The sequence below is a fragment of the Ornithorhynchus anatinus genome, chromosome 9 (genome assembly GCF_004115215.2).
Source record: "Ornithorhynchus anatinus isolate Pmale09 chromosome 9, mOrnAna1.pri.v4, whole genome shotgun sequence".
NCBI classification, from domain to species: Eukaryota; Metazoa; Chordata; class Mammalia; order Monotremata; family Ornithorhynchidae; genus Ornithorhynchus; species Ornithorhynchus anatinus.
The window spans coordinates 23,446,160-23,587,614 of record NC_041736.1 but is presented as its reverse complement, the minus strand read 5'-3'; the positions used below and the strand labels follow the sequence as shown (position 1 = coordinate 23,587,614).

The window sequence follows — 141,455 nt, the reverse complement described above, 5'->3', positions numbered from 1 at the left end:
CCCCCGGAGAGCCCCGGGGAATTCGGAAAGAGGAGGCGACGACCTCCAGAGCTGAAGCGGGACTGCCGACTGCTCCTCAGTCACCCCGGATCCCGGGAACCCCCAGGCTCTACGGCTCCGCACCGTCCGTCCCCGGCCCGGGGGGAAAGGAGGGTGGGGGCCGACAGCCGAGGGCACGAGACTCCGGACAGAGCCGGCGTCGGGAGGACCGTCACCACAGATCCTGCCGTGGCTCCACTCCAGGACCAGAGGCAGTGGTTATGGGGGCCACGGTCCCGTAGGGGGTGGCTAGCAGCAGTGGCTAGCAGGGCCACAGACCCAGGGCATCCTCTGGTGGCCTGCTTTTTCTCAGTTCATTTGCTAATTCTTCTTCCTATCTTCCATCGTTAAGGGAGGGAGTACCACAGCCTTCACGGTTTCTGGGGTCTCTGCTCTTCTCACTGTACCCTGGCTCCCGTGGGGACCCCCTTCATTCTCTCTTGTTCCAGTTACCACCTCTAGGAAGTGGAATTCTCAGTCCTACCACTCCTGACCTCTCATCTCCCCTGTAAGGTCATTTCCTTCCGTTTTTCCGCCCACTGACTTCCCAGCGTCTAAAACCGAACGTGGAAATGAACGGAATCTTCCTCCACCCCCAGAGCGGGAATGCTCTGCTGAGAAGGGAAGACGGGAGAGGCACCGGGGAAACGCAGTGCAGGTGTGACCTGTGAGCAGAGTGAAAAAAGGGTTGGCTGAAAGTCAGGGCCCTCGATTCTTAGCCCGTCTCCTCCACTTGCCCGACGCTTGACGTCAGGCAACTCCCTGAACTTTTCTGGGCCTCGGTCTCTCTATCTGTAAAACGGGGATCGGTCCCAGGGCGAGAAAACAAGGCCGTGGCCTCGGCTCTTCTCCCCCGGGGCCTCCTGGGCCGAGCCACAGGCCCTACGAGAATCCTAAAGCAGTGGTCAGCCGCAAAACCGCCTCCATTTCACGGCACCGCCGTTCCTCTCCGGTTCCCAAACGCCACCTTGGTGACGGGCTCTCTCCCCCGCTGACCGCCTCCCCCGCCGGACTCGTGCTCCTGCCTCCAGTCTCTCCCCTCTTCATCCATCCTGCCCCTTTCCCCTCTTCGGACGCTCCCGGTGACCCTCCAGGCCTCCGGGGACAAAACCGCTCCGTCTCAGTTTCCTTCCGCTCAAGAAAATAGTGGAGGAGCTTTCGGGGGTCGGCAGGGACAGTGGTCTGATAGAGGCTCCTCAGTCCAAGCCAAGCCAAGTAGGGCGGTCAAATCAAGTGGGACAGACGCCCGTGCTGCACGGATCACGTGGCCTGGCGCCAACAAGTCACGAGCGCCGCGGGGCGGAGGTCTATCGGAAGCCACCCGAACCAAAGTGCGTTTCTTCGGGCGTGACCTCCGACCGGAGATTTCCTCCAGGATCTGTGTTCCCTTGTGGACCCTCGAATTTGGGTGGCAGGAACCGAGCGAGGTTAGAACCTGCACCTTTAAAAGAAAGTACGGGGCACGAATAAAGCGTCCGATGTCACGCCTGTGCCGACCGGCTAAAGTAAAATTGCGACGGAGGGCGGGGCCGTTGCCCGAGGAGCCTTAGAATTGGTTGGGAAACGGCTGGACTCCTCAGCTTCGCACTGGCGCTGGGGTCCTCGGCCCTCCTCCGCCTCGCACTCGAGTGTGTAGATTTAACTCTATTGCTCTCTTCCTTGCCCCCCTCTGTCTCCCGCACTAGATGGTAATCCCTAGTGCTTGGAAAGAAGGCTTGGCACAGAGCTGGCGCTCATCTGATACGACTGATTGATTGATGGGATCGATTGACGGATCGACCCCCGCCTAAGCCCTCCCCGAAGTGAGGCGGGTGGCTTCTCCCCAGAATTTGCCGTAACCTTCCCAAGTGACCGCTCCCTAATGTCAGCTCAGGACCCGTGACACCAGCAGCCCAGGCCGGAGCAGGGAGGCGGTCTCCAGGAACAAGCTTGGCGTCAGCAAGAAGTCGGGGTCTGCGTGAGCCCCGAAACGAGCCCCCGTCCTTGCGGGGCGGAATTGCAGGACCCCGGGTTTGCCGCACTATAGCTATGACCGAACAGGTCACCCACGGGTCGAGGGGCGGGGAAGGAGGGGCTGGAAAGGGCTCTGGAGGGAGAGTCCCACAGGGAAGGCTTGGAAGCTGTGATCCACGGTCTTTGATTTCCCCCGTTGGATCCCCCGAGGTGACCGTCAAGCCCAGAACACGTTTCTTGGAGTAGCAGGACCCGGGCGCCACCCCCGGCGTCCGGATGCAGCGGGCCGCTTGTCGTCTACGAAGCCCCTGAGAATCACGTGGCATCTAGCAGAGGCCCAAGTGACAGGGGGATTTTCTCCCTTTTCGGGAAACAAATGGGAGCCAGTCAGACTACAAAGGCAAATAAGCAGTGGGATACGGTAGCCCTTCCGGACAAGCAAGGGAACCGAAAGAGAAGGTTTAGACGAGAGGAGTGAATGGCTACGATCACTCTCCTATCTCGTGGCAAAGCACGGTGCTAGGCCCCGAGAAATGTGAGAAGGGATTCAACCGAAATGAGCCCCGTGCACCTCGAATTCGGTGGCGGGAGCCGCGCGAAGGAGAGGCTGGGCCTCTAAAATAAAAACCTGGGCCTAAGCTGTCCGTTTTCACACCCACGCCACGAACCGAAGACTGGACCGGCCAAAGTAAAACCGCATCGGACGGCAGCAGTAGGGAGCGTAGTTCTCTTATCCCCACTTTACAAATGGAGTAACCCGATGACCGGAGAGGGGAAGTGACCCACCCGGGTCACGCGGAAAACTGGGACCGGAACCCCCGAACCCCAGCCTCGGCCTATTTCCACTAGTCGGACCCGCCTGACGAATTCGGGTCGGGCAAGGGAACCGAAAGAGAAGGCTTAGAGGTGCGGAGTGAATGGCTACGATTATTTTCATATCACATGGCAAAGCACGGTGGTAGGCCCCGAGAAATGTGAGAAGCGATTCAACCGAAATGAGCCCCGTGCACCTCGAATTCGGTGGCGGGAGGCACACGAAGGAGAGGCTGAGCCTTTAAAATAAAAACCTGGGCCTAAGCTGTCCGATTTCACACCCACGCCACGAGCCGAAAACTGGACCGGACAAAATAAAACCGCATCGGACGGCAGCAGTAGGGAGCGTAGTTCTCTTATCCCCACTTTACATATGGAGTATCCCGATGACCGGAGTGGGGAAGTGACCCACCAAGGTCACACAGAAAACAGGGACCGGAACCCCCGAACCCCAGCCTCAGGCTATATCCACTAGTCGGACCCGCCTGACGAATTCGGGTCGGGCAAGGGAACCGAATGAGAAGGTTTAAGACGAGAGGAGTGAATGGCTACGATCACTCTCCTATCTCGTGGCAAAGCACGGTGCTAGGCACCGAGAAATGTGAGAAGGGATTCAACCGAAATGAGCCCCGTGCACCTTAAATTGGGTGGCGGGAGCCACGCGAAGGAGAGGTTGAGCCTTAAAATAAAAACCTGGGCCTAAGCTGTCCGTTTTCACACCCACGCCACGAGCCGAAAACTGGACCGGCCAAATTAAAACCGCATCGGACGGCAGCAGTAGGGAGCGTAGTTCTCTTATCCCCACTTTACAAATGGAGTAACCCGATGATCGGAGAGAGGAAGTGACCCACCCAGGTCACGCGGAAAACTGGGACCGGAACCCCCGAACCCCAGCCTCGGCCTATTTCCACTAGTCGGACCCCCCTGATGAATTCGGGTCGGGCAAGGGAACCGAATGAGAAGGTTTAGACGAGAGGAGTGAATGGCTACGATCACTCTCCTATCTCGTGGCAAAGCACGGTGCTAGGCACCGAGAAATGTGAGAAGGGATTCAACCGAAATGAGCCCCGTGCACCTCGAATTCGGTGGCGGGAGGCACACGAAGGAGAGGCTGAGCCTTTAAAATAAAAACCTGGGCCTAAGCTGTCTGTTTTCACACCCGCGCCACAAGCCGAAAACTGGACCGGCCAAAGTAAAACCGCATCGGACGGCAGCAGGAGGGAGCGTAGTTCTCTTATCCCCACTTTACAAATGGAGTAACCCGATGACCGGAGTGGGGAAGTGACCCACCCAGGTCACGCGGAAAACTGGGACCGGAACCCCCGAACCCCAGCCTCGGCCTATTTCCACTAGTCGGACCCGCCTGACGAATTCGGGTCGGGCAAGGGAACCGAATGAGAAGGTTTAAGACGAGAGGAGTGAATGGCTACGATCACTCTCCTATCTCGTGGCAAAGCACGGTGCTAGGCACCGAGAAATGTGAGAAGCGATTCAACCGAAATGAGCCCCGTGCACCTTAAATTGGGTGGCGGGAGCCACGCGAAGGAGAGGCTGAGCCTTTAAAATAAAAACCTGGGCCTAAACTGTCCGTTTTCACACCCACGCCACGAGCCGAAAACTGGACCGGCCAAAGTAAAACCGCATCGGACGGCAGCAGTAGGGAGCGTAGTTCTCTTATCCCCACTTTACAAATGGAGTAACCGATGACGACCGGAGTGGGGAAGTGACCCACCAAGGTCACGCGGAAAACTGGGACCGGAACCACGGAGCCCCAGCCTCAGGCCATTTCCCCTAGCCGGACCCGCCTGACGAATTCAGGTCGAACGAGTCCGCCGCGCTCTCCGGCCGCTCGGGGCCCGGGGCCGGTCGGTCACGGCGGGTCGACGCGACAGATCAGGAAACCCCAAGGTTTCCAGCATCCCCAGAGGGTACGGAAGCGCCGGGCTCTGCTCCCCAGACAGAAGCCTCAGGGAAATTCCACTCGGGGACACCGGTGGGAAGAGCCGAACGACATGAGGACGAGCTGCAGACCGACGAGGCAATCGTCCGATCGAGTCTGACCGTGCACCCCAAGCCCAAGCCCAGCTTAGATTCACCAGTGCGGGAATGGATGCTGAAAACCCATCAGGCTTTCAGCTGGGCCCCGGGAAGCTTGGGCACGTGGGAATCCGAATGGGCACTTCTGACAAATACGCAGGGGAAACCAGGGCGATTTTGCAAGAAGAGATCTCAATCGCACGGGTTCAATCGATCGAACGATCGGCGGCGTTTATTGAGCGCTTACTGCGTGCAGAGCGCTGTACTGAGCGCTTGGGAGAGTGCAATTATAATAATAATAATAATGGTACTTGCTAAGCTCTTACTGTGTGGAAAGCACCATTCTAATCTCGGGTAGTTACAAGTTAATCAGGTTGGAAACGGTCCCTGCTCCACATGGGGTTCAAAGCCTAAAGAGAAGGGAGAACGGGTATTCGATCCCCATTTTACAGATGAGGAAACTGAGACGCAGAGACTTGGCTTTGCTGAGGTCCCACATCAGGCAAAAGGCAGAGCCAGGATTAGAACCCAGGTCCCGTGACTGGCAAACCCGGGTTCTTTCCTCCAGGCCACACCACTTCTCTGTTTCGTGTTTGGAATAAACGGAGTGGCTAGCCGGGCTTCCACCCCCGGCCCTCCCCCATGTGCTTGACCTCACTCAGTGATGAACGAGATTTTGGTTTTTATTAGCCGTTGGCTCCGTGTCAAGGCTCTGGACTGAGTTGGGACAGATGCAAGAAAAGCATCACCAGCTCCAGTCCTAACGGCGTCCCCAGTGGGAGGGAGGCTGGGAGGAACAGGTACCTTAGCCCCATTTGACAGGCGAGGAAACTGAGGCGGGGGAGGTCAAGCAACTGACCCGAGATCGCCCGCCAGTCCAACGGCAGAGCTGGGACTCGAACCTGGGGCTCTTGGCCTCCGGTCCCAGCCTCTCACCCCTGGGCCGCACCGCCTCCCTTGTTTCTGTTGAAAGGGACCCGTCGCTTTTCTGCACACGACGTCGGAATTCAATTGCCCGTAGATATTCAAGCTGGGCTTGAAGCGGACTGACGGGTCCGAATGGGTGAGACGAGGACCAGAGGAGGGAAGAGGATGACAATAATTATGGTACTTGTTAAGCGCTTACTATGTGCCAGGCACTGTTCTGTGCATTGGGGTAGATACGAGTTTATCGGGTTGGACCCAATCCCTGTCGCACATTAGACTCACACTCCTAACCCCCATTTTTCACAGATGAGGTAACTGAGGCCCAGAAAAATGAAGTGGCTTGCCCAAGGTCACAGGGCAGACCGCTTGGCAGAGCAGGGATTAGAGCCCAGGTGAACTTCTGAAGAAAGGAGAAACTGTCACGCGCCCACATGAGGAATGCAAACGTCCAGAGAACCCTTTTCCCCCGGACCTCCCTCTCTCTTACAGGACCTTTCAATTTCAGGTTTCCGCTTGTCCAAGCTCTGCAATGTCTTTGGTGCTTCTCATTACCAGCTAAGCTTTGCAGACGGTAAAATCATTCGGTTCGAGACAAATCTCGAGAACCGTTAGTCGGTTATTGTCTGCAGCCTCTGAACGGGTGTCCTGTCTATCGATCTTAAACGACACTAAGGTAGTACATATATTAGCAGATCTGTGATCCGATTTCTACCGCAAGCCAGTTCTCACGGCCGGGAGAGCAGCAGATGAGGAAAATCGTGTTTTCCAAAACTCTATTCTTTACTGAATCCCGAGAGCAAACGCATGAGCATGAAGAGCTGGTGCTTAGCGGTTAATCAGTGCCCCATCCTATTTTATCTAAGATGGAAGTCAGGATTATTCGACGGTGCGGGAACACAATTCAGAAAACCAGGATCATTTTTCTGCCCGGATGTTCTTTCGATGTTTCTGGGGGCATCATAACCCGGCTCAATAGCCACGCGCGAAAGGGGAGTCAAGGGAGCTGGGGGGAAAAGGATGGAAAAGCAAGTGTCCGGATGGGTCCCGGGCACTCGGTCAACCGTTTCCCACTGACCCCTCGCGGGCGGCGGTGACCGTCGCCCGGAGGGAAAAGAGCTCGTTCACTGCCCCGGGCGCGAGGTGTCGGAATATCTTCCGTTCTCAGGGACGGGACCGGGGATTTGGAAAGCTTCGTTCCTGGCTATTTCTGGTTTAATCTCTGCTTTCCCTGCCGTTCAGAAACAGGGAGCGATGTGTCTTCCGCCCCAGCCCGGGGCTTGCAGAGGACCAGAGGATAACGATGATAATGATTATGGCGTTTGGTAAGCGCTTACTAGGTGCCAACTGCCGTTCTAAGCCCTGGGGTGATCAGGTCGGAGACAGGATATGTTTCTGCCTCCCTCGCTCTTTCGACGCGTTGGACGCGAGTCGCAAAGACGGGCTAGGTCGGGGTGGGGCTTGGCTCAGTGGTCGTCACGGCCAACTAAGGGTTCGGGGCCGATAAGCGTGGGGTGAGGGCCCGGGCAGCCCAAGGCCAAAGCCACCCGAGAGCCGACCGTCTCTCCACTGGCGAGGTCGGTGGGGCTCTGGGGGGAGAACGTCCGTTGGAATTCTAGGCGGGGCGGGGCCTCGACGGCAGTTGGAAATGACCGTTGGAAGGTTCGTGGCTGAGCGCCGGCAGTTGGGGTTACTCTTAGAGAGACGACGGTTGGCCCCGGCCGCTCGGTGGAATCCGGAAGAGGGGTGGGGAGGAGTCTGAGAAGGGAGCCGGACAGAGAGGTGCAGCAGCCCTCTGTCTGGTTCTCCGGTGGACTGTCCTTTGACAGCCGATCTACATCCCGAGCGAGAGGATCGGCGCGACCGAGTGGAAAGCACAGGGCCGGACGCCCGGAGACCCGGGGCCCGATCCCGACTCTGCCGCTTGCCCGCTGAGAGACTTCGGTCGAGTCGCTTACTTTCCGTAGGCTTAGGTTTCCTCACACGGGAGCGGCTTGGCTTAGTGGAAAGAGCACGGGTTTGGGAGTCGCAGGTCGTGGGTTCGAATCCCAGCTCCGCCACGTCTCAGCTGCGTGACTTCGGGCGAGTCGCTTGACTTCTCGGGGCCTCGGTCACCTCATCCGTAAAATGAGGATGAACACTGTGAGCCCCAGGTGGGACAACCTGAATCCCTTGTATCTACCCCAGCGCTTCGAACAGCGCTTGGCACGTAGTAGGCGCTTAACAAATACCATCATCATCATCATCATCAACATCGGTGAAATGGGGATTCGATACTCAGATCGAGCCCGCGATAGGACAGGGACGGGGGCTGATCTGATCGCTCCTGCCACTGCCCCCAGGGTTAGCACAGAGTTTACCCCAAAGTTAGCGTTTAACAAATGACCCAGCGATGTCGTCATTGCTCTCGCTGGCCGGTGAGGCTCCGGGACTCGATGGCTTTTTGTTGTCCGTGATTTAAACCGTCAGCGCCCAAACCCCACCGACGCAGCTCATCCCGCTGACTTCCGCCGTTTGGTCTCTCCGGAGTCCGGTCGGGAAAGCGAAGGGGCTGGAGGCTCGGGTGGGGCCCGGGTGACCAGGAGAAATGTTTCGGGCTCAGAACCGCCGGGGTGGAATCGGACCGGCCACGGGCGCGCTTCTTGGGTCTCGGATTGTTGAGCTGTCCATTAGGGGGTCCCCGGCAGGGACCTCGCTGTGTATCTCGGGTCTCTAAAGGCGTCCCGTCAATCGGGGGCTCCCCGTTTCCCAGCCCGCCTGGCGTTCCAAGAGGCTGTGCATTCTGGGCTGGCCCTCGTCTTCCTCGTACTGCATCTTCCTCCCGTCAAGCACGGTGTCCTACTCTGGGAACTGTTCCAAGCCTTGTTTCCCCCCCCCCGTCCCCAGAGCCCTCTGAGCGAGGTGCCAGGGATGGAAGTGGAACTCCTCCCCCTTGACCCCGAGGGACTGCCCGGTGAGGCGGGCTGGGACGGAGTCTCCCGAATCCCCGGGTGGAGGTTGATGAGAACCCCTTGGCTCAATTGTGAGAGATCCAGATTGCTGATGCGGGAAGGGCGGGGGACGGGGAGAGGGGAAAGTGCCCTCCCACCCCCGAAGTTTTTCCCACCGGCATCTTGAGAAGCAGTGTGGCTTAGTGGATAGAGCACGGGCCTAGCAGTCAGAAGGACCTGGGTTCTAGTCCCGTCTTGGCGCCATGTCTGCTATGAGACCGTGGGCAAAATCACTTCCCTTCTCCGGGCCTCGGGTACCTCATCTGTCAAATGGGGATCGAGAGCATGAGCCCCATGTGGGACAGGGACTGTGTCCAACCTGGTTGACTTGCCTCTACCCCAAGGCTTACAACAGAGCTTGGCACATAGTAAGTGCTTAACCAAGTACCTTAATAATAATAATAATGGCTATTATTATTATTATTATTATCATCCAGATCTAGTTCAAAGCTTTCTTTCTCCTTTTACTCTTCTGGACTAGGAGGTCACCTCCAGATCCGAGCCGGGGATTGGGCATTCCCACTTCCCCAGGATTGGACATTCCCACGTCCCCTAAGCCTTGGGCATCCACATCAGGCCGACCCGGGGATCCATCACGGATCTCCCCCGCCGGGTCGGGCACAGAGCGGGGAGGGGCGAGCCCCGGCCGGCCGGTTTTAAGGTCTAGGTTTCACGTGTCTCTGGCAACCGAAATGGTCCGGCCCCCTCTTTTCCAGCTCTGGCCTATCTGGTGCCGCCCCTGAGAAGCTTGGATTTTTGGTTTCACTGTTCTCTGTTTAGTTTCCTGGTTTTGTTTCTGCTTTTCCCCTGGTTTTTCACCAGAAAGTAGAAAAAAAAAAATCTCTGGATCCTCTCTAAGTCACTCAGCCAAGGCTCACGGACTGGGTGAAAGCCCAGAGGTGTCTGCGGCTGGCGAGACCCCCCGAGGGATCCGGTTCTCTGCCTACTCGGGCCGCCCGCCTGCCCTCCCTGCCAACTGAGAGCCTCTTGCTGTTGACCGGGTGCCCGAGGAGACCGGGCCAGAGCGTGTGGCCGGCTAGCTCGGCATAGTCCACCACCAATCCCGCCTACACCCGCCGACCGACGTCTGGCTGACGGGAGAAGAGGCCCTCTGCAGTCTTCTCCTCCCGACTTTAACTCAAGCCCGAGGAATCTCAGCCCGCCCTTCCCCGACCGTGGACCTCTGGGGAATTCCCCGAATTGAACTCTTGAGCTCCTCGACGAAGCGGTGTCGTACAACTGTGCGGGGCCGGGTTCGGGGCCCAGGGGTGCTTTACGCCCCAGACTGGGCTACCAGGACGGGCCAGACTGCACCCACCCTCCAGGCCGGCCTTCCCCGTGCGCAACCGTCCCAGGTCCAAGGACGTTGGAAACGCTCGCCCTCGGCCAAATAAGCTGGGAAGGTCACCCCCTGGCCAACCACCGCCCCTCTCCCGGCTACCGGGAGATCTGGGGGATTATTCGTCCGATCCTGCGACCGCCACATCCGGCAGCCGGCCGGGAAAAGAAGTCAGTCGTCTCACTCCCGCCGACCGGATGGCCGCGAGGCCCCTCTGAGGTCACGGGTAGACAGCGGACGTCCCAGGCCCCCTTATCTGGGGACAGAAGATCTACATGTACATACATATGTGCATTTATTCCGAGAACTGAGTGTGTGCGTGTGGTCTCTGGAGGTGCAGCGGGCCACGGGCTCATTGGCAAATCACCACCCGCGGGAGCTCCGGTTCTGCTTCGGTCCGGGCGGGCCTCCCCCAGCCCGGAGAGCCCGGACCTCTGGACCGTCGGGGAGAAATTCCCCCCACTGCAACGGGCCAGTCACCCTGGTAGAAGACTCTTGGCCACGGGCCCCATCCCGTGCCATCCCCGTTTCCCCACTTCCTAATGTTCACCAGAAGCCCTGTCAGCCCCTCTGCTAATAATAATAATCGCGGTATTTATTAAGTGCTTACTATGTGCCAGCCACCGGACTAAACGCTGGGATGGACAGAAGCAGATTGGGTTGGACACAGTCCCTGTCCCAACATGGAGCTCACAGTCCTAATCCCCATTTTACAGATGAGCGAACCGAGGCCCAGAGAAGCGACAGGACTCACCCAAGGTCACACAGCGAGCGAATGGGTATTACCGTCGTACTGGACTCTCCCAGGTCCTTAGGACAGTGCTCTGCACACAGTACGGGCTCAATAAATAGGATCGAATGAATGAATGAAGGATCCGAGCCGGGTTTAGAACCCGGGTCCTTCCAACTCCCGGGCCCGGGCTCCAGCCGCTAGGCCACGCTGCTTCTCGGAGAGCAGTCGAGCGAAAGGCCGGATCCGGCCCCGCCTCGGGACCAGCCTTCCCGGGGGTTCTCTGAGGATGGAGACGAGTCGTCAGCGGGCCCTGGGCACCGGGCCCGAGGTCGATCCTCGTGCCCTCCCTGATCACCCCCTGATGGTTCCCTCGGCAGCTCTCGATGTCTGCCCCGTCTCGGGGTTCGGTATCCAATCGGGCTGCCCGGGGGTGGGTGGAATGGGGGGATGGGGGGTCGGCGTCCTCCGCCCCGTGCCGCCTGGCATTCAGCATCCCCGTGGTCTGGTTCCACCCGTCGCTTCAGACAAATGGAGCTCTCGAGGGTGCGCCGGGGGGGCGGAGATCTGCTGCGGTGTCCCCTTTATCGCATCCCCCTTCCTAACTTCAGCGCCGAGGGTGGACGTGGCCCTGGCCGAAGGCCGCCTCTGCCGCGGTTAGCCACCGCCTCCCCGCTGCCCCTCCGGTCCGGGGTCCGAGCCCTTGGCCATCAGTGACCAGAATCCTAAGCCTCCTGTCCCACCGGGACTCCCGCGCTGGGCATCTCGACACGGTTCGGATCAGCTGGAAGGAGGCGTTCTCCGATTCTTTGCCGAGGGCAGCTCGATCCTGGTCACCTGTGATTTTTATCACCGATTTCCCTTGAGCATGGAGGTCGGGGGCGGGCCTCTGGCGGCCCGATCGGTCCAGCCATCCGAGGCGGCGGCCATCAATCTCCCGGGGCTCCAAAAGTCAACAGTGACTAGCGAGAGGCTTGGGCCCTCCTCCCAGTCTTTCTCTTTATCCCCGACCTGTGCCGACTTCGGCCTCCACGGGGAGGTGGTCGGTGACCGGAGGGGCGGGGATCTCCCTGGAAGAATGCCCACCGGTGGCCCACCGCTCTGCCCTGAGAAGGGTCGATTCTTCCCCGACGCCCACGTCCCGTGGGGCCGTTTCTATGCCCTTTTGGACCGGGACGCTCCCGGGGTCAGCCCGGTACTCAGTCTCCGGTGTCCGGGGCGGCTCTCGGAAGGGACCTGCCGCTGCTCCCCCGCCCTCACCCTGAGATCTCTAACTGAAGTGCCAGCTGGCAATCCCTGGCAGGGCATTCCTCAGTCCCGGGCTCAGCAGCTCGATGGATCTAGTCTGTTTACGGTGGAAACTCTTCCCGTCTCCAGGGGCCGTTTCCCTGGTCGCAGGCCCCGGGGACGCCCCTCCCCGCTCGGCCTTCCGAAGTGCTTCTCCTTGATCACAGGTCCCTCCGCCTCAGCCGGCGGATAGAGCTTCGCCTCGGTGCCGGGGAGGGCCGAGCGGGCGCGATAACGGGGGCTCGGGGTGACGGAGATGTCCGGGTGACGGGATTATGGATTGCTACGGCGATTTCCCCACGGCGGGGGCAGACGGCGGCCAGCCCGGCCGCCGGCCGGATCCCTGTCGGTAGCCGAGGGAAGGGCGGTGGCCGTGGGAAGCGGCGCGGGCCTCTTCCTGCCTTTGGTCGGGGGTCTCGCTCGGGGAAGGGGGGCAGGAGACAATGCTGAATAAGCAGGGGAAAACCTGGGTCTGGGGTCCGTCCACGCCCTGCCTCTGGGCCTTGGAGAGGAGCCTCGATGGGAATTACAGTGGAGGTCAGCTCCACTGCTGGAGGGGCAGGGGATGAAAGGAGCAGAGCCCTAGAGTTGGGGGGCGGGGGTCCCGGGATCGGAGGCGACCGGGAGGAGCGATCCGTGACCCTGTCTCGGCCCGGGGGGGGGTCGTCACCGCCTCGTTCCGAATACCCGGGGATCCTCCGAAGCCGCGGGGCCCGGGGGGGGGGGGGGGGGGGAGACTGTCGGGAAGGTCCGGGCCACTGGTCCCCAGGAATGGGCTACTGGCCTCCTTGCGGAGGGCAGACATCTGCGACCCACGGGGCCATGTCTGACCCTTGGGCCCCACGTCTGGTGTTCTGAGGGAACTCCCTTTCTGCCCCCTCGCCCTCCTCTGGGCAACGCTGCGTCCTTCTCCTCATCGACGACTGCATCCTCGCCTTGGACCCGATGGTCCGGACTCCGGGAGGGCCTGTCCCTCTCGGGATCTTACGGACCACGGGTAGACTTAGGCCGGCCTCCCCGATCCCGTTCGATTCACTCAGGCCCTGAGACTGGAAGGGCCGAGGATATCCAGAAGCGGCGTGCTGAGAAGCAGCGTGGCTCAGTGGAAAGGGCAAGGGGTTGGGAGTCAGAGGTCATGGGTTCTAACCCCGGCTCCTCCGCTTGTCAGCTGTGTGACCTTGGGCAAGTCGTTTCACTTCCCTGTGCCTCAGTTACCCCATCTGTAAAATGAGGTTGAGGATAGTGAGCCCCACCCACGCGGGACAACCCGATTACCCGGTATCTACCCCGGAGCTTAGAACGGTGCCTGGCACATAGTAACCGCTTAACAAATACCGACATTATTGTCAGTGGATAGAGCCCGGGCCTGGGAGTCGGAAAGATGTGGGATCTGATTCCGGCTCCCCACCGTGTCTGCTGGATGACCCCGGGCAAGTCACTTCACTTCTCTGGACCTCATCCGTCAAATGGCGATTCAGAGCGTGAGGCCGAGGTGGGAAAGGGATCCCGTCCGGCCCGACTAACTCGGATCTACCCCGGTGCTTAGAACGGTGCTGCTCGGCACAGTGTCAGCACTCAAGGGGCACCGTAACGATTATTGTATCTGGGACCGCAACGAGGTGTGGCATTCTCATCCCTTCTTGGGCACGACTGCCAGCTCTCGGCACCAGGGTGATCTCTCTGAGGCTTCTGTGCCCGATGCCCCCCGGGTGTGGTTCACCTGCAGCCCCCTCGCCCTCCCCAGAGTTAGACTCTTGGCCCTCTGTTCTACTTCACCGGCTCAGGCCTCGGTTTCCCGAGACAAGGAAGGTCAGCCTTTCCACCTTGAAGGTGGCGACGTGCTAATTAATGCCCTCCTGCGCTAAGACTAAGACTCGCTCCTGCAAGGACTGAGTTTGCATAGTCTGAAGGCTCCTGTCCCGGTTCGGACGGTTCGGGCGGGCCTATGTGGGTGGGGAAATTCCCCTGCGGTCGTGAGCCGGTGGATCCGCCGGAAGGCTCTCCGCCTTTGGCCCCGCCGCGCGTCCTCCCCGCTTCCTCACTTCCCACTCTTCGCCAGAAGCCCCATCAGGCCTTCGGCTGTCCGGCGAACCTCGGAGAGAGGTGGAGCGGAAGGCCGGATCCGGCCCCGCTTCGGGGTCAGGCCCCTGAGGGGTTCTCTGAGGAGAGTGGGGAGTCCTCTAGACCGTCAGCTCGTTTGGGGCAGGGAACGTGTCTGTTTATTGTTATACCGTACTCTCCCAAGCGCTCAGCACGGTGCTCTGCACAGGGTAAGCGCCCAATAAGTACGATAAACTGAATGGTGGTTTCCCCAGGACCTCTCGCTCTGCGCCCCGGTTCCGGGTCCCGTTCTCCTCGTAGGCTGGCGTCGCCGCCCGTCACCGGGGCGGGGGCTGGCCGCCTCTGCCTTTCCAAGGATCTAATCGAGAGTACACATTGAGCTCTCACCGAGCACTGCACTAAGCGCTTGGTAGAGTACAGCGGGTAGCGGAGTGGACTAGTGGATGAAGCACGGTCCTGGGAGCCGAGTTCTAATCCCGGCCCCCGCCACTTGTCTGCCAGGTGACCCCGAGCGAGTCACTTCACTTCTCTGCGCCGCAGTTTTCTCAACCGCAAAATGGGGTTTCGGTACTCGTTCTCCTCCCTGTTTGACCGTGAGCGCCGTGTGGGGCAAGAACTACATCTCATCCGGCCCGATTAACCCGCGTCTACCCCGGTGCTCAGAACAGCGCTCGACCCGTAATAAGCGCTTGACGAATACCATGAAAAAATAGAGGCCTCAGACCCAATCTCAGCCCTCCAGGAGCTTACGGTCTAACGGTGGGGACAGACGGTAAAATATATTACGGGTAGGGGAAGCAAGAGATTAGAAGGACGTGTACAAACCGCTGTAGCGAGGGGGCAAGGAACACCCCAAGTACCTGAGTGCTTAGGGGGTTCGGAATCAAACGCACAGGGGACTCGATAGGGAGGGAAAACAGCGATGACAGAGAAGGCTTCCTTCCCGGATGAGATGTAAGTTTACAGGGCTGCGAAGACGGGAAGGGCGACGTTCCGTCCGACGTGATGGGGAGTGGGTACCGGGCAGGAGGGAGGGTGAGAGGACGAGGCAGAAGCCAGAGAGAAGAGAGCGAGGCGCCACGACTACGTCGGCAATAGAGAGTGAAATGTGCGGGCCGAGGTGTGGTGGGAGAGGAGCGGGTTTAGGTAGAAGGGACAGAAGTGATGGAGCGCCTTAAAGCCGTGAGGGTGAGGGATTTCCGCTAGATGACGAGATGGACGGGCAACCACCGGAGGTTCCTGACCAGAATGACGTTTCAGAGAAAAATCATAGGGGCGGCGGAGACGGGAGCTGCCCTGAATGGGGAGAGGAATTTCTGAGTTTCGTGGAGACCGCGTCTGTCCTTCCTGCAGACTGGTGGCGCACGGCACGGCGGGCCCGGGCTGCCGGCTGCCGGGAGGGGACGCGGGGAGAGGCGATGATGTCGGATGGGATGCTGCTGGAAGAGGAGGTTCTCCGAGTTCCTAGGAAACAGCACGGCTTCTCTCGCTGGGCCGGGGGCGGATGGCTAAGAGCGGACCGGGGTCGCTTCTCTCCTCCTTGCCTGAGCGAGTTCTGAACCCGAGCGGTCCGAGCGGTCCTTGGGAGGGACAACCTGCCCGGGCCTCAGGACGTGACCTCCCAGGTGTGTTCTCTGGGAGTCCAGCCCCAAACGAAGCCTCCCAGATTCCTCGAGGGTGGAGAGGAGGCCCGCTGTCCCTGAGGAAATCCCCCCAAATCCCGCACACGCGGTCAAATGCCGGGGGGCACCGAGGCCCCCTCTTTGCATTTAAGGACCGAAGGCCTTCCTCCCTCCGTGTCCCGCCCTGACCATCCCGTCTCCTCGGCCGCAAGGGAAGGGGCGGCCCGGGAGCCGCTCTCCCTCCAGGGATGGGGCCGGGGGCCGGGGGCCGGGGTCGGATCGCCCCGGGGAGGGCGGTCGGGTGGCCTGAGGCGACCGTCCCCCCCCAACATTGGACGGTCGTGGTCCCCGACACGCCGCCCTGTGCTCCTCGGGGATGTACCTTGGGAACCAAAGAAACAGGCTGCGGGGGGAAGAGGAGGGGAAAGGGCAGCTGGGGCTTCGGGAAGGACCTGGCCAGACGGGCACCATGACTTCAGAAAGGACTGGGCCGAATGACCCGGCAGCGAGCGCCAGTGCATTCGTATTAATGTCTGTCTGCCCCTCTACGCTGGGAGCTCATTGACGTGCGGGAAACGTGTCTGCTGATCCCGCCGGCTTGTCCTCTCCCGAGTGCTTAGAACGGTGCTCTGCACGGAGCACTCAGTGAATGCCGTCGACTGACTGATTACGCACACCTCCGTAATTCGTTTATATTAATGTCTGTCTCCCTCCTAGACTGTGAGCTCTCTATGGGCAGGGAATGTGCCCGCTAATCCTGTTGGATTTTACTCCCCCAAGAGCTTAGCACAGTGCTCTGCATGTAGCAAGCGCTCAATAAATACCACTGATGGATTACGTACACATCCGTAATTTATTACATTAATGCCCGTCCCCCTCTCTAGACTGGGAGACCATTAAGGGCAGGGAACGTGCCTGCAGATCTTGTGTACTGTCCTCTCCCGACCGCTCAGAACAGTGCTCCGCACGTAATAAGCGCTCGGTCGATACCATCGATCGGTTGACTGATTGACTGCCCGACCGGAGTCTGAGATGAGGCCGTGGACACCTCTGCAGGAGTCACGTTAGGGTTAAGGGGGACCACTAAGTCTGGAGGCTGCTGTTTCACCACACGGGGAAACAGGGTGATCTGATGATGTCACACAGCACGCCCCGCGACGTCGCGATGCCGAGTCCTGCGGCGGGGGCGGGCGGGGTACGTCCCAAGGCGGGTTGGGGGTGGAGGGGTGAGACCGTTCCTTCCAACTCCCGCCTTGGGGGTATAGGAGCAGCTGAAGCAGCTCTTTCTTGTTCCTCGGAAGGGGAGCTGAGACCGGAAGCCTAAGCATAACTGTGGCGCTTCTCCCTCCCTCTGCCTCAGGACGTCGTGCGTGTGATCTAGTGGACACATCGTGGAGTCACTGAGACCTGGGTTCCGGTCCCGGTTCCGCCACTTGTCTGCCGGGCGACCTCGGGCTAGTCATTTCACTTCTCCGAGCCTCAGTTACCTCATCTGGGAAATGGGAGGGGAGACCGTGAACCCCCTGTGGGACAGGGACTGCGTCCAACCGATTTGCTCGTACCTCCCTCGGCTCTCCCCTCTCAGGATGGTGCCTGGAAAGTTTCCAGCACTCTACCGGTCTCGGCCATGAGAGGGACGAGTCAAGCAGAGGCCTCCCCATTCCATTCCTAGCTTGGGCAGCGGCTAGCGAGCGGCAGACCATCTGCCACAAGTCAAAACTCACCCGAGCAGGGCGGCAGCGGCCCGGGAGAGAGTCGAGGGCGGAGGCGCGAGTTTACTGCGCGGAAGAAGGCAGGGTAAACCACTTCTGGATTTTTACCAGGAAAACTCTACGGATCCACTACCAGAACGACCGCAGATAGAAAGCGGGGCGTTCTGGAAGAGATAGGTCCACGGACCACTCGGCATAAAATAAGACCCCAGTGCTCAGTACAGTGTACAGAGCAGTACAGAGTAAGTGCTTAAAAATACCACAGTTATTGTTATTACTGAGTGAGAGGGAGGGAGGGAGGTGGAACTGGGAGACGTGGAGAGAGGGTAGGAATCGAGCATTTCCCTTCCCATTCTTCGGAACCTTCGATCTACACCCAAACCGCTCAATAAAATCCACTTTTTCACAGCGATTTTGAGTGTCCAGATGGTTCTCCGGGTCCGAAATCTTCACTGCCGATGGCCCAGATCAATCAGTGGTATTCGTTGGGCGATTACAGTGTGCAGAGGACTGTACTAAGCACTTACCCTGTACTGAGATCCAGCAAGGACTCCAGAGTTTGGGGCTGATTGCCAAACAAATGGTAGGTCTGTTAAGGTGTGGACTGCGGTCGGATAGTACTTGGACAATCCCGAGTGTTTCTGTGGGCAGGGAATGTGTCTGCCTACTGTTCAGTAAGCGCTCAACAGATAGGACTGAATGAAATCAGTGCCTAACCCTGCACTGTGGGGAGGATAGAGGAAGAGAGCGTTAGAGAAGCAGTGTGGTCTGGTGGATGGAAGGATCTGGGTTCTGATCCCAGCTCTGCCGCCGTCTGCGGCGTGACCGCGGGCAAGCCACTTCTCCGTTACCTCATCTGCAAAATGCGGATTAAATCTGTGAGTCCCGTGTGGTAACTTTATTACCTTTTATCTAGCCCCAGCGTTTTATACTGGCGCCACAGGAAGCGCTCAACAAATGCCGTTAAAAGAAAATAAACCCAGGTGTCCTATTCATCATCTAGACCAAAACACTGATTCTTCATAACGTTGGGGATAAAGTTCGGGATGAACCGTGGGCACGGTGGAGTTTCTCAGCCACTTGGCCGCTGAGTGAACTTGGGAAAGTCACTTCAATCGTCTGGGCCTCAGTTATTAAAATGGGGATGGAGACTGGGAGCCTCATGGGGAACAGGGGCTGTGCCCAACCCGATTTGGCTGTATCCACCCCAGCGCTTAGTACGGTGCCCGGCACGTAGTAAACGCTTCACAGAAGCCATTATTATTATTAGGAGGTGTATGTTTACATGTGGCGAAACCAGAAAAGGTTTGCGTGAGCTCTGGACTCAATCTTTCAGTGCGCCCCGTGAGCTTTCAACAGATGGAAGGCAGCAAAGGATAAGAAGAACGAGTCGATGGGAACGGCAGCTCAACCATTCCGTCCATTCTGCTTCTCTTTCCGCCAATCGATGTTTCGCTGACGTGGGTCTGGGCTGAGACCATCTGCTTGATTTTAGCGTCTGCCTCTCTCACCAGATTATGGGCTCCTTCAGGGGAAGGGATCATCATGCTCACGTTACTGTACTCTCCCGAACGCTCGACTGCCCAGAGCTGGCGCTGACAAATCTAGCGATTTGCCCGCGGTGTGGCTCCGGGCAAGTCATTTCGCTTCTCTGGGCCTCCTCCGTAAAATGGGGATTGATCAATCAACCAATCGATGGGGGCGTAGAGATACTTTTAAAGGACTTTGTGGAGATGGCTGCAGTCGTGAGATTGCTACAGAATAATAAAACCTCAGCCAAACGTGAACGGAATCAACTCACCAGGCCTGCAGTCTATGAAGTGACGGTGGAGGGTCGCTGACGGGCTCTTAAGAGCTGTTTCAAGAGGGTTTTCCCTCCGCAAATGAATTATAAAACCCCGATCGGTAGAAAGGAAGAAATCGTCCTCAACTTATATTACCGTTTAAAGTTTCCACGGATCTGTTTGTATCGACATGAATTTATCAGAGTAGGCAAAGTGCTGCATACTTCAGGATCGTTTTTTATAGTATTTGTGAAGTGTCTATTTGTGAAGCGTTTTTGTGGTTCTTGCGAAGTGTGTGTTAAACCACTCTTCTGAGTGTTGGGGGGTAGATATAAGTCAATTAGGTTGGACACGGTCCCCGTCCTACCTAGAGTTTACAGTCTAAATGAGAGGGAGAACTGAGGCACATTGAAGTTAACTGACCTGCCCAAAGTCTCACAGCAAGCATTTGGCAGAGTTGGGATTAGAACCCAAGTCCTCTGATTCACAATATGGTCTTTCCACTAGGTCTGCTTCTCCATTATTATGTGACTTTTTGTGTTAGCTATTCCTTGCTGTTTGAAAAGTGGGAGGCATAAGCCAAGTTTTAGAAGGCTTTTTCCCCCCTGAAAAAAACCCGTCCCCCGAAAGATACTTTTTGAATCTCGTGTTCAAGCATCTGAATCGGTCCTCGATGGGAAATTGGAAAAAACAAGCAGGGGAGGATTTCTGCCATAGGTCTTCCTCCTCCAAGTCATTATCCAGGTTACTAATCTTGAGGGTCGGGATTAAGCACAAACCCCCCCGAGTGGCTTTTTCTATTTTTCAAGTTTGAATTTTAAAAACAAAGTTGTTAAAGGACGGTTTCGACGGGACTGTCAACTAAGTTTTAAAAAAGACCGACCGCTCCTTTAAACAAGGGATCACTTCATCAACTGGACCATTTCCCTTTCCTGTCCTCTGACTTGGCAGATAATGGGAAAGAAAAAAAAAAGCTCATCTTTCTCTTCTGTCTGCTATTGGAAATAAATGTGAACTTCTTTTTTTCCTTCATATATAAGGAAATATAATAAAGGCTAGGGGAAAAATGTGGATTTTAAATAGATTTCTGGACCAAAACCTATCGTCACCACGGGCCTCTTTGTTGCTTAATGAGGGCTTTCCCCCCTGTAAAATAGGTGTGATTTCTGTATTTTTAGCCTCAATCGAATCCACTGAGCGCTTACTGTATGCAGAGCACTGTACTAAGCGTCTGGGAGAGTGCAACAATAAACACATTCCCTGCCCACAGTGAGCTTACAGTCTAGAGGGAGAGACAGATGTGAATATAAATATAACCCAAGTGAACTCAAATTTCTCTCGGAAATAACAAGCTAAATGTGCCTGGTGAGGCTCCTTCGCGAACGGATCCTACGCTTACACGTAGGTTTCCACCAACTTTGCCACCCACGGAAAACTGTGGCAAAGTTGCGGTTCGAGTCGGATCAACGGTAGGATTTGGGGGCAGGGTTGGGCTAGTGAGGTTTGGCAGGCTGGAAGCCCCTTGTGCGACAGGGATTATGTCCAAACTGAACGGTGAACGGTCAGAACGGCGTTTGACACATACTAAGTGTTTAATATTACAAAAGACAAAAACTAGAAAAAAAAAGATGTGGAATCCCCACTTTACAGTTGAGGAAACAGAGGCACAGAGAAGTGAAGTGACTCGCTCAAGGTCACCCAGCAAGCAGCTGGCAGAACCGGGATTAGAACCCAGGTCCTCTGACCCCCCCCCCCCCAGGCCGGGGCTCTTTCCATTAGGCCACGCTGCTTCGTAATCGTCAGACTGTGAGCCCGCTGTTGGGGAGGGATTGTTGTTGCTGTTTTGAATTGTTGTTGCTGTTGCTGAATTGTACTTTCCAAGCTCTCAGTACAGTGCTCTGCACACAGTAAGCGCTCAATAAATGCGATTGAATGAAGCAAAGGTGCCCCTCTGAGACGTCCAGCTTGGAGTGGGTTGTTACTGTTCTTGTCCATTTGGATTTTGCACTGGACTCTAAACCGTAAACTCACCGTGGGCAGGGAATGTGTTTATCGTGATACTGTACTCTCCCAAGCGCACACCGTAAGGGCTCAATAAATACCACTCATTCCCAACTTCTGACCCAAGATCTTCTGAAAGAATAATAATAATAATGTTGGTATTAAGCGCTTACTATGTGCCGAGCACTGTTCTAAGCGCTGGGATGGATAACGAGGTAATTAGGCTGTCCCACATGAGGCTCACGGTCTTAATCCCCATTTTACAGATCGAGATGTGAAGTGATTTGCCCACAGGACCCTGTGAGTGTCGGTAGAATGAAGGTAGAATGTTGGATTGTACCTTCCCAAGTGTTTCAGAACAGTGCTCTGCACACAGTAAGCGCTCAATATCTACCGACTGATGGAGAATTTAGGGACAGACAGACCGGGTCCAGCATGCCCGAGAGTGGCAAATGGAAACCCAAGCCTTCAGGAGCTAGTAAAGGCAGTCCTTCTTAATACTTAAAAATTTACCAATACGCTCATTTCTCTTCAGGGTAAGTCACTGCCTTGCAAGTCAACCAGGGCTTCGGCTTCTTTGGGAAAGAGCAAGGGCTTGAAACGGCCCCAGCGCTTAGAATAGTGCCTGGCACAGAGTAAACGCTTCACCAATACCATAATTATTCATTATTATTATTATTACGCTGATTGAACAATAAATTGGACGTGTTCCCTGTCCCACAGGGCCAGACAATATGACTGCATAAATCAATGAATAAAAACTGTAGACCGTAAGCTCTCTGTGGGCAGGGGTTGTCTCTACCCACTCTGTTGTATCGCGCTCTCCCGTGTGCTTAGTACAGTGCTCTGCACGCAGTAGGCGCTCAGCACCCCTGGTTGATTCACCGATTGATAAAACAACATTTAATAAGCAACGTACCTCACCCAGGCGATCCGAATAAGCACTCTATTCCTCCCCAACCGCTCCAGCGAAACGAGAAGTCGACGACACGGGGGAGAACGTGTTAACACACAAGGTAATAAATGGCCTCAGCCTCCATTTTATTGTAGGGCAGGAAGAGAAGAACTGGCTTTGCCAGGCGGCAGGATAACCACGGTAAACTAACTCAACTCGGAAAGAGAACTGGAATAGGATGCCATTCTACTGTCTTATGGCGTCGCCTGTGAGCCGTAGCGAGTCCGCGGGCACATCTCTCCCAGAACGCCCCACCTCCATCTGCGATGGTTCTGGCAGTGGATCCATAGACTTATCTTGGTAAAAAATACAGAAGTGGTTTACCGCTGCCTTCTTTCGCACAGTAAACTTGAGAGTCCGCCCTCGACTCTCTCCCGTGCCTCCGCTGCCCAGCGCGGGTGAGTTTTGACTCGTAGCAGATGGCCTTCCACTCACTAGCCCCTGGCCGAGCTAGAAATGGAATGGGTGGCCCTCTGCTAGACCCTCCCTCCCGCAGCCGAGACCGGTAGAGTCCTGGAAACTCTCCAGGTGTCGTCCTGAGAGGGACCATTCTGTTGTGCTCCCTCCCTAATATTTCTTTTAATGATATTTGTTAAGTGTTTACTATATGCCAGGCACTGTTCTAAGTGCTAGACTGTAAGCTCCTTGCGGGCAGGAAACAGGAAGACTAACTCCGTTGTATTATACGCAGCCCTCCCCGCCCCCGTGCCCTCCCTCCTCAAATCCGACAATTATTCTCCTTCCCTTCAAAGCCTTCTTCCGGGAGGTCTTCCCAGACTAAGCCCCTCCCAAGCGCTTAATACAGTGCTCTGTACACAGTAAGTGCTCAATAAATACGACTGAATGAACGAATGAATCTTCCCGGCTTCGGGGACCCAGATTAAAGGGATCAGAACGGTGCTCCTCACAGAGGAAGCGCTCAATAAACAGCACTGACGGATGGACCGATCCCACGAACCGTCCTCTCGTCTTCTCGGGTCGCCCCGGCCTATTGGCCGTCCTCGGCCCGTTGGTATCCGCGCAGCTGGTCCATGAAGCCCGAGTTCGGACAGGCCGCCGGCCTGGCGCTCTTCACCTCCGCCAAGGCCCTCGTCAGAGTCAGCCCCTCGCTCTTCATCAAGAACCCGACGACCACGGCCGCGGCCCTGGAGACGCCGGCGTTGCAGTGCACGAGGACCACCCCGCCCTGTGAGGAGAAAAAGGAAGCCGGCGCGTGACCTTCTCGTTTCGGGAAGCCGATCCGACCCGACGCACCGAGGGCAGGCGCTCTGAACCCTCTGCTCGCATCCGTACGACCCCCTGAGAAACGATACAGTGGGATGAGTCGAGAAGCGGAAGCAGCGTCAGGCCTGGGAGGAGCCTGGTTCTGATCCCGGCTCTGCCGCATGTCTGCTGGGTGACCCCGGGCAAGTCACTTCCCTTCTCTGGGCCCTGGTTCCCTCATCTTTCTACCGCCCACCCCGCACGCTCCGCTCCTCCGCCGCCCACCTCCTCACCGCCCCCCGTTGTCCCCTGGGCCACGTCTTCCCGCGGTCCCGGAAGGCCCTCCCTCCTCACCTCCGCCAAACTGATTCTCTTCCCCTCTTCAAAAGCCTACTTAGAGCTCACCTCCTCCAAGAGGCCTTCCCACACTGAGCTCCCCCCTTTTTCCCTCTGCTCCCCCTCTACCCCCCTCCCTTCACCTCTCCTCAGCTAAGCCCTCTTTTCCCCCCTTTCCCTCTGCTCCTCCCCGTCTCCCGTCCCACCCCCTCAGCACTGTACTCGTCCGCTCAACTGTACATATCTTCATCGCCCTAATCATCTTGTTAATGAGACGTACATCGCCTTGATTCTATTTATTTGCTATTGTTTTAATGAGATGTTCATCCCCCGATTCTATTTATTGCTATTGTTCTTGTCTGTCCGTTCCCCCGATTAGACTGTGAGCCCGTCCGAGGGCAGGGACTGTCTCTATCTGTTACCGATTTGAACATTCCAAGCGCTTAGTACAGTGCTCTGCACATAGTAAGCGCTCAATAAATACTACCGAATGAATGAACGAATCTCTAAAATGGGGGCAGCCACACCTGCTTCCTTCTCCCCTCCCACATTTCGCCCAGCTACGGTGAGAGCAGACGAGAAGACAGATGAGAAAGCATTTTGGAAACTAAAAAGTGTTATTTAAATATCTATATTTATAATGCCTACTCTACTTAATATTTACCAATAGCCCTGACTTTTTTCATTAAATGGTACTTGTTGAGCGCTTACTAGGAGCCAGGAACCGTATTAAGTGCTAGCAGAGACAAGCTAATCGGGTGGGACGCAGTCCCTGTCCCACATGGGGCTCCCAGTCCAAATCCCCGTTTTATAAATGGAACAACTGAGGCCCAGAGAAGTGAAGTGACTTGCCCAAGGTCACCCAGCTGACTGTTTTCCAACCTCTGGGTATTCATATTCTAACTGGTAAATTTTAAGTGGTGTTAATATCGGCGCAAGTTACTAGCTTTCCATAAAGACCAAGCAGCACACAGCACTGCATACAGTAAGCGCTCCATAAATACGACTGAATGAACGACCAAGAGACGGGGAATGATTTTAATGAAAAACAGACATGAATCTTTTACCAACTAGTCGACTTACGAATAGGAAAGCCTTATTTAGCTGTCTTGCTTTTTTTTTTTTCCCTTCTACCGACTGTACCTGCCAACTATCATCCCCATCGATAACGGCTTCTGGAATTCACCTCTGTTTTACTTCTTTTTATAAACCAGAAGCATCTGCAAAAGTTGCGAAGTGACCGTAAATGAATTACGCTCGCGATCTAAGAAAACGGTACGGCGATCGGTTTCCGCAGCGTGTGTCATTTAAGCCTGAAACGGAAACTGTAACGGGGCACCCGACCGAGGCCGCTGGGTGAAATGTGGGCCGGGTAACGTGAAAATGATATTACACACGAGAAAGAGAACACGGTGTCAGACGGACGCAAACGGGAGCCCGATACCGTAAATGATTCACGGCAGAGATGGAGCAGTTCTGATACCGGTCTGACTGGTGCTTTTAAAGAGTCCCGGGGTAAACGGGGCCCAGAAAACAGCGTGTGAAAGAACTGAGCGTATGTAGGAGGCTTCGTTCTCCGCTTTTCTGGATGGAGGAGTCACGGATTTGAGGGAGAGAAGGAACTGTAAAATGGCCACTGTGTAAAAATAGATGGATCAGAAAAACCCACGCTAAAGGAAGTGCTGCTATTTCCTACGTCTCTGCTAATTCTGTTGTAACGTACTCTCCCAAGCACTTAGTAGAGTGCTCCGCACCCGGTAAGCGCTCACTAAACGCCACTGATTGAAGAGGCACAGTGAGGTAGTGAAGAAGATCGGGTGATTCTATCGGGTGAATCGGGCAGTCCTATCTACTGAGTGCTTACTCTGTGCAAAGCACTGTACCGAGTGCTTGGGAGAGGACGATACAAGAGAGTTGGCAGGGTTCCTGCCCACATCATTACTATTATAATATCGCGGTACTTGTTAAACGTCCGCTATCTTTCAAGCGCCGGGGTAGATACAAGTTAAATGGGTCGGACGCAGTCCCTGCCCCACGTGGGGCTCGTACTCTCTCCCGAGCCTCTGCTGCCCCTGCTTCCTTAGAGGGAGAACGGGTATTAAATCCCCATTTTTTTTAAATAGTTGAGGAAACTGAGGCACAGCGAAATGAAGCGACTTGCCCAAGGTCGCAACCGGCAGAGTCGGAATCGGGACCCAGGTCCTCCGACTCCCAGGTCCACTCTCTTTTTGAAGAACAGTGGACGAAACAAGGGCCTAGAAGTCAGAAGGTCACGGGTTGTAATCCCGCCTCTGCCACGTGCCCGCTGCGTGACCTTCGGCAAGTCACTTAACCGCTCCGTGCCTCAGTCACCTCCTCTGTAAAATGGGGATTGTGACTCTGAGCCCCTTGAGGGGCAACCCGATCACCTTGTATCCCCCAGCGCTTAATCCAGGGTTGGACACAGTCCCTGTCCCACACGGGGCTCACAGTCGCAATCGCCGAATCCCATTAAAAGCCCAAAAAAACCTCCACTTGATTGTAACCGCTCTGTGAGTAAAGATCAGCTCTACCCAGTGCTCGGCAGAGTGCTCCGCACCCCGTGAGCGCTCAATAAATACCAGGGATGGACGCCCCTGCCCCGGCCGGGCATCGGGTGAGTGACAGCCCAACCGCCCCTTCCCCGACGACCGCTGACCTTCGATCTGCCTTCCTCAATAAACTCAAAGCATTCTGGAAAGTAAGATAGGACGTTGGTCTCGGGCAGATCCAGGATGGAAACGTTCTTATACGTGAAATCACCGAGGAAGGCGTTCTCTACTCCGTACGCCACGTTGAGGATGTGGGTGACCTTCAAGTGAACAAAAAAGGGGTTAACCTGAGTCCTTTTCTTGGCGTTTTCCTCTTATCGCTTTTCTTCCCCACTTACTATTACTGCTCCTTATTTATTCAATTTATTTATTTATATTCATGTATGTCTCCCCCTCTAAACTGTGAGCTCGTAATGGGCAGGGGGCGTATCTGTCTGCTGTTATACCGTACTCTCCCAAGCGCTCAGTGCAGCGCTCTGCACCCAGTAAGCGCTCGATAAATACGACTGAATGCATGAATGCTTATCTGTTTATCCCCAATAAGAAGGGTCACCCCATGCGGGATAGGGATTGATTTGAATCTGCTCCCCTGGTAATCACCTCGGTGCTCAGCTCAGTCTTTTGCTCAGACTAGTAATGATAATGTTGGTATTTGCTAAGCGCTTACTACGCGCAGAGCACCGTTCTAAGCGCTGGGGTAGACACAAGGGAATCAGGTCGCCCCACGTGGGGCTCACGGTCTTAATCCCCATTTTACAGACGAGGTCACTGAGGCCCACAGTCACAGAGCTGACAAGTGGCAGAGCCGGCCTTCGAACCCGTGACCTCTGACTCCAAAGCCCGGGCTCTTTCCACTGAGCCACGCTCATTCATTCATTCATTCATTCTGAGCGCCTACTGTGTGCACAGCACTGTACTAAGCGCTTGGACGGTACAATTCGGCAACGGAGAGAGACAATCCCTCCCCGACAACGGGCTCGCGGACCAAGGTCACACGGCGGAGCTTACTAAATACCCGTACTCCTCCTCCGCTACATTACTGTAGAACCCACAGCCAATCCTAAAGATTATACGGACCGGGAAAGGTTACTGCCCTAATCCTCCCTGGGCTGAGGATATTTCTGAAAGAAACTCTTCCAAGGAAAATTCTTGCTTCAGGCCATACGTTTTAGGCTTTAAGTGAAAACTGGTCCCCGACAATTGGATCATTTCCACTTCTGGGTCCCTGCCATAGCCTTGACTTCTCGCCCACGTCCCGCCTGCTCAAATCCGTCAGGCGATTCCTCTCCCCCCACCCTCTTAATACTAATAATGACCTTGGTATTTGTTAAGCGCTTACTATGTGCAGAGCACTGTGCTAAGCGCTGGGGTGGATACGGGATAAGCAGGTCGTCCCACGTGAGGCTCCCAGTCTTCATCCCCATTTGACAGATGAACCACCGGAGTCTCTCGGGGAGTGGGGGAACCCGGCCCGAATGTTTCCGTGGAAAAATGATCCGGGCAGCAGAGTGAAGTGTGGACCGGAGCGGGGAGAGACCGGAGGCTGGGAGGTCGGCGAGGAGCCTGAGATAAGCGGCGTGGCTCAGTGGAAAGAGCATGGGCTTTGGAGTCAGCGGTCATGAGTTCGAATCCCGGCTCTGCCACTCGTCAGCTGTGTGACAGTGGGCGAGTCACTTCACTTCTCTGGGCCTCAGTTCCCTCAACTGTAAAATGGGGATGAAGACTGGGAGCCCCACGTGGGACAACCCGATTCCCCTGTGTCTACCCCAGTGCTCAGAACAGTGCTCGGCACATAGGAAGCGCTTAACAAATACCAACATTATTATTATTATTATTATTAGATAAGTGTCAAGACAGGAGAAGTCCTTGGATTAGCACAGAAGCCCGACTGGATGAGAAGCGGCGGGGCTCGGTGGAAAGAGCCCGGGCTTGGGAGTCAGAGGTCATGGGCTCGAATCCCGGCTCTGTCGCTGGTCGGCTGCGTGACTGTGGGCAAGTCTCTGGGCCTCGGTTCCCTCATCTGTAAAATGGGGATGAAGACTGTGAGCCCCACGAGGGGCAGCCCCATTACCCTGTATCTCCCCCGGCGCTTAGAACAGTGCTCTGCACATAGGAAGCGCTCGACAAATGCCACCATTATTATTATGAGGCCACCTTAGTCAGGAAATCGGTCAGTCGTGTTTATTGAGCGCTTACTGAGTGCAGAACACTGTACTAAGCGCTTGGGAGAGCATAATATAACCACAGACATAGTCCCCGTCTGTTTTTACGAGACGTTCTTCCCCTCGACTCTATTTATCGCCATCGTTCTCGTCCGCCCGTCTCCCCCGATCAGACCGTGAGCCCGTCAGACGGCAGGGACCGTCTCTATCTGCTGCCGACTTGTTCATTCCAAGCGCTTAGTACGGTGCTCTGCACCTAGTAAGCGCTCAATAAATACTATGGAATGAACGAATGGGTTTACAACCTATAAGATAATCGAGATGACCTCAGTAGAGTCACCACAGAAGACAACGCACACAGCGTTCCCCATTATTTACCTTGTATTTTTTCAGGGTGTCCAGGTCATGAGCGGCATCTTGAGATCCTGTTAAAGATCATTCACGTCAATCAAATCGATCACCGGTATCGAATCGGCGCCTCCTCGGGGCCGAGTGCCGTGCCGAGCGCTTGGGAGAGTACGACGGACGGTGCCGTAGAGAACGATCGGAGGATCCCCAAGGGTTGATCCGAAGGATCTCCGTGCCGAGCAAAACTCGGTAGGATCTTCGGCGGGGGACGGGCTGGGGTAGGTGGGCGTTCGTTCGTTAATGATAATAATGAATAATGTTGGTATTTGTTAAGCGCTTACTACGTGCCGAGCACTGTTCCAAGCGCTGGGGTAGACACAGGGGAATCGGGTTGTCCCACGTGGGGCTCACAGTCTTGACCCCCATTTTACAGATGAGGGAACGGAGGCACAGAGAAGCGAAGTGACTCGCCCACAGTCACACAGCCGACGAGTGGCAGAGCTGGGATTCGAACTCATGAGCCCTGACTCCAAAGACCGTGCTCTTTCCACTGAGCCACGCTTATTCATTCAACGGTATTTATCGAGCGCTTACTACGGGGAGAGCACTGTACTGAGCGCTTGGAACGAACAAGTCGGCAACAGATAGAGACGGTCCCTGCCCTCTGACGGGCGCACGGTCTCATCGTGGCTCAGTGGAAAGAGCACGGGCTTTGGGGTCAGAGGTCATGGGTTCGAATCCCGGCTCGGCCCCTCGTCGGCTGTGTGACTTTGGGCGAGTCACTTAGCTTCTCGGTGCCTCCGTGACCTCATCTGTAAAATGGGGACGAAGACTGTGAGCCCCACGTGGGACAACCCGATTCCCCTGTGTCTACCCCAGCGCTTGGAACAGTGCTCTGCACGTAGGAAGCGCTTAACAAATACCAACGTTATTAATCGGGCATAACCCAGGGCCTCACGGCGAAACGGTTCGGACCCTGCAGAATACCCCCGCCCTTTTCTGTGAGGGCACCTGCTCCCTCCCTCTGGCGAGGGCATGTTTCAAGTCAATGAGACAGACTTGGAATCTCTAACATCTTTCTAGCTTCACTACGAGAGGCCGCGTGGCCTGCCGGAAGGGGCCGCCACTCATTGGGTCGTATTTTTTGAGCGCTTACGGTGTGCGGGGCACTGCACTAAGCGCTTGAAAATCAAGTTCTCCCTGAGAGGTAGGACACCTGGGATCTAATCCCAGTTCTGCCCCTCGCCTACTGCGTGACGCCGGGCAAGTCACTTGCCTTCTCCGAGCCTCACTTTCCTCATCTGTAAAATGGGAATTAAAGATCCATTCTCCCTCCCGGTTATACAGTGCTAAACACGGGGCTTGGTACACAGTAACCACCTTGAAAAAGGTATTTATTAAGCATTTACTACACGTCTACAACTGCTCTGAGCGCCGGGGTAGGTATAGGGTGGCCTAATAGAGCACGGGCTTGGGAGTCAAAGGGATCTGGGTTCGAATCCGTTCACTACTTGCCCGGTGTGTGACCTCGAGCAAGTCACTTCACCTCTCTGTGCCTCGGCTACCTCATCTGTCAAATCGATCGAATTTACTGAGTGCGGCGCGAGCGTGGCCTGGGGAGTCGGGGGACGCGGGTTCTGATCCCGGCTCCGCCGCTGGCCTGCCGTGCGACCTGGGGCAAATCTTCACTTCTCTGTGCCCCAGTTCTCTCATGTGCAGAATGGGGATCGTGACTGCGAGCCCCATGTGGGACGGGGACCGGGTCCACCCCAGTGCTTAGAACAGTGCTTGGCACGTAGTAAGGGCTTAACAAATGCCACAGTCCTTATTACGATTTAGCACACTCCGCTACGCGCTTGGGAGAGCACAGTATGACAATGACGGACACAATTCCGTTGTCGGGGAGGGATCGTCTCTCTCCGTTGCCGAACCGTACTGTCTAAGCGCTAGGTACAGTGCTCTGCACACAGTAGGCGCTCAATATGAATGAATGAAAGAATGAATCAGCGTGGCTCGGTGGAAAGAGGCCGGGCTTTGGAGTCAGAGGTCACGGGTTCCAATCCCGGCTCTGGCCCTTGTCAGCTGGGTGACTGGGGGCAAGTCACTTCACTTCTCTGGGCCCCGGTGACCTCATCTGTAGAATGGGGATTAAGACTGTGATTCCCTTGGGTCTCCCCCAGCGCTCAGAACAGTGCTCTGCACATAGTAAGCGCTTAACAGACACCAACGTTATTATTGCCCGCCCACAAAGCAGCGTGGCTCAGCGGAAAGAGCCTGGCCTTGGGAGTCAGAGGTCACGGGTTCGACTCCCGGCTCTGCCCCTTGTCGGCCGTGTGACTGGGGGCAGGTCACCTCACTGGGCCTCAGTTCCCTCAGCTGTAAAATGGGGGTTAACTCTGAGCCTCACGCGGGACAACCTGATGACCCTGTATCTCCCCCAGGCAAGTCACTTAACTTCTCTGTGCCTCAGTTCCCTCATCCGTAAAAGAGGGATTAAAAGTGTGTGAGCCCCACGTGGGACCACCCGATGACCCTGGGTCTCCCCCAGCGCTTAGAACAGTGCTCGGCACCTAGTAAGCGCTTAACAACAACCAACATTATTATTAGAACGGTGCTCTGCACCTAGTAGGCGCTTAACAAATACCAACATTATTATTATTAGGACAGGGCCCGCCCCCCAAAAGAGCCTGGGCTTCGGAGTCAGAGGTGAGGAGTTCGACTCCCGGCTCTGCCACTTGTCAGCTGGGTGACCGTGGGCGAGTCCCTTCACTTCTCTGGGCCTCGGCGACCTCACCTGTAAAACGGGGATGAAGACTGGGAGCCCCACGTGGGACCACCTGTGTCTACCCCAGCGCTTAGAACAGTGCTCGGCACAAAGTGAGGGCTTAACAAACACCAGCATTATTATTATGACCTGACACCTCCCCGGGCGCTCCGTACAGTGGCCGGCACCGGGCAGGGGCGGTCGGGAGAGATTATTTTTCAGAGAGGGGGGCGGCTCCTTCACTCACCCAGCAGCAGCCAGGGCTGAACGGCTCCGACTTGCAGGTCGAGGCTGAGGTCCCGCACGTACCCATAGGCCTCCGCGGCGCGGGGCTCCACTGCCTCGACCACGTGACCGCGAGCATCCTCCCACCTCTCCAGCAGCCTGCGGCCCGTCACCGTGGTGACCCGGGTGCGCTGCTTCCGCAGCTTGGCCCGGGAGAAGGCGCGGACCTCCTGCTGGACCAGGGAGTGCATCACGTGGTCTGGGGCGCGGGGGGCGGGGGGGGGAAAGGGGCGCGCGGTCGCTTAGCAACCGGGCCCCGGGCATGCGCCGAGGGGGTCCGGCCGCGCGCCGCGGGGGTCCGGGCCTGCGCAGAGGAGCTCTTTCTTCCCCCTTCCGCAATGTAACGAGGCCTCCGATTGGCCACACAAAGCCCGCCTCTGATTGGACCCCAGTCCCCAGTCCCCGCCCGGCCGGTGAGGCGTTTGGGCCCGGCCCGCCGGGCTGTCAATCAACCAACCTATCATTCATTCATTCATTCGTTCGTTCGTTCGTTCATTCAATGGTATTTACCGAGGGCTTAACTGTGTGCAGAGCACTGTACTAAGCGCTTGGGATGGACAAATGGGTAACAGATAGAGCCAGTCCCTGCCCTTTGATGGGCTTACAGTCTAATCGGGGGAGACGGACCAAAAACAGTGGCAATAAATAGAGTCATTTATTCATTCATTCATATAATAAGAATATTGGTATTTGTTAAGCGCTCACTATGTGCAGAGCACTGTTCTAAGCACCGGGGTAGATAGAGGGGAATCAGGTTGTCCCACGGGAGGCTCACAGTTCATCCCCATTTTTACAGATGAGGGAACTGAGGCCCAGAGAAGTGAAGGGACTTGCCCAAGGTCACACAGCAGCCAAGTGGCGGAGGAGGGATTCGAACCCATGACCTCTGACTCCCAAGCCCGGGCTCTTTCCACTGAGCCACGCTGCTGTTGGTGTTGGTTAAGTGCTTAGTATGTGCAGAGCACTGTTCTAAACGCTGGGGGAGACACAAGGGAATCAGGTTGTCCCACGTGGGGCTCACAGTCTTCATCCCCATTTTACGGATGAGGTCACTGAGGCCCAGAGAATAATAATAATGTTGGTATTTGTTAAGCGCTTACTAGGTGCCGAGCACTGTTCTAAGCGCTGGGGTAGACACAGGGGAATCAGGTCGCCCCACGTGGGGCTCACGGTCTTCATCCCCATTTTACAGATGAGGTCACTGAGGCCCAGAGAAGTGAAGTGACTTGCCCCCAGTCACCCAGCTGACAAGGGGCAGAGCCGGGATTCGAACCCGTGACCTCTGACTCCAAAGCCCGGCCTCTTTCCACTGAGCCACGCTGATTCATTCATTCATTCATTCATTCAATTATTCATATTGAGCACCTACTGTATGCAGAGCACTGTCAGCTGTGTGACTGTGGGCAAGTCACTTCACTTCTCTGTAAAATGGGGATTAGAACCGTGAGCCCCACGTGGGACAACCTGATCACCCTGTATCTCCCCCGGCGCTTAGAACAGTGCTCGGCACATAGTAAGCGCTGAACAAATACCAACATTATTACTAAGCGCTTGGACAGTACAATTCGGCAACAGAGACGATCCCTCCCCAGCAAGGGGCTCACAGTCTAGAAAGGGGGGAGACAGACAACGAAACAAAACAAGTAGACAGGCATCAATAGCATTAATATAAATGAATAGAATTATAGATCTATAAACATCATTGATAAAATAAAGAGAATAATAAATATGTACACAGATACACAAGCGCTGTGGGGAAGGGAGGGGGGAGAGCAGAGGGAGGGAGTCGGGGCAATGAATTCATTCATTGGGTCGTACTGATTGAACGCCTACTGTGTGCAGAGCACTGTGTTAAGCACTTGGGAGAGCAGACTACAACCGTAAACAGACACGCCCTTCATTTTTATCCCCACCTAGAAGGCTGGAGTCTACTGGAAAGAAAAATCATTCATTCATTCAATTGTATTTATTGAGCGCTCACTATGTGCAGAGCACTGTACCAAGCACTTGGAATGAACAATTCGGCAACAGACAGAGACAATCCCTGCCCAACGACGGGCTCACAAGTCTAAACGGGGGAGAATCAATCCACTGGGCATATTTATTGAGCACTTACTATGTGCAGAGCACTGTACTAAGTGCTTGGGAAAATAAGAAGCGGCGTGGCTCAGTGGCTTGGGAGTCAGAAGGTTCTGATCCCGGCTCTGCCACTTGCCTGCTGTGTGACCTTGTGCAAGTCACTTCACTTCTCTGAGCCTCGGTTACCTCATCTGTAAAATGGGGATTAAGGCCGTGAGCCCCCTGTGGGAATGTGACTGTGTCCAATCCGATCAGCTCGTCCCTACCCCGGTGCTTAGAACAGCGCTTGGCACCAAAAAGGTGCTTAACAAGTGCCATAATTTTTATTAATAAAATTAGTAATTAGATTAGCTCAGATCTACACCGCGCTTAGTTCAGTGCCTGATACACAGTAAGCACTTAATAAATTCCATGAAAAAAAGTCTCCCGAGACATATCTGCAGTGGAGAAGTGAATGCTCCTTCCCCTGGGATTGTCAGTCCACTGTTAACTTCCCGCTAACCTTAGGTCAGTTCCAGTTAAACGACTTTCTTCAGCTGCAAAACCCTTCTTTAAAGAGATCATTTGATCCGGTCACTGAATTGGTGAGAATTTTCCTGGGAGTTAACTGAGTTTGGAAGCAGTCCAAATGACGAAGATACAAGAAAGCTTAAATTCCCTCCCTCTCCATGGCCGCTCTGTATCTGTCTTCTGCTCTGATTTCCCCAGAAAACAGGGCCCAAGGCTTTTTACCGAGCGGCCCTGCTAACCATGCCTGAACTGGTAAAAACTCCGTGCAGATGGGTAGGGGCCGGGGTTGTTTTCTGATTCTCCTCTCCCTTTCGGTCTCCTCCTTTTTTTTTTCCCAATGATCTATGCGTTTACTTTGTGCCAGGCACTGTACTAAGCGCTGGGGTAGGTACAAGCTAATTGGGTTGGACGTGTCCACGTCCCCCCTGGAGCTCACACATCTTAATCCACATTTTACAGACACGGGAACTGAGGCCCAGAGAAGTAAAGGGCCTCACCCAAGGTCACACAGCAGACAAGCGGCAGAGCCGGGATTAGAACCCAGGTCCTCCTGACTCCCGCGCCCCTGCGCTATCCCCTAGGCCACGCCGCTTCTTCCATTTCCCCTTTGCTCTGTTCCCCCTCTCCATCTTTAAGCCTCTTCCTCCGAGCCCCCCCGAAGCCAAGACCCCCCAATCCCAAAAGATTGTTCCCGGTTCAGTCAATCCATCGCTGGTATTTATTGAGCACGTACTTTGCGCGGAGCACTGTATTAAACACTTGGGAAAGTACCGTATAATAGAGGGGGCAGACAAGACCCCTGACCTCAAAGACCTTACAGTCTACGGGGGGGGACTGCTATGAAAATAACGTTCAGAGAGGGGAAATTTTTGTAGAGAATAAGGATATTTACCAAGTGCTGGGAGGCTGGGGTATCAAAGTCCCTCTGGAAGGCCCAAACGAAAGATAGGCTGCCCGGCTACTAAATTACACGGCGGAGGTTGGCGGGAAGCCGAAGGGAACTTTCTTTTTTTTACTTTTTTATCAGGCCCATCTCAAGATGAAACCCCGCAAGTTCCGGAGTCAGAGAGACCCTGTATCTACCCCGGCGCTTAGAACAGTGCTCTGCACATAGTAAGCGCTTAACGAATACCAACATTATTATTATTAATCCCCGCTCCGCATCTCGTCAGCTATATGACCCTGGGCAAGTCATTTCACTTCTCTCTGCCCCAGTTTCCTCATCTGTAAAATGGGGATGGAGACCGTGAGTCCCACGTGGGTCAGGGACTGTGTCCGACCTGATTAGCTGGTACCCGCCCCGGCGCTTAGGACAGTGCCAGGCACACGGTAAAGGCTTAACAAATACCTTAAAACCGGACAAATACAACAATCGAAATCACTTCTCTCATAATCATTCAAGGCTCCTAGTTTGTTTCACCCACCAGAGGTCAGTACTAAGAAGAACTTCCTCTCCTTTTTTTTAATCTTACAGAAAGGAGACCATCCTAACCCATTTCGAAGGGGTGCGTGTGAGAATGCACACAAATGCACACAAATACACACACAAACACACGTAGACCCCCCCCCCCCCCACACACACACACTCATCCCCCAGCTGTTTGTTTCTCAGGAGAAGGGATGACTAAACCACAAGTTGTAGAGTCATAACATACGAGCTCATTCCCATGGTAACCATTTCTGAGATCAATGCATTTTGGAACGGTTGTCTCAAAATAGCAACTGATCCATTTACTCAGACTTCTGCTGCGGCAGGAAAGGACAATTAAAAAAGAAATCTTGACCCGCCGGCGGGTCAACAAAATACAGACAAGGAAAGTGTACAACATAACGAAGAGAATATTAAAAAAGATATGTTAATGGCTGTCTCCCCCCAATAATAATGTTGGTATTTGTTAAGCGCCTCCTATGTGCAGAGCACTGTTCTGAGCGCTGGGGTAGACACAGGGGAATCAGGTTGTCCCTCGTGGGGCTCACGGTCTTCATCCCCATTTTACAGATGAGGTAACTGAGGCCCAGAGAAGTGAAGTGACTCGCCCACGGTCACCCAGCTGACAAGGGGCCGAGCCGGGATTCGAACCCATGACCTCCGACTCCAAAGCCCGGGCTCTTTCCACTGAGCCACGCTGCTTCTCCTAAGACCGTGAGCTCCTTGTGGGCAGGGAATGTGCCTGTTTATTGCCGTATCGTCCTCTCCCAACCGCTCAGTACGGTGCTCCGCGCACGATAAGTGCTCGATGAATACGACCGAGTGAATGAACGAACGATTGGTCTGTAATGAATGGTGGTTCAAATTGTGTCAATCATTCAATCACTGAGTCGATCCATGCTATTTATTAATAATGATAATCGTTATTACGGCATTTAAGTGCTTACTATGTGTGAAGCGCTGTTCTGAGTACTGGGGTAGGTACAGAGTAGTGATAATGTTGGTATTTGTTAAGCGCTTACTATGTACAGAGCACTGTCCTAAGCGCTGGGGTAGATACAGGGTGATCAGGTCGTCCCACGTGAGGCTCACGGTTTTCATCCCCGTTTTACAGATGAGGGAACCGAGGCCCAGAGAGGTGAAGTGACTCGCCCACAGTCCCCCAGCTGACAAGTGGCAGAGCCGGGATCCGAACCCACGATCTCTGACTCCCAAGCCCGTGCTCTTTCCACTGAGCCACGCAGGGTGTCCCACGTGGGGCTCAAAATCTCAATCCCCGTTTTTACAGATGAGGTCCCTGAGGTACAGAGAAGTGAAGTGGCTGTTGGTTATTGAAGTTGGTTATTGAAGCGGTTATGTATCGAGTGGTGATTGCGTGCGGAGCACCGTCTTAAGCGGCTGGGAGAGTACAATACGGCAGAAATGGCAGGCGCGTTCCCGGCCCACAACCAATTTACATCCAGTGGCCGAAAACTTCATTTTCCGGATTATCCATAGCCCTCTGTCCCGCTGGCTCTCCGCAGCGCCTCAGCTGCATCCCTCTTCATCTCTGAGCTGGGAAGGAAATGAAATCAAGCACTGTTACCTTTCTCCGTGGTATCGACAGCTGTGATGGAAGGTTTGCTCTGCCAGAGGGGGTTAAAACTCTTGACTCTACCAATGTATCTGTTTTCTGTTGTATTGTCCCCTCCCAAGCGCTCAGTACAGCGTTCCGCACACAGCGAGCATTCAGTAGGTACCACCGACTGACTGACTGCCGTGGGTGGGCCGAGCCCCGGGGAGGGAGATGCCATCGCCGGGGGGGGGGTGAGTTGCTGGGGAAACTTGCAAGGTCATGGAAGATCGAAAAGGAAAGAGACCAAAGGTGCTAAATAATCGATGGGATTTTAGAAGAGAAAACGATACACTTACACTGCCAGATATTGGACAGTGCAAATGTATTTCCCGCCCACGCCTGCCATTAAAACTGCAGGCATCGTTTTTATTTTGGGTATTGTGTATCTGCCCTTATAATAATCATAATATTGACGGTATCTGTTAAGTGCCTACTATGTGCCAAGCGCTGTTTTAAGCGCTTGGCTAGATGCAAGGTTATCAGGTTGTCCCACGTGGGGCTCACGGTCTTCATCCCCGTTTTACAGATGAGGTATCTGAGGCCAAGGGAAGTGACTTACCCGAACTCATCCGGCGGACGAGTGGCGGAGCCGGGATTAGAACCCATGACCTGTGACTCCCAGGCCCGTGCTCTTGCCGCTAAGCCACGCTGCCTCTCTCTACACTGCCCAACCTCCACGTAACCCGGCCGGCATCTTGTCTTAATCTTCTTTCCGATCAGAAAATCGCTGGCAACGAGAGAGGAAGGATGACGGCTTTCGAAGGGGGAGGATAATCCGGAGTCAAGGAGTAGAACCCAATTCTAGCCTCCTCATAAACCCCGAGCCCAACTTAAGTGGGGATAAAATAAAGCCTCTCCTCTCCCACGCCTCCGTCTCCTGGGTCTCTATAAGGAAGGGGGAGCATATTTAGAGATTTGGGGTTCCCACAGACCATTCTGCCTGTGGAGACGCTGCTGTCGAGGCGGTTTCCATTCGAAATCATCTCGCCACCTCAGAAAGAAGCTCGGGGGGGAGGGACAAAGCCAGTAGCCATGAACCTGAACGGCTGAGGCTGAAAGAGTCAGTCCCCACCGGCACGAGACGTTCGCCGCTAGGGAAACTAATGATAATAATAATAATAACGATGGCATTTGTTAAAGCACTTAACATTAAGCGCGGGGGTGGATACAAGCAAATCGAGTTGGGACACAGTCCCTGTCCCATGCGGGGCTCACGGTCTCAGTTCCCATTTTACAGGTGAGGGAACCGAGGCCCGGAGAAGTCAAGTGACTCGTCCCCGGTCACTCAGCAGACGAGTGGCGGAGCCGGCATTAGAACCCATGACCCCCTGATTCCCAGGCCCGGGCTCTATCCACTACGCCTGTTCATTGAATGTTTACCGTGGGCAGAGCGATGTACTAAACACTTGGGAGAGTACGATTTGAAAGAGGAATTACGGTAAAAAGTTGTTTCTCTGCAGTACAGTGAATCGGAATAAGTGAAGCCCTTGTCTCTATTAATGATAAAAAAAAAAAAAAATACTTGCCTCTGGGACTCAGAATGCTAAAAGAGTATAGGAATCTCTCCCGACGCTGAACCAGAATTTTCTCCTGTCTTCTCATCCTAATAGAAGACTTCTAGCCAGGAGGCCTTTTAGTCTATTTGGTACTAAGCCAGGGTAAAATGGGTCGGGAGAATTTCGCCGGGAACCTAAATTTTCTCTCGCCTCCGGCTCCACCGGGGCGAGAGCCAACGGCTCCTGACCACATCGGGGTCCCTTTCGTGGAGCATATGCCTGAGGACAAAAGCCTCCGAGTGAGCTCCGGGTGAGTAAGGGCATTCGGCTTTCTTGGCTAAATGGGGTGTTTGTCGGGTGAAAGTCAGAAGCGGCGTGGCCCGGTGGTCAGAGCGCGGGCCTGGGAGGCCGCAGTTCGCGGCTTCTAACCCCGGTTTTGCCGCTTGTCTGCCGCGTGACCTCGGGCGAGGCCTTCATTTCGCTGTGCCTCAGTTCCCTCGTGTGTAAAATGGGGATTGAGACCGTGAGCCCCATAAGGGACCGGGACGGTGTCCAACCTGAGTACCTTGGTACCTTGAATCGACAGCTTAGTACTGTGTCAGGGCCCACGGATCGTAGCGTAGTGGGGGGGGGGGGGCACGGGCCTGGAAGTCAGAAGGCCCTGGGTTCTAATCCTGGCCCCGCCATTCGTCCGCCGAGTGACCCGGAGCAAGTCGCTTCACTTCTCTGGGCCTCAGATTCCTCATCTGTGAAACGGGGATCAAGACTTTTGAAACCTAGGTGGGACGGGGACCGCGTCCAACCCGATTACCTTGTATCTACCCCAGCGCTTCGAACAGCGCCCGGTACACAGTAAGCGTTTAACAAATACCACAAAAAAAACGGTTAAAAAAAAAGAGAAAAAAGAAAGTCGGCTTTCTCAGAAATGGCTATAGTTAGAATGTCGCCATCTTCCTCCTCGTCCTCCTCCTCATTATTATCGTCCTGCGAGCCCCACGTGGGACACGGACTGTGTCCCAGCTGAGCAGCGTGGCTCGGTGGAAAGAGCCCGGGCTTGGGAGTCAGAGGTCGTGAGTTCGAATCCCAGCTCTGCCACTTGTCTGCTGTGTGACCTTGGGCAAGTCGCTGAACTTCTCGGTGCCTCAGTTACCTCATCTGTAAAAATGGGGATTTAAAAATGTGAGCCCCACGTGGGACAATCTGATTCCCCTGTCTCTACCCCGTGCTCTGCAAATAGTAAGCGCTTAAATACCACCATTATTATGATCTTGGAACGAATCCAGAGGTTGGTCCAGTGTCTGGCACAGAGTAAGCGCTTAAGAAATACCATAAAAAAAGATTTTTAAAAAACCCCTACTCCCTTTCTCTGACTTCAACCGTGAGGGACCGGAACTGACGCTGACCCTATTATCTTGTCTCTACCCCATGACGCTTGGCCCACAGAACGTGTTTAACAGATGCCGGCTTTATTTTCTTATTATCGTGGCAGATCTGTTTCTGCGATGCAGGAGAGGTAAGGCAGATTTCCAGGGCTGGCAGGGAGCCGGCTACGGTCACAGAAGCGTTCCGAGGGGGAAGGGGATGTCTTAAAGGTCCTGACACAGACCAAAGCATCGCGGGGACTCTTGCCGGCACGTCAGCGCGCGGGTCCCACTCTCCTGTCGCCTGGCGACTCCGCTAGATTCTCCCCCTCTGAACGGCGTGTACTAGCAGCAGATTTTTGGAAATGCCGTTTTCACGCCCGACAGCTTTACGCACGGAAAAACAGGCTGCACAGAACTCTAGAGACAGGCTTCTCCTGGGAGGGCGAACTGACGCTCGGGTGGTAAACCGGTAGGACAGGACGACTGTAGTGATGTGATGCGTGGGAGTGTGATCTCTTACATTCGGTGAGGGAGGGGCCAGGATTTCCTGCTGGCATTCCCAAGTGTCACCATGATGCCTGCCATTACTAAAAGCGCTTCCGTGCGCCAAGCTCACCGTCGGCTTTAAAGCCCTCCGTCACCTCGCCCCCCCTCCTATCTCACCTCACTTCTCTCCGACGGCGACCCAGCCCGCGCGCTTCGCTCCTCTAATGCCAACCTTCTTACTGTACCTCCCTCTCGCCTACCTCACGCCAACTCCTTGCCCACATCCTCCCTCTGGCCCGGAACGCCCTCCCTCCTCAAATCCGACTGACGATTCCTCCCCTTCCAAGCTTATCGGAGGCCCGTCTCCTCCAAGGAGCCTTCCCTCACTAAGCATCCCTTTCTTCTTCTCCCACTCCCTTCTGCGTCACCCTGACTCGCTCCCAGGCCCACAGCATTTATGTACAAGGGGAAGCAGCGGGGCCTACGGGCCTGGGAGTCAGAAGGTCATGGGTTCTAATTCTGCTCCGCCGCTTGTCTGCCGTGTGGCCGCTTGTCTTTCCATCCAGTGGAAAGAGTACAGGGTTGGGAGTCAGAGGACCTGGGTTCTAATCCCCACTCTGCCACTTTCCTGCTGTGTGACTTTGGGCGGTCACATAACTTCTCTGCGCCTCGGTCTTATTAATGAGAAAGGTTTTATGAATGAGAAATGAGCCGAGGTGAAGGAGACAAGTAATAGGTCCCATTTTATTAATGAGAAAAATGGGACTTATTACTTGTCTCCTTCACCTTTGCTTGTATCCACCCCAGAGCTGAGTACAGTGCCTGGCCCAAAGTAATAATAATAATAATGACGGTATTTGTTCATTCATTCATTCAATAGTATTTATTGAGCGCTCGCTATGTGCAGAGCACTGCACTAAGCGCTTGGAACGAACAAGTCGGCAACAGATAGAGACGGTCCCTGCCGTTTGACGGGCTTACGGTCTAATCGGGGCAGAATTTGTTAAGCGCTTACTACGTGCCGAGCACTGTTCTAAGCGCTGGGGTAAATACAAGTCACTTGGCAAGTCACTTCATTTCAATGTGCCTCGGTTCCCTCATTTGTAAAATGGGGATTAAGACTGTAAGCCCCACGAGGGACTGGGACTGTGTCCAACCCCATTTACTTGTATCCATCCCAGCGCTTAATACAGTGCCTGGCGCATAGTAAGCGCTTAACAAATACCCTAAAAAGCCCTACGTGGGACAGGGACTATATCCAACCTGATCAACTTGTAACCACCCCAGCGCTTAGTACAGCGAGAAGCAGCGTGGCTTCGTAGAAAGAGCACGGGCTTGGGCGTCGGAGGTCGTGAATTCTAACTCCGGCTCCTTGTGACTTCGAGCAAGTTACTTACCTTCTCTGCGCCTCAGTTACCTCATCTATTAAAATGAGGATTAAGACTGTGACCCCTACGTGGGACAACCTGCTAATCTTGACTCTATCCCAGGGCTTGGAACAGTGCTTGGCACAGAGTAAGTGCTTAACAAATACCATCATCATCATCAATGTTATTATTGTTATTATTACAGTGCCTGGCGTATAACGGATACATTTTTCAAAAAATCCTCGCTCTGATAATGATGTAGGTGGTTCCACCCACACAGAGCTCACAATCTAAAACTGGGAAAGTCCCACCCACATAGAAAATTCAAACTTTTCAAGATTAATGAGCTCCACAGTCACCAAGCAACTACCGCTGCCTGTTTGAAACAGTTCGGTCAACCGCAACTTGTCAGCCAGGCATTTTTCTTGAGCGCTTACCGTGTGAAAAACACTGGGCAAAGTGCTCGGGAGAGTACAATCCAACAATAAACGGACGCATTCCCTGCCCACAGAGAGTTTATGAGTCTAGGGACGAGCTTACGGTCTGCACCTCCGTTTCACAGGTGAGGTAAGTGAGGCATAGAGAAGTGAATTGACTTGCCCAAGGTCACACTGCACACGTGTGGCAAAGACGGAATTAGAACCCAGGTCTTCTGACTCCCTGGCCCGTGCTCTTTCTGCAGGTCTGAGGTCTCTCACTCCCGTCTTACCTTGCCCTCCTCCATCGGCTTGCTCACGTTATCGCACCGAGACGCAGTGTGACCCAATGGAAAGAGCACAGGATTGGGAATCGGAGGACCTGGGTTCTAATCCCAACTCTACCACCTTCCTGCTGTGTGACTTTGGGCAGTCCCTTAACTTCTCTTCGCCTCAGCTGTAACCATAATGATGATGACGATGGTATTTGTTCAGCGCTTACTATGTGCCGAGCACTGTTCTAAGCGCTGGGGGGGGGGATACGAGGTAATCAGGTTGTCCCACGTGGGACTCACAGTCTTAATCCTCATTTTACAGATGAGTTTTCTCATTAATAACCTGACTTCTTCACCCTTGCCTGTATCCATCCCAGAGCTTAGTACAGTGTCTGGCACAAAGTAAGCGCTTAACAAACACCAGAATCCTTCTTCTTCTTATCATTATTAGACTTGCGAGGGACAGGGACTGTGTCTGCCCTGACCTGGTATTTATCGCAGCTGTTGGTACGGTGCTTGGCACATAGTATGTGCTTATCAAATATCATTCTTCTTTTTCTTCTCCCCAGAACTCCCTTCACCAAATCTGGCAGACCTCAACCCTCCCCACCTGCAGAACCTTCTTAAAATCCCACCTCTCGCTTCTACGACTAATCATCGCACCCAAACTCTTATCAATACTTCACTTCCCGCGTACATGAGAATCAGCAGGGCGTAGCGGAAAGAACAACGGCCTGGAAGACAGGGGAACCTAGGTTCCAATCCCAGCTCTGCCACTTGCCTGCTGGGTGACCCTGGGCCAGTCTCTTCTCTGTGCCTCAGTTTCTTCATCTCTAGAATGAGGATTCAATACCCGTTCTCCCTCCCCCTTAGGCTGTGAGCTCTGTGTGGGTCAGGGAGGGTGTCCAACCTGATTAACTTGCATCGACCCCAGGGTTTCGTAATAGAATTGAACCTTCGATTGAAAAATGCAAATCTACACTGAGGATGGGCAAAAATAAAGTAATGGTGACGGTATTTGTTTAGCATTTTCTATGTACCACTGTCTTGGCTTAGTGGAAAGAGCACGGGCTTGGGAGTCAGAGGTCGTGGGTTCTAATCCTGCCTCCGCCATTTGTCAGCCTGGGCCTGGGAGCCAAAGGACCCGGATCCTAAATCCCCGCTCCGCCACCTGTCTGTCGCGTGACCTGGGCAAGTCACTTCTTTGGGCCTCAGTTCCCTCGTCTGTAAAAGGGGGATTAAGACCGCGAAGCCTATGTGGGACAGGGATTGTGTCCAACCTGATCAGCTTCTATCTACCCCAGCGCTTAGTACAATGCCTGCCACATAGTAAGCGCTGAACAGATGTCATTAAAAAAAAGGGCTCCTGGGCAGAACGGAGCCATCTCGCTAGTCATTTGGCTGGCCCCGGCGGTGGGCTGGTAAAACGGGATTGAGCGGGTCTTCCGTTGGCATAGTTCCCTAGTCCTTTCGGGGCAGATGAGCGACGCTTCGAGCCTTGTAGATGAGTCATCTGATGGGTCCCGCGCCCTCTGGAGAGTGTGTCCATGCAGGCCGGGTCTCCTCAGCCTCTAACTCTCCATAAAGCGCCCAGAGAAGCAGCCTGGCTGGGGAGTCGGAGGCCCACGTCTTCCCTAGCCTAAAAAAACCCTCGCCCCATCTTCCTCCCATTTTTCCTCTCCAAAGTCCTTGAGTGAGTCCTCCAATTCTCTCCTCGACCCCCTCCAATCTGGCTTCCGGCCCCTGCACTCCACGGAAAGCGCCCTTTTGAGCTCCTTCTTGCCAGACCCAACGGCCTTTGCTCCATCCTAACCCTCCTTGACCTCTCAGCTGCTTCCGACACCGCGGACCACTCCCTTCTCCTGGAAACGTTATCCAACCTTGGCTTCACCGACTCCGTCTTCTCCTGGTTCTCCTCCTATGTCTCTGGCTGCTCATTCTCAGTCTCCTTCCCGGGCTCCTCCTCTGCCTTTCGCCCCCTAACTTTGAAACAGTCTAGTGGATAGAGCTCGGGCCTGGGAGTCGGAAGGACCTGTGTTCTAGTCCATGTTTCCTCACTCCTCAAGAACCTCCATGTTGCCCATCCACCTCGGCATCCGACAGAGACTCCTCACCATTGTCTTCAAGTCACTCAATCAGCTCGCCCCCCCCTCCTACCTCACCTCCCTTCTCTCCTATTCCAACGCAGCCCGCACACTTCACTCCCCTAATCCCAACCTTCTCTCTGTACCTCGATCTCGCCTAATCTCTCCGCCGACCTCTCGCCCACGTCCCGCCACCGGCCTGGAACGCCCTCCCTCCTCAAATCCGACAGACAACGACTCTCCTCCCCTTCAAAGCCTTATTGGGTCCCGCTTCTCTCCTTCCTCTCGAAGGACTCCAATCCACGCTACACGTGCACGAGACGCAAGATGGAATCCTCGCTTGTGAGAGCGAGATTGCACTACGTCGTATTTAAGGAAAAAGCACTCAAGCCCAGACGACTTGCTAAATCGAACATGTATCCCCAGCGGATGGACGGAGTCGGGAAAAATGAAAACTAGTCATAAAATGAAATTCCTCATTAAAACGTTGGATTTTCCCTTGGTAGAACACGAGTGTTTGATGACGAGAAACCTAAAGGAAAAGGAAGCACGGCTACTAGGTTTTAAAGAGGAAAATCCAAGAGCCAAACTCCAAAGGTGTTACCGGACACCCTAGTAGCCCACAATCCGGCAACGTGTTTGCTAATTCCGTCGTACTGTACTCTTCCAAGTGCTTTGTGCAGCGTCCTGCAAATAGTAAGCGCTCGATCAAAATGATGGGATTGATTGATGGATTGCCCTGACTAGGTCTAGGTGGCAATGAGAATCTAGGTGAGAAATCCATCAAACAGTCAATCCATCAGGGATGTTTATTGAGCACTTACTGGATGCTGTACTAAGCGCTCTACAAAGTGCTCGACTGTTGGCTAAAAGTCCTGTAAGCTCCCTGTGGTCAGGGAACCTGTCCCAACTCTGTTATATTGGACTTTCCCAAGGGCATTCTGCAGAGCCCTGCCCACAGTAAGCGCTCAATAAATACAATAATAATAATAATAATTATGATATCTGTTAAGCGCTTACTACGTGCCAGGCACTATCCTAAGCGCCGAGGTGGCTACAAGCAAATCGGGTTGGACACCGTCCCTGTCCAGCGAGGCGCTCCCAGGCTCAATCCCCATTTTCCAGATGAGGGAACTGAGCCCCAGAGAAGTGAAGTGACTTGTCCAAGGTCACACAGCAGACATGTGGCAGAGCCGGGATTAGAACCCGTGACCTTCTGACCCCCAGGCCCGCGATCGATTGAATGATTGGTTGAGAGTGCACTACGATGAGTTGGTAGACACAAAGGAGCTTAGATGACTCTGTAGAAAGCCCCGTTGTCAAATAACAAGCAACTGCAAACCACGTAGTGTTTATGAGCTTTTGCTGAGCGCATAGCACAGTGCTAAGAGCTTGGGAAAGCCCAATACTACAGAGTTGTAGTCCTCTAGACTGTAAGCTCACTGTGGGCAGGGAATGCTGTTGTGTACCATAAGCGCTCAATAAATACAACTGACTGATTGAGTGATTTTTCAAGTCAGTTCCATCTTGGCAGTTTTCCTACGCTACCCCTAATTTTTTATCTTTCATTTAGGCTCACCTCCGCAGACACGCCAGTCCCAACTTGCCTGAACATTTTAGTGATTCTTGACCTCAACGGCCGATCTGATAAGCCTAGCTCTCTCTCCATCCGCTACACTGGAATTTCCTTTCTTGGAGATTCTTGGGCCGGTAAATTCCCATTCCTCAGTCCTTCCTTCCTGGAAAAGGAAAAGGAGGGCAGGGGTCCCTATCTGGGGCTTCTGTGAAGCTCTCCCAAGGACTTAGTTCAGCCAGTCAGTCGGTTTATGGTGGTATTTGTTAAGCGCTTACTATGTGCAAAGCACTGCTGTAAGCGCTGGGGGATACAAGGTGATCAGGTTGTCCCACGTGGGGCTCGCAGTCTTAATCCCCATTTTACAGATGAGGTCACTGAGGCACCGAGAAGTTAAGTGACTTGCCCGCAGTCACACAGCTGACAAGTGGCAGAGCTGGGATTGTGTTTACTGAGCGCTTGTGTACGCAGAGCATTGTACTGAACGCTTGGGAGAGTCCAATACAACAATAAACAGACGCATTCCCTCCCCACAACGAGCTTACCCTCTAGAGGAGGAGACAGGCATCAATATAAATCAATGTTAGACAAATGTACGTAAATTCAGGCCTCCGCACACAGTAATAATGATAACTGTGGTACTTGGTAAGAGTTTATTATGTGCTTACACATAAGAACTTGGGGTAGTTACAAGTTAATCAGGTCGCACACACGGGGCTCAAACTCTTAATCCCCATTTTACAGATGACGGAACTGAAGCCCAGAGAAGTTTAGTGATTTGCCCAAGGTCACAGAGCACACGTGGCGGAGACGGGATTAGAACCCGGGTCCTTCTGACTTAGTTTTTTGGAGAGGAACCAAGAGCGCAAACCGGGATGAAGTGGGAGAAGAGAGTGGATAAGGGAGGGAGCCGACAGTGTGCCTCAGAGCCGATACTTAGGTGCTTCTGCTTGAGGATAGATATACCGTCTGCATATTCATTCGATAGTATTTATTGAGCGCTTACTATGTGCAGAGCACTGTACTAAGCGCTTGGAATGGAGAAATCGGCAACAGATAGAGACAGTCCCTGCCCATTGCTGGGCTTACTGTCTAATATATGTGCGTACACATATGTGCAGAGAGAGAGGGAGAGAACTTAGTTTAATACTAAACTCTTCATCAACCCTTCAGATCCATTCTTCTACCTAACACTTCCACTTCAGTTGGCAACCTCGTCATCCTCTCGTCTCTGAAGCCCGGCTTTAAAGCAGTCACCCTGCCCCCTCCTCCCTCACCTCGCTACTCTCCGACTGCAACGCGGCCCGCACGTTTCGCTCCTCTGACGCTTAACCTTCTCGCCGTACCTCCATCGCGTCTATCCCTCCGTCGACCCCGGCCCACATCCTGCCACTGGCCGGGAACGCCCTCCCTCTTCCTAACCGACAGACGGTTACTTTCCCCAGCTTCAAGGCCTCGTTGAGGGCCCACCTCCTCCAAGAGGCCTTCCCTGACTAAACCCCCCTTTCCCCTCCCTTCAGCCTCACCCTGACTTGCTCCCTTTATTCATCCCGCCTCCCAGCAGAGAATGGGACCGCTGACTCCGTTGCATTGTGCTCTCCCAAGGGCTCAGTATGCAGGCAGAAAGCGCTCGATAAATAGCCCTGATGATAATGATGACTATAAAGCACTCCATCAGCTCTTCCCCTTTTGTCCACTCTCTTCTCCCAGTTTGCGCTACCCGTTCCTCTTAAACCCACCCTAATCCTCATCTCTCCACCTCGGACCCTCGGCTCTGTAGAAGGACCACGGTCTGATGCTTGCAGTTGCCCCTGCTCTTCAAACCACCCCCTCTGAGCTGTTTTGCCTCTAAGCCTGCTCGATGGTCTCCGAACCGTCTTGTTTATGCAAACAAGGGTGACTCCAGGGACTAACGATCATAATTATGGTACGCCTTAAGCATTTACTATGTACCAAGGACTGTTCTAACCGCTGGGGCAGATACGAGCCCATCGGTTTGGACACAGTCCCTGTCCCCCGTGGAGCTCACGTTCTTAATCCCCATTTTACATAAGAGGGAACTGAGAAATGACTTACCTGAGGTCACACAGCAGACGCGTGGCAGAGCCAGGATGAGAACCCAGGTCCTTCTGACGTCCAGGCCCGCGCTCTATCCACTAAGCCACGCTGCTTTTCCTGCTTCCAGAGTCCTTAGGAGTGGCAGAATACCAAGGAATGTGATGGGACTTTTGGCCTGGACTCCATTTTCTCCGGCCAAGCCACCATTTCCTCAAAGCAGGGACATCTCGTACCCTCCCTTCCTTTGTTTCTCCCGTCCAAACGTCCGCCTTATCGGGGAGCTTGGAGTGCCAAGGTCTCGAGGCAGGATGGATCCGTTCCTCTCTTGGCGAGGTCAGGACCCCTGGCCAGATATACCGAGGAACGATTTACTGCTGCTAGAAGTAGACACCTTGTGCCGTGCTCTACGATCACACGTGAAGTTTGGATGGTAAACCAACTCTGTATAAAGACGCTCCCGTGTTGAGTGGAGTTGAGTTGGCCTTGACTAGCAAGGGAAACTTGGCCCGTATAACCACCACTCCCTACTAGCGCTGTACTAAGCGCTGGGGAGCAGTGTGGCCTAGTGGATAGAGCATGGCCCTGGAAGTCAGAAGGACCTGGATTCTAATCCCGGCTCCGCCACTTGTAATAACAATGATACTTGTGAAGCGCTTTCTAGGAGCCAAGCGCCGTTATGACCCTCATACGGGACTTTGGGCAAGTCATCTCACTTCTCTGGGCCTCAGTTCTCGTCTGTAAAATGGTGATTTAAGAGTGCGGGGCCGCTCGTGGGACAGGGCCTGGGACTCAGTTCTCTCGTCTGTAAAATGGGGATTTAAGAGTGCGAGCCCCCACGTGGGACAGGGCCTGGGCCTCAGTTCTCTCGTCTGTAAAATGGGGATTTAAGCCTGCGAGCCCCCACGTGGGACAGGGCCTGGGCCTCAGTTCTCTCGTCTGTAAAATGGGGATTTAAGCGTGCGAGCCCCCTCGTGGGACGGGGCCTGGGTCCAACCTGATTAACTTGCTTCCACCCCAGCGTTTGGCACATAGTAAGTGCTGAACAAGGACCACCCCGCTGACCTATTAGTAGTTTTGGTGCCTGGCACCCTCAGCAGGAGGTACCGTGCCAAGAAATGAGGGCCCTGACCTCCCACCTCCCACCCTCTCTAAAAAAAAAAAAAAAAACGTTGGTATTTGTTAAGGGCTTACGACGTGTAGAGCACTGTTCTAAGCGCTGGGGGAGATCCAGGGTCATCAGGTTGTCCCACGTGAGGCTCACAGTTAATCCCCCTTTTACAGATGAGGGAACTGAGATCCAGAGAAGTGAAGTGACTCGCCCACGGTCACCCAGCTGACAAGGGGCAGAGCCGGGAGTCGAACCCATGCCCTCTGCCTCCCAAGCCCAGGCTCTTTCCACTGAGCCACGCTGCTTCCCTAAAAGCAACTCGGGCTTTGGAGGCAGAGGGCATGGGTTCGACTCCCGGCTCTGCCACCTGTCAGCTGGGTGACTGTGGCCGAGTCACTTCACCGGGCCTCAGTTGCCTCATCTGTCCAATGGGGGTGAAGACTGGGAGCCCCACGCGGGACAACCTGATGGCCCTGTGTCTCCCCCAGCGCACAGAACAGTGCTCTGCACATAGTAAGCCCTTAACAAATACCGACATGATTAGTATTAGACTGTGGGCGGGGAATGCGTGTCTTTGACGGGCGCTCAGCCCCCGGCGGGGGCCGCGGGGCGGTCCTGGGGGGGGGGGGGCGGTGGCTCGCCAGGGCGGGCCGGGAGGCCGGACTGCGCAGGCGCGGGGGGCGGCGGCGCAGGCGCGGTGGCGTGGGCGGGGCGGGCGGCCTGCAGGGGGCGCCGGAGAGGCGGGCGGCCGGGCGGCAGCGCGCCTGCGCGGGGGCTGCGGGAGACGCCGCCTCCTTCCCGGCCGCGGCCCCGCGAAGCCCGCACCCCGACGGACGGACGGACGGACAGACGGACACATCCACCGGACCCCCCGACTGACCCCCCCCACGCACACACCGAGGGAGGGAGGGAGGCGGTTGGGGCGGCCATGGGGGCCCTGTCCTGAGGCGGGCGGAGGCCTGCAGGGTGCGGGCCCGGGGGGCCTGGGGCCTCCTCCTCCTCCTCGTCGTGGTGGTGGTGGTGGTGGTGGTGGCCATGTCTCGCTCGGCGCTGCAGCCCAGCCAGCAGAAGCTGGCGGAGAAGCTGACCATCCTGCACGACCGGGGCGTCGGCATGCTCACCCGCCTCTACAACATCAAGAAGGTACGGGGGGCCTGGAGGGAGGGGCCCCGAGACCCCTGGTACACCCCCCCCCCCCATGCCTCCCCCAAACACACCATCCCCCCTCGGGGGGCGGGCGCAGGCCTTTTCCCCGGTGGGGGTCAGAGGTCAGGGACAACGCCCGCCCCCCAGCAAACACGGGGTGGGGACCCCCCTCCCTCACACCCTCAGGGAGGGCAGACCTCCGCCCACCCCTGCCCCCATCCCTGCCTCCCCTCTCCCCATCCCTGCCATCCCCGTGCCCATCCTGGTCATTTCTCTCCCTCCCCTCGGCCTCGCCCCCCATCCCTGCCTCCCACCACCACCCCTGGTGCCCCCAAAGCCCAGACCCGGGGGCGCAGGGGGGAGAGGAGGGCGGGGAGGGGTGGAATCAAACCCCAGGGTGCCCCCCCCCCGCCCGCCCCCTCATCCTCCCCTGGACTGTCGTCCTGCAGGGATTGTCCTCCTCCTACTGGGACTGTCCTTTTCCTACTGGGACTGTCTTCTTCCTACCGGGACTGTCCTCCTCTTGGACTGTCCCCTTGCAGGGACTGTCCTTTTCCTAGTGGGCCTGTCCTCATCCTACTGGGACTGGCCTCCTTTTGGGATTGTCCTCCTCTTGCAGGGACTGTCCTCCTCCTCCCGGGACTGTCCTCCTGCAGGGATTGACCGTCCGGTGAAACCTCCCAACCCCCGGGAAGATTTTGCTTCGAAGGTGGAGCGGTGGCGAAGGTTTTCGCCGAAATGCTTAGGCCCGCTGACTCATTGAAACAGGAATAACAGCCCTAGCCGCCACCGCCGCCACCTCCTCCTGCCGCTCCTCCCCGACCCCGCCGGGTCGTGACCGAGACCGCCTCCGCCGTCCCCTTCCAGCTCCCCGGACGCTGGGCCTGTGCCAGGGCCGGGGCCTTGCGCTGCACGTTCAGGCCCCGATCGGACACTTGGGGTCGAAAGGCCGCGATGGCTCTTTTCCATCTGTCATCGTAAAAGCCGGGAAAGCAAGGTCGGGCCGGATAGAGGAAGGGGCCGTCCGGATTCGGGCGATCCCCGGTGCTGCGTTTCCCCTCCTGGGCTGGCCCAAAAGGGGATCGTTTCCTTTTGGAGAGGTCGCCTCGGAGTCTGCCCTAAATTGCAATCTCTCCGAAAGGTATTCGACGAATTCCCCGTATTTGGCAAAAACGCACCGCTCCGTCACGGGCTCCGATCCCTAATTATCCCACGTCCGTTGAGGCGAATGTTCATTTTGTTAATGAATCCGGAAGGCTTCCTTTCAGCTCGCTTTTCTTTTTTTCCTCAGCCGACCCGGAGCTTTGGGGGAAGAGGGGAGTTGGGAGGAGGCTAGTGACGCCAAAGCGTCCGGGATCCGTTTTCCGAGAATCCGTAGGGAACGCGGCATCCCGTCGCCGTTTCGGACGTGGCCCCGATTCAGATAAGCGGTTGCGTTTAAAAAACGACGGCAATTAATCGTGACTTCGCAGCGAGGTTCTCTGGGTCGTCTAAAGGTGAAAATAACCGTCGAGTGATTGGATTTAATCGTACGGGTTTTCTGTGGCTTTTTCCTGCGTGCTTTCATGTAATGGCCACAGATGATGCCAGAGAACAGACCTTAGCGAGCACGCAGGTGTTGTGGATCTGCATTCAGAAATCGGTTAGGAGAGAGGGTGACCGCAGCGTACCTTGTTCCTTAGGCTTTTTGCCTGATTTTTCACGTTCTGCCGAGCGTATTGCCTTTCGAAACGGAATTGCACGCCGTCGGAATGAAGCTTGACTTAATTGACTTGGGGAAGTTTATATAGGCTGACGACGGTTTAATGGTAGTGGAAGTTTTCCCTGGAAGCGCCGTTTTCAATAAACGGAGTTCATTTTTGCTTGAAAGTTCAATGAGGGGAGGAGAACTGGCAAGTCAAATACGACTAGAAATTGCCCGACTTGTGGGATTGCGGTCGGAGGAAATGGTTAAGATGGTTTCCCTAAGAGGAAGTGAGAGTAACTAGCACCAAAAGTGGTTTGGTTGATAAAAATTTTCAGAGCTTCAGAAGCGTCCTCACGAAAATAGACCCGGTATAGCAAAGACTCCGATATTTTTCACTTGTAGAAATTCATCCGGAGGACCAAATTACGCGTGTTTAAAAAATGTATTCCCTGCTGAATTTCCTAGCCATGTAGAGCGTAATCTAAAAATACTGCCATCCATTACATCTGTTTTTATGAGTAATTTTAAAGCTGTATTTTCGAAAGCGCCATTTGGATTACTTACGGCGTGACGAACGTCTTCGTCTTTATTTTGGACTACGTTTTCAATTACTTCAGTGAGAAGACATTCTAGTTTGGATATTTTCTCTTTTTCATACCTTTCTGTAATAAATACTTTTGCTATGCTTGTTTTTGATTGTATTTCGATTTGACTCCCTTGGTTCCTATGACCGAACGCATGCTACTGAGTGGGCTTTCATTTTCAAGCCTAAAAAAAAGGTCTGCAGAGTTGAGGGTTTCCACAGCTGGCTATTCGCGGGAACCTTTTGCGCCCTTATCTTGCCAGACAGATGCATGCGATCATTTCACTACATTTGCTTTCTCCTGTGACTTCACCTCGTCGTTTTCGTGGTTTACCTTCACTCCCAAAGACTACAGATAAATGATCCTCACGTAATTCTTGTGTCGTCTGTAATATGCAGGATGCCTTAATTACATGTTACTTTGACACGCAGTTACATTTCCAGCGTGAGACACTGAACCGAAAAATGGCAAACCTGATGGTAATCCCGCTCCTGCTACGTTTCCGTTCGAAGTTGGATTTTGGAGTGGCATTTTGGTGATGATCGACTTTTTAGGAAGCCATTTTTTATGGTTCAAATGATTTGCTAACTGTATCCTCATCATGGATGGCTATTTTGGAGTGTGGTGAGAGAGACGCGCAAAATTAGGAGTGTGTAAAGTTGTTTTTCCGTAGTGTTATTCATTGAAAGAAAACCAGAGGATTAAAAAGAAACAACCTTTCCTGCATTTTTTCGAGTAACAAGAAAACATGCTTGGAAAGTTTAAAGCTTATTTTTGTAGTGACACCTAAGTGCCTTAACACTTTTACTATATCTCTGCCAATGTTTTTTGATCGACATGTAGGCGTGGGTAGCTAAAACAATTCATCGTTGAGGGAGGTTTTATTTTTTACAATTTTTAGAAACTTGTCCACCTCACTTGGTCATTAGAAATGTGTTTTCCTTCAGACTCCCAGCCCCTTCCTCCAAAGGGAGGAAAAAGCCCCAAATCAACTAAATCACTTTAAAGTTCAGTCAATCAGTGCTATTTATTAAGCACTTACTGTGCGCAGAGCACTGCTCTGAGCGCTTGGGAGAGGACAGTAGAGTTGGTAGACGTGTTCCCTGCCCTTAATAATAATAATGTTGGTATTTGTTAAGCGCTTACTATGTGCATAGCACTGTTCTAAGCGCTGGGGTAGATACAGGGTGATCAGGTTGTCCCACGTGAAGCTCACAGTCTTAATCCCCATTTTACAGATGAGGGAAATGAGGCACAGAGAAGTGAAGTGACTTGCCCACAGTCACACAGCTGACAGGTGGCAGAGCTGGGATTCGAACCCATGACCTCTGACTCCCAAGCCCGGGCTCTTTCCACTGAGCCACGCTGCTTCTCTCAGGGGAGCTTGCAAGTTTACTGTGCTAATATTGTTGTTCTTTTTCCTGGTTTTTCCTTTTTTCTCTCTCCGTCATCGGTCCAATCATCTGGATAATCTCTGTGTTAGTGTACTTTCCCAAGTGTTCAGTACAGAGCGCTGCCCACAGTAAGTTCTCAATTAACCCCATTGTGGCTTAGAAGGAGTCAGAAGGAACTGGGTTTTAATCCCAGCTCTGCCAGGTGTCTGCTGGGTGACCTTGGGCAAGTCACTTCACTTCTCTGGACCTCAGTTACCTCCTCTGTTAAATGGGGATTAAGAGGGTGAGCCCCTTGTGGGACAGGGACTGTGCCCAACCCGATTAACTTGTATCTACCCCAGTACTTGGAACAGTGCTTGGCACATAGTAAGTGCTTAACGAGTCCCGTCGTTATTATTGGATGAGCCTGAAGGGTGGGGGTTTGGAGGGAGGGGGGCTAGATTTAGTGAAAACCCTTTGGTGGTTCTTTTTATTCCCCCAAGGGACGACGATGTTGCGTCCAGCTATTAGAGCCAGAAGATTAGGACCTAACTTTGGCCCAGGCACTGGTTTTCTTAGGAGCCTGCCCTTGTTTTAGCTTGCTCTCTCCTCTCTTTGTTTTCTTTCTTTCCACCAAAAGTGCCTGAGTTCCTGTTTTTGAATCAAGGACTTCCCCAGAGGCAAACGACGAGCAGCGGCAGCGTGAACTCGTCCAGTCCTCAGTCTGTCCCTTCTGCTGCCACTGTGCGTCGAGGTGGTTCTTTGCGGGACCGGATTAAAAGGGAAAAAACAGCTCCAGTCTCGAGTTTTGCCTCCAGCTGCCCTGATTTTGGAACGATCATCCTCCTTTCCCCTTTGCGTTCCCGCTCGCCCCAACCAACGTGCTTCATTCATTCATTCCTTGTCATATTTATTGGGCACTTGCTGTGTGCAGAGCACTGAACTAAGAGTTTGGGAGAGTGCGATATAACAGGGAAGAGGCGCATTCCCCGCCCACAATGAGCGTAAGGTCTGGGGCCGGGGGAAGACAGATCTTAATATAGATAAATAATGGCAGATACGGACATAAGTGCCGTGGGGCTGGGAGGGGAGAACTAAAGGGAGCAAGTCAGAGTGGTGCTGAAGGGAGTGGGAGAAGAGGAAGGGGGGGCTTATGCAGGGAAGGCCTCTTGGAGGAGATGGGCCTTGGATAAGGCTTTGAAGTCGGGGGAGAGTCGTCGTCGGATTTGAGGAGATAGGCCGTTCCGGGCCAGAGGCAGGAGGTGGGCCCGTGGTCGTTGGCGAGATAGATGAGATGGAGGTACGGTGAGACGGTTGGCATTTGAGGAGTGAAGCGTGTGGGCTGAGTTGGATTAGGGAGAAGGGAGGTGAGGTAGGAGGGGCCGAGGTCACTGAGTGCTTTGAAGCCAATGTCGAGGAGGTTTTGTTCAGTGTGGAGATGGATGGGCAACCGCTGGAGTGAGTTTTAAGAAATACGGAGACATATTCTGAGTGTTTTTGAAGAGAAATGATCTGGGCAGCAGAGTGAAGTATGAACTGGAGGGAGGAGAGACGGGAAGCTGGAAGGTCAGCACGGAGGCTGATGCGGTAATCCAGGCGGGAGAGGATGAGTGCTTGCCTTAAAGTGGCAGCAGTTTGGAGGGAGAGGAAAAGGCGGATTTTAGCGATGCTGTGAAGCCGGGACCGGTAAGATTTAGTGATGGATTGAATGTGAGAGAAGAGTCGAGGATAACGCCAAGGTTACGGGCTTGTGAGACAGGAAGGATGGCGGTACCGCCTGCGGTGATGGGAAAGTCACAGGGAGGACAGAGTTTGGGCGGGAAGATGAGGCGCTCTGTTTTGGACAGGTTAAGCTTGAGGTGACGAGGACATCCAAGCAGAGATTTCTTGAAGGCAGGAGGGAAATGCGAGTCTGCCGAGAGGGAGAGAGATCAGGGCTGGAGATGTAGATTTGGGTATGCCTGAGGAAGGAGTTAAATGTTTGGAACAACTGACGAGGGCATTGGGCATGGCTGTCAGTAAGGGTGGAGAAATACTTTGGACGGGCGGAATTAAAGCGCGCAAGGGTACACTTGAGGTGGACGAATCCAGCCTGAAACTTAAATTCCCGCCATTGGCGCGCCGCGGCTCGTGCGTCAGAGGGCGGCTTGTGCAGGTGATCTCGGGCTGCGGGTTAGTGGCATGAGATCAAAGGGATAGGGGAGCCGGTGAGTTGACTTGGGTAGAGAGCGATGTCGAGAGCGTCAATTTGGTCGTCATAGTTTTGCTCCTGGCCTGCCAGCTGGGGACTGCATTAAGCTTGCAGTGATTGCACTCCGGAAAATACTCGTGGAGGTAGGAGAAGCTATAGTTGCACAGGAAGCTTTTTCCCCATTGGGATTTTCTTGATGTATGTCATTAATAATTGTAGTATGCGTTAACTGCTTACTATAAGCTGCGCCCTCTACTAAGCGTTGGGGTAGAATCGAGCTAATCGGGCCCCCTGTGGGGCTCACGGAGCTCATGGTCTAAGGCGGAGAGAGAACAGGCGTCGAATCCCCTTCGTGCGGATGAGGGAACCGAAGCACGGAGAAGCGGAGCGACGCACCCGAGGTCGCACGACAGAGAAGCGGCGAAGCCGGGATCCTACGACTTCCGGGCCGTGCTCCTTCCTAGAGGCCACGCGGCTTCGTCAGTCGTTCAGAGCATAGGGGAATGTGTTGAATTCCTGGGAAGGCATGGCGTGTTCTGGCGTCCTGCTTGTTTTCACCTTGAAGTTCTAGGAGAAAGCAGGAGGCAGAGTTAGGGAGCAAAGTTTATCTGACGCTCGAGTCACCTGTCACATTCCGTGCCCCTGGGCGTGGCATCGGACTCGGGGCAAATCCTCAAACCCCAGTTTTCCTTAACGTGTGGCTCTTAGAGCACCCAACTTCCCCACTATAACCGGGGAATCCGTGTGGCCTTCAGTGGTATTTCTTCAGCGCTTAACGGTGTGCAGAGCACTGACCTGAGCGCTTGGAAGAGGACGGTAGAGTCGGTAGATGTGATCCCTGGCCTTAAGGGGAGCTTGCAGATTTACTGGGCTTCTCTGATCATTCTTTTTCCTGGCTTTTCCTTCTTTCTGTCCCCCGTCTCTTCCATCAGAAATCGGTTAATCTGGATTGTCTCTGTGTTATTGTTTCTCTCCCAGGTGCTCAGTACAGAGCTCTGCCCAAAGTAAATGCTCAATGCAATTATGGTTTAGTGAATGGAACACGGGCCTGGGAGTCAGAAAACCTGGGTTCTCATCCCGGCTCTGCCGCTCATCTGCTGTGTGACATTGGGCAAGTTACTTCACTTCTCTGGACGTCAGTGCCTGTTACCTCATCTGTAAAATGGGGATTAAATCCTCCTCCCTTGGACTTAATCTGACACCTCCATGTGGGACAGGGACTATATCCAAGCTCATTATTTTGTATCTACCCCGGTGCTTAGTACCATGCCCGGAGCACAGAAAGCTCCTAACAAGTACCATTTATTTTTTTTTTAAAGTAAATATAGAAAAGTTAATTCTAGTATTCATTTTTCTGAGTTGAACTGTCATCACAAAGAAGAAACTCGATTTGACCTTGATTGATCTTGTCCTGTTTTTAAACAGGGGTACGATGAGCCCTTTCTTAATACTCTCAGATGAATTAATATAGAACGGGTTTTTCTTAGCCATAATCTTCTGCTCTATTGATTATTTTGGCTGTTTCCTCCTGAAGCACGCCTTTTATTTTGCTGTGTGGAAATCTCTGAAAATCCTCATTAAAAATCGAATGGCTGTGGAAAACAGTGACTCTCAGGGCTTTGATGAAATCATAAAAGGCTTTGTTGACTCACAGGAAGCGGCCCATGGCAGAGAGATGGGCCAGGGAGCGTAGCATGGGTGGAATTAGAGTTGAAACTGACCTCCTGCAACTATTCACCTAGAGGGGATTGTTTTAGAGAGCCATCTGACTTTCCTCCATCTCCCCACCCCCACCGCAGCCCAGCTAGGCCAGACTATGATAGCGAAAGGACATAGGTCCTGCCTAAAAAGAAAGCTGCTGTGAAGGTGACATTCATTCATTAATTCGTTCATTCGTATTTATCGAGCGCTTCGATAAAAGGGGAAGTGCCAGAGGGAACCGTCGAAACCGACCGGGTTCCTCCTGGGGCCCGCCGGACCTCCAGGTGGACCAGAGCCCATGCGGCTTCGCCTAGATCGATGACCGTTTTGGGGGAGCGCAGCGTATATTTCAACAAGGTGTAAGACAAACCAGGAACTGAGTCCTGAACATTTAAGGCAGTCGGTCGTATTTAGTAATCAATCGATCCTATTGAGCGCTTACTGTGTGCAGAACGCGGTACTGAGAGCTGGGGAGAGTACAGCACAACAATATAACAGACACATTTCCTTCCCACAGTGAGTTTAGCGTTGAGAGTTGAGCGCTTGCTCTGTTCAGAGCACTTGGGGAGAGTAACAATATACCTGACGTTCTCTGACCACGGTGAACTTCAAGTTCTAGATAACGGGGCACCGAAGGGCCACTGCCAGCCCCCCCGACTCTCCCAAGAGGACTCCCGTCTGGGACAGCCCACGCGCCGCCCCGGCCGGGGACCACGTCCGCGCTCCCTCCCTCCCCGTCCTCCCCCCGACCGCCTCTGTCATTTGATTCCCTCTCCCCTCCCGATCCTCCATTTCCCCACCTTCAGAATAAAGTGTTGTTCTTCAAGGGTCTGGTGGCTCTCTATTTACTTGGGCCCCTAGGAGTTTGGCCGTCCTGTCTGCCCATTTCCTCACTGCTTCCCCTGGTGGATCCTCTAGACTGGAAGCTCATCGTGGGCAGGGCACGCATCTCCCGACTCTTGTATTGTCCTCTCCCAAGCGCTTAGTCCAGGGCTCCGCACACCAGTAAATGCTCAGTAAGTAACAATAATTGTGGCATTTAAGCGCTTATTAGATGCCAGGCACCGTACTAAGCACTGGGGTGGATACGAGCGTTCGGGTTGCACACGGTCCCCGTCCCAAGTGGGCTCACAGTAAGTAATCCCCATTTTACAGATCAGGTGACGGAGGCCCAGTGAAGTGACCTGCCCAGGACTACACAGCAGGCGAGTGGCAGAGCCGGGATTAGAACCCGTGATCTTCTGACTCCCGGGCCTGTGCTCTATCCACTACGCCGTGATGATGATCCGAAACCGAGAGCATCTCCCAGAACTACCCATCCTGCCCTATAAAGCCCCCTGTTAACTTTCTCAGTTGTGACGATGTCTCAGTCCATTTCGTCGTAACGGTCCCCGGCCCGGAAGCCCGTGTCCTCGGTGTCTTCCTTGTTTCATCACCATTTTTCAGCCTGCATCCCCTCTGTTGTTAGGTACCACCCATTCTCGCGTCCTGCGTCCTCCCATTCCGCTCTACAAAACTGCCACTGCCCCGCTCCAACTTCTTGGCTCGTGCGTTTGTGACAGCCTCCTCACCGGTCTCCTTGCCCCCTCAGTCAATCAGTCGGTGGTGTTCATTGAGCACTTACTATGTGCAGAACCCCGTGCTAAGTACACTCTGCTAATCAGCTCGCCCCACTCGACCTCTCTTCCCTCACCCCACTCCTCCTAGCACCGGCTTATTCGCCGTGCCCCGATCTCCATCTCGTCCCCTTTCTCGCTCAGACGGAGGTCACGTCTCCTCCAAGAGGCCTTCCCCGATTAAGCCGTCTTTCCCTTTCGCTCTCCCCTCTGCACTTGGATCTGTGACCTCTGGACGTTGGATAGTCGCCCCACCCCCAATCCCACAGCACTAGTGTACATATCTTTAAATTGCATATTATAAATTACCTATTCATACTGGTGTCTGTCTCTCCCTCTAGACTGTAAGCTTTTTATGGGCAGGGAACCTGTGTGTTAGTTCTGTTGTAGTGTACTTTCCCAGGCGCTTAGTATGGTGCTCTGCCCATAGCTAAGCGCTCAATAAATACCATTGATTAAGTGCTTGGGAGAGTAAAATACAAGGAGCTCACAGCGTAGAGGGATAGAGTAATGATGGTATTTGTTAAACGCTTACTATGAGAAGCAGCAAAGCTTAGTGGAAAGAGCCCGGGCTGGGGAGTCGTAGGTCGTGGGTTCTAATCCCAGCTCTTCCAGTTGTCAGCTTTATGACCCTGGGCAAGTCACTTGACTTCTCCGTGCCTCAGTTACCTCATCTGTAAAATGGGGATTAAGACTGTGAGTCCCAAGTGGAACAACCTGATAGCCTTGTATCTACCCCAGCGCTTAGAACAGTGCTTGGCAAGTGTAAGCGCTTGACAAATAACATCATCATTATTATTATGTGCCAAGCACTGGAATGTACATAAGTGCTGGGGGGTTGAAGGTGGGGTGAATAAAGGTTACAGATAAGGGTGACGCAGAAGGGAGCCGGGGAAATTAGTTTCTTCACATCTTGGAGGAGATGTGAATTTAAGACTTGGAATGAGAAGAGAATGACGGCCTATCGGGTACCCAGGGGGAGGCCAGAGGCGGGACGTGGGCGAGGGGTCGGTAAGTGAGACAGACGAGATTTGAGGTACAGCGGTGTTAGAGGTGCAGAGTGATTGTGCGGGGGTGTAGGAAATCAGCGAGGTAAGATAGGAAGGGGCAAACTGATGGAGTACTTTTAAACTGATGGGAAGGGGTTTCTGTTTGATGCGGAACCACTGGAGATCCTTGAGGAGTGGGGAAATATGGATTTAACTGTTTTGTAGAAAAATGATCCGGACAACAGAGGGAAATACGGACTGGAGCGGGGAAAGACAGGAGGCAGGGAGATCAGCAAGGAGGCTGACGCAGCAGTCGAGGCGGGATAGACCGCTCCGATCAACAGTTGGGACGGAGAGGGAAGGGCGGATTTTACCAGTGCTACGAGTGCTTAACCGACAGAATTTGGTGACAGGTGGAATATGTGGGTTGAATGAGAGAGAAGAGTTGAAGCTAACGCCAAGATTAAGCTTGGGAGACAGGGAGGATGGTGGTGCTCCTGAGTCTGCGTGGGAAGATGAGGAGTTATCCCTGGCTGGATCGTAATAATAATTGGGGGATTTGGGTACTAAGCCCTAAGGTAGATAAAATATGTTCAGACCAGGCAAAGTCCCTCTTCCACATAGGGTTTACAGTCTGACAGCTGGAGGGAGAACTGGTATTCAATCACCGTTGTATGGATGAGGAAACTGAGGCACCGCAAAGTTAAATTTCTTGCCCAAGACCACGCGGCACGTAAATCGGGAAGCTGGGATTAGCTTAGGGCCTATCCTATCCTTGACTAACCTCTCTCATTCGATCCACGTATTGGCCGTGTCACCGGAACCTGTCAGTTCACTCTTAATAATAATATCTGTGGTATTTCAAATGTTTACTTTTGTGCCAGGCACTGTACTAAGCACTGGGTGGAGTACAAGCAGATAGGGTTGGACCCAGTTCCCGTCCCACATCAGGCTCTTGGAACCTCGCTAAAATCCACCCTTTCCTTTTCATCCAAATGGCTACCTCGTTAACCTGAGCACGCATCCTATCCCTCTCGATTACCGCATCAGCCTCCTCGCTGACCTCCCAGCCTCCTATCTCTCCCCACCCCCGTCCATCCTCGACTCGGCCGGCCGGACAGTTTTTCTACCGCCGTCCAGCCTGTTTCCCCACTCCTCGAGAACCTCCACGTCGGGTAGAGAGTCTTCCCCATTGGCTTTCAAGAGAAACGGCATGGCCTTGCGGGGGAAGAGCACGGGCTGGGAAGTCGGAGGACAGGGGTTCTGATCGTGGCTCTGCCCCTCGTTTGCTGTGTGACCTTGGGCAAGTCGCTCAACTCCTCTGAGCCTCCAGACTGAGCCCCATATGGGAGGGGTGAATAAAGAGTGCAAATTCAAGTCCCCTGGCTCCTTTTTGCGCTTGATAATCACACCACCCTCAGCCCCACAGCACGCGAACGTATGTGTCTGTCTGCCCCTCTACGCTATAAGGAACGTGCCTTGTGGGCAGGGACCGCGTCTATCTATTCTGTTGCACTGTACTCTTCCAAGCGCTTACTACAGTGTTTGGTCCACAGCAAGAGCTCAGAACATCCCTTGATTGATTGATTTTTGCCTGCTTAGGGCTTACTCGATGCCAAGCACTGTACTAAAGGCTGAGGTGTAGTTACAGGATAATCAGGTGGGATACAATGTGGGTCACACTTGGGGCTCAGAGTCCCAGTAGGAGCGAGAACAAGAATTTAGCCCCCGTCGTACAGGTGAGGACACTGAGGCACAGAGGAAGTGAAATGACTTGCCCAAGGTCACTCGGCGGGCAAATGGGAGAGCCGGGATTAGAACCCAGGTCCTCTGAATCCGAGGCCGGAACTCTTTCCGCCAGGACACCCTGCTACTCAAGGTCGCGTGTTCCCTTTCCAGTCTGTAACAGAAGCAGCGTGGCTTAGCGGAAAGAGCCCGGGCTTGGGAGTCAGAGGATGTGGGTTCTAATCCCGGCTCCGCCACTTGTCTGCTGGGTGACCTCGGGCAAGTCACCTAACTTCTCTGTGCCTCAGTTCCCTCACCTGTAAAATGGGGATTAAAAGTGTCAGCCTCACATGGGACAAGCTGGTTACCCTGTATCCATCCCTGCGCTTAGAACGGTGCTCGGCACACGGTAATTGCTTAACAAATACCGTCATTATTATTATTATTATTATAGAGGTACTAATAAATGGAAGTTCACCAACAGGAGAAAGAAGGAACAGAAGGCACAAGCCTCGAACGGATTAAATAGCGCCTCAGTGATCCTAGCATTCACTCTACAATAAACCCCCTGTCAGAAAGTGCTCAAAGATGCTGCGCCCTGACGGTACAGCCGTTCTCTGCCTCTGCTGGCTCTCGCCCCAGCCTCTCTCCGACCGCCCGCCTCCGTGAGGATTTTCGTTTTCACGATCGTGCTTCTGTCTCCGTCACTCACCGCAGCGGAGCAAAGCCCACGGTTTCCCGGTGACCGTTTCCCCCACCGGGGACTCTGGAAGGGCCGAGAGTCCCGGCCCCGGCCCGGTCAAGCGCGAGCTCCCTCGGTGGGGAACGGGGCTGGGCCGGCGGGGGTGTCGCGCGCATCGTGACTTTGCCGCCCTTTGGGAACCTGGGACCTCACGGCTGCACGGCCCCATTTCGCGGCCCACCGGCCGCGCTCAGCTTGCTCTGAGTCTTGCTTCTCGTCCCCCCCCCCCCCCCCCCCCCCGGAAGGAGGAGGGAGCAAAAATTGGCCACTCAAGCTCTGAACTTCTACTCTAACGATAGTAACGATAACGAGTCGGATGCGTGGAGAGCTTATTGTGGGCAGAGCACCGTCCCGAGTCGGGTAGGACCGAGTTGGTAGGTGCAGCCTCGGAGCTTACTGTCCGAGACCGGGCGTACAGATGAATCATAGGTATGTAGATTAAATCCTGTGAGACTGAGGGGGAAGTGAATGGTAAGTGCTCGAGGGTAGAGAGCCAAGAGCATAGGTGACAGAAGGGAGGGGGAAGTAGGGGAAGCGAGAGGTTAGTTGGGGAAGGCCTCCTGGAAGAGGTGCGGATCTCAAAAAGGCCTCGAAGGAGGGGCGAGGGATGGTCTGTCGGATGTGAAGGGGGAGGAGCTCCAGGCCAGAGGGAGGACGAGGGCAAGGGGTCAGCTTTGAGGTAGACGAGATTGACGTTGGGAGGGCACAGCATTTGGACTGGGTTGTAATAGAAGGTCGGCTAGGTGAAACGGGAGGGGCCGCGCCGACGGAGTGATCTGAAGCCGATGTTCTGTGTGATTTGGAGGTGGATGGGCGACCGCTAGGAGTCTTTGAGGATTACGGAATTTGTGGCGGGATCGAGTGCTCGCTCTCTGCCGAGCACTGGGGTAGATACGAGATCTGGGCTCACAGCCTGAGGACGAGGGGATAGGGTTGGGCCGTGAGCCGGGCTCTACCTCCAGCCCAACCTTCGGCCTAAACGCTGCATTTTGAAAGCAAAAACAAAAAACAAAATGGTCGGCCGGTCAAGCCTTCGAGGACAATTGCACACGGAACGCTGAGCGTTCACTGTGGTCGAGCGTTGCCGTTGCCGTATTTAAAAAAAGTACGTTAATGCACTGCATATTTTAAGCTAGGTAACGTTTCAGAGTCTGACGGACTACCTCATCCAACTTGAATTTGAGCGATTTACATACCATATTTAAGAATTAGCCAAATCCGCCCGCGTTGGAAAATGAGCTCTGCCTTCTGTTTATCAGGTGCTATAGACTGTAGAAAGGTCGTGGTCGAATTTAGTTTCTAGGGGAATAGCTTAGAGGAGTGTGGGCAAGGTGCAGATGGGGGAGATAAATTGCTGAGTAGGGAGATGCCTTTCCTACCCAAATTGTCCTGGGCTACTGCTCCTGCCTTCACACCCTTCCTGCTCTGGCTCTTTCCGTCCGCTCGGTCAATCAGTGGTATTTATTGAGCGCTTACTGCGGGCAGAGCACTACGCTTAAAAGCTTGGGAGTGTAGATTATAATCGAGTTGGTAGACACGTTCCCCACCCACAACGAGCTTGCAGGCGAGATGACATTAAAGTAGATAACAGATGTGGGCAGTAAGTGCTGTGGGGCTGAGGGAGGGGCGATTCAAGGGGTCAAATCAAAGTGCGAGGGCGATGCGGAAGGGAGAGGGAGAAGGGGAAATGAGGGTTTAATTGGAGAAGGCCTCTTGGAGGAGATGCGATTTTAATAAGGATTCGAAGGTGGGCAGAGTGACGTTCAGTAGCGTGAGGAGAGACTTCGGCCAGAGGCAGAACTATTTATATTGATGCTATTGATGCCCGTTGACTTGTTTTGATGTCTGTCTCCCCTCTTCTAGACTGTGAGCCCGCGGTGGGCAGGGATTGTCTCTATTTGTTGCTGAATTGTACTTTCTAAGCGCTCAGTGCTGTGCTCTGCACACAGTGAGCGCTCAATAAATGCTATTGAATGAACGAACGAACATGGGTGAAGGGTCGGCGGTGACGTAGACGAGCTCTGTGATGCCAGGGTCTGTGATCTTTTACCTGACTTCGGTTTCCCTTTTTTTAATGGCATTTGTTAAGTGCTTACTATGTGCCAGGCAACCGAGGGAATGCAAATATATTTAATTATTCATTTTCAGACATAGAGCAAACTCTCCCGAGTCCAGAATGTTGAAGAGTGAGCCCAGTTAAAGGGAAAGTTCTATCCATCTGTGCCGTGGGTTGAGCGCCTGCTTGTTGAGCACCTGCTAAGCACTGGCCTAAGCGGTTGGCAGAGGGTAGTGGAAGGAAGACACGCTGTTAGGGATTCCCACACTCTCTAGTGTGATGGGGAAGCGGCGTGGTGTAGTGGATAGAGCCCGGGCCTGGGAGTCAGAAGGAAATGGGTTCTAATCCCGGCTCCGCCACTTGTCTGCTGTGTGGCCTTGGGCAAGTCACTTTGCTTCTCTGGGCCTCAGTTACCTCCTCTGGAAAATAGGGATTGAGACTGTGAGGCCCACGTAGGACAGGGACTGTGTCCAGTCCAATTTGCTTGTATTCACCCCACCGCTTAGTTCAGTGCCTGGCACGTAGTACGGGCTTACCAAATACCACAGTTATTATTATTATGTTGTAGAACTCACTTATCCCAGTGTCACAGATGTAGGCGCACAAAGCCCTTCATTCCGATAGCATGACATGCTGTCATCTAATAAGTTCGCGTGGTAGAACGTTCCCTAGTTCTCCAGCTTCCTTCTAGTCAAAGCAAAAAGAGAAAACATTTTGTGCCCCACTTCCCCACCAGGTCCTTCTGATCTAGAATAACCCATTCTGAAGTGGGATGAGCTCTACTGAAGCATCGGTGATTTAGCAGAAATAACATTTATCAGGAAGGAGTTCTCACTCCTGCTACGTGCCGGCGATCTTATCATTATTATTATCGGTAATAGTAGTAATGGAATTTGTTAGGAACTTACTCTGGGTCAAACATTTTCTGAGCACTGGTGTAGATTCAAGTTAATCAGGTTGAACGCAGTCCCTGTCCCAGGCGGGACTCATACGGTATAGGAATAAGAACAAGTATTTTCTTTTTTTACTGGTATTTCTGAAGGGCTTTACTATATGTCAAACACTGTTCTAAACACTGGGATAGATACTTATCGATCAGGGCAGACACAGTCCCTCTCCCACGTGGCGCTCGTAGTCTAAGAAGAATGGAAGACAGGTTTTGAATCCCCATTATACAGCTGAGGAAACTGAGGCCCAGAGAAGTTTAGTGACTTGCCCAAGTTACACAGCAGGCAGGTGGCTGAGTCAGGATTAGAACCCAGGTGCTCCGAGTCCCAGGATTGTGGTGTTTCCACAAGCCCGTGTTGCTTCGCGTTCCTTCCTTCCTTCCCCTTCACTGCTGGGTGCTTTTCCCCGGCTTTACCTGTGAGTCACTTGCCTTCCCCTCTTCCTCGCCCTCATCCTCGCGCCATCTCATTTTTTCAGTTGATTAATAGTGGTATTTTAAGCGCTTACCAGGTGCCCGATGCTGTACTAAGCGCTGGGGTATGTGCAAGATAATCGGATTGGACACAAACCCTGCCCCACTTAGGGCTAATAGTCTCAACCCCCATTTGACAGGTGAGGGAACTGAGGCACAAAGAAGGGAAGTGACTTGCCCAAGGTCACACAGCAGACATGTGGCAGAGCCAGCTCTAGAACCCAGGTCCTTCTGACTCCCAGGCCCGTGCTCTCTCCACAAGGCCCCGCTGCTTCGGTTCATTTTTGTACCTAATACTGACCTCGGGGAGGGTTGGAAGGGTGCCGGTGGAGAAGTTGCATGGACACGTTGAGCACGCTAAAAAGCGCTGAAGAAGTGACAGCAAACTCTAAATGAAAGTGAAAACAATAATTAAAGCACCTACCAAGTTTAAATAAAATGAAGTTGTCCCTCTCTGAGTCAGGTTACAGGCGTAACGGTCGTGAAATCGTTTTCCGGGTATTGGCACTTTTTAATAACTACTTGAGATAACTGTTGATTTGAGCGAGGGAAATATTTGGGGTTTTGGAATCGGAGTGGAAAGGCATCGCCCATCTAGGTGGCAGGACATCTAGACTGTGAGCTTGTTGTGGGCAGGAATGTGTCTGTTGTTATATTGTACTCTCCCAAGCGCTCAGTACAGTGCTTTGCCCACAGTAAGCGCGCAGTAAATACAATTGATTGATTAGGGCCCCGCGTGGACTGAGATTTCAGAGTCCATCCCGTGGGCCCGGTGCCGAGCCGGGCGGCGATGTGGTTCTCAGACGGTGCGTGGCGTGTAAGTGAGCTAAGTGAGAAGGAGCGTGGCCTAGTGGCTAGAACAGGGGCCTGGGAGTCAGAAGGACCTGGGTTCTAATCCCACCCCTGACACGCGGCTGCTGGGTGACCTCGGGCAACTCACTTCACTTCTCTGGGCTTCGGTTCTCTCATCTGTAAAAGGGAGAGTCATTCAGTGGTATTTTTTGAGCGCTTACCGTGTGCGGAGCACTGTCCTGAGCGCCTGGGAGAGTTGACTACAACAATAAACAGACACATTTCCTTCCCGCACAAGTTTACAGTCTAGAGGATTAAGACTGTGAACCTCATGTAGGACAGGGACGGGGGTCCTCGATTTGACCGGATCCACCCCAGCACTTAGTACGGTGCCCGGCACGTAGTAAGCACTTAACAAATGCCACGATTATTATGATTATTGCGGCACTTGGTTCAGACAGCTCGCCGAAACAGTCTTGCGTGTGTTGGTGCACCCCTGGTGCCTGGTGCTACCCGCATCCCCACCCCCAGATCACGGGGGGCGTTCAGACTCACGAACCTGGCCCGATTTGGCTTCGGCTCGGAACCGGCGTGCTTGCTACCTAAGACCCCGGGCCCCCGAAAGGCAGAGCGGCCCCCTAATACGTGGGGCGTCGGCTCAGAGAGGCTCCATTTCCAGTAAGAGGTATCAAATCAGAATTACCCAATGACGGTGTGTTTTTTGTCCCTGCCTTCCATTTCTTTTGCAGGTATGTAAAACTTAATCGATAGCTTCTCTCCTGGTTCTCCTAGACCCATGTCGAGCCTCTTAGGGATACTGCCTTCCATTCCTTCCTAAACTGGATTTAGAAAGAACACGGAAAAAGCGTGACCCGCCCGCCTCCCGACGTTCTCAGACGATCACCTTACTGGTGGCGGCCTATTCAGCCCAGAATAAACGTGCGGAAAATTTAAATCAATGCCGGTTGTCTGTTAGACTCTCTAATCGCTACGGCCTCGGTCCGGTGTCGATGTCACTAGACCTCACTGGTTCGCAGCCGAAACGGAACAATTGTCAAGCGTTTGAGAATCTCTGTTGATGTGTAATTTTCTCTCTCTTTGTTACAATGCTTTCCCCAGCAAGGACAAGTCTGGAAGGTTTGCAAAGCTTTTCACCTTCCCTCTACCCGCTTGCCCGCTTTCAGATCAGTTTCATGTTTCATGACTTCTCTCTCTGTGATCCACAACGCAGCCCTAGGAGTTCCACAAAGACAAACAGAGTAGAATTCTTTACCCGGAGCATGCGGGTCGTCGCTTGGAGGCCACCCTGGATTTTTTTAAAACCCGCCGGGAGCATGCAATTCAATAAGGATATTAAGCGGACGTACAATTTAGGCAGGAATATTCTATCGTAGAAGTAATACCAAGTGGCCAAACCTTTAATTGCATATTGGAGAAATTTAAGTGACGAAGAGTTTTTTCAAGATTCTCGTTTTAGCTTGTTTCCAAAAGCTCAGCTGCGCAGTTCTTTTTAAAAGGAAGAGTCACTAGAGGAAAATGGCTCACGTGATATTACTTGTGGGCGTCAGCTTTTTGGCCACAGAGAATGATCCTAGTGGAAAGAGCACGGGCCTGGGAGTCTGAGGATCTGGGTTCTAATGCCGGCAGTGTGACTTGAGCAAGTCACTTCTGTGCCTCAGTTGCCTCATCTGTGAGGCACAGATGTCTGCCCCAAGTGGGACAGTGGACCGCATCCAACCCGATTGACTCGTATCTACCCCAGCGCTTAATCCAGTGACCGGCACCTAGTGAACGCTTAACAAAGACCATTTAAAAAAACCCAAAACCTAGTGCTGATGTGGTGAAATTCTGGCACTTTCCTATGGGCTGAAGTAGAATTTTGAAATGCTGATTTTAAGATATAGGGTGATCTAATCTCTAGGATGGAAGGAAAAGGCAGCCTTATTTTAACATGGACTTCCACCTATGGCAGGATAGCTATCGCTCACTCCTGCTGCACCAGAGCGTACGTACATATTTTAGCAGTATAAACAACATTAAAAAAGAAACACACACATACACTAGTTTAAAACCGGTTTCAAAGCAAAAATTCTTCAAAAGAGAAGCAGTTTAAGCCAAGATGGTTTTATTTGGCTTCCCGTAGAGATCATTAAATATTAAACACGACCAGTAATCTACAGATGATGACACGATTGCATTTTCTAACAGTTTATTAGCCTCAGGTGAATACAATCCTACCTCAAACCATGCATAGAAGTAAAATATCTTTTTCTTTTTTTAGGATTGAGCTTTTCCCCTCACCGCTGCTCTGCGCTAACTGCTTTAAAACTTCCCATGCATTTTTTTTTCAGTAGGAGAACATCTTTGTACTGTCTCCCATTGCATATTCCAGCTGTGACAATCCCTGCACTTTGCCTATTCATTTTTTTTTATCACCTTGCTCACTTAAAAAAAAATAATAAATAACTTTCTAGTTTTTGATTGCAGATTTGCTACAGTTATTGGCATAAGATGATTTCTGAATTTCAAATTTCTTTTTCGTGACTGTTTTTTTGTAGGCATGTGGAGACCCCAAAGCAAAACCATCCTATCTCATCGACAAAAACCTGGAATCTGCTGTGAAATTCATAGTCCGAAAATTTCCGGCGGTAGAGACACGCAACAACAATGTAAGTAACCCACCTGGCTTTAAATGTTTGACTTGATGCACCCATATCAAGAAAAAGAAATATAACGAGAGTTTCAGTTGGTTTAACGCAATATGTTTTCTCTCGTTAGACCAGCTATTTTATTATTCCATGACTGCAATTTTTAATTTGTGGGCATACAGTCCTTTAGAGTCAGGGCCCGTGTCTGTGACATCTTCTTTTGGAGGGAGAAAAATTTGGGCAGATAAACTCTTAGTGTATCGCAACAAAGGGACCAAATTTCTTTTTTTTTCTCTCCTCCTAGTAGGAATGAGAAGGTGGGTATTAAATCTGCATTTGAATTGCTTTTGATCCATTGCACGCTTCCTTGAAGAATTTTTAGAGGACAACTGCTGTGCTTTATTTTGAGTATTCTCATGCTATCCAAATGTTAGATTCCAAAGATATATTTATCACAGTCCTTTTTTGGGGGTCAGGGCTTGGGGGGCGGGGGGGCGGGGAATGCGCGGTTGTAAACCTTGAGATTCCTAAACAATTTAGTAGTCAATCACTGATGGAAAATCAGTCTCGGCAGTTGGAATCATCGTCGCTTCTTATTGTCAGGTTTACTTCGGGGGCATCAGTTATGATCATAGATATGCTAATCATTTTCTGAGTCTTTCTCCTAGTGTTTTGGAAGCCGGTCCCGCTGTCATTTCACTCTGTGGGTTATGGTAATAAGATGGAATCAGCCCTCCTATTGCTGCCTAACTTAGCGCGGTTTTGAGCCACTGTTGAGCATAAAACTGACTTGGCGATTCAGAGAGAAAATAATGAAATTTGCTTCCCTCTTTTATATCTCCTTGTGTCCCATCTGAAATTTCTCTGCCTTCACATCACTGCAGGTTTGCTCATTTTACTTTAATCCCTCTTCCCTCGTCTCCCATGTTCCAATCAATCCTATCCCCGCTGGGCCTTTATCTCGTCTGGGACCGGATTTTTTCCCTATCTGCAAGTACTCTCCTCCTCCTGCTCCCATTTCCTCATCTTCAAGCTGTCTTACCCCTTGAAATGAAAAGTTCCCTCCCCGCACCGCCTAATCCCATCTCTTCATCGTAGTATTCCTTCTGCAGTGATCGCTCGCCACGTAGGGCTGTTAGCTTTTCGGCTTACTTGGTTTGTGTTGGGCTTACTTGGTTTGAGCTATTACTAATAGCACTCGCTCCTTCGAAGCCGACGTACGAAGCGTTCTTGCCTTTCATTATTTTGAGTCAGAAAGGACTCTTTGAGCGTTGACAGTGTGCAGAGCTCCAATGGCGTGGATATCGCCATACCGAGCGCCGGGGAGAGTTCAGTAGAACAGAGTTGGTTGACTCGTTCCCTTGCCCATGAGGAATTTACAGTTATCGAGGGCAGTTCTTCCGGTTATCCAGTAACGAGGCGATGCTGGGGGTTGTGTCTAGTGACTTTCCGGAACCCCGGAGTCAGAAGGACTTCGGTTCGAATCCCGCTCTGCCACATCTGCAGCGCTACCTTGGGGCAGTCACTTCACCTCTCTGGACCTCAGTTCCTTCATCTCTAAAATGAGGGTGAAGACTCTGAGCCCCATTTGGGATATGGACTGTGTCCAACCTGATCACCCTGAATCTACCTCAGCGCTTAGAACAGTGCCTGGTGCAGAATAAGTGCTTCACAAATACCATAAAAGCAAATAAAATGCCACGGCTTGGAAGTGGTCCCTGGTGTATACGAAGACTTGTAGGGACCACGGTGGCTGTTGGGCAAGAGATGTGGCGGGGGGAGGAGGATTAGGGTGCCCTCCCTCTCCCCCCGACCTCCGATTTGGTGTTTCTGGTGATTTCCACCCAAGACCTCCCTAATTGTGACTTCTGTTTTGCTTTGTTGTAATGACACTCCCGCTCTAGACCGTAAATTCATTAAGGGCAGGGAACGCGCCTGCTAATTCTTTTGGATCGGACTCTCCCAAGAACCTAGTGTAGTGTTCTGCACATAGTAAGTGCTCAATCAGTACCATTGATTGGTTAGATTGCTACGACATCGAAAGGCAGCAGAAAGGTAATTCTCCAAAAGTGTACGTGTTGTAGATTGGGCTCCCGGTCAGTTTAAAAGGAGATTATTTCCTTTTCTCCATAAGTAAATATTAAAGTTGGCACCCAAGCATAAAAAGCAAGTCATTTTTCTCATTTTTGGAGAGAGGGCTTCCCTCCGAAGAAGTATCCACTTCAAAGTTGCACCCTGAAAATTTGAAGATCAAATCTAGGGCAAAACAGCTTAGTGTCTTGCTTTGCTTTTTTTGGAGCAGTCACTGTAGCAGGCGGAGAAGCAGCGTGGCTAGAGAAGCAGCGTGGCTCAGTGGAAAGAGCCCGGGCTTGGGAGTCAGAGGTCATGGGTTCGAATCCTCCTGGCTCTGCCCCTTGTCAGCTGTGTGACTGTGGGCAAGTCACTTAACCTCTATGCCTCAGTTCCCTCATCTGTAAAATGGGGATTAAGACTGTGAGCCTCATGTGGGACAATCTGATTACCCTGTATCTCCCCCAGAGCTTAGAACAGTGTTCTGCACATAGTAAGCGCTTAACAAATGCCAACATTGTTATTGTAATATGAGTTGCTTGGTCAGTGACGAGAGTTGGTAGACGTGATCCCTGCCTACCGGGAGCTTATAGACTAGGCAGATCGACATTGAAATAAACTCCATTTAGGAGAAAAAAGGAAATTTGGACCTTTGATATTCGCCTCACCCCCCAGCACTTAGGTACATAGCATTCCGCTATAGTTTATAAATTACTTATTCATTCAGATTAAATGTCTGTCTCCCCCTCTAGACTGCAAGCTCAGTTTTGGCAGGGAACACATCTGTTAATTCTGTTGATTTGTACTCTCCCAAGCGTGTAGTACAGTGCTCTGCACCTAGTATGTGCTTAATGAATACCATCGATTGGGAGAAGGCGGGAATATAAGGATATGTCTGTGAGTGCTGTAGGGCTGAGGATGGGGTGAATATCAGAATGGACCAGGCCCAGATGCGTAGGCGATGTAGAAGAGAGGGAGAATAGGGGAGATGAGCGGTTAGTCTGGGAAAGCCTCTTAGCGGAAATGTGATTTTATTTCATTCCAATGAAACGTGATTAAACCACATTCAAAGCTGAGAAGTGCCTGGACTCATTACAGCCTTAATTCCTAAACTCTTAGAGAGGCTTTGTTTCTCTATTGTTAGAAATAAAGCAGTGGGATCAGGGAAGCTAGGGATTTCCGAGCTGTCGCAGTATTTCGAGTGCGTGACACACACGCACACGAATCAGATCGTCTTTTGAAATTTTAAAGACGTGTCCCCCTGGAGCAGTAGTTTCAATGGGCTTCGTTTTTCGGAGTAAGCCTTCAGTAAAGGAATTGCTGCTATCCCCCATTTTCTTGATTGTAAGAAGTATTTTGAAATCTCTTTTCAGGTTTTTGTGTTAACAAGAGGCAACTCATTTTGGGGTAGAATTTTTTAGTAAAAGATAACTTAACGTAAAAGCATTAAACCCTTTAGAATGATCAAATAATAATGTGTTTCTTATGTATGTCAAGCCATTTTGAGAATTCTGCTACCTGCCAGCCTTAGTAAAAAAAAATGCCCACAATGTTTTCAAATCTTAATACATTATCTTTATTTTTCTTTAACCATTAATTGTATGTCGATTTCTCAGTGCTTCCTTTAGACCTCTATCTCTGAATAGTTTCCAGGAAACTAAATATCTGCATTTATCTCTTCCAGCTTACTGTTATTGTCCTGCATTCAAATTGCTTTATTTTACTAGGAATCATATCAGGTTCTGTTCTGTTGCACTCTTGGTTCAAGAATGCCCGATAACCTTGGCTAAGACATGTAAAAGAAAACGAAACCCAGGGAGTTATAAATATTCTTCTTCCTTGTCTCTTGTTACGTGTGGAAGATTGGTTAGGGCTTAATGTCAGACACCGTGGGAGAATTTATTCATAAAATGTCTCTGAATAGGTTTGCCTTGGCGCGCTGTAGGCTGTAAGCTCGTTACGGGCAGGGATTATGTCTGCTAACTTTGTTGCATTGCACCCTCCCAGGCGTTCTGCACGTGGTAAGCGTTTAGTAAATACCACCGATGGTGGTGTGTGGTCTCAAGCTGGCATTCGATTCCACCGAGCAGTCAGGGAAAAGTAGCCACACCAGTTGATCTGGGAGAAAAAGAGTGCCGCAGGTAGAATTCATTTCCTAAAGAACAAGCCTAGAAGTGAGGGGTCCTTTTTGTTTGCAAGTCTTGAAATGTCTTTTCAACAGATTATTGTCCTTTTAGGCTACCCCAGAAGCCTTTGGGTCTTCTGATTCTTTGAGGAAACAGTATTTCAGGGGGAAGGAACCTCTAAAAAGGAAAACTATTTGAGGTACCCTTGCTCACAGGAAGAAGGGACTCAGTTAAGGAAATGGGTGAGGCTGCCCAGAACCAGTCAAATCTCTTTTTTTGTTTATGAGTATTCAAGTGCACAGTTCTGTGGAGCGAAGAGATGGTAATTCCCTGTTTTTGAGGTAAACGAAGAGAAAGTAGTTGAAGGTGCAGACTGTAGGCTGTCATTCCTCTAACTTTCTTTAGCTTTGCTTATCTGTGATTTCCCCCTTTCCTCGCTAATTCTTGCTCTTCCTCGTTGTCGTTATTGATTTTGGTCTCTTAAAACTGTAGAGATTTTCATAAAAAGCATTGCAGTATCGTAGATCCTGGGTGTTGTGCTGAGGAAGCCAAATTTGCAAAGGAGATCTGCCTGATTCGACCAAGTCATTTAAGGTCACCAGAGATCGGCCAGTAGAAAATGAATGGGTATTTCATTTCTTCGTGTACTAAGGAGCACATTCTTAATGTAGAAGGGATTGTAGGCCCTGAATTAATCCTTTATGCCACATTCATCCCCAGTGATGACACTGCTGACAGTGTTACTTCCAAAACTACAGATCTTCTCCTCAGACACCAGTCGCGGGGTGAATGGGAACTTTTTGGGGCCCTGAACAAAATCGGGACTCTGGGGATAGAATTTAAAAACAATCCATCATCTTTACGTTTTCATGCTTTGATACTCCGTCCACCCCCGTCTTTAAAAGCCGCAGGACGCGGCGCGGTTTTGAAGCGGTTTGAAAACGTTTTGAAGAAAAGTGTATTTTTCTTTTTAAAATACACTCTATTAGAGAAAACCAATAGGAAACAAAACCCGAAGGCTGAGGAATTAAGGGTCTCCATGCTTAGGGTGCAGTGGCTTGCAGTATCTTTGGCTCTGGCTCACCGAGTTGGGACCTTCCCAAGAGAGAGGTTTTTCCTTTGATCCTTGGGCCTTGACCTGTAAGAGGGCTCACTCCAAATGGTTATTTATGACCAGGAACTCTACGCAGAGAACCGTTTGGCGTGCTTGAGGATCATCGGTTTCTAGTTATTCCCATTGACTATGTATAGGCCTGAGTTAAGGGAAAAAGCCAGTATAACAAGCCAAACAGAATCCCTCATCTCCGTTCTTTATAGTTTTTTTTAATGGATGGCATTTGCTAAATGCTTACTATGTGGCAAGCTCTGTTCTAAGGGCTGGGGTAGATACAAGTTAATCAGGAAGGACACAGTCCCTGCCCCGCATGGGGCTGTCAGTCTTAGTCCCCGTTTTACAGATGAGGTCTCTGAGGCACAGAGAAGTGAAACGACTTGCCCAGGGTCACACAGCAGACAGGCGGCAGAGCGGGATTAGAATTCAAGTCCTCTGACTCCGAGACCCATGTCCTTTTCACTGGCCCAGACTGTTTCCCAACATAGTTTGACAGATTCTATAACCTAGGTATCAACAACATTTATTCAGTTTCAAGAATGTATTTTGAGCGCTAACAGTTGCAGTGGCTGGGCCAGTGACTTCTTGTACTGGCTCTGTGGGTAAAATGTGCCATGCGTAAAATCAAATATTAGGTCTGGCAGTCTGGTGTCCTGTTCACTGAGAACTTCTTGACGGAAGAGCTGTCGAATCCGACCCTGGAAAAGGAGATTTTTTTTTTTCCCTGGTGGCAGATTGCTTTGCTTGAGGGAAAGTTAAAATGGTTCCCTCCACTAGTGGAAGCAGCTGTCAGGAACCGGTGGTGAAGCTGAGCAGCAGCCGTTTATAGGTACGCATGCAGTTTAGATACTCTAACTTGGGCCTGTGTGCTCAATACAGTGCTCTGCCCACAGTAAGTGCTCAATAAATATGACTGACTGAACAAAAGCTTTGGGACACCTGCTTGCGCTCCTGGAGAGGATAATAATAGTAATGCGATTTACTGAGGGCTTAGTGCAGTTTTTGAATGTTAGGCCCATTGAGTCAACCAGTGGTTGAGTTATTTAGGGTATTTATGGGTCAAGCACCGTTCTAAACACTAGGGTAAATTGCAAGTTTATAGGTTGGACCATAGTCCTCTTTCCCGCCCGGGTCTCACAGTCTACGTAGGGAGAAGGGGTATTGATTACTTAGTGAGCACTTACTCTGCGGAGCACTGGTACTAAGCTCAGGGCCCTCGTGGGGTAGTGGGTAGAGCACGGGCCGGGGGGTTAGAGGGTCATGGGTTCTGATCCCAGCTCTGCCACTTCTCTGCTCTGGGACCTTGAGCAAGTCCCTTCGCTTCCCTGTGCCTCGGTTACCTCATCTGTAAAATGGCGATCGAGACCGTGAGCCCCATGTGGGACAGGGACCGTGTCCAACCCGATTTGCTTGTATCCACTCCAGTGCTTAGTACAGTGCCTGGCACACAGCACTAAGTGCCACAATTATTATTATTATTATTATTATTATTATGTATGAATAGGTTACAGAGTCCTCTGCTCTTAAGTGAATTGCCAGTCAAACCTTCCTTTATAGTTAAGTAATTTTTGTTTTTAGAAGCTCACATTTTATTGATTTGGACTTCTCTAACCATTGCAGTTTTACCCCTTTGAGAGGATGGGGAGCGGGTGGTCTTTGGTCTTATTCAACTCTTCAGACACATAGGCTTTGTCCGGACAAAAGTCCGATGTCACGATTTCAGATACGTGCCGAGTACTAACTTTTCCAAACCCATTGCCGGAATTTAATCAGAATTACCAGAGTTCAATTAGAATTAATATTAGAAACACCCCAAAAAGGAGTTAGATCGAATCCGATTTATTTTCTGTTAGTACCGACCGATGTTTGCCTCAGTCATATTTTAATGCTTTTAAATTCCACCTTTACCTCTTATCATTTGTTCACCGGTGTCTTAACGCTAGTGTTCGCTTTTTCATTTCTTTCTTTTGTTGCTTTCGTTTGATGTATTTATTGTGTTTTGTGGAACTGGTTAAAGAACCGTTACTGTATTTTATGTTTGTATCTACATTTTATTTTGCATGCTTAACGTGGCTTTGCCTGGATATTCTTTTTGGTAAGTTCAGAATTTCAAAAGCATATTGTCTGTGTCTTAGAAAAATGTTTAACTTGTCACCTTCTCTCCTCCCATCTCAAATAATGTCATCATTTTGTCATACCGGTTTGTGCTCAAGCGATTTTTTTCACTTTTTCTTTTAATCCATGCCCATTTAATGACCCTATTTCCCGAACTTTCCAATTTTGTCTAGCTCTGCTCATAGCGCGACTCTGGTACTAATCTGCATTGAATTGTTGGCCGTTGGCTCCCAGTAATGGCTCTTTTGACCGTTTTGTTTTAAAAAGCTGGAATTTTGAAAACAGTATTGCTTCAGAAGCTTGTGCTTGCATAGCAATAATGCTGGTTTATCTGTGCCACTCAAGGAAGAGTTCTGTTTTCCTGCTATTGCTCTTTTTTTTTAAAAAAAAAAAAAAAGTTAAACTAACAGATGTGAGGGCAATGTATATGTACGCCTTTCTTTATCTTACAGCAACAGCTTGCTCAGCTGCAGAAAGAAAAATCAGAGATTCTGAAGAATCTGGCTCTATATTACTTCACTTTTGTAGATGTTATGGAATTTAAGGTAAGGTACATGAACCGGCGATTACAAACTAACTTGAAAGACGCTATTTGGATAAATAGCGGTCTTCTTTACGCAGTCTGTCTTTGAAAGTGCCTGAGAAAAATGCAGGTACTCCATTAATGGTATTTTGCATGGCTGCTCTGTCCAGGGTCACAATATGCGGTCACTCGGGGTTCGGTTATGCCTGTGACGTAAGCCACGTGACTTACAGGACGACCCCGTGGTTCTTTTAGATGGTGCCGTACATTTCGAGTACTCCCTGAGCAATCCTAGCTCGTGGCAATTGAATAAACCAGCCCCATGGGTCCAAAATGCCCAGCCTCATGTTAGAACGTACATACCAGTCAGAAAGCCAACCTCTCACTCCTACCTTAACTATGCTGCACGGTCACCTTTGCCAGGTTCGACTCTAAGTTGAAAGTTACTGAAAACGCGAGCGTATAAGTAGGTGATGCCTTTAGTCTGGCGAAAAGGTGTTCCCCAGAATGTAGTCTCCTTATTTACATTTGTTCGTAGGGGAGAATTGAATTTGTAAAATACTTTTCGCTTCGTCGTATATTTCAAAGGGCCTCACTCCAGTGAACAAGTAGTAGCCGAAAGACCTTTTGCATTTTAGAGGTAAAAATAGTATAAAATAATTATGGTAAAAACTTTGTCTTACAGGACCACGTCTGTGAACTACTGAATACAATCGATGTTTGCCAGGTCTTCTTTGATATTGTAAGTCTCTTGATTTTCAAATAACTTATTTTCAGTTTGAGTAGCCTTTCAAATTACATATTCTTGAAATTTATACTGGAGTCAAAGATCTAAGTAAGATGAGTACTCAGTCCAGTCGTATTTACCCAGTTATTAGTGTGTGCAGAACACTGAACTAAACGGTTGGGAGAATACATTGTGACAATAGACAGACACATTCCCTGCCTACAACGAGGTTACAGTCTAGAGGGGGAGAAAGACATTAAAATAAAGTGCCGATATGTTTATAAGCGCCTTGGGGTCGAGGGTGGGGTGAATAAAGGCTGCAAATTCAAGTGCAAAGACGATGCATAAGGGAGAGGGGAGGGGAATTAAAGGCGTAGCCTGGGAAGGTCTCCTGGAGGAGGTGTACTTCTAATAAGACTTTGAAAGTGAGGAGAGTGATCGTCTCTAGGATATGGCACGGGGAGTGAATTCCAGGCCAGAGGCGGGACGTGGGAGAGGGGTCGGCAGCGAGATAGACGAGATCGAGGTGCAGGTTGTAAGGTTGGTCTGTGAGGAGCCAAGTGAGTGCGCTGGGTTGTAGTAGGAAATCAGGGAGGTAAGTTAGGAAGGGGCAAGGTGATTGAGTGCCTTAAAGCCAGTGGCAAGGGGTTTCTGTTCGATGCAGAGTTGGACGGGCTTTTCCTAGCATTTCCGGTGATTAGTCGTAAAAATCCGTTAAAGCGCACTGGTCCCCAAGCAGTTCTTCATTCAAGTATCTTTAGGAAACCAGAATTTTCTTCACATTTTCTGCAGTCAATCCGTAGTTTCTACTGACTGCCGGCTGTGTGCAGAACACTGTATTAGACACTTGGGAGGGTGCACTAGAATTAGTCAACATCACCCCTGTTCTCAAAGTGGTGTCCAGGGGAGCAGATTGCCATTTAGATCTCATGTACAAGTCTGCGCTGTTGAAACCGGCTTTGCAGAACAAAGGCAGAAGGTGACTGGTTTAGTTTCTGTAAAGGACACATCTGTAACTATTCTAAGAGTAGAGAGCATTGAGAATGCATAGTTTTATTGATAGTTGTAAATTATTTGTGTAATAGGATGCATTTTGAAAATAGGTACCATTTAACGAGTAAATCTTCCGTGAAATTTGAATGCATGAGGTGTCCATGAGCCAGAAGGATGCCAACTGGGGCATGCTGCACACAGACAATTTGATAATTAATAATAGTTATGGTATTCGTTAAGCGCTTGCTATACCAAGCACTGTTCTCAGCGCTGGCCTTAGAGACAAGGTAATCAGGTTATTCCACCTGGGGATCACAGCCTTAACCCCCATTTTACAGATGAGGGAACTGAGGCACAGAGAAGTGAAGTGGCTTTTCGAAGGTCAAGAAGCAGACAGGTGGCGGAGCCGGGATTAGAACCCACGTCCTCTGACTCCCAAGCCCGGGCTGTTGCCACTAAGCCTCGCTGCTTCTCGGTTTATGAGTCTCCTGTTTCTCAGTATTGGAGGATTATTTTTCCTTTCTAATTTCTGTAAATCTTGACAATTCTTTTCCTGTTTTTGAGCAGTTGCCATATTTGAACTGAAAGATTTGGAGTTACATCTTCTCTAAAGCTCCCTTATGCTTCATGTAGTATGCGAGTGTAGGTTCAATACCGGCTTTGTAGTGATTGGGGTCATCTGCAGTGTGCAATAAGAGAAAGAAAACCCAAAGCATAGCTAAATTACTTGAAATATCACGTCGCTGGAGGTGCGTTGGTTTCGAATACCGGTCACGGACGTATTTGTGGTCGAGGTTGTATACCCTGCGGGTTAAACATTGTGATTTCTCCTCCAGACAGTAAACTTTGATTTAACCAAGAACTACCTGGATTTGATAATCACGTACACAACACTAATGATATTGCTGTCGCGGATCGAAGAGAGGAAGGCAATCATTGGACTGTATAATTACGCTCACGAAATGACCCACGGCGCCAGGTAAAAACCCCTCCATATAGCTCATTAGAAAATTTGCACCGAACTGCACGGTCAAAAGCCACGATATTTGATTCGTATAAATCTTTTTTAAAGCGATCGGGAATATCCTCGTCTTGGCCAGATGATCGTGGATTACGAGAACCCGTTGAAGAAGATGATGGAAGAATTCGTACCCCACAGCAAGGTATCGGTTAATCAGTCAGTGGCATCTCTCGAGCACCTCCCGTTTGCAGAGCGCTGTGCTGAGCGCTTGGGAGCGGGTAATTAGAACAAAGTTGGTAGACGTGTTCCCTGCCCAGAAGGAGCAGGTATTAATATAAATGAATTAGAGATGGGCAACAAATTCAAGGCTGTAAAATAGTCCCGGTATTTAAGCACTTACCTTGGGCCAAGCAGTGTATTAAGTGCTGCGTAGATACCAGATAATCGGGGGGCCGTGAAGGCAGGATAGGGAGGGGAAGTCAAATAAGAACATGGCGGCCTGGGAAGAAGACAAGGAGAGAGGTATTTGCCTCTAAAGGAGGTCTTCATCTTCGTCCATCACAACTCATCACATCGGGGTCAGCTGGGTTCAGCAGGATATGGACCATGTCCAACCTGATGAGCTCGTAGCCACCCCGGTGCTTAGTATAGTGCCTGGCACATAGTAAGCGCTTACCAACTCCCTTAAAATACAAAACAAAAAGACCAAAAAATGAGTCCGCAGCCTAGAGGTGCTTCGTAGGTGCCCCGTGCCCTGAGGGGCTCCGTCGCCTCCGGTGGCGTGGGACTCCAGGATGGCATTGGAGTGGGCCCGTGGTTTTATAAGCAAGGCAGGCGTGGGGCCGGAAGTGGAGCGAAAACGACCTCTTCCCCGCCTGGCTTGTGCTGGCAGCGGGAGAAGGCCGCCACCTCCTCCTCCGCCTCGCTTCTCCTTCAGGCTGTGCTCTGGAGCCGGGACAAGCAGTTTTTCTCACTGTCCCCGACCCCCGAAACCCCACGTGGAGTCATCGTCCTCCTTCCCTGATCCCCACTCGCTGTGCCCAGGAAGTCAGGGGTCGGGGGGGAACGGCGCAAGTTGGGGGCGGCGGAGGGCGAGGGGTGCCCACTGGGGTCGTGTCGGTCAGAATCCAGGTGAAGATGCTTCCCTTTGGCCAGGCCCCGCTGACCGTGCCGTAGATGAACTATCCTACCCGCCCTGTGCGTTGCCTGTTTACTCAGATCCACGTCACTTAAGCACTTGACATTCACCCCTCCCTCTGCCCCACAGCTCTTTTGTCCATATCTGTAATATATATTAATGTCCGTCTCCCCCTCTAAACTGCCCAGGTCTCGGTGGGAGCGGGTAGGCAGAGGGCTCCTTCTAGACTAGACTACAGCGTTTTGCTGTTTGGCCGTTCAGTATCGAAAATCGTCTTGCCACCCTTTTTTCCCTTGGTTTTGTTCATTTTGCCCTCAAACACTTAACACAGTTATTATCAAAGGTATTTATTACAGTTTTGGCTTACTTTGTGCAGAATACTCTGCTGAGTCCCGGGGAGAATACCGTGAAGTAGACACAGTCCCTGCCTTTCAAGGAAGTTAAGATCTAGAGGAGGAGATAGATATTACGGTAAAACACAGTTGGGGGAGAGCAACCAAGCAAAGGGATATCTGCTGTGGGGGTGGGGTGAGTACTTAAGTGTTCGAGGGACTTGGCTTCACGGGGAGGCAGGAGGGTGGGGAGATGAGATCAGACAGAGAAGTCTTCTTGGAGAAGATGTGATTTTAGCAGGGGTTTGACAGTGGGGAGGAAGGGTGTGAAGTGGCCGGGAGAGTTTCAGGAAAGAGCCTGAGACTGTGAACGGTGGGTCAGTGGCGAGAGAGAGACAAGAGCGAGGTACGGGGTTAGGGGGGCAAAGTGTGCAGGCTGGATCGTAGTGGGAAATTAGCGAGGAGAGAGAGTTGATAGACTACCTTAAGGCCAAGTGCTCAGTACAGTGGGTTGATCTCAAAAGGTGCCCCGTAGATGCCATTAGTATCTCTAGGATTGTCTTAGGCGGTCGAGTCGTCTCCGACCCGTAGCGACTCCGTGGACCCATCTCTCCCGCAGCGCCCCACCTCCACCTGCGATCGTCCTGGTAGTATACCCACAGAGTTTTCTTGGTCAAAACGCGGAAGCGGTTTACCATCGCCTCCTTCCGCACCGTAAACCTGAGTCTCTGCCCTTGTCTGCCGCCCAGCACGGGTGAGTTTTGACTTGTAGCCGACGGCCTGCCGCTCGCCAGCCACTGGCCAAGCTAGGAATGGAATGGGTAGGCCTCTGCTGGGCTCTCCCTCCCGAAGTCAAGACCGGTACAGTGCTTGAAACGCTCCAGGTGCGACCCTGAGAGGGGAACCTCGGTGCTTCTAATGAAATGTTCTTTTTTCCTTTTCTAGTCCCTTTCAGATGCTTTAATTTCACTCCAGATGGTGTATCCTCGAAGGAATCTCTCAGCTGACCAGTGGAGAAATGCACAGTTACTGAGCCTCATCAGTGCACCCAGCACAATGCTTAACCCCGCACAATCTGACACGGTGATTGTCTTTTCTTGTTTAGACACGGAGTACCAAATTCACTGTTGGACGGAAGGCTGAATCCTTTTTTTTTTCTTCTTGTAGGGTGTTTTAAAAAAAATTTCCAGTTGGAATTTGAATCTCATTGAAATTGGGTGTAGCCTGTGAAGTGACATTTGTTTTTAATTCTCAGATCTGGGTGGAATCTGATGGGATGATGAATATTTTGATTGTCGCGATGACTGCTAGCCAACCTCTGTCGTGTAGCGTTGATAACTAAAATTTCAACAAACTAAAGTTTTCCCATCATATTCCCCGTGAATCTCCAGAATCATTTGGTTCAACTGAAAATAGCCGTCCAATTTTGCCTCAGTTTTATATATGAGAACAAAGAGTGACTTTTTCTTCCCCAGTATCCTTTCTGTTCACCTGGAAATGCAGTTCAGGTATTCATATGGAAGAACACGCAAAGTTCGTTTGTTTAAATTGAAGTGCATAAAGCAGTTGATGAAAAGGCAATGGAGAGTAAACTCTTGAAATAAACCCCAGGGAATGGAAGTGAAGGGATACTGGCGAAGTCTTTGTTTATTAGCCGCTGTTTGGCATAAATCTGTTTTCTCCTTTCAACAGATGCCGTGTGAATACCTTTCTTTGGATGCAATGGAAAAATGGATTATTTGTAAGTACTTGTAAAACTTGCTAAGTACTGAATCTTTTAGTTTCAAAGTGGTGTTACTTTAAACCTCGCATAGGCTGAGATTTCCGGTTATCGTGAGTTTTGGGGCCATACATTACCCTTGTGTTTAAATCCAAGCATTGCACGGGGGACGTTTTGAAGAGGACATATTCATACTTTTATATCTGAACTCATTTCTGTGCCTTATCTTTCTACCTGAATTATTTAAATAACGCACATCAACTTGTTAAAATATGAAAAGTGACCACATCATTCAAGTGTAACATTGTTTAAGAAATGCTAGTGTCTTAGAATGCCTGCACGATGTTCACCTTCCACTCGGGAAGGGTAGCATACTGAAAAAAAGAACTTAGGGAATCGTGTCCCGAGACCCACTTCTAATACCTCGGTTCCTGTCACGTAGAAAAAGACCGCGTAGCCTGCGTTGTCTGCCTCAGCTCGTAACGGGCAAATATTTCTGAGTTTTCAAATCGCTCCAGGATTTTCAGGTGCGGGATACGTTACTGTCTACAGGCAGGCCTCTCTTTGATCTCTGTCTTCCCAAAGCTGGGCTGAGACGGACAAGAGAAAGCCCAGGTCCCATCCCTGACCGTGGAACGGGTTTCTGACCAGATCCTGTCTCTCCCTCCCCCTTTGTGCCGGGCCCCACGTCAGAACTGGGGACTCGTCATCCTCGGGCTGAATCCTTGTTCCTCGGGAAAGCCGGATTCGGGTCGGAGGGACCGTTACTTTTAGACCTCTCCTTGGCCCCTGAGAGTGAGAGAAGCCTGCATGATGAGCAGTCTGTTCCTCATTGATGCCGAGAATTTCTAGTCCCTACCCTTTGGTATGAAAGAGAATTAGGGTGACCATTGCTTTTATGTTATCATGGTCAGGAGTTTGAGATATATATGCAGAGCACTAAAGAACTCTTTGGAGGAAAAGGAGAGCACACTTCTTTTCCCCACCCTTGGGCACATCCCAAGTAAAGGCAGTGCAAAAGGAATGGAGTGTAAAACTAATCCAGAGCCCTGAACTAGTAATAATATAATTGTGGGTATTTAAGTGCTTACTATGTGCCATGCGCTGTTCTGAGCACGGGTAGATGCAAGGTAATCAGGTTGGACTCAGTCCCTGTCCCACTCGGGGCTTAGAGTCTTAATCCTCATTTTACAGATGAGGGAACTGAGGCACAGAGAAGTGAAGTGACCTGCCTTAGGTCACACAGAAGACACGTGGCGGAGCCGGGATTAGAACACATATCCTCTGACTTCCAAGCCTGTGTTCTTCCCATTAGACCACACCGCTTCCAGGGGACATTTGCCTCTAGATCCTTTATGCCACTGAAAGGTTCCGTTCAATGTCTTTTTATAATACAAACGAAGGAGTAGGGAGGACATGCTCTCCAAATGTGTAGAAGCTAAATTAAGCAGGGCTGCTCCATTTTGGAAGTGATACCCAGAGTGTAAAGTGCCCGTTATCAACCGTGTTTATTGACAACGTTTTTCATCGGCGAGCTCTGAAAGAAACACATACGAGACATCTGGGCCTTCTTTTCCAGCAGGCCTATGAACACGAGTGTTCAGTGATCTAAAATGCAAGAACACAAACAACATTATAAATCCCCAAAATGGAGTCGGCTCACGCGCCACTGTTAGCTTTTTGATTTTTCAGATCAGCTTGCCTTGTCACTCAACGTGAGTGGGCTAACAGTTGTTGCAAGGGTTTGGAGCTGCAGGAATTGGAGAGGGGAGGAGGAGGAGGTGGGAGGGACCCTATTTCTTATACAAAGCAGAGTCCAGGGTCCCGTCCTCTTCCTCCTCCCCTTTCTCATCCTCTTCTTCTTCTCAACTCAAGGTCTCCATCCTTTATGAGACTGGATTTTAGGTATTCCAAGTTTGCATACACCACGAGGGTTGTGTTCTCATGAGACCTCACGTTAAAGAAAACCCGTGCCCTAGTACTCATTCTCATGCTCTGTGCTCTCAGATAATTTCTTCCGGTAACCCGGCCTGCAAAACCCAAATAGGGCCACCTTGTCGGAAGAGCGTTCCTTAATTCCCTCTCAGTGTCCCAGCCAAGGGGCCGTGGCAGTTGGCCCCGTGGCACAAATGAGTGCCCCCTTAACTCTCACATATTAAAAACACACAGAACACATCCCAGATCACTGCAAATGAAAAAGTGAGCCTCGATCATCTTGGACGGGAGAGTCGTGGACTGGCTTTCCTCTGACGAAGCTTGAGCCCCTCCTCTCAAGGGTGGGTGGAGAGCATGCGAAGCCTGCTGCTACTTGGAGTGTGGGCTGTGGGGGTGGATTTTATATAATAGGGTAGAGATCGATCTGCAGGTTTTAAAAATGTATTTTGCCTTTTTCTTTTTAAAGTCGGGTTTATTTTGTGCCATGGAATCTTGAATACGGATGCCACAGCTTTGAACCTTTGGAAGCTAGCTCTTCAGAGCAGCTCTTGCCTGTCCCTGTTTCGGGATGAAGTTTTCCACATTCACAAAGCGGCAGAAGACCTATTCGTAAACATAAGAGGGTATGGAGTTTTCTGTTAACTTGGTTTTTGCTATTTCTGAGGGTTTCCACAATTGCAAAAGTGTCCAAGTCAGAATTGTAGGTCTCCCTCAAACCGGGAGTACGTAGCGTGTAGCAGTAGGAATGTAAAAGATGTAGACTCTGAATCAAAGTCCTGCTGGAACCGTCGTCAATAAATGGTATTTGTCGAGTGCTCTGTGCAGAGCTCTGTTCTAAGCACTTAACGGTAGACCGACTCTTTTCTAGCACAGTTCTTGCTCGCTCTGACCCCTCTGCAAGTCGGCTGCAATTCTCCAGCTCCTCAAGCTGGGGTACAGAGCTTTTCTATCTCTCCATCCCACCTCTTTGTTCCTGATCCATTGATCCATTAAAGTTTGCCGATAGTGCTTCCCATGTTTGGAGGTATTGCAAACCCATCAGGTTTTGTACTCTCCTGTGAGCTCTGGGTGGACAGGGATCGTGTCTACTAACTCTGTTGTGTTTTCCCAAGAGCTCAGTACAGTGCCGTGCCCACAGTAAGCACTCAATAAATACCTTCGACTGACTCGTCCACTAATGTCTGCGCGTATCTATTCCCCCTGCTCTTGGAAATACCGCCTGTTTTTTCAGCCTGTGCTCATCAGCCTTTCCGTTCCATGTGGTGACAGATCGTGTCTGCCAGCTGCTTCGTACTTTCCCAAGTGCTTAGAAGAGTGCTCTGCACACAGTAAATGCCACCGATTGACCAGAGTTCTTTGAGGACCGCGTGGTCACGTCCTATACTTCTGCGGGCAGTTGGTTGTTCAGGGGAGAAGTTGCGAAAGTTTCTGGAGGGGTTGGAAAATCCCCTGGGATTTGCTTGAAGATGGAGGGGTAATCAGTGAATCAGATGTACAGAACACTGTACTAAGTGCTTGGGAGAGTGCAGTAGAACAGAGTCCACAAGGAGCCTACAGTCTAGCGGGGGAGACATAAAGTAAATTTAAATAAATTGCGGATGTTTCCATAAGTGCTGTGGGACCGAGGGTCAAGTGGCTATGGAGAGGGCTCGAAGAGTCTAGAGAAGGTGAGTCCTCAAACAGTGGCATTTATTGAGTGCTTACTGTGTGCAGAGCGGTGGACTGAGCGCGTGGGAGAGTACAATATAACAGAGTTGGTAGCCACGTTGCCCGCCCACAGAGGCACTGGGTGATGGAAGAAACGTTGGGTGGAAAGGCATCCAGACAGGTCATTCGGGAGGAGGTGGGGAAGAGGCAGGAATTAGCGCAGGCCCATTAGGAATATGAAGATCCTGGTGTACAGACTCGGGTGGTTGTGTGGGCTGGGGGAGGGCAAAGGGGCAGCGCAGCGGCAGAAGAGAAGAGAACGAGAAAGGGATCGGAGAAGAGAGGTTGAAAGGGATGAGAGAGTGGGCATGGAGGAGCCAGAGAGTGGATGGAAGAGAGGGGAAGGAGGAGAGCTCAAGAGTGTGAGGGAGAGGAAAGATTGGGAAACCGCTGGAGAGAACGCTCCGACCAGGGCCCGGAAATCCAGCGCACACCCACTCGCTAGATTTCATCCGGTCGTGCTAATGTTCTGGGGGCAAATTGGCTAAATTCCAACAATTCCACAAAATCCCCAAACTGTCTTACTATCCGGCTTGGATTTCTAAAGTCGGCCGGAGAGGGGCGAGATAATCTGGAAAAATGCAAGCTCTGATCCGGTTGCTTCCCTAGCTGACTGGATATGAACAGGCCTTCTCCTGGTTTTCCATTTAAAAACTGCGGCGTATCTGGAAGTGTAATTTGGGATGTTAATAATAAATAATTGTTGTGGCATTTCAGCATTTACTGTGTGCCGAGCACTGTCGTAAGCATCGGGATAGAAGCTAATCAGAGTGGATATGGGTCCTGTCCTTAAAGGGGCTCACAGGCTGAGCCTGTTCTAGCATCCTCTTCCTATCGCTGGCAATGGGAGCCGTACACGTACTGTTTGTCCATGTGTTAGTTTTGCCCTCATGCTTCACCGGGTTTTGACTGTAGTAAAATTGTTAATCAGCATTTCTGAAGTTTGTTTTTGTTCCCACTGTAGTTACAACAAGCGTATAAATGATATAAGAGAATGCAAAGAAGCAGCCGTCTCACACGCGTAAGTGGCTTTTAGAACTTTTTCTTTTTATCAAGTGCCTTTTCCCAGAACAGTTCCATGGCACTTCCTTGAAAAAGAGCCAGCTTTCACTGATGGAAGTGCATTCAATTAATGGGTCCGGTAAAGAGTCACGAGAGGGCGGGTGGGAACCTTTGCTACAAGCCCATGGTATTTGTCTCGGGACTCTGAGGGCTTTTTTTTTTTCTTTTTTTTACAAATTATTATTATTATTTTGGGGTTCTGTGGGGGGAAAGGACCCGATTCTTTATGTTCAGAAACAGCTCAGGCCCAGAAGAATGGGGAGTTCTGGTTTGTTTAGAGAGAGCCCTAAATCTTGGGATCAAGAATTAACACGGGCACATTAGGAATATAAAGATCCTGGGGTACAGACTCTGGGGTTGTTGAGTGGGAAGGAGGGCAAAGAGGGTGGAAGAGAATGAGAGCGGGAAGGGAGAAGAGGAGTCGAAAGAGAAGAGAGAACAGGGGTGGCGGGGGGAAGAGAGAATGGAAGGTTAAGGGGTTAATAAATAGCTTAATTTTGATACTTTGGAATATGTATTTCAGCAGGGGCATATGTGAAAGGTTCAGATTCTGAAGTGCAGACACCGTGCTCTTTGCTGTATTAGAATTAAAGACGATCATATGTGTATAAGGTATTTCTGGAAAATGTACCTTATCTAAGTCAGAGCATCCCACTTTGCCCTTAGCGTTTCAGAAAATTTAGTTGGCCAAAAACTTAGCCATAGTGACTGTTTAGGAAGCAGGAACTCAAGACCTATTTCTCATTGGGAAGGTTTTATTTAATAGCCCAAATAGGCTCATTTTTCAAGGCTTGCGCACCAAATGCCCCCTCGTTAGATACGTTAAATATGGCACACCCAAATAATGCCATAACCAGTTCCTAAACCGTCGCCCTAATCCCTGCCTTAACTATTGCAGGGTTCAGAAGGAGGAGGTGGGTTTGGCTCTGGGTGATTGCTTTCGTTGAGTACTGAACGTTGGCTTTTCAGGTTGATGTTTCCGTTTGGTCAATTCTGCTCCGGTTTATGTTTTGCCATAAAACTTGGGTTTTATTAGGTTTATATAGATGATAATTTAAGTATCGAAGCACGGCGGAAAACGATGCAGTTGAAAAAGAAGGCAGGTAAAATTATTCACCTTAGAATACCCTTCCATTTTACCGTAAAATGTATTTTAGGTATGACACACACAAAAATACATGCACCTAAAGAGCAGTATCGTTAATTTGGACTCAAAAGGAGATGCAGTGTAGTTTAGCGGAAAGTATAAATTGGACAGGCGTGTTCTTATTCAGGTAGACATGGGTAAACCCCCTTCTGAGTGGGCTAACTGTGATTGAGCTTTCTGTCAGTCAGTCGATCGTAGTTATTGAACGCTTACTGTGTGCAGAGCACTGTACTAAGCACTTGGGAGAGTACAGTGCAATAATAGACACATCCCTTGCCCACAACAATCTTACAGTCTAGAGGGGCTTCTGGGGTCCATACCGATCTGCCTCTTCCTCGCTGATTCCCCCGTGAATCTGCTTCGGTCGGTTGGCGTCTCAGATATTCCTGCCTTCCCGCCGCCTCCCGCAGATTCCACGCAAGCGTGCTTTCAGCCACACCGTGGACCGGGCACTTCCGCTTTCAGATTACCCATATCCTGCTTACCTTTGAGCAGCAGGAGAGAGGACAAAAGGAGGAAACGGGAAGTCAGATGGTCACGTTCCGGGATGAGCGGGATCCAAATGAAATGAGGCTGTAATGGAATTTCAAGGCAATAAACTAAGATGCCAAGTAATTTAGCACTCAGTAAATACCAAGGGTTTGATTGAGAGATGGATATACTGCTGACATACTTTTCCTTCTTTCAATTAAGGGGTTCGATGCATCGGGAAAGACGTAAATTTTTACGGTCTGCACTGAAAGAGTTAGCCACCGTCTTGTCTGATCAGCCTGGTTTGTTAGGTCCCAAGGTAATTTATTTTACATTTCTCCGCTGTCAGTGTCGTCGGAAGCTTTCTTCGATTTGTGGTAAATGTTCCTCTCTGGCTCCACCGGTGAAATTAATCTAAATTGTCAGCCGCTCATTACCATATATCGATTTTAACCATGTACTACTGCAATGAAATCTTGTCACAGAAATGGTCCTCCTGTCATTCGTAGGGGACCGGTGACCTTTTTTTCTTCGAGGGTTGTGTAGAGGCTTAAGTAATATGAAGAAGCACGGCCTTAATGGCAAGAGCACGGGCTTCGGAGTCAGAGGTCGTGGGTTCTAATTCCGGCTCCACCACGTCTGCTGTGTGACTTTAGACAAGTCCCTTCACTTCTCTGTGCCTCAGTTACCTCTAAAATGGGGATTAGGACTGCGAGCCCCACGTGGAACAACCTGATTACCTCTTGTATCGACCTAACCTCGACGATTGGTCGGCACGAGTAAGAATAAATCAAGATCTAGATTGTGAGTCCCCCAAACAAAGGACAGGGACCCCATCTAATTCTCACCTGTGAATTCTCTCCCAACACTTAGCACAGTGCTCGACACACGGTTTGGGCGCGCAAAACCCTGTCACCGCTACCTGTATCGTATGTGATTTATGCCTGCCGTATAGTGATGCAGATGACCTCTTGTTTAGTGATGTGGATGTGTGGGTGGAAATGGGGGGGGGGGGGGCAGTCTCTGGATTCTGTCTCTGGAAGCAGCGTGGCCTAGTGGATAGAGCATAGGCCCGAGAGTCAGAAGGACCCGGGTTCCAATCCCGGTTCTGCCACCTGTCTGCTGTCACTTCACTTCTGTGCCTCAGTTCCCTCATCTGTAAAATGGGGATGAAGACCAAGAGCCCCGTGTGGGGCAAGGACTTTGTCCAACCCGATTTGCTTGTATCCACCCAGCGCTTAGAACAGTGCCTGGGCACATATTCCTGTCTACCCGAACACGCTGCTTTCTCCCCTCCCTTTTCAGTTAGGGGTCAGCTGGGTGGAGGGTGAGATGTAGGCCACCGTAGCTTGACCCCCACGCTCCGCAACCCGGGCTCATTTCCCACCGCTTGTCTCTTTTATCAGCGTGGGCGGAGCGGGGGAGGTGAGTAAGAGGACATTTACAACTCCAGGTTCTCCAGAGTAAAACGTTGGGCTTTTGGTGTGTTTCAGGCCCTCTTTGTATTTATGGCATTATCCTTTGCTCGGGATGAAATCATCTGGCTACTTCGCCACGCAGATAACATGCCGAAGAAGAGCGCTGACGACTTCATAGATAAGTGAGTTGGAAACGGATGTACACGTACTGTGTAATGATGAGAGAAATCCCACAAGTAATCACATCTAGATAATGGGTCAGGTAGGACTCTAGCTGTGCTAACATAGTGACTTAGGAAATGCGATACTCCACCCGTTTGGTAGCATCCAGTGATGTTTGGGTTTTCACGAAGGTCAGTGGTCCAGCCTAGGCTTTAGGGAAAGATAATCCGAGCCCACATTTCAGATGTCGTATTGCCGATTTCTTTTTGCATGAGACTGGCCTTTTTCTTGCTGAAAATGGGTAAGACAATTAGGTGGGAATCGTGCAGGGGACAAATCTAATGTGTTTTTGTTTATGTATCTGATGTGAGGTAGAGCGGAGAGATGAGAAATGCACCCTTGGTTATATTTAAAGTCTTAATCGTTAATCAAAGACTATGTAGGTGGACTTGGGAGTGGGGAAAAAAGGCTAGCTTAATAGCATCTTGGAATGTTTGGTTTATTGCCAGGTGGTACATTTAATTTTCCCTATCTTAACGGCTCAGTGCAAATTTGAAAGGCACATTATTTTCATTAAACCTCTTTTCATTCTTCCTCTCCTCCCTCTTTCGTCTCTCTGTTAAATGTCCATATAATTAAAAAAAAAATCCAATTAGAACTCCTTTTCTTTAAGCCCCCATTACCAGCTGGAGTTTTTTCTCCGAGATGGTTATACCAGATACTTTGTAACTGCCAAAAGAATTCTCTAAGATTAATGCTATCGTGAATTAATCTTAGGGCTTTCCCAGAGTGATCACTTGATCTTCAGTGCGTCCTTGTTAGATAAGGAATGGTGGGAGTTCTTTTTATCTAATGATGAGGAAGCGTGATGGGAGCTTGTGCCTGGCGCAGGCCTTCCAAAGCAGGTCTTTGGTAGAGCTGAGTTTAGGATCCAGAGTTTTTAACCCCAAGATCAGCCTTCTTTCCCGTAGCTTGGGGCGGGGGCTGTATGCGCCACTTCTAAATCCTGGACTTTGTTCCCTAGCTTTTGTGCTTTATACCGAGTTATCATTTTTGTACTGGAAAATAAATTCAGTTCCCATTCAGTTCTTCCTTGAGAACTGCTTTAGTCGGCCCATTTTCCCCGTATTAAGTCTGTTTCGGTCCCTCTCCGTCCCCTATCAGTCTAAAATCCCCTCTCATCTCCACCCCAAAGGGAGATAGATGATTACATCGTTCAACGAAATGGAAGAGACAGGAGAGCCAACTAAACATTTTCTCCATATTGTTTCTTCCCGATGTACTGTATCTTTAGGTTTTTAAATAATCTCTTATGAAATCAGGGCCGGGATCCAAGACCCTTCAAAATCATCAGAACGATTCAGCTTCAAGTAGTAAAGGAAAAACGAAATTCTCAAGTGCTAAGGCCTTATGTGGCGGGAGGCGGGGAGGGGAGGGGGTCGCGGAGGGGGGCTACATTTTTCCAAACCTTTTCTCTCTCTCTCGAAGGCACATAGCCGAATTGATATTCTACATGGAAGAGCTGAGGGCCCACGTGCGGAAGTATGGACCAGTGATGCAGAGATATTATGTGCAGTACCTCTCTGGATTTGATGCCGTGGTCTTAAATGAACTTGTACAGGTGAAGGATGCTTTGCTCAGCCCCCCTCTCTAGCCTCGTTCTCTCTCCCCGATATTACCGGTATTATTACATACTGTTGTCAATATTAACGTTGAGGGCGTCTCGGGGACGGAGGACGTTTCCCGTCATCTTAATCGCTACGTACAGATGCAGTCTGTGGTTCGGAAGAGGAATGTCTTTCTGGCACACCTTTTTATTTTGCGGATCTCGCTGTTTTAATCTCTGCTGTTGTTCTGCACAATCGAATATTATTCCAAGCCCGGCTCTATAGCTCCATCTCGTTGGTTAGTAACCATTTGGATGTGTGCCCTCTCCCTAGCCCCTGCTTCAATGAGCACCTGTAAAAACAGAAACGCGTTTGCCCTGTAGATGCCCACCAGCCTTGTCCCCAGCTCACACGGCCTGTTCTGACCAGCCCTTCCACCCAACAGCGGAGGACCCGCCGTCGCGTAGCCCCAAGAGCTACGTCCCCCGTTTCATTCCTAGGTCCAGCAGAACGGGCCCAATGCGTTTTAATCTCAGCGAGGTGCGCTAGATGGCGCCCACATCTTAACCCTACTAAACTTTCTCCGCTAAAACCGTGAAATCTTGCCCTCTTACAAACCCAACTGTTGTCTTGGACACCCTTTGGCTCCCTTTGTGGCTCTCAGTGGCCTCATCCTATGGCCGCCTGGAATGATGGCGAATTCCTCAGCCGTAAGAAAGCTCGTGTCCGTTATGACAGTGTGTTCCTTGTGCTAACTCGTATTTTTTTTTTTCCACCCCCTGCTAGCAAAATGGTATAATGCATGGGTAAAACCCCAGAGCGATAAGTAATTGATACTTGTCTAAATTCCGCTGTGATGGGTCTCAGGGCCTTGGGAAAAAAAAAAGATACGTTTAGCCTGACGAGTCCCAACCTCGCGGTAAGGTCATTAAGTTAAAATCGCCGTGCTCGATAGTGGTGCCGTGTTGTCAGAAAGATAAAAATGGCTCTTCGGCCGCACTCATTTTTAAGGGGATTAAGGCGGGCTCGCACGGGGCGGAACTTGTGGTCGATCCGCCAGAATCAGACGCCACCCACCCGGCTACCCGGGTTCGGAATTTACACGCCCTCGGAGAGAAGAGCAGGTCAAACAGGTTGTCTTTTTGATTTCTGTATCAGAATCTTTCAGTGTGCCCTGAAGATGAATCCATCATCATGTCCTCCTTTGTAAACACTATGACCTCGCTAAGTGTAAAACAAGGTAAGAGTCTGAGATTTTTAAGATTGCTTTTCTAGTCCCATTCTCTCTTGGGTAAAGTAGTCAGTTCTAAAATGGCAGTGTGTTCAGTCGGCCGATCAGTGGCATTTATTGAGTGCTTACTGTGTACAGAGCACTTGAGAGAGAACAGTACAGAAGAGTTGAGCGTACGGTCTAGAGCTAGAGATGTGTTATTCTATTTAAGTTGTATTTAGGTACGTTTTATGAAAATGCAAAGTAGAGATTGAAGCTCTTTATTGTAATTAGCAAGAGAAACCAAAGACTTACCTAGTGTAGTGTGCAAGAAAGCAGGATTTGGCATCAAATCTAACCTCCCTGCCGGGTTCTCTTGGTCTTATTTAGCTTCAGTGCCCACTAGAGAATTCATTCATTCAGTCAGTCGTATTTATTGAGCGCTTACTATGTGCAGAACACTTGTACTGAGTGCTTGGAATGTACAGTTCGGCAACAGATAGAGACGATCCCTGCCCAACGACGAGCTCACAGAATTCTCTCCTGTACTCTGAAAAAAATAAGATGAAAGGGGATCAAGGAAGGAAGATGGGATGTTAATAGAAGAGCCCAGAGTATCAATTTGCATTAGGTTCGCCCCGAGTTGGTAGCTTGTATCATATTTCAGTTGGCTCTTGTGAGGTTCGTTTGTGTGTCTCTGGAAATCCTGTAGGAAGGCTCCGTATCTCTCTGTCACAAGATTTAAGATTTGGTCTCCTAGAGCTTTAGAGCGGTATTATCAAATTTCTATAAACCGGTGAATTTACTTTGTGTTTTTCTTCTTTATGTAGTTGAAGATGGGGAAGTATTTGATTTCCGCGGAATGAGATTAGATTGGTTTAGGTTGCAGGTAAGTGATCTACATATTTTATCTTTTTGAATTAAGATTTTTGGATGAATTTCTCATACTGCGTGAGGGAAAGATAAGTAAGCTCTGTCCAGTTCATTTTGTAACATCAGTACTACTGTGACTAACACCTACACCTACAAATAATAATAATCATTATTATCATCGTGATATTTAAGTGCTTACAATGTGCCAAGCACTGTTCTAAGCCCTGGGATAGATACAAATGAATCAGGTCAGATGCCGTCCCTCTCTCACGTGGGGCTCACAGTCTAACTAGGGGGGAGGAAGATTGTAGCTCCAACTGACACCTGAAACCCGAAATAGATGTTTTGTAAGCATTTATAGCTACTTCCAAATTGGGAGAGCTGCACCTGTTAAAGGAAAATGAGACACGATATCCAAGGTATCATATCCCAGTGAAGCAGGGAAATGACTGTTATTCCTTAGCAATGAATCATATTTACTGAGCGCTCACTGTACGCAGAGCACTTTACTGAGCACTTGGGAGAGTAGAGTATAGCAATAAAACAGACACATTCCCTGCCCACAACGAGGTCTAGAGAGGGAGACAGATTTTAATGTGAATAAATGACGGATATGTACATGGGTGCTGTGGGCCTGGGAGAGGGGGATGAACAGAGGGAGCAAGTCAGGGCGACGCAGAAGGGAGTGGGAGAAGAGGAAAGGAGGGCGCAGTCAGGGAAGGCCTCTTGGAGGAGATGGGCCTTCAGTAAGGCTTCCAACAGTGGAAGAGTAGTCTGCCGGCTGTGAAGAGGGAGGGCGTTCCAGGCCAGAGGCAGGACGTGAGTGAGAGGTCAGCGGCGAGGTAGACGAGATCGAGGTAAAGTAGGAGTTTGTAGGATAAGCGGTACCATTCGGGGTCTATCCCAGCGGTCCGTCCAGCCGAAAATTCTCTGGCCGGAGCAACAGAGTGCTTAGGGGAAATTTCCGGGGAGTCTTCCTGGCTAACAAAATCGCGTCGAGAACGTTAAAATTACCCAGCTGTGGGAAATGGTCCTTGGCGTGCCGGTGGATTGTCCTGGGGCAGAGTAAAGAAAATGTTTCTGATAAGAAATATCTCTAAGAAAAAGCCTGGCTTTTTTCAACTCTGCTAAATGTTAAAAGTTAGGATTGGAATAAATGTGTCCCTCTGGCTCTCTCATTTTGCTAAACATCTCCTGGCAAAGGCCAGTATAGGCTTAAAAGTGGAACAGTGGACCGAAAACAGTTTAGATATGGCTGTATTTATCACTGAACCTTTGTCGGTTTGTTTTCTCTCAGGCGTACACCAGGCCAGTATAGGCTTAAAAGTGCAAAACCAGTTTAGATATGGCTGTATTTATCACTGAACCTTTGTCGGTTTGTTTTCTCTCAGGCGTACACCAGGCCAGTATAGGCTTAAAAGTGGAACAGTGGACCAAAACCAGTTTAGATATGGCTGTATTTATCACTGAACCTTTGTCGGTTTGTTTTCTCTCAGGCGTACACCAGGCCAGTATAGGCTTAAAAGTGGAACAGTGGACCAAAAACAGTTTAGATATGGCTGTATTTATCACTGAACCTTTGTCGGTTTGTTTCCTCTCAGGCGTACACCAGCGTGTCTAAGGCTTCTCTTGGCCTTGCCGATCACAGGGAACTCGGGAAGATGATGAACACGATCATTTTCCACACAAAAATGGTAGATTCCTTGGTGGAGATGTTGGTGGAAACATCAGATCTTTCCATATTTTGGTATGTCGCTAATTAGATTGTAGTATCTAGCAAATTAATTTCAAATGCTTTTAGCGATCCTGAAGCACCCATTTTGTAAAGCCCAATAAGAAGGAACCATCTAGCTATCTTATTTCTGACTCTTTGTGTTTTCCACTGATTTTTTTTTTTTTTAACCAAGTCGTGGTTGTTTTTGGAAGTGTTGCTTTTGTTTGTGTTCACTGTTGAACCCAGTCTTTGCTCCATGGTATTTTCGCCTTAAACAAAATTGCAGTCCAAGGTCAGTGCGATTTGCCTCGCTTGCTTACGTGTTAGCCCAGCCGTTGGTCAGGTCACTTCACCGCTCAATGTCACCCAGTTATACGAATCATCAGTCAACTAAAGTGAATCGAAAGGGGCTTAGCAGCTCATAATTTGTAATCCTTGTTTCCAGCAACAGCTGTCATACGGATTCAGAAATGAGACTTTTGTTTGTTTCCCCATGTAGTTTTTACAGCCGGGCTTTTGAGAAGATGTTTCAGCAGTGCTTGGAGCTTCCCTCTCAGTCAAGATATTCCATCGCGTTCCCGCTGCTCTGCACTCATTTCATGAGTTGTACTCACGAGCTGTGTCCAGAAGAGGTAATTTCTAGGCAAAGTTAACGTAGTGTGTTTAGACGATTAATTGTAATATTACGATTTCAAACTCTGAGTGTGCCTGTATCCAAAGCTACCCAAATATTTTTCCCTCTTGAGATTCTGTTTATGTTCATTCACGCTAAAATAAGTAGAAATTGATTGCGAGCCTCCTTTGGAATGCCCTCTGAAAGAAAAATAATGCCCTAATCAATCATCAAGATTCTTGCTTGAATTTAAGCGTCCAGATCGTTTCTGTTTGGTAGAGTTAAATGCAGAGGCACAAACTATTGTGGGATTGTCCTCACAGATTTATTTTCTAACCACGCAATTAATACTTACCTGCTTCTCTCTTGCACTGATGTGGGTCAGAGGTGGGAATGGTGAGGGAGCTGGAGTGCGGGACAGGGATGCCTTTTCAAATTGCCCGATAATGATAAAGTAATAATAACTGTATTTGCTAAATGATTACTATGTGTCGGGCACTGTCCTAAGCGCGGGGGTGGACACAAAGTATTCGGGTTGGACACAGTCCCTGTCCCAGCCAGGGCTCACGATCTAAATCCCCGTTTTACAGTTGAGGGAACTGAGGCCCAGAGAAGTGAAGTGAGTTGCCCAGTGTCACACAGCAGGCGAGTGCTGGGGCTGGGATTAAAACCCAGGTCCTCTGACTCCCAGGCCTGTGCTCTGTCCACTAGGTCACAGTGCTGGCAGTTTGGCTCAGTTGTCTTTATTGAGCCCTTACTGGGTGTAGAAAACTGGATTAAGCAGTTGGGAGAGTGCAGCACAACAGTATAACGGACAGTGGTAGTGAATGCTTATTTTGTGCAGAGCACTGGACTGAGCACTGGGATGAGTACAGTGCAGTGGAGCCGGTTACCCCATGTCAGCACACGCACCTTTTCGCATTTCACTCCGTCGATCTGCTCAGTAAGTTTGCAGCGGGCAGTATGGAAACCGGACCTGAAGTGAGGTGGAAATGCACTTGAAAATTTAGGAGGGAAAAACCGATAATCAGCTCAAAATTGCTTGTATGGTGTTTTGCCTAAATCTGCTGTTTTCGGCCCGGTAGAGAAGCAGCGTGGCCTAGTGGAAAAAGCCCGGGCCTGGGAGTCAGAGCACCTGGGTTCTAATCCCGACCCTACCACTTGTCTGCTGCCTGACCTGGGACAATTGGCTCAGCTTCTCTGGGCCTTGGTTACCTCATCTGTAGAAATGGGGATTAAGAGTGTGAGCCCCATGTGGGACGTGGATTGGGTCCGAACCAATTATCTTGTTTCTACCGTAGCACTCAGTTCATTGTCTGGCATGTAGTAAGCGCTTCACAGATAACAGTAAAGGCACAGCCTCAATGAGTATAGCCTGTCCTGGTTAAACTCTGCCTGATCCCAGGTGCTCTTCGTAAGAAAATATTCAGGAGCTGTAAGTAGTAGTAAGTAGTAGGACTGAATCCCCACTTTCACAGAGGAGGAATTTTAGGCACAGAGAAGTCAAGTGACTAGCCCAAGGTCCCCCAGCAGTTAGCGGGCGTCATGGACAGATATTCAGAACGTCTTATTTCTCACCTGAGTTTTTTGGGGGAAAATCAACCTAATTCCCCTGTGTCCTTCCAAATGGCCGGGCACCGTACCAGCGAAGCCGTAGCGGCATTTTCCTCATTCATTAGGAATCTTGGTTGTGCCATATGTCTTTGTTTAGGAATGATTCATTTTCACCCCTTTTTCCGCCCCCCGTTCTGTAACAGAGACATCATATTGGAGATCGGAGCCTTTCGTTGTGTAACATGTTCTTGGACGAGATGGCCAAGCAAGCCCGAAATCTGATCACCGATATTTGCACCGAGCAGTGCACCCTGAGCGACCAGGTGAGAGAATGTTTTCCTCCGTTAAAAAGGAAGAGGATTTACTCGACGGATGTAATTTCAACTGTGCCAACTGCTTTTGGCCTGGCAACAGTTCAGGGGAGGTAAAAATGTATTCGTTTCATTTGGGCAGGCCGATCCTGTTCTAAAATGCCGTGATTTTCTTCTTTATGCCCTTTTTATGCACACCACCATACTGTAGACATTATTCACTTTATAAAGTGTTATTAATTAAATTAGTGAACTCCCCACTGAACAGATAACAGATTCTGCCATTCACTCCTTTATAGACTTTTTAGTTGCAACGAAGCACGTGTGGTTGACGTTTAAAAGAGCCGGACCCATTTGAGCGGGGAGTTGTTCTGAATTTGAATTCTAAATCGACAGAGCATTGCGTAGTGGGGCAGGCCTGAACTTTGTGGGCAAGAGGGTTTAGAAGGGAAAGTAATATCCACATTCCGTGTGGAATTGAAAAAAATCCATGTGGAATCGATTACTCCCACAAAGCTTATTTTTGAAAGAATGGAAATGCTAGTAATTGGATTTGTGGTTCAGGGTGATGAAGGAAAATGGAGACTATTCTATAGTTGTTGGCATGTGCAGAGATTGTAAAATCCATTTGCAAGCCGTGTTCTGCTTTTCCAGGTTTGTAGCTTGAGTGCAGAAACAGACCTGCGTTGTGATCTTGAAAAGGGTCCCCTAGCCTCCTTCTGCCTCAGTTTCCTCCTCTGTAAATGGTAGAGTAATACCAGCTTCTCTACCTCGGGAGGACGTTATGAGAAAGAAGTCATTGATACAAAAGTGCTGGGGGAAGATCAAAGAGCCATAAAAGTTCAAGATATAATTTTTCTGACTTTTGGTGGAGTATCAGGATGTTGCTCGGGAACAGGGTAGGGCCCACATTCAGCGACCACTTGGATCTGAATCTCTCACCACTTCATCCTACCCAAAGCCACGTCTCTTCATTCATCCGATGTACTTCCTGGTAATCTGTGAATCACAACAACTTTGCCTAGAGGCAGAGTTTGGTTCATGGAGAGAATGACCAAGCCCTGGTAAATGCCACATTTAGCAAAGGCAGGTCAAGTCAGTCAACCAGTGGTATTTATTGAGTGCGTGCCATGTGCGGAGCGCTGTACTAAGCGCTTGGGAAAGTACAGGGTGACGGGATTGGTAGGTGCAGGCCTGCCCACAAGGCACTTAAAGTCTTCAGTACTGACACAGATTAGAGAAAGGGGCAGTTGTAGAGTATAAGAACACTTCAGTAAGTATTGTGGGGTTGGGGTCAGCATCAGAGTGCTCTAAGCGGGTACCCAGCCGAGTTCATAGTCGAGAGGAGGGCAGATAGAGGAGTTTCTTAGCCTGGGAAGCCTCTTGGAGGAGATGTGATTTTAGGTGGGTTTTGAAAGCGGCGAGAGCGGTGTGCTGTCGACTATGAAGCCAGGAGAGAGTAGTATTGAGGGACCTTTCCTCACAACCAGCTCTGACGGAGAGTAAGCCTTTTCTACAGCTGAAGCGTCCTGACCTTCAGCCCCAGCATAATTAAGGGCGTGGCGTGAATACGGAAATCGAACGAGGTGGAGTTAAAGGAAATGGTGGCGATTAAAATTCGAGCAGGTTTTTATGGTGACCGGGAAGCCCGATGAGAGTAGTCGTCATGAAGGGATGAGAGGAATCGAGGTCGTAGTGGAGGTCAACTTGGAAAATAAAGTTGATTTCTTGGTTTTTTTTCTTGTGTGTGTTTCTATACACGTTCATTCAGCACCCTCTGTAGTTTTTTGTGTTGTACTGAGTTTGCCTGTTAAGTATTCTCTCTGAAATCATAGGTGTTTCTGTAACAAATGGAACTATAGGTTTATGCAACCAATTTGGGCTTACTTTGGTTAAATTTGGGCTTGTGCTTTGCCCAGTATTTTCCACGTAGTAGCTCTACTATTAACGAGTGAATGAAATTTTTCAGTGTGCGAGCAAATTCAGTCTCATAGGATGGGAGAGAAATTGGTTTATATAGAATAAATTGATTTTCCTGCTTGCCTTTATAAACCACGTCAGAATATCCTCCAATATTTGTTTTTTGCATTGATGTTTTAGGCTTTAATTAACCAATCAGTAGTATTTATTGAGCACCTACTATGTTCACAGCAGTGTATAAGGGACCGGGAGGGTACAATAGACAGCTAGATAGCTGCCCTCAGGGAGTTTACAAAATCATTCCAAATGTGCTTTCACATTTTTCTTTCATTGTTCCTCAGTTGTCCGGTTGTGGAGGCGCAAAACAGAAATGACTTTCCCGCATTTGCTTTGTCAGTTTCATCTGTAGCAAGCATTTCCTCTTCTGCAGAAGGCTACCGAAGCCACCGAACTTTATTGGTTGTGAAGGGTGTTTTTTTTTTCCTTTCCTCTTCTGTAGTTGTTGCCAAAGCACTGTGCCAAAACGATCAGTCAAGCCGTAAACAAAAAGTCAAAAAAACAGACCGGAAAGAAAGGAGAACCTGAAAGGGAGAAACCGGGAGTCGAAAGCATGAGGAAAAACAGGCTGGTGGTGACCAAGTAAGACAAAGGGTTCTGTGTCTTTTGGGCAAGAGACAGGGTAATGCCTTCAGTAATGAGGAATTGCCATAGTTGTGGAATTCTGCAGTTCCTTTATATTCAGAGAAGCTGGACATACGTTAGAAACTTCCCCAGAGTAGTAAAAGTCGGGGGTATTGGGAAGATAGAAGCCGTGGTCTCTCGCGCCGGTTTCCAAATAGCGAAACCTTATATGTTTTTCCCAGTTCCGTCATCTTAGACCATTTGATATATATCTTTCTCTCCAGCCTCCCAATATAATGCTTGTTAGGAAGAGGACTCTGGCATCTAAATATGTACTTTAGTTAATGAACCATATTTCATGTCGTTCCTTCCTGATGCTTTCTTCAGTTGATACAGATTGGGATTAATAAAGTGAGGTTTTCAAACAACTGTAATATGCCACTGTCTTAAGATCCTTCTATTTCAGATGCTCTTGCATCGGAGATATGCTAAGTGGATTTTTATTATGACTAGCCATTCTTAGCTGAGGAAGGCCCTTTTTTTTAAAAAAAAAAAGTCTTCATATGTCTAAGGGGTAACTTTTTCCACTCACCTCCAGCAGATTTTATTTTTCTAATCTTTTATTAATCTTGTTGCTTTTTTTTTTTTAGCCTTGATAAACTGCACACCGCACTTTCTGAACTCTGTTTCTCTATCAATTATGCACCCAACATGGTGGTTTGGGAACACACTTTTACCCCAAGAGAGTACCTGACTTCTCATCTGGAAATCCGCTTCACCAAGTAAGAGAGCCTGTAAACTCACCCTGCCTTTTCGAAACAGATTGGTGTTTCCATACTCATTCAATAGAACACGTTTCTTGCCAGAGGCACAACTTGTGAGGAAATATTGCAATACTGAATATTTCCTGGACTATCAAAATACTCAGAAATGTCATATTTTATTTAAAACACAACGTTTGTGATCTGAAGATTCTTTAGCTCTGCCCAGGTCTCCTAACATTCCAGTAAAGCACTGCAAAGCTGGTAAATATGGTCATGAACCAAGAGATTTAAATGTCAGGTTCCCTTGTAAACTCATCCCACTGTTTTTGACCAAACTTTTGCAACTCCAAAATGGAGAAAGGCCTATTTCACAGGGAATTCAGGATAGCAGAAAGGGAAGCAGAGGAAAAGAAAAATTGCTTTCTTCTTCCACTTCTAAAAGAGCTTTTACTTTTCCACAATAGCTAGCAATATATTGGAGAAGTTATTACAGTACCACAAGGACTGTTAGATTTGGAGTTTTTCCAAGAAATTGAGGCTGGGTATTTTCCTCTGAAACTAAAGAACAGTGAGTTTGGATCACTCCCTCAGTCCATGGTACTTCCTGGATGCTTACTGCGTGGACAACACTACTAAGTGCTAGGGAGAATGCGATACAACGGAGTTAAGGTGACTTGTCCGGGAGGCCCGGCGTAATTTCCGGGTGACTTGGTGTTGGTGAAATCTATTGCAGCTTAAGGAATGCTGGAAAATATATGGCTGAGCCCCAAAGCCCTTATGTGTATCCTTAAGACATTTACAGGAAACCCAATATCCTGCAACTCCCAGAGCTAGGAAGCTGCAGCGTATCCTACTCTCTAGAGGCATCAGTACCTACTATTTGAAAACAGTTAACTCTTCGTGAAACCCCTCTGATGCTGTAGAATCTGTTGGCATCCATATGAACCTTTTTTTTTTGAGGGACTGGTAATAACTAGCAGAAAGCTGTAAAGCGGTTTGAAGAGGATGGGAATGGACCCTAAATAGCCAGTCCTATGAAGTAAAAGGATAACTTTAAAAAATCTGTCTCCTGTGTTTCTGCACTTGATCACACTTATGTCAACGTTTGGATGTAATTGGAAAGATAGAGATTGCTTCGGTGCACACTCTGACCAGCGAGTGTGTTAATGTCCGAAAATATATGTCGTCTTGGGCCCTTTTCCTGAAAAAAATAGCCTCTTAAATCAGACCTCATCTCTCTTTGGAAAGTATAATAATGTTGGTATTTGTTAAGCACTTACTATGTGCCAAGCATTGTTCTAAGCGCTGGGGTAGACACAGGGGAATCAGGTTGTCCCACATGGGGCTCACAGTCTTAATCCCCATTTTACAGATGAGGTAACTGAGGCACAGAGAAGTTAAGTGACTTGCCCACAGTCACACAGCTGACAAGTGGCCGAGCCGGGATTCGAACCCATGAACTCTGACTCCAAAGCCCGTGCTCTTTCCACAGAACCACGCTGCTTCTCTATGTGTTTACTCTTGCAAATCAAGCAGCTTATAGGCTAGTAAAAGATATTGGAGTTAGATTTGAGATTCGTGCTTTACAAATAAAACTCCCAATAAGTGGCTATCAAATCTTGCCTTATAAGAAGCTTACTATTTAGAATCTTTCAGCCTGTTCTAGTTAACATTAACTTCAACTTAAAATAAGCAACAGACGATCAGAGGCTCTTACTTTATAATCAGCGCGGAGAGTTGCGTCTTATGCTGTCGAGTCGTGTCCGACCCGTAGCGATGCCATGGACACATCTCTTCCAGAACGCCCCCACCTCCATCTGCAGTCGCTCTGGTAGCGTTTTCTGGGTAAAAATATAGAAGCGGTTTACCATTACCTCCTTCCGCGTAGTAAACCTGAGTCTCTGCCCTCGACTCTCTCCCGTGCCGTTGCCGCCCAGCACGGGTGTAGGGACATTTTATATCTTCTTAATATTTTTATATCTTCTTAATTTCCGCATCATTCATGACAGAAGTAATGTCACATTTTGAATTTGATTTCCTTGTATTTGCTGTGGAAACTAGGATTCACTAAATTTCAACCCAGAGTGTTATTTTTCTGTTGCACAAACTCTGTCGAGAGAACTGAAATTACTAGTGCTATATAAGTTATTAACTAAGTGATGGGCTTCTTAGCCCTCACTTTTCTTTGGAGGTTAATTTGACGGGTGTTTAACTTCTAAACGTAGTTCCTAAGTATTTTCATGCACTGTGGGTAGTTTTACGTGGAAGTTTGCACGGTGTGGCACTGACCTCATTTCAGAGGCCAGGTTGGGGCTCCTTCTTGAGGAAACCCTAGAACTCCCTTGCTCCTCCTGTTCAGGAGAAACACCGGGAACCTGAGGCAATTCTAGGTTTCCTCAGACATCCTCCACTGGTTCCAGTGAGTAGGAGTGAATTGGCAAAGGCCCGAAGTGATTGGCTTTCTCCTACGTCCCCCCGCCGACCTAATGGAAATCTCGGCAAACATAGCATTCATCCAGAGTCCACTGTGTGCGATGCGCTGGATTAAGTGCCTGGGGACCCCAAAGCAGAGGTGGTGGGGCAAGCGGGGAACGGCTTAGCCCCCGAGAATTTCCCAACCGGGAGCCGTTCTGACCCATACTCGACCCAAGAGAGGTTGGCTGCAGATCATTCAAGGCCACCTGGGTTACCCCAAAGTCTCGACATCCCCCTGGCCTTTGTGGTGAATTTGAAATACCAGAAAACTGGTTGGCGTGGTGTAAAAGTCATAGGAAAAACCAGGCCGGCCAGGGGGCCTAGGTAACACAAAATCAACACTTTGATGAGCCGCCTCTTCATGCTTTACCTACTTGAGCACTTGTAAATTAGAAAACTTGAGATGGTAAAATGTTCCTATCACCGTGTGGCACCTTAATATCTCTTTTAGACCCTCTTCAGTCGGGCTCCTGCCCCCTTCACGCCGTAGAAAAGGTCCTCTCAGAGGTCACCGGTGACCTCCTTGAGGCCAAATTCAACAGCTTCTACTCCATCTTAATCCTCCCTGATCTCTCAGCTGCTTTCACACTGTCAACCACCCTCTTCTCCTGGAAACTTTATCCAACCTTGGCTTCACTGATACCGTCCTCTCCTCGTTTTCCTCCTATCTCTCTGGTCGCTCATTCTCAGGCTCTTTCGCGGTCTCCTCTGCCTCGCACCCCCTGACTGAGGGAGTCCCTCAAGGCTCAGGTCTGGGTCCCCTCCTATTCTCCTTTCACACCCACTCCCTTGGAGAACTCATAGCTCCCTTGGCTTCAACTACTCTCCCAGGCTACTCTCTACTAAGGAGTAGAGCGCTCTGCACTCCGTAAACACTCAGTGAATAAGATTGACTGACTGACTGATTGAAATAACTACATGGAGTAATTTAACGATTCAGTCAGTCGGTTGACATGACAACCATGGTAGTCTTGTACCTCCAAAGTCTTAAGTCAGTTCACCCGATGAGTTCGTGTGGGCTGTCAGTTTGATTTTGTATGATCAAGATAAGCCGTGACTCGACAAGTGTCTGCTTTTTTTCCTTTCACAGGTCAATTGTTGGGATGACTATGTATAACCAAGCCACACAAGAGATTGCAAAACCTTCAGAGCTCTTAACTAGTGTGAGAGCCTACATGACAGTGCTTCAGTCCATAGAAAACTACGTGCAAATTGACATCACGAGAGTATTTAATAATGTTCTCCTTCAGCAAACCCAACATTTAGACAGTCACGGGGAACCTACCATCACCAGCCTGTACACAAATTGGTAAGACCATAAACTGAGCGTGGCCCTCTAAATAATTTTGAGAATCGTTCTTCTGGGTGGGTGAAGTTGTCATTCCAGTACCCTTTGGTGGAAAGCTTCTTAAAAACGATTCCTCCGAAGTTGCGTTCAAATGACTTTTAGGAAAGTGTGCAGTAAAAATATTGGAATGATGACTTTTGACTGTATTCCATTATGTGCAGGTATTTGGAGACTTTGCTCAGACAAGTGAGCAATGGCCATATAGCTTACTTCCCTGCAATGAAGGCCTTTGTGAATTTGCCAACCGAAAACGAGTTGACATTCAATGCCGAAGAGTATTCTGACATATCAGGTGAGCGTCCTGTGATGTAATTTGGGATCGTGGGAGTGAGCAGATTTTCCTGTTGGATAATCTGCAAAGACTTACTAAAAATCCCATCTCTTCCAAGAGGACTTGCCTGACTAAGCCCTCATTTCCCCTATTCCCTCCCCCTCTGCGTCTCCTGTCCCCTTGGGTTTGTATGGCTTAAGCACCTGATATCCACCCCACCCTCAGCCCTGAAATTAATTTTAATTCTTTCTCCCCCAAAGACTGAAAGCTCCTTGTGGGCAAAGATTGTGTCTAACCACTCTGTTTTATTGCACTCTCCCAAATGCTTCGTACTGTACTCTGCACACGGTAAACACTCAATACATGCCATTGATTGGCAGTCCACCTGGCATTCCAAAAATCTGCTTCTCGTATTTCTTGAGGGCACTTTTCATTTATAGCAATTTTTTTTTTTTATGCCTCATGTAATGTGTTTGCAAAAGATGCATAGTTGGTCAATCTGAATTCCTGCCCTCCCTCAGTGAACCGTGTGAGAGACAGTCTCTTTATCTTGTGTCTGCCTCAGTGCGTGGCACATAATTACATTACAGCTATTCCGCCTCTGATCTTATTAGATAAAATCTCAGCTGAATTGCATCATACACTAGTATTATTCAGTAGCCACTGCACAGATTTGTGGTTTTTTTGCTGGACTAAGCCTTCCGACAGAGAAACGTTCGGCTCTTTTAGCTCCTTGAGGGGCGGAACTGTGTCTCTTCTGTTGGATGTTCTCTAGAGCCCAGCCCACAGAAGACACTCCTTTGTTGACGCTGATGATTAGGGTCCTAGTGAACCTTTTTGAAAACTTCAGTAATTTTTTTTTGTCTTCACAGAAATGAGAGCGCTGTCAGAATTGCTGGGTCCATATGGAATGAAATTTCTGAGCGAAAGCCTTATGTGGCATATTTCATCCCAGGTTGCCGAACTTAAGGTAATTCAGGCTTCCACTTGACATCTTTTAAAGCTCGAAGGCATTAGCCCATCAAATCATCTCACGACTTGGTTAAATATCATTCTCGTGAGCAGGGATCGGATCTACGGGCTTTGGAGTCAGAGGTCATGGGTTCAAACCCCAGCTCTGCCACTTGCCAGCTGTGTGACTTTGGGCAAGTCACTTAACTTCTCGGTGCCTCAGTTCCCTCATCTGTAAAATGGGGATTAAGACTGTGAGCCCCACGTGGGACAACCTGATTCCCCTGTGTCTACCCCAGCGCTTAGAACAGTGCTCGGCACATAGGAAGCGCTTAACAAATACCAACATTATTATTATTTTGCGTCGCACCCTCCTGAGCGCTCAGTACAGGGCTCTGCCCACCGTGAGCGCTCAGTAAATGCCATCGATAGATTCATTCAGGTTAGTCTGGAATTCCAGCTTGACTAGAAGTGAAGAGATCCTGCTATTGAAACTTAAGATCCCGGTTTAAATTTCTCAGTTGTCAGTTTGCAGAGTGATGGTGTCGGGAAGGTTTTCTTTGAAATGGGCCTGGCTCTACTTCCCAGCCCCCTGTTTTGCCAGTTCTTTTCTAATGTGATTTAAAATCTTCAAGGGGAAACCACTGGATCCTTTGTGGGGAAAAAAACAGCTTGCGCTGGCGTTCTCTGCCTTTAAGGGGTGACGGGAGTGTTTGATCGGGCGATGCCTTCCATCTGTTGGCCTGAACCACAGAGGACCAAACGAAGGGAGATTGAATTGCAAGAGGAAAAATCGAAGTTTAACAAGGAGAACTTGATGACAGTGCCGGTGGTTAGCATTTGGAAATGACCTCAGAGATACGGCCAAATCGCCTTTCCGGAAATTCCGAAAAGGCAGTCATTTTTCTTGAATGTTGAGCCAAGGGGCTGGCCGTCAGAGAATTCCTGAGTCCCTGAGATGAGTGAAGATGAATAGTGAGAACCGTCGACACCCAAATGTTAGCGATTGGAGGATTGATCTTTACCTCAAAAAACTCTCCAACCGTTCTCCCGGGCATTCTGTCACCTCAGAATTTTCTGATATAACTGCCAGTCTAATGATTTACACTGGCAAATGATGGAATGGAATCATATGCAGATAGTGTCTCATTTCACGAAGTCTTGCCTGCCGTGTGCATTGTAAGCTTTCCCCTCTGCAGTGCAATGTGGAAAAAAATAAAATATCGTCCATAACACACTTTTTTCCATGGGGGAAACCATTTTGGTTGTCATCTAGCTGTGAGGTATGTTGGTGCAGCGTGGCTCAGTGGAAAGAGCCTGGGCTTGGGAGTCAGAGGTCATGGGTTTGAATCCCGGCTCTGCCACTTGTCAACAGTGTGACTGTGGGCAAGTCACTTAACTGCTCTGTGCCTCAGTTCCCTCATCTGTGAAATGGGGATTAAGACTGTGAGCCTCACGTGGGACAACCTGATGACTCTGTATCTACCCCAGCGCTTAGAACGGTGCTCTGCACATAGTAAGCGCTTAACAAATACCAACATTATTATTATTATTTGATAGAAATAAATTTGGGGGGAAAAGGGCCCATGGGTTGTGTAGACTGTCTCGAACGAAATGATAATCTGGAGTTAAACTTTGAGAATCAAATTTGAACAGCTGTAGAAGAAGAGATGGCGGTGCTGTATATCCTCTCTGGATTCAAACGGTGCTTTGCTGAATGTATACCATGAGTATGGCAATCATTAATGCTTAATATGTAGTTTTCTGGCGTGCTTTTTGCCGTTTTTCCGGGGGGGTAGCTACTTTCACCCTCCTTTGTGCTCCCATTCTTCTATTCTCTTATATCTTCAACTCCTCACTAGCTCCTTCCCCCTTTCCTTTAAAAATGTCCTCGTGTCCCTTATCTTAAGAAAACCAAACAATGAGTCCTTCTATGGACTGCACCATGCAGTTTATAACTCCATCTCCCTCTTCCCATTCCCAGTGCAGCCGCCTCAGACAGATCGTCTCCACCCACGCCCTTCACAGCCTCTCCTCCGACTCCCTTCTTGACCCTCTACAGTCCTGTACACCCCCTTTACTGAGACCACTTGACCGCCTTCTCATCTGTCCTAATCCTTTTCCACCCTCAGCTGCCTCACACACTAAGGACCACTCCCTTCCGGAAGCACTGACCTTCGCTTCGTCTTTCCGATGCAGTTCTCTCTGGGCCGGCCCATCCATCAGTCAGTGGTATCTAGTGAGCGCTCAGTAGGTGCAGAGCACTGTACTGAGAACTTGGGCGACGACAGTACAACAGAGTGAGCAGACACGTTCCCCGCCCACAATGAGTTTGCAGTCTAGAGGGGGGAGACCGACATTGATATAAACAATTCGTAAAGTATAATTTAAAGATAAGTGCACCTTGACTATTGCCCAATAGTCACCTCCCTCTTTTCCGTTGCTTTGGTTTTCCTGGGGAAACTGAGGCCGAGACTTAGATAAAATAGCTTTATCTTATTTTAAATAAAATAGTGACAACAGCGGTGTCACTTTGGGATTCGTGTTTTTGGATTCTGCGTTCTGGATTCTGGTGGATTATTTTGAAGTCGTCCCTCCGTTGACATAGGTCTTGGTTCGTGATATGGCATTATCTGCGAAAACAGTGTGGCTCGGTAGCGCCTTGGGCGTTGAAATAATCTGGCGTGGAATCTTTATGCTTGAAAATCCTCTAAATGCTTTTAGATCCAGTTTAAATGAGTGGCACGTGTGCCAGAGTAATGAATACCGAACAACACTGGATCCTTTTGTGCCTTCAGGATCTCATGATGATTTCAGTTCCTTACCGAGCAGAGGGCCTCTTAGTTTCCCAGAGCAAACTTGTGTGCCAACCCGAAAAAAAAAGCCGTCTCGTCTCTAGATTGGGTGGCTGTGAATAAATTGTGCTTCAGACACAGTCAACACTTTATACATACGTGCTGCTGGCAGCGGCATTGGTGTTTATTACTTTCCTAGGAAGAAAACACCCAGTCTTCTCTCCCAGCTCAAATTCTTAGGATGTTGCACTTGGAGCGTAGCCCACTGAACCAATTACTTTCTCCTCCCTCTGCTGCCAAAAGAATTGTTTTGGCATTTTCCAGATGAGTTTTTCCTTTCAGTTCCTTTCAGGGGCCTGGGAGACGTATAGAAATCCGATAAGAAATTAAGCTCATGTGCAGATTGCCTCTAAGAACGCTTTCCCTCCACAGTCAAGAAGGGGAACATATGATTTTCCTCCAGATACTCTTGCAGATTTGATTCTGGATTAATTTAGACCTCATCGTCACCCTCCCCCGCCCTTCGTCCTCTCAGTAGAAAACCGACTACCCAAATGCCAGCTACCGTGGGTGATTGCAAGAGGAGAGGTTGTTCAGGAGAGCTAGACAATAGACACGCCGACTGCATTCGGTTATCTGAACATCGGCCGTACCGTAAGCAGGTTACGGTTGAAGCGGCTCAGCTCTCCGAGAAGCGTTACTCCGTGAATGCCCGAGGGCTTCAGAGCTCCTTACGTTCCCTTTGCGGGTTTGCTTCCTATTTTCCAGTTTCCCCATCCACAGAGCTCTCCTAAATCCCGATCCTCTTCCCACCTTCAAAGCCTTATTGACGGCACATAGCGAGGGCTTAACGAATGCCATACAAAATTGAAGTGGAGGAGCTGGGATTAGAACCCAGGTCCTCTGATTCCCAGGTCCGTGGTCTTTCCACTAGGCCATGCAGCTTCTCAGATTGTTTTTCTTGGTTCTTACTCTGTTAAATCCCAGGCATTGATTTCAGGGCTGATTGTGGCGACTCACTGCTTACTTTGGCTGTGTTTCAGTCTATTTCCTCCAATTTGTCTTCGCACAGCAAAGGGAAAACCTAAACCTATATGAAAAATGGAATTGTTTCTTTAGAAAAAAAATAGCGCGAGTGTCTGAGGTATATCGTGAGTTCTGCTTCCCGTTCTTTCCCAAGCCTGCCTCTTCTCATCTTATCGCCATACGGAGATCTGTGCCTGACCGGAGGTCTCGCTTCTTTTCAGAAACTCGTGGTGGAGAACGTGGATGTGCTAACGCAAATGAGGACCAGTTTCGACAAGCCGGACCAGATGGCCGCCCTCTTTAAGAGATTATCCTGTGAGTAACTCACAGTACTGCTCTAAAAGCTGAGATCCCGTGGCAGTGTGCGGTGCTTACTTTTGCCCCTCCATTTATATAAATAGCGAAATGTGAAAAACATTCTTGTTGACCCAAGGAATTAGAAAATATCCCACCGAGCCAGAAGTCCTGTTAGGCTCCAGTCTATCTTTTTTATAATATCCCATTCACGTCAGGATACTGCACTTTTTGGCAAGGGCACGGCAGAAATGAATGGATTACTCCATGTCCTCATCATTCAACTGAGTGCCCGTTATATGCTTTTAAAAATTTCAATGTAGTATTTTTCTCCGTATCTTTGCTGCTCTCTTTTTAAAGGCAAGAAAGAATTAGTAACCCTACATATAGCCTCCCGTTTTCCACTTCGACTTTCTAGCCTCCCTCCTTTAGAAATATTTCAGAGGAGACAATCATGTAGTAGTGGACTTGAGGCAGGGTGGCGTGGTGGAAGGGTGTGACTTGGGGCAAGTCACTTAACCTCTCTGGGCCTCGGTCTCCTCCCCTGCAAAATGAGGACGGTGGCCGCCTCTGCCTACCCTGCGGGATGTCGTGAGGGGGAAATTGAGCTACGTAATGTAAAAGTGCTCTGGGAATAAAGGTGCTACGTGATGGCAAGGAGGAGGTGTTCCTTCTTTTGGGAATTCATATTTTAAAATGAAGAAAAGGTTCCCCGCTGTCCCTCGAGAGGGGTCCCTCGCCTACCCTCTCTAAATCAATTCCCCGTATCACTGCCTCGGGCCTCTCCCACCCCTTCGAAGCCCATGCTCTCCTTCTCTCCCCTTCCCTCGCTCCTGCCTCCAGCCTCTCACTCTCTGTTGCCTTCAGACACGCCCAAGTCTCCCCCGTCCTGGGAAAGCCATCTCGATCCCACAGCCTCATCAGCTGTCGCTCCATTTCCCCACCCCCATCCCATTTCAACCTCCTGGGTTCCAATCCCGGCTCCGCCACTTGGCAGCTGTGGGACTTGGGGCAACTCACCTGACTTCTCTGTATCTTTTACCTTCTTTATAAAACGGGAATTAAGACCGCGAGCCCCCCGTGGGGCAACCTCCTAACCTTGCATCTCCCCCAGCGCTTAGAACAGTGTGTGGCACATAGTAAGCGCTTAACAGATACCATCGTCGTTATTATTATTATTGCTCTTATCATTATGGCTGTGTGCAGAGCACTGTACTAACCGCTTCAGAGAGTACAACAGAGTTGGTGGTCACGTTCCTTGCCCACGGCGAGCTTATAATATAGACAGGTATTACTATTACCACCACCATCCACGATTTAATCACAGTGTAGAAGTTAATGTGTTAGTCTGCCGCCTCCTATCGCAACTTTTTCGTATGAGAATTAAACAGCATCCTTTGTAAATTAAAGGGTCTATTGTGTCCCCCCCACCAACCTCTTCCCCACTGCCCCCTCTCCCATCCCGCTCCAGTCCCCGCCTTCACGCCGGTTTCCTGTGTTCTTTCTCCTTTCAAGACACAGATTCTGTTTTTTTCCCTCCGGCTCTTTCTTTGTTTCCCGCCGGTTGTATTTGTCTCTTCGCTTCCCTTTGTTCACCCTGCTTTTCCTACTCGGTTTCCTTTGTCACCGAACCGTTTGCCTCCCCTGCCTCTTACCCTCCTTTGCACTGTCTCACAAACCGGGCATCCCATGCTGTCCCCGGGGGTGGCAAAATCCCCATCTCTGAGGCCCCTCATCTACTAAATCCCAAATCTAAACAATCCCGTGAAGAAAAAGTCCAAGCGAACACAGGCCCAAGTCCTGACTCTCCCATAGAGTAGAAATCATACCACACTTCAGTCCCTCTGTGGTGCCATTCTGCTTTTTCTTGAGGTCAGAACCAAACAAAATTCTGAATAGAATTTGCCCATATTTCAAACAGAAAACTAGGAGAAGCAGCGTGGCTAATGATGTGTATATATCTATAATTCTAATTATTTATACCGATGCTCTTGTTGCCTGTTTACTTGCTTTGATGTCTGTCTCCCCTCTTCTAGACCGTGAGCCCGTTGTTGGCGGGGTTTGTCTCTCTTTGTTGCTGAATTGTACTTTCCAAGCACTTAATACAGTGCTCTGCACACAGTGAGCGCTCAGTAAATACAATCGAATGAATGAATGCATGGATAGAGCACATGCCTGAGAATCAGGGACCTGGGTTTTTACCCGGCCCCACCGGATGTCTTCTGGGTGACTTTGGGCGAGTCATTTCACTTCTTTGGGCCTCAGTTACCTCATCTGTACAGTGGGGATTAAGAGTGTGAGCCCCATGTGGGACAGAGACCGTGTCCAACCCGATTAACTTGTATCTACCGCAGTGCTTCAGAACAGTACTTGGCATAGAGTAAGCATTTTACAAGTACCATAACTGTTATTATTAATAAACATGACTTCACATTCACTTAACTTACATTTCATCAAAGATAATTGCCACTTATTGTCGGTAGATTCTTACCTTCCTCTCACCTCCGTAAGCAACCACAGGTGTGGAAAACCCAACATAGCCTATGTATTTGAAATAGCTCATGAGCCTTTATGGGCTTTTTAGCAGCAGCTTTTTAAGCCTACAAAGTGTAAAAGCGTGCTACTGAGAAGCCCCAGGTATTGCTTTTAACTAGTTCCATCAAAATCATATGGTTAAGCAATAGGGCACTCAATGTAGTTTCCCACAGGAAATAATGTAAAATGCATCAGGACTCACCCAAGAGCCCCTCCTCCCCACCCCCCAAAAATCAAAGCAAAGAGGAATACATTTTTCAAGTGATTGAAAGGCACAGTAAATAAATATATATGATATGTATAATTAAAACTATTAATCTAGGCAGTGTAAATATGAACTCATAATAAAAGTTTAAAATATGCATTGAAGCACTTAAGTAGAGTGCATGCCCTCACCCAGAGCTCTGCCCAGGTCGATGTGATAGTCCAGATACTCAAACCCGTCAAACTTAACTGCCAGATAGATCCGAGCTGTCGAGATTGGCTGCTGCTTTTTTTTTTTTCTTAAATGGCCTTTGCTAAGCGTTCACTATGTGCCAGCCACCGTAGTAAGCGCTGGGGTAGATACAAATCTGTCAGGCTGGACACAGTCCCTGTCCCACATGGGGCTCACGGTCTTAATCCCCATATTACAGATGAGGTGACTGAGGCCCAGAGAAGTTGTCTTGACTTGCCCCAGGTCACACAGCAGAAGAGTGGCAGAGTCAGGATTAGAACCCACATCCTCCTGACTCCCAGGTGCTCTATCCACTAGGCCACGCTGCTTCTCGGGTGCTACTTAGGGCATCTCACTGCTCCGAGAGTCATCTGATTTCTGTGTGCAGAGCTCCAACTCTTTGTTGCTTCCCAACAGAGTGCCACTGTTACGTTATTGGAGATTTTCTTGAAGGTCGTGATGGACTTGTACTATGTCCCCTTGCTTCAGGGTCAAATATGGCAGCTGATAGGTTACTTCTGCCGCATTTCTCTGAGCCCCAGTGTTTTAAAAAGATAGAATGGAGGATCCCATCCCACAGTCTCTCTCCTTGCAGTGTTTCAGGATGGTAAAGATGACCGGTTTGACTGGGATGTTGAGTTCTGTGATTTCACACGGGCGTTCATACCCAACGCAAAAACAGTAAAGATCCCGTTTATAATTCTTTTTCCTCATGTTTTTTAGCCGTCGACAGCGTTCTGAAGAGGATGACGATAATCGGCGTAATCCTGTCTTTCCGCTCCTTGGCACAGGAGGCACTGAGAGATGTAAGCCACCGACCGTGGAAAGCGCGACCCTAAAACTTCCACTTTTGTTTTTCTAGAAATATTTGCATCCCAAAGATAAAGAGGGCACATCGCATAACCGTGGTTAATGCTCCAGATCGGTTCCTTGAAAATAAGTGTGTTAAAGGAGTGTCAGATGCAGCGTGGTTTCCCCTGGGACATAGTGTTTGAGTTGCATGGATTGCAAACCCCAAAATGCCGAAAGTGGACTAAAGCAATATCAGTATAAAACACAAAAGATCTGGGAACATTATCAAATAGTAAATCTGAACCCTGTGAATATTTTTAATTAGCTTTTTGAACATGAACATGTGTAAACAATTAACTCGGATGTGAAAGATGGCACATTATTTAGTGCTAATTTTGAAATGGGCTCTTTAATCATTCTATCTAAGCAGATCAAAGTACTTCAAAGGTTGAGGAAGAGAGGAAGGGGGCTGTTCAAGCCCATTTAAACTTTTACCTCAGGGTGAGAGGGTGGGAAAGAGCCCAAGAGCAGAATTTAAGAAGAGCTTTATAATGGGGGTGGCTGGATAGAGAATTAAAGTTGATCTTGGGAGTCACTGCTCTGTAAAATAAAGTACCGTATTCAACTAGGACGATTCCAGAGAGCTGTTATTCAAACCTGATCTGGCTGTGGTTGGAATCCGAGGGTTATAATTTGACCGGATGTGTGTCTGTGTTTTTTAACTTTAATAATGTTTAAAACATTTTTCCATTTTGGCAGGCGTAAGCTAAATCTTAAATGCGTTTCATTTCCAAGTGTCTCAATATTTCAGAAAACTGTTTGAAAATGCATAAAGTAAAAATAACTCATGAAAAATGGAGTTAATCCATGGTGCATTTTTGTTAAATGATATGAAAAAGCCCCATTTTATTGCCTCTCTTAGGTCTTATCCTACCACATTCCTTTCCTTGTAAGTTCAATCGAAGACTTTAAGGATCACATTCCAAGGGAGACAGACATGAAGGTAACGCTTTCTCTTTCTCTGATTACCGTTATGAGAAATGCAGACAAAAGTCAGGCCCATTTTGATTGAGTACTTCCAAGTAGAACGCTCTCGATGAAGCCACAGTAAACAGCTGGCCAGCATATTTTGGTTTGGGTAAGCCCTGAAACCAGATTGGGTCAAGCTCCCAAGTCTCTTTCACTTCATAAGCTCCCCGAGGGCAGGGGAAGCGTCTACCAGCTGTTCCGAGTGCGAATGCCCTGTCCCCAGAAGACGGTCGATGAATACCACCGATTGACCGATCTGTTGATTCCTTCTCCTGTCCACCAGTTTCCTTACACTAGGAGCTTGGGAAAGATGGGAGCACAGAGTTGGGAGAAGGTGGAGATCGAGAGTAGAGGAGGATTTGGAAGGAGGGGATAGTTAGGACTCTTCAACCATAAGGGTCTGTGCTCTGCGATGAGTTTCCGGGAGAAAAAGCGTCTTGAGAAATTTTGAGCTCTCTGAAAACGTAAAACCAGTAGCGGGGCACATGGCATTGACCAGTCCTAATACGTGGGTCTGCTTAAAAAGATTTCGTGGCCCTCGAAAGAACTGTCGGTAAAGTCCTGGTCAAGAACTGATACGGATGAATCCAGAAAGATATGGCATCAGAGAGATTACCTCTGCGTTACCCAGATGAGACTGACTTGACTGTAAAGTAAAGGTGAAATAACTTCTCAAATGCCGTTAAATTTTTATTTTATCATTTCATGTCCGATTTCAGTGGTTGGAGAGACAACAGAGTTCAGTAAAAAGTAAAAGAAATAAAAAATTACTCTAGCTCTGTTAGGAATTGTACTCTCTAACTTGTTGGTACTATATCATTATTTTTCTGTTGGAGATCAGTTCCGATCCTGCTGGAAGAGGTGGGATTTTAGGAGAGCTTTCAGGGTCTGGAGAGCCGAGGGGTGGCGGATTTGGTGGGGAGGGAAAGGTCTGAGAGACAAGTGTCGCTAAATCTGCGGTTAGTCAAGAATTTCTCAGGATACGGGATGAAACCTTCCTCACCTTGAAACATTTGTCGCTCTGTCAGGTTGCGATGAACGTGTATGAGTTGTCATCAGCTGCCGGATTGCCTTGTGAGATTGACCCGGCTTTGGTTGTAGCGCTATCCTCCCAAAAATCAGGTGAGAATCCACTGAGGAAGAAACGGCAAGTATTTGGGAAAGGTAGTATTCGTCTCCTGAGTAAGAAATATTTTTTCACAGGGCTGAAAAAACATGCCAAATTTAGGCAGTCCAGTTAGAACCGTTGTTTGGCACTTACTGCTATCAGGATCCTCCATAGCAAAGTGCCTGACCCTCCTTAAATCGCGATTGCCGAGAACAGTTAGAACAACAAATTGCCCAAAGATATTCAGGAACAACACACTCAGAACTGACTTGTTAGGATGTATTGTTAAGTGTTTTCCCTGTTCCTCTGTCTGTACATTTAAATTAAATAAAAGGTTTTCTAGTTCCTAAGAGCAAGAGTGCTTGCCAACCTATCTGAGGAAAGAATTTCTATTTGGAGACAGTTTTTGATAATAATAAGACTAACAACAATAATTATGGTTGACCTAGTAGACAGAGCACGGGCCCCAGAGTCAGAAGGATGTGGGTTCTAATCCTGGTTCCACCAGTTGTCAAGTATGTGACCTTGGGCAAGTCACTTCACTTCTCTGTGCCTCAATTACCTCTGTGCTTCAGTTACCTAAACGAGGATTAAGACTGGGAGCCCCATGTGGGACATGGACTGTGGCCATCCTGATTTTCTTGGTTCTACCCCACCGCTTAGTACAGTGCCTGGCACATAGCGTTACAAATACTATAAAAAGAAAAAAGCTTAACCGCATTCAAGCACTATACTAAGTGTGGGGGTAGATACAAGGTAATCAGGCCTCACATGAGACTAACATAGTCCAAGTAATAATAGTAATTATGGTTTTTTTAGGTGCTTACTATGTGTCAGGCATTGTATTAAGTAGGAGGGAAAACAGCCTTGAAAGTAAAATACTTCAGATCATGTCTTTTCTCTCTCTCCTCCCTCTTCTCTCTTTGCCCCAGAAGAGTGTTTTGCATTTGTAGATGTTCAACAAATATCAATGTTGAAGCTACAGAGAATAGTGGATATCATTATGAATGTTTCCCCTTGCCCCCCGGCCCCCCACGAATTTAAAATCCAGGAAGTGTTCGAAGACCCACTTTATTTTATGTTCAATTCAGAATTCCCTTTATAAGGTTCATGTTAAACAGAATAACATAGCTTGTTTATAGGTTCAGTGGTAGGCTCTGAAAACCCAAGAGTCACTAAAATTCCATACATTTCTCAACTAGGGCAAGATAAGCAAATCCCATTGCTTGCCCTCAGTCTGTATAACTTGTTTGAAAATGTCTTTCTTCAGTTGAAAATGTTTTTAAAGGTAAGCAAATTGTTTCTAGAGCAATGGGTTGTGACAGCCCTCAATCCCATACATTATATTAGGAAAAGTGTAGATTCTTTGAAGTTCTTTCCTTTCCTTTTTCTTCTGCCATATTATGTATTTATTTTTTTTCTTCACGTAATGAGTTGTGTATTGATCTTTTTTAAAAAAAGATTTAAACTTCTAACCAGTGTCTAACATGACAACCTTTTTTTCTATAACCTGATTTTTTTCTTTTTATTCTTAGAAAATATAAGCCCAGAAGAAGAATATAAAATTGCCTGTCTTCTCATGGTCTTCGTGGCAGTGTCTCTGCCAACACTGGCTAGTAATGTCATGTCTCAGTACAGTCCTGCTATCGAAGGTAGGGGTCAAGATATTTCTTCAAGTGTCAGTGAAGAAATGTTGATAATTGATACCTGTATAGACGATTTCTTTAGTGGACCCCGTTTTAGGAAAACAATGTGCTGACGTGAGATTTTCGTAAACCGCACAAGGAAACTACGGTCTTACCGAAGTTAATTTACTGTTGTTTCCACCCCTTAAGGAGTTGAAACAAACATGCTTCGTAGAATTTTCGCTTGTCCTTCTGTTCGTGTGCTGTAATTGGGGGGGCACCATCTACCCTTTACCGTCCACGTACGAGGAGGGATAATGGTGATGCAGATGATTAATTCGAGGACGGTCAGGCCTCCACACCTGTTGACGCTTTGGGAGAAAATGGCTTTAGGATAGTGGAGCCAGAATCTGCAGCCTGTGACAGCCGGAGAGAAAAGTTGGAAGAAAGTCAAATGGGTAGCCATTGAGAGGTTTAAAAAAAAACCTAAAGGCCTCCACTGGTACTGAGACGTTATTGAACTCCAGTGGGTAACCCTCCCTCCTCCCACACGCACACCCGTTTGGATGAATTCTCCCCCTCCCCACAACTCTTTGTAGCTAGTAAATCAATTACAGTGATAACCATTCGTGACGAACTGCTTTGTCTCGCAACTTCTGAAGTAGCATAAAACTCGCCCTACTGAAAGCTACCCCATCTAGGACCGTTTGGTACGGTCCAGCGTAACCGTATTCATGTGCTCTCTTAGGACACTGCAACAACATCCACTGCCTGGCGAAAGCCATCAATCAGATCGCTGCCGCCTTGTTCACGATCCACAAGGGGAGCATCGAGGACCGTCTCAAAGAATTTCTGGCTGTAAGTAGAATTGATCTTCCCAAACCAGCGGCGCTGGAATTCGGCCGAAGAAATGCAACGTCGGCCGTGTGGCCGTGGGCGAGTCACTTCACAGATGAGCGGGCCAGGCGGCATCCGTAGTAACCGGACTCGCCGACGTCTTGAAGGGACGGTTTTCCCAGTGTGTGTTGTAGAGTGCCAGCGGGCGGTCCCTCCCACCCGAGACAGATGTGCTGGCTTCGAGGTCACCGTTGAAGGGTCCCATTGCCCCCGTTCTTCCCGTAAACTGTGAATCCCGTGCACAACGGGGACCGTGGCCAACCCGATTATTTTGTACCTACCCCTGAGCGTAATACGGTGCTCGGCAAGTGACCTTGGGCAAGTCACTTCACTGCTCTGGGCCTCATTTACCTCATCGGTAAAATGGTGACTGAGACTGCGAGCCCCATATGGGACGGGGGTTGCGTCCAACCCGATTTTCTGGTAGCCACCCCAGCGCTTAGTACCGTGCCTGACACAGTGAGCGCTGCTTGAGAAGCAGCGTGGCTCAGTGGAAAGAGCCCGGGCCGGGGAGTCAGAGGTCATGGGTTTGAATCCCAGTTGTGCCACCTGTCAGCTGTGTGACTGTGGGCAAGTCACTTCACTTCTCTGGGCCTCAGTGACCTCATCTGTTAAATGGGGATGAAGACTGTGAGCCTCACGTGGGACAACCTGATGACCCTGTATCTCCCCCAGCGCTTAGAACAGCGCTCTGCACATAGTAAGCACTTAACAAATGCCGACATTATTATTAAGTACCACAGTCGTCATTATTACTGTTGTGATATAGTAAGCGCTTAACAAATATCCCAGTTACTATTCTACCCTGCCGGTGCCCTTTCTCCTCTCTGGAGCTCCCTTCCTTCCAAACCCACCAGACTGCCGCTCGTCTCATCTTCAGAGGCATCCTGGAGTTCCGCCTCCCTTCCTCCCCAGGTCATACCATCCCAACTAGCACCTCGCCACATTTCCACCATTCCACACTTTCATTCATTCATTCAGTAGTATTTATTGAGCGCTTACTATGTGCAGAGCACTGTACTAAGCACTTGGAACGAACAAGTCGGCAACAGATAGAGACAGTCCCCGCCCTCTGACGGGCTTACGGTCTAATCGGGGAGACGGGCAGACAGGAACCATGGCAATAAATAGAGTCAAGGGGGAGAACATCTCATAAAAACAGTGGCAAATAAATAGAATCAGGGTGATGTACATCTCATTAAAATAAATAGGGTGATGAAGATATATACAGTCGAGCGGACGAGTACGGTGCTGAGGGGGTGGGACGGGAGAGGGGGAGGAGGAGAGGGAAAGGGGGGAGAAGAGGGTTTAGCTGCGGAGAGGTGAAGGGGGGTGGTAGAGGGAGCAGAGGGAAAAAGGAGGGGAGCTCAGTCTGGGAAGGCCTTTGCGCACTCACCAGTAACCGTAGCACTTCACTACGGTGAAACTTAAGTGCTCCACCGTCAATCGATCGGTGGTATTTATTGAGCGCTTGCTATGTGCAGAGCGCCGTACTAAGCTCTTGGGAGAGGACGATGCAGCAGAGTTGATAGACGTGTTCCCCGCCCTCAAGGAGCGTTCAGTTTAGAGACCGTACTTCTCTTTTAAGCACTTATTCATCCACCTGTCCTTTTTTCCATTCTCTTTTACCCATTTGAAATTATTTTGCTAGATTGTGAGCTCTTGGATGATCCGGGATTGTGTCTCCTTAGGGCAGCCGTCCTCGCCCGAGCACCAAGCACAGAGTCGCCGCTCAGTAAATATCGTTGCTTAATATCTGAGCTTTGTGTTTTACAAAGCCCCCTGTACCCAGAGCAAACTTGTCCACCAAATTACTCGAGCACTCAGTTTGTAGGTCGGAGGTTTCGCTCCAAGGTATCGATAATAATAATAATGTTGATATTTGTTAAGCGCTTACTATGTGCAGAGCACTGTTCTGAGCGTTGGGGTAGACACGGGGAATCAGGTTGTCCCACGTGGGGCTCACAGTCTTAATCCCCATTTTACAGATGAGGTAACTGAGGCCCAGAGAAGTGAAGTGACTTACCCACAGTCACACAGCTGACAAGTGGCAGAGCCGGGATAAGGCCGTGCTCTTTCCACTGAGCCAAAGTATGAGACGTGACTGAAACACCTTATCGAAATGGACCGCCGAACCGAATCGTCGATCAATTCTAATTCTTTTCTTTTTCAGCTTGCCTCATCGAGTCTACTGAAAATTGGACAGGAGACAGATAAAACTACTACAAGAAACAGGGAATCCGTTTATTTACTACTTGACATGGTGAGCCCCCATCGTTTGTTTCTAACTCCCCCCGGAATGAACACCGAACTAGTCTAGCAGTCGTTCTCGTTAGGAAGGCTAAACTGACTACAGCGGACAGTCGTTTCGGCCTTAGTGTAACGTTTTACTTTTGAGTAGAACGTGATGGAAGACTGGGAAAACGGTGTCATGATGCCTTTTAGCAATGGCGGAAAGTGCTTTACTAGAATGTCGTACTTTCCAAGCGCTTAGTAGAGTGCTCCGCGCACAGTAAGCGCTCAGTAGATACGATGGAATGAATGAATGACTTCACGGGCGTTGTACCGGCAGCTAAAAGTAACTGCCTAATGGTAGGATAGCAGAGAAGCATTGGCTACACACAGTTGTCTGATGTTTTCGAGACCGCAACCATCACAGTGTAGCAGCTTCAAGAAAATCCATCCGCATTTTGACTTCTCGTTTCCACCCGGGCGTCTTGAGCGCTTACTCGTCCACCTGTCCTTTTTTCCATTCTCTTTTACCCATTCGAAATGATTTTGCTAGATCGTAAGCGCTTGGATGATCGGGGATTGTGTCTTCTTCGGGCCGCCGTACTCGCCCACGCTGTTGCCGTGCAGAAACCGCCCCCAGAACGATCGTATTCCTATTTCTGCATGGCTAAAAAATGGGGACAGGTTTTAGAGCGGCAAGTCAGGTGTCTGTGAGTAGCTCTCAACGTGGGACGCCCTGAGAGCAGCACGTGAGCATTCCGCTCTGTAGGCGAGGAGCGTTTTCATCTCGGACTACCACCGAGAGGTTTTCTATAGACGTCCTTCGTTTTCGAAGGAGACCCCGGTGATCGCGGAATTGACTTAGGAGTCCACGCGGGGCTAGAAAGGCCAACGCGAGACCCACGGTCCCGGCCACGTTGTGCGGACAAAAAGGCCACCCCTTAGGGCGGGTGTCACGTTTATAGGGCCCGGAGCCGTCTCTCGGGTTTGCGTCTCGTCCCTTGCAGAGCTTCTTTTCCCCCCTGAGAGAGCCGCTCTCTTCTCCAGAGTGAGAAGCCTCAGCTCCACGCTCGTTGGTACCAGCGGGTTCGCGTTCTTTCCGTTGGCACGGAGCCCCTCCCCACGGATGCCGTGGAAGCAGGCGAACTCAGAAGCCGTCTGACTTCTCTGACGTCTGTGCTCTTTTTTTTTCCAGATTGTGCAGGAATCGCCATTCCTGACCATGGACCTCCTGGAGTCTTGTTTTCCCTACGTATTGCTGAGAAACGCATACCACGCAGTCTACAAGCAAAGCGTCATATCTTCTGCATAAATATCTACTTCTCGAAGACGAGTTTCAGCACGTATTTCCGTTGCCTCGGTTTTACCTGTAAACTGTGGAGCTGTCTTTCTTTATGGCTGACAAATGGTTTTGTGGTTTATAATTTTTTTTTTCATACGGTTGTATTTCCGATCAGTGGTTTCTTAATATGGTTGTATCGCAATATACGCTTGGTTGATTTAGGTTGCACATTCACTGAAATGATTCATTTTCATTTTAGGGCGTCAGGTTTAAAGTCACTTCACAACTACGTGGTCTTTGATATTGGATAATGCAGATCCTACTTGCTTGTTTATTTCAGAGGAGAAATGTACTCAGTGATTATTTTAGATAGTGTTCTAGCTTTCATCTGTGTGTAAATTATTTCATATAGGGAGAGTTCTGATCTGTACCTATCGCTCTTATGGAAAACCAGAATTGGATGTGCGTTTCGGTGAAGTGATGACATTTCTACTTCTCTTCAGTTGGAAACATTTGCCAAACCGAATTCGATGACACTGTAGAACCTTTAAGATGGAAATGTTATGAGGCTGCTAATCATCAGAAGCGGACGGTGCCCCGGTGTTCTTAAACAGCGACAGATGGTTGTTGTTTGTATAAAGTTTAGCGCCTTTTTTTAGACTAACTTCCGTGGTGCCGTGTTGGCATTAGCACTACCATTCTACCCTGCTGTATAATAAACATCCTTACACATCTATCCGACGTTGATACGACGTTAGCCCTTAACCACTTTTTATATGTTTTAAATTTGGGAAATTCGAGTGTACCTTCCATAGCATACAATAAACACTAGACCCTACCACAGGCTGACCCGGTCTCTTTCCTCAATTTTGGAACGTCTCGCATTCTCGTGGTTGGCTCTCCTGCTAGAGGTCTGCATTTCAGTTTTAGCAACTCTGGCGGGAAGAATCCGGCCTTTTTTCCACGCTTTTCATTAACGGGGATTATTGAAACTATGGAACCTAGACCGTCGCTGCTAAGAAGTAGAATCACTACTTTTATTATTGTTCTTATTACGGATCTTTTGAGACCGGAAATGGCCCTCGCAAGTAACTGCGAGGGAATAGTTATGTTCTCTTCAGGTAATAATAATAATAATGTTGGTATTTGTTCAGCGCTTACTATGTGCCGAGCACTGTTCTAAGCGCTTGGGGTAGATATAGGGTTATCAGGTTGTCCCACGTGGGGCTCACTGTCTTCATCCCCATTTTACAGATGAGGTAACTGAGGCCCAGAGAAGTTAAGTGACTTGCCCAAGGTCACACGGCCGACGAGTGGCGGAGCCGGGATTAGAACCCACGACCTCTGACTCCCAAGCCCGGGCTCTTTCCATTGAGCCACGACGTTGTAATGTTCTCATCTGGGGGGGGGGGGGGGGGGGGGGGGGGGGCGGGGTTCTTCCAGAATGTTGCGTGAACAAAACAGTCCCACACGCGTGCACGTTGTCCCCACACCGCCGTGTACCGCGCCAAGCGGACGCGGGTCGTCGGAAGAACGTTCCCGTATTCGACCTCGGGTCCTACCCGCGAAGCACGTCTCGGCCTAGCCGAGCGGGTCGGATATTAATGGCGGCTGCAGATAGCGATATCAAAGTAAAACTCCGAAGCGACGCTTCAGGGGGCCGGGTGCCTATGAATAGCGGTGACGTATGCTGAAAGGGTCCGGTTGAAGAATCGAAGGTATGACGTATCCGTCAACATCGAGATGGAAAACACAGATGTCTTAAAGAAGGTGCGTTGATCGAGAAGCTGCCCGGAGTTCAAAGGGGATACGAAATTCAGGGACTGATTTTTCGCTTCGAAAGGTAACGTACTCATGTAAATGCAACGTGTGGCCTAACGCTCGTACTCGCCGGGCGACGTGTGACTATTACCAGCCTTCTCTCCAAGCCAAGAACCGGACTGTACAGCTGTATAAATAAAATCAGGCCCTCCCCTTGGGCTGCTACAAATTACAACCCCCGGGATTCAGGCAGATTCGGTTTCTTCAAATATCTGAAAAATATGCATGTTGGGATCAGGAGTTCCTTTTAGTTATATATCACAGAAAAACAAATGCTATTTTAAGTCTGATAAGTATTCTAAATATCACTCTCTGTTTATTGTTTGCCCAAAGAGAAGAGAAATGGTGTGGCTTACTGGAAAGAGCCCAGGCCTGGGAGTCAGAGAGCCTCGGTTCTAATCTCGCTCGGCTCCGCCGCTTGTCTGCTGGATGACCTCAGGCGGGTCACTTAACTTCTCTGCGCCTCAGCTCCCTCGTTTGCGAAATGGGGATTGGGAATCAGAGGATGTGGGTTCGAATCCCCGCTCCGCCACTTGTCGGCTGTGTGACCGGAGGCAAGTCACTTCTCTGGGCCTCAGTTATCTCATCTGTAAAATGGGGATTGAGACTGTGACCCCACTGTGGGACTGGGACGGTGTCCAACCTGATTAGCTTGTGTCTACCCCAGAGTTTAGAACAGTGCTTGGCACGTAATAAGCGCTTAACAAATACCACAATTATTCATTATGATCAGAACTCACACATCTCAGGTTGCCTCTGGCGTAATTTCCGATCCCCCGGACCCATTGACCGCTGAACGGGCTGTGTTCCAGATTCGAATCTCTACAGGAGGCCGAGTCCGTGGGAAAAAGTGTTTCCTGTCTCGCTCTGTGACAGCGTGACGGGAAACTCCCCAGAATCGAGAACGTTGGGTGGGCTACGGCGGCTGCTGTAGCGGTCACTGATTTTGGATTTTGGAGTGGCGAGGTGACGTGAATCCCGGCTCCCCTGTTCCCAGTTCCACACTGTGTGTGTGTGTGTGTGTGTGTGTATGTGTGCAAATGTGTCATTGTTTCATGTTGCTCTGGTGTTTTCATTTTTGCGTTTTTTCTTACGTGCCTCCTTAAAGTCCCACCTCAAACAATCCTATTCCCTGAGTGCTTACAGTGTGCAGAGCCCTGTTCGAGAGAAGCAGCGTGATGTGGCGGAGAGAGCACCGGCCTGGGAGTCCGAAGGTCAAGGGTTCCGATCCCGGCTCCGCCACTCGTCTGCTGTGTGACCTTGGACAAGTCACTTTAATACTCTGCGCCTCGGTTACCTCTTCTGTAAAATGGGGATTGAGACTGTGCGTCCCACGGGGGACAGGGACCGTATCCAACCCGATTCGTTGGTATCCACCCCAGAGCTTAGTACGGTGCCTGGCACATGGGAAGCGCTTAACAAATACCATAATTATTATTGTTATTGCTGAACGCTTGGGAGACCGTGAGTTTGTCATGGGCGGGAAAGTGTCTGTTGTCCTCTCCCAAGTGCGAAGTACAGTGCTTGGCACACAGTGAGCGCTCAATAGATTTGATTGAATGAATGAACGAGAGCGTAATGTAACAGGGTTGCTAGTCGTTCTAGGCTTCTAGTCCAGGGCTTGGGTGAGTAAAATATAACGATATAACAGACACATTCCCTGATTTAGCTGAGTCCGCTTTTAAGCAATCTGCCTCTTTCCCTTTCCAGTAACATTCCTTTTCCAGAGTCGGGACAGTAGGGGACAGGGTGGGATTCCCCACGCTGGTTTTATTCCCCGGTGTCCGGGGTTTATTCAAGAACAGCCCGACCTTGAAGATGGGTTCAGTGTCGGTCGGTCCCGGACCCTCAGGGCTCTTTCCTGCTCTTTGAAGTTGCTGTGCCGTCTCTCTTCCCCGAGCGGCATGGTGGCGTGGTGTGTGATCTGTCGTCCCTAAGTGCCTTTCCGTGTGTTCTTGTCCTTACTGAATTTCATCCTCTGTTTTCAGGCGGCCTTTCCCGTCGATCCAGGATTTTCCCACCCGGTTTAGTGCCGTCTGCGGAATGGTGAGCATTCCTACTTTCCCTCGCCGCGTTCACTCCATCTATCAAATCCATCGATGGGTCTGGATTGAATAATCATGATTATGGTACTTGTTGAGTTGCTTACGCTGTGCCAAACACTGTTCTAAGCCCGAGGGTAGATAGACGTTGAGAGCCCTTGCCCCCAGTTAAGCCCTCTTATCCCTAACTCCTCCTCCCTTCTACGTCACCCTGGTTCTTTTTTTTTTTTTTGGTATCTGTTAAGCGCTTAATATGTGCCAGGCACCGTACTGAACGCTGGGGTAGATGCAGATCGTCAGGTCGGACGCAGTCCGTGTCCCACGTGGGGATCACGGCTTTAATCCTCATTTTCCAGGTGAGGAAACTGAGGCACAGAGAAGTGAAGTGACTTGCCACTTTGACTCCGCACCCTCTGGGTGCTTGGTATTCACCCCAGCCTCAGCCCCACGTGACTTAGGTGCGTAACTGTAAATTATTTCTATTCATGTCTGTCTCCCCTTCTAGACTATAAGCTCGCTGTAGGCAGGGAACGGGTCTACTGACTCTCTTGTACTCTCCCAAGCGGCGCTTAGTACGGTGCTCTGCACAGAGCGATTTGCTCAATAAATACCATCGATTTCAACAAGAGAAAACTCCAGATCGTGGACACTGAAGCCGCTCAGACGTTTCTCTCTCCCGTCTACTTATCCTCACTCTTCTTCCACTTCCTCACAGCTTCTCTCAAGCCAACCTACCCTCTGTGACGTGTTCTCGTCCTGCCTTCCTACCTGGAATTCCCTTCCCCTACTCATCCGGCAGATTGCTGCCGTCCCCATCTTCAAATCCCATCTCCTCCAGGAGGCCTTCCCCGATTCATCGCTCATCCCGCCACCCCGGTTCCTCCCCTACTGCTACTTGAGCATCACCTCAGCACTTGGATGTCCATTCTCCCCTCTCTCCCGCTTCCCCCCGAACCATTTGCGTGCCTACCTTTAAATTCTGTTGCCTCTCACGACTGCCTCCCTGACTCCTGCTTAACCGGGAGTGAGATTTCCACCCACAGAAGCAACAAGATGGCGAAAGAAATCGTATCTACTGAGCTCTAAGTGTGTGCAGAGCACTGTACTAAGCGTTCGGGTCGGTAAGAAAGTGGAGGAATCCAAGGAATCTTGACGCACCGCCCGGCAACGTCCTGATGGGCCCCCGGCTCCGGGAGCGAAGCTGGGCAACCGCCGCACGATGCTGGAACGCTATCGCCCGCTGAAATGCCGGCCTCGTCCCAGGCGGTCACGTGATCTCGTGTCAAAGGTCAGGGAGATCGGCATTCCTTGAAGTTTCATCTCCATCCCTGTAACCGCTCCGCTATTCCCATGTCTTCCCTGGCAGCGGATCAGACGGGGTGGGGGCGGTGGAGCGGGCACTGCCGCAGAGGAGTGTCACGGGGGCCGCGGTTTAAGTTCGCCCCGGGACCGGCCTTGGGAGAGCACAACTTGCAGCGACCGGTTCCGGAAAATGGCCGGGCGTATCCTGCGTCAGAAGGACGGGCCTGCGCCGGCTTTGTCGATTTCAGAAAAGGAACAAGGAGAGTAGGGCCCAAGCCATCAGCCTGAGGACTGATTCTTGGAGCTGGGTTTTTGCGTCCACAAGCCCGTGTTCGTTCATTCATTCACTCATTCCGTCGTATTTATTGAGCGCTTACTGCGTGCAGAACACTGTACTAAGTGCTTGGGAGTGAACAATACAGCAGGAAACCGACACGTACCCTGCCCACAACGAGCTTACGGTCTAGAGGTGAAGCAAGCTATGTTAAGCCCCTGGTTGAGCTTGCATGAGCCTGGTTTTTCTGACTGGATTATTGATGGTCTGGGCCTGAATTTTTAGAGCAAAGTGTTTCACCAAGTGCTCACGGTAAGAATGAGAACCGTGGCATTTGTTAAGCGCTTACTATGTGTCCGCTGCTGTATTAAGCGCTGGGTGGATACAAGGTAATTGGATTGGACACAGTCCCTGTCCCCCAAAGGGCTCACAGTCTTCATCTAATAATAATAATAATGTTGGTATTTGTTAAGCGCTTTCTATGTGCCGAGCACTGTTCTAAGCGCTGGGGGAGATACAAGGTAATCAGGTTGTCCCACTTGGGGCTCACAGGTAATCCCCATTTTACAGATGAGGTAACTGAGGCACAGAGAAGTCAAGGGACTTGCCCACAGTCACACAGCTGACAAGTGGCTTCATCTCCGTTTTACCGATGAGGGAACAGAGGCACAGAGAAGTGAAGTAACTTGCCCAAGGTCACACAGCAAATGACAGAGCTAGGATTAGAACTCAGGTCCCCCTGACTCCCAGGCTCATGCTCTGTCCACTACAGCAAGCCTCTTCTCGACTCTTGGGGACAGAGTGGCTTTGTGGATAAAGCACGGGAGTCGGAAAACCTGGCTTCTAATTCGTCTCTGCCACTTGCCTGCGGCGTGATCTTGGACAAGTCTCTTGGCTTCTCTGAGCCCGTTTCCTCATCTGTAATATGGGATCAAACACCTATTTCCCCTCCCGCTTAGACTGCAGGTTTGGGGAGGGGGCGTTGATTGTGTGGGGGGAGTTAGGAGCTGTGGATCTGGGGGGCGGGGGCGGTCTTCAGATGGTTTGCCACTCCTTTCCTTGCAAACTCTCTGCGACCTTTCCCATGTCAGCTTTCATCGGCCGCGGTGTCACAGGGCGGGAAGAGGAAATGGAACGAGTGAAACTCGAACCATTCTGCCCCTGCTATTTATGGTTTCTGCGATAAAAGATTTGGCCGGGGTTGGGGGCGAGGGTGGGGGGAAATGGAAAGCATTTTCTAAAATAAGATTTGGGGATTATCTCTGGCCTATCGGTTTTTCTCTCCCCCCCCACCCCTCCCCACCCCCCCGCCATGGCACAATCCTCGAGAGCTGACTAGATCGATCGGTCTCCCAGTTCCCGCTCACTGGAGGGAAGGCCTGCCTGTCAGATGACAACTATTTAAGGCGGGAATCCCACTTAGAAGACTCTAGACATTCGCATTAATATTTATGTTGACACCATATGCTTTGGGCTACTTTGGATTTTTAAAAAATGTAAATCTCTGCTACTATGGGTTGCCTGAAGTATTCGGAGTACGTTTTTCTTGAACTACCATTCCTAACTGTAATACACAAAGAGGTCAATTTAGCAGTAGATGAAACAGTAATCATTGATTCCACTGCTGCTAAATCGTCCTCTAGGTATTACACTTAGAAGTTACTCTCCCCTCCCTTCAAAGTCTTATCGAAGGCCCATCTCCTCCAAGAGGCCTTCCCTGACTAAGCCCCCCTTTCCTCTTCTCCCACTCCCTTCTGCGTCATCCTGACTTGTTCCCCGTCCCTCCCATCCCCACAGCCTTTATGTCCATATCTGTCATTTATTTATTTCTGTGAATGTCTGTCTCCCCCCTCAGCAGACCGGTAGCTCGCTGTGGGCAGGGAATGTGTCCGTTACATTGTATATCATCCTCTCCCAGGTGCGCAGTATAGAGCTCTGCGCACAGTAAGCACTCGATAAATACGACTGATGGATGGACTGACTGACTACCGGGTACAGTGCACTGTAGTAAGCCCTTGGAAAAAATCAGCACAAAAGAAAGAATCCCACGAGGAGCTTAGCCTCTAATGGAGGAGACAGACAGGAACCTCTTTCCGGCTAGGCCAGAATAATCAGATGGTCAAATGTGCAACTGAATTTGAAAAATCTGCAAATGGATAGGGAGGATGTACATGAACGCAGAAGCTTTTCAACACGGTTGAGGAGTTTGCATAGCTCGGGGTCTTGAGACTTGACTGGGGCAGGCTGATCTGGGGAGTCGGGGTCGAGTCGGGGAACAAATTGAGGCCGAAGGCAGGACAGTAGAGCGGGAGATACAGGCGAGGAGTTAGTTGGGGAAAAACAAAGAGAGCGAGTTGGGGGTAGCTGGTGAAGAGAGCGGATGTCTAAAATGGGGAGAGTTGGTGGAGAGCACCGAAACCAACAGTGAGTAGTGTTTGCTACAGAGAGAAATGAGAAGCCAATATAGGGTTTTGAGGAAAAGCTAAATTATGCTACAGGGAGATTTTCTGTACGGGAGCAGATGGCGTTGATGGGCAGAAGAGGCTGGAGACAGGGAGATCGGTGAGAAGGCTGACGCGACATTCGAGCCGGGAGGTGACCGGAGTTTGTAACGGTGTGAGCCGTTTGTGTGGAGAAGAGGTGCAGTCAGAAGGTGTAGGCAGGGAATGTCTCTGTTATGTTGCTATATTGGACTCCTCCAAGTGCTTAAGAACAGGGCTGCGCACACAGTAAAGTGCTCAGTCGATCAATCCGATCCATCGATTGATGTGTAAAAAGAAGCCTTGAGAAAGGATGAGCATCCCACTAAAGCGAGGAAGAGCTGAAAGAAGAGTGGACTCAAAAAATTCATTCACGCATTCCATCGTATTTAGCGAGTGCTTACTCTGTGCAGAGCACTGTTCTAAGTGCTCGGGAGCGTACAGTGCAACAATAAACAGACACGTTCCCTGCCGACAGCAAACTTACGGTCTGGTGAGGGGGGAGACGCCGTTAATATAAATATATTGTAGATATGTACGTAAATGCTGGGGGGCTGGGAGGGCGGATGAACAAAGGGAGCAAGTCAGGGTGTTGCAGAAGGTTATGGGAGAAGAGGAAAGGGGGGCTTAGTCAGGGAAGGCCTCTTGGAGAAGATGGGCCTTCAATAAGGCTTTAAAGGGGAGAGTAATCGTTTGTTGGGATTTGAGGAGGGAGGGCGTTCCAGGCCAGAGGCAGAACGTGGGTGAGAGGTCGGCGGTGAGATAGATGAGATGGAGGCAAAGTGAGCAGGTTGGCACTAGAGGAGCAAAGTGTGCGGGTTGGGGTGGAGTAGGGGAGTAGTGAGGTGAGGTAGGAGGGGGCAAGGCGATCGACTGCTTTAAAGCCAATGCTGAGTTTTTATTCGACGCGGATGTGGGTGGGCAACCACTGGAGGTTTTTGATGAGTGGGGAAACACGTCCCGAGCAGCAGATGAGTGGCAGATCCAGGATTAGAACCCAGGTCCTCTGACTCCCGGGCCCGCGCTCTTTCCACGAGGCCACGCTGCTTCAGGCTGCCGCAGCGTGGGGTTGTAAGTGCCGAGGGAAGATTTCAGTGGGTTCAGAATCCGTTCCGGGGTCCGGGAGGGGAGGCCGGGCGAGGTTTGGGGTCTGTGATGGAACGCGAACTTAATCGTCCGATATTTCCGCGGATCCACCCAGCCGCGGGAAAGCCGGGGACTGAAAAATAAGTTTGAAAGTCCGGCCCAGGGAGCCCCAGCCAGCCGGAGGACATGAAACGGTTCCAAACAGACTGCCTAATGGCAAAAGCAGGATGGCGTCTCCAAGCCGAACAAAAGCCCATTTCCCATTCCCCTCTCCCCGGGCCTGGAAGCTTGGAAGGTTATTAAAACGAGTGAACGGTCTCCGGGGTCCTGCCTTACCTGAGGGAGCTGTAACAAGACCTCATCTGAAACAGGAAATGTACAATAAATCCCCTTTTTATGACTCTGAGAGTCAACGGTTTTATGGCGTCAGTCGTGGAGAAGTAGTCTAACTTTCGGAGGAAGGAAGAAAATGAAATAGCGTGTCATACGAAGGGAGCCGTAAGCGCTCCCCTGGGGCCTGGCTGTTTTGGGCATCATCTACATCCCCGGGCCTGGTCTAGCAGCGTCCTAAACTCCATCCGTGGGGAGATGTGGATGTTCGGGGCTTACTTTTCCCATTCTGGAGGCCCGGAGGCTGTCATTTTGTGAAAAAACTCCCCGGGGCCTGCTTCCCGCTTCCCAAAGGAACGAGGAACAGCTGGGCTCCCTCGGCCTTTCATACTGAGAAGCGGCGTGGCCTGGAGGCTACCGCTTGTCTGCTGTGTGACCTCGGGCGAGTCGCTTCACGTCTCTGTGCCCGCAGTCATCTCATCTGTAAAATGGGGATTAAGACCACGATCCCTGTGTGGGACGTGGATCGTGTCCAACCTGATGGGCTTGTAACTACCCCGGCGTCTGGCCCATAGTAAGCGCTGAACAAACACCATTAAAAAAAGAGATTTGAACGTCTAGTGATAAAAACAATGGCGGTATTTGTTAAGCACAACTTATTATGTGTCAGGCACTGTTCTGAGAGCTGGGGTAGATACAAGATCATCAGGTCTCAGTCATCCCATCGTTTTTATTGAGCGCTTACTGTGTGCTGAGCACTGTACTAGCCCTTGGGAGAGTACAATATAACAATAACGTGACGCTCGGTCTAAGAAGGAGGGAGAACGGGGATCGAATCTCCACTTAGCGGGTGAGGGAACTGAGGCACGGAGAAGCAAAGTGACTGGTCCAAGGTTCCACAGTAGGTAAGTGGCGGAGCCAGGATTATAACCAAAGTCCTTTAACTCTGAGGCCCGTGCTCTTTCCAATAGGCCACACTCGTCTTATGCCGTCGAGTCTTTTCCGAACCGTAGCGACACCACGGACGCATCTCTCCCAGTACGCCCCGCTGTCCATCTGCAATCGTTCCGGTAGCGGATCCGCAGAGTTTTCTCGGTAGAAATCCGGAAGAGGTTTACCATTGCCTCCTTCCACGCGGTAAACCCGAGTCTCCGCCCTCGACTCTCTTCCTCGCGGCTGCTGCCCAGCACGGGTGAGTTTCGACTTGTAGCAGATGGCCTGCCGCTCGCTAGCCACTGCCCAAGCCAGGCCTCTGCTTGACTCTCCCTCCCTTAGCCGAGACTGGTAGGGTACTGGAAACTCTCCGGGCGTAACCCTGAGAGGGAATAGGCCACAGTCCTTCTCAATAAATAAACTCGTGTCCTTCTACAATCCTGTAGGGTCCATTACCTTTTCTGCTAGAGCCCAGTTGGGTTTCAAGGCACTCAGTCACCTCGCCCCCTCCCACCTCACCTCCCTCGCTTCTCTCCTACTCCAGCCCAGCCCGCCCACTTCGCTCCTCTGATGCCAACCCACTCGCTGCACCTCGATTCTCGTCTGCGTCGCCGCCGACCCCTCGCCCGCGTCCCGCCTCTGGTCGGGAACTGCTTCTCACCTCATGTAATAATTATGGCATTTATCGAGCGCTTACTTACGGTGCCTGGCGCTGTCCTAAGCGCTGGGGTGGATAAAAGCAAATCCAGAGGTTTACAGATATTAGAGAAGCAGCATGGCGTACTGGATAGGGCTTGAGTCAGAAGGTGGTGGGTTCTAATCCCTGCTCTGCCACTTGTCTACCGCGTGACCTTGAGCGCTTCTCTGTGCTTGTTACCTCATCTATAAAATGAGGATTGAGACTGTGAGCCCCACATGGGACAGGGACTGTGTCCAACCCGATTTGCTTGTATCCACCCCAGAGCTTATTATAGTTAGCTATAATTACTGCTATTAATACTATAATTCGTATTAGATATGTACATAAGTCCCCTCTCGGGATGGCACCTGGAGAATTTCCAGCACCCTACCAGTCTCGGCTATGAGAGGGAGAGTGAAGCAGAGGCCTGTCCGTTCCATTCCTGGCTTGGCCAGTGGCTAGCGAGCGGCAGGCCATCTGCTACAAGTCAAAACTCACCCGTGCTGGACGGGAGCGGCCTGGGAGGACGTCGAGGGCGGAGACTCGAGTTAGCCACGCAGAAGGAGGCAATGGTAAACCGCTTCCGCATTTTTACCAAGAAGACTCTACGGATCCGCTACCTGAACGACTGCAGGTGGAGGGGGGCGTTCTGGGAGAGAGGCGTCCGTGGTGTCGCTAAGGGTCGGAGACGACCCGATGGCATAAGACAAGACAAAATGTACGTAAGCGCTGTGGGGCTGAGGGAGGGATGCCACCCACGTGCAAGGGTGACGCAGAAAGGAAGGCCTCTCGGAAGAGATATGCTTTTATAAGGTCTTGAAGGTGGGGAGAACGATCGTCGGTCGGATATGAGGAGGAAGGGCGTTCCAGGCCAGAGGCAGGATGTGAACGAGTGGTCAGCGGCGAGATAGACGACATCGAGGTATGGTCAGAAAACTGGCATTAGAGGAGCGAAGGGTGCGGGCTGAGTTCTAGTAGAGAGCAGCGAGGTGCGGTAGGAGGGGACGAGAGGACTTGAGCAGGGGCGTAGAAGTCATTGAAGAGCCAACTGTCGAAGGTGGTGGTTAAGGAGAGAAGAAGGGAGGAGGCAAGTGTTTTGATAAAGTGCAGAGGGATGGAGTCAGATGTGTAGGTGGAGGGCGTGGATTTTGAAAGGAGGCGGGAGATCTCTTGAGGTACTGCTGGGAAAGATGGGAGGGTTGAGGAAAGGGCAGGAGGAGGGAGGGACGGGGGAGGAACAGGGGGGATTTTAGGGAGATCATGCCGGATGATTTCATTCTTCTCACTAAAGTACAGGGCCAGATCATCAGGGGCAAGACATGGGGGAAGCTGGGGGACAGGACAGTTAAATGTCTGGAGCAACCGGCCGGGGCAGTGGGCCTGGGAGTAATAAGGATGGAGAAGCGATGTCGGGCAGAAAAGAGGGCCGAGCTAAAGCAGGCAAGGATGAACCCGAAGTGTTTGAGTTGAGCCCGCTATGTGGATTTCGATTGCCCGAGATCAGACAGCAGGCAAGTGGTGGAGCAGGGATTAGAACCCAGATCCTTCCGACTCCCAGGCCCGCGCTCTCTCTGCTAAATCGTGCTGCTTTCGCCGCTAGGCCTTCTTCACGCCCTCCGCTCTCGGGGCTATTTTTAACACGACAGTGGATGTGGCACCGGGTTACGCTGGTGATTAGGGCCCGAGAGCTATTTCCATGTAACTTGTTTTTCTTCGTAGAGGAGATTCGGTTTTCGGCCGAAAGCCCATCCGGGGTGGGTTTGGAAAGAGAAACGCAAAAAAAGCAGGACTGTGTGGTTCTGGAACTGGGAGTCAGGGGACGATAAATACGTCACCTGCAGTAGAAATCATAGCGTTGACAGCCAGGACCGGGCAGCGAGCAGAACGAACCGCTTCTCTTGAATTGGTCATTTTCTCAGGCTCGAGAGGCGGCGTGACCTGGTGGATAGAGCGCCGGTCTGGGAGTCAAAGGACCTGAGTTCTAATCCCAGCTTCCCCGCCTGCCGGCTGTGTGTCCTTAGGCGATTCACTTAACTTCCCTGTGTCTCGGTTTCCTCATCCGTAAAGTGTGGATTCGCTATCTCCTTCTGGGTAGACTGTGAACCCCACGTGGGACATGGGGCTGTGTCCAGGCCAGAGGCAGGACGTGGGCCAGCGGTCGGCGACGAGACAGAGGAGATGGAGGTACAGGGAGGAGCTTGGCATCAGAGGAGCCAAGTGAGCCATCAGGTAAGGGTAAGGACAACCGTGGTACTTGTTAAACGCCGACCGGGGGCCGGGCACCGTGCTGAGCGCCGGAGCAGATACGAGACAATCGGGTCGGACAGGGTCCCTGTCCCCCACGGGGCTCGCGGTCTAAGTGGGAGGGAGAACTGCTATCAGCTCTCCATTTTATAGCACCGGTATAGGTAGCGATAGATGGCATGACGTATGAAATATCCGAGTTTAAATTCGGTAAGCGCCACGAATTATTTCAGAAAGAAGTGGGATGAAACTGTGGTCACGAAGCGATGGAAGCGTAAGCTCAATACACGTGACCTAATGCAAAGAGGACAGGCCCGAGAGGCGGGGAGCCTGGGTTCTAATCCTGGTTCCGCCGTTGACTTGCCGGGTGAACTTGAGCAAGTCACGTAACTTCTCAGCACCTCAGTTTCCTCATCCGTGAAAGAATAACGATCGTCAAGCCCTTAGCGTTCGCCGAGCGCGATACTAAGCGTTAGGGTGGATACAAGCAAATGGGATCGGACACGGTCCCTGCCCCACGTGGGGCTCACAGTCTCCCTACCCATTTTACAGATGAGGTAACTGTGGCCCAGAGAAGTGAAGTGACTTGCCCAAGGTCACACAGCAGACATGTGGCGGCGCCGGGACCTGAACCCAGGTCCTTCTGACTCCCAGACCCGTGCCCTATCCACCGACCGTGCCGCTTCTCTGGGGATTGAGCACGGGGGGTATCTGTTCTCTTCCCCCTGTAGACTGTGAGCACAGGCCCGCGAACCTGGGACCTGGGTTCTAACCCCGGCTCTGGACCTGCCTGCTGTGTGACCTTGGGCAAATCACTTCACTTCTCTGGTCCTCGGTTTTCTCATCTGTAAAACGGTGATTCAGTTCCTGCCCTCCTTCCCACCGACCCATCTTGCCTCTACCCCAGCGCTTAGTACAATGCCCTTGCCTCTACCCCAGCGCTTAGTACAATGCCCGGCACGTAGTAAGAGCTCAACAAATACAATTATCATCATCTTTCTTTCTTGTCCTCAGAGCGAGAGAATCGCCAACCGCACCGTCGGCATCCCGAGATTCTCAAAGCTTCCCGAGCGCCGGAGGATGTTAATCACCTTTCATTCCTTCCCGCCGGAACTTGCTTCCTAACCCTCCCCTGTCCTCCTTCACCGTACGTATGTTGCTTCTCGCTACTCCCGCCGAACAGCCTCGCGGCCGCAAACGGGACGTATTCTCGCCCGAGTCTCGTCTCCCCGGTCCCGTCCCTCGTTCTTTGTTCGAAAAGGAGAGGAGTTCCCTCCGAAAACAACGGTTTCCAGCAGGCGGGACTGTCCGGGTCCCTTCGGAGAGGGAATTCCGCACGGTCCGGCTTGTGACTCCCGCCGCCGGTCAGCCCCCGGCCCCGCCAGCCCCCAGACCGACTGGCCTCCGGCCCAGGCCCCAGACCAGTCAGGCCCGGGCCCAACTAGGCCAACAGAACCCCAACCCCATCAGCCTCCGCGTCCCCGGCGGCCCCCAGCCCGGCCGGCCCGTCGGCCGGTCCCCGGGCCCACTCCGGGCCCGGGGCCAGCAGCAGACCCGGGCCCGGGAAGGGATCCGAGCGACCCACCGACCGCCCGGGAGAAACGGCCGGATTGAAACAAAGGCATATTTCAATCCCGGGGAGGCAAAGGTGATTTCCGGTTTGGGTTTTGTTTCCTTCCCCTCGGTGCCATCTGTGTTTTTCTGGCCATTTCAAGTTATCTGATTGTGCGCCTTCTCCAGGAGGGAGGCTGGGGGGGGTCGCTGCCCTCTCCCTGCAGCCAGGAAGGGGCCTGGGGTGGGGGCCGCTTCCTAATTTCCCTCTAGATTGGATTCATCTGGCTGGAAGGGGAGCCGGAATGGGGCGGTCGGTCGGTCGGTCGTATTCATCGAACGCTTCCTGTGTGCAGAGCACTGTACTAAGCGCTTGGGAGACTACATTCATTCGATCGTACTTAAGAGCTTACTGTTTGCAGAGCACTGTACTGAGCGTCTGGGAGACTACATTCATTCATTCGATCGTATTTATTAAGCGCTTACTGTGTGCAGAGCACCGTACTAAGCGGTTGGGAGACTACATGCATTCATTCGATCGCATTTATTAAACGCTTACTGTGTGCAGGGCACCGTCCTAAGCGCTTGGGAAAGTACCATGCGACCATAAACGGCGACATCCCCTGCCCACGACGAGCTCGCGTCGTTGCCTTTATCGCACGCCTACTGCGGGCAGAGCACCGTACTGAGCGCTTGGGAGAGTACGCTAATCACATCGAACGCATCCCCTGCCCACAACGAGGGGCTAATAATGGTACCTGTGAAGCGCTTTCTCTGTGCCAGGCCCTGCACTAAGCGCTGGGCTAGAGACAAGCTAGTCAGGACGGACACGGTCCCCGTCCCGCACGGGGCTCACGGTCTTCATCCCCTTTTGACAGGTGAGGCCCAGAGAAATGACAATGACTTGCCCAAGGTCACACAGCAGACAAGCAGTCGGACACGTTCACAACGAGCTTTGCCGGAGTTTTCCTTCGGGGATCGGGAGAGCGCCAGACGAAGGCTCCCCTTTCATTTTTAGGGGAGCGAAGCCCTGGCGGGAGCCGGGCTAACCCGGAGAGGACTCGGGGGCTCTACTTACTGTACTTTCCCAAGCGCTTAGTACAGGGCTCCGCACACTGATGTCCCTCGCCGCATACGGGGCGGGGGCGGGGGCCCAAGCCGCTCTCTGGCTCGGTTTTAGCTGCTTTTCGGAGCCGCCCCCACGCTCCCTCCAGGGCTGGGTTTGCCCCGGGACTTTTCCCAAACCATCTCGCTGCTCCCTTCAGCATTCCCTCCTTCCCTCCGTCTCTCCCCCTTCCTCGGTCCTCTCCTCCCGTTCCCCTCCCTCCCTCCATCATCTCTCTCTCCTTTCATCTCTCTCTCCCTCCATCTCTCCCTCCCTCCATCTCTCCGCCTTTCTCCCTCTCTCCATCCCTTTTCTCTCCCTCCATCTCTCTCCCTCCCTCCATCTCTCCGCCTTTCTCCCTCTCTCCATCCCTTTTCTCTCCCTCCATCTCTCTCTCTTCCTCCATCCGTCTCTCCGTCCCTCTCTCCCTCCCTCCATTTCTCTCTCTCCCATCTCTCCCCCTTCCTCCATCCTTCCCTCCTCTCTTTCTTCCTCCATCCGTCCCTCCATCTCTCTCCCCTCTCTCCCCCTTCCTCCATCTTTCTCTCCCTTTTCCTTGCCTCCATCCATCTCTTCCTCCATCCCTCCCCCTTCCTCCATCCTTCCCTCTCCCTTCTCTCTCTTCCTCCTTCCCTCCCTTCTCTCTCCCTCCAACTCTCTTCCTCCCTCCCTCCTCCCTCCCTCCCTCAGTTTCTCTCTCTCTCCCTCCCTCTTCTTCTCCCCTTCCCGTCCCTCTGCCCGTGGGTGGGTGGGGGGGCGAGTCTGGAGGGAGGGTCACAGAGGGCAGGGGACCACCCCGGCTGGGGCATCTCCCCCTCCCTCCTTCCCCGTCCCTCTGCCCGTGGGTGGGTGGGGGGCGAGTCTGGAGGGAGGGTCACAGAGGGCAGGGGTCCACCCCGGCTGGGCCATCTCCCCCTCCCTCCTTCCCCGTCCCTCTGGCCGTGGGTGGCCGGGAGAGCTTGAAGGGAGGGTCATAGAAGAAGGGGTCGACCCCAGCTGGGCTGTTGAGCGTGGGTGGGTGAGTGAGTGGGGGGGCGAGAGGAGAAAGAGAAGGGGCTCCGGGCATCTCTGTGTGTGTGTGTGTGTGTGTGTGTGTGTGTGTCCCGCTCGCTCGCTCCCTCCCTCCTCCCCGTCCCTCTTCGGGTGCGGATGGGTGGGCGGT

At 50.5% G+C, this 141,455-nt stretch overlaps 3 protein-coding genes and 2 non-coding genes across 8 annotated transcripts; 3 read left to right on the top strand and 2 right to left on the bottom strand.

Moving 5' to 3' along the window:
• Nucleotides 1-11,343: 11,343 nt before the first annotated feature.
• LOC120638619 lies at nt 11,344-12,685 on the top strand. The gene has a single exon (XM_039913109.1). It carries the CDS (start codon nt 11,694-11,696, stop codon nt 12,303-12,305), a length of 612 nt encoding a protein of 203 aa, XP_039769043.1. The 5' UTR covers nt 11,344-11,693; the 3' UTR covers nt 12,306-12,685.
• Nucleotides 11,423-11,546, top strand: MIR1418 (microRNA mir-1418). The gene has a single exon (NR_034914.1). It is a non-coding gene; the product is annotated as a microRNA mir-1418 (primary transcript).
• Nucleotides 12,686-22,655: 9,970 nt separating the features above from the next.
• On the bottom strand, nt 22,656-22,793 carry LOC114814401. The gene has a single exon (XR_003762199.1). It is a non-coding gene; the product is annotated as a small nucleolar RNA SNORA7 (small nucleolar RNA).
• Nucleotides 22,794-23,081: 288 nt separating this feature from the next.
• DUSP19 (dual specificity phosphatase 19) lies at nt 23,082-32,110 on the bottom strand. Its single transcript, XM_029072603.2, has 4 exons — nt 31,878-32,110; nt 28,897-28,943; nt 26,464-26,616; nt 23,082-23,433 (listed from the first exon to the last, which is right to left on the bottom strand). Exons 1-4 carry the CDS (start codon nt 32,104-32,106, stop codon nt 23,236-23,238), a joined length of 627 nt encoding a protein of 208 aa, XP_028928436.1. The 5' UTR covers nt 32,107-32,110; the 3' UTR covers nt 23,082-23,235.
• An 18,432-nt stretch (nt 32,111-50,542) lies between these two features.
• Nucleotides 50,543-125,292, top strand: NCKAP1 (NCK associated protein 1). Of its 4 annotated transcripts, none has more exons than XM_029071628.2 (32): nt 50,543-50,918; nt 68,917-68,934; nt 70,356-70,466; nt 78,326-78,412; nt 79,076-79,132; nt 80,947-81,089; nt 81,183-81,273; nt 83,487-83,624; nt 84,234-84,282; nt 86,663-86,819; nt 88,868-88,924; nt 90,806-90,902; nt 92,077-92,183; nt 93,652-93,784; nt 94,929-95,010; nt 95,811-95,869; nt 97,455-97,600; nt 98,067-98,199; nt 99,938-100,057; nt 102,465-102,604; nt 103,237-103,368; nt 106,916-107,134; nt 107,335-107,465; nt 108,317-108,414; nt 112,438-112,531; nt 116,205-116,287; nt 117,196-117,276; nt 118,331-118,424; nt 119,946-120,062; nt 120,784-120,893; nt 123,106-123,195; nt 124,360-125,292. In XM_029071628.2, exons 1-32 carry the CDS (start codon nt 50,811-50,813, stop codon nt 124,474-124,476), a joined length of 3,399 nt encoding a protein of 1,132 aa, XP_028927461.1. In that variant the 5' UTR covers nt 50,543-50,810; the 3' UTR covers nt 124,477-125,292. The 4 variants fall into 4 exon arrangements, with proteins under 4 accessions (XP_028927461.1, XP_028927460.1, XP_028927463.1 ...); XM_029071627.2 differs by having other exon boundaries at nt 78,320-78,412; XM_029071630.2 differs by lacking the exon at nt 68,917-68,934.
• Nucleotides 125,293-141,455: the final 16,163 nt, after the last annotated feature.

Coding starts and splice junctions, on each gene's coding strand:
- LOC120638619 (XM_039913109.1), top strand. CDS start 11,694: ATGGAGGTCGGGGGCGGGCCTCTGGCGGCCCGATCGGTCCAGCCATCC.
- DUSP19 (XM_029072603.2), bottom strand. CDS start 32,106: ATGCACTCCCTGGTCCAGCAGGAGGTCCGCGCCTTCTCCCGGGCCAAG. Junction 28,944..31,877: donor TCAGCCCTGGCTGCTGCTGG/GTGAGTGAAGGA, acceptor GATCTTTAACAG/GATCTCAAGATGCCGCTCAT. Junction 26,617..28,896: donor ACACCCTGAAAAAATACAAG/GTAAATAATGGG, acceptor GTTCACTTGAAG/GTCACCCACATCCTCAACGT.
- NCKAP1 (XM_029071627.2), top strand. CDS start 50,811: ATGTCTCGCTCGGCGCTGCAGCCCAGCCAGCAGAAGCTGGCGGAGAAG. Junction 102,605..103,236: donor AACAGGCTGGTGGTGACCAA/GTAAGACAAAGG, acceptor TTTTTTTTTTAG/CCTTGATAAACTGCACACCG. Junction 123,196..124,359: donor TTTATTTACTACTTGACATG/GTGAGCCCCCAT, acceptor TTTTTTTTCCAG/ATTGTGCAGGAATCGCCATT.